Source organism: Dipodomys merriami, unplaced genomic scaffold (assembly GCF_024711535.1).
Source record: "Dipodomys merriami isolate MVZ:Mamm:240054 unplaced genomic scaffold, mDipMer1.0.p SCAF_508, whole genome shotgun sequence".
Taxonomy (NCBI): Eukaryota; Metazoa; Chordata; class Mammalia; order Rodentia; family Heteromyidae; genus Dipodomys; species Dipodomys merriami.
In genome coordinates this window covers 633624-773873 of record NW_027206078.1, presented here as the reverse complement: position 1 = coordinate 773873, position 140250 = coordinate 633624, and the positions used below count along the sequence as shown (strand labels likewise).

The window sequence follows — 140250 nt, the reverse complement described above, 5'->3', positions numbered from 1 at the left end:
TTTCTAGCTGCTGGCAGCTTACACAGGCTCTCCAAACTACTCAGGAGGCTCAAATCTGGAAGGTTATTGCTTGAAAATAGCTAGTCAGAAGAGTCCATGAGACTCCTACCTCCAATAAAAACAACAGCAACAACAAAACCCAGCAAAAAGCCCACCTGGCACCTTGAATCAAATGGTTGAGCAGCAGCAGAGTGAGCAAGCTGAGTAACTCCAGGCCATTTGTCTCAGCTGTGGAGGTCTGATGTGGGGCTCTAACACCTCCTGTACCCACACAAGGAAGGGCCCCTGCTGTGTGAAAAGCCTTGAGAGAAAGCTGTTTTTTCCTGAATGTCTTCATGATGGAAATAGCACTTTCATTTTGTGTCCCCCCAAAGAGCCCCATATGGCACAGATCTAGGAGTTGGTCGCTTTTCACTTGCAAATGAGTGACTGGATGACAACACAGTCTGTGTTTTGGAAGGCTGACTTAGAGCTCCGGGCCTGTGGGAGCCGGGGTCCGGAGGAGACCCTGACTGGCTGCAGAGCTGATGGAGGCTGACGCATGCCGTGAAAATCCCGGCTGCGCTGGATTTTATCCTGTGCCAGGTAAAGACGCACGGTGCGTGGCTGACCGAGTCCCTGTAGGTACTTATTTTCATGAGGAAATCCCTGATTTTTTATCATCTCCTTCTTGGAACAGGCCCCCTTTCTGTCTATTTTCCTGTACCTCCCTTACCTGTTCCCAGGTCCAATCTGAACCTATAAATGTGGAAGTCGAGGAAAGACAGTGTCTGTTGGTTAAACTTACTCCTTGCCCTGTGGTGGTATCTGGAACATTAATTATCCAATAGACAGCGGTCTGCGTGATGGCGGCACGGTCATCTTCACGACCACCCCGTCTGCGTGATGGCGGCGCGGTCATCTTCACCACCACCCCGTCTGCGGCTGCGTCCGGCAGAGCCCCACAGTGCTGACCACGTGGCCCCTCTTTGCAGACTCTCACCGAGCGGCCATGCCCCGGCTCTCCGTGCCCCGGAGGCTCCTCTGCGTCTGCGTCCTGGCCACCTGTGTGTTCAGCACTGTGGGTAAGAGAACACAAACAACGCCTTTCTTCCAACATGCTGGGGGGGGGCAGGGAAGGCCCCGGGGTGGGGTGGTCAGTCCCTGGAGGACAGAGCCTCGTGGAGTCCCGTCTCCAGGCATGTTTCCGGTACTGGAAGCAGCTACAGTGCCTGACAGCTTCCTTTCCTGAATTGGTTTTGAGCAATGCGCGTGTCCTTGTTGTAGAGACAGTCACCTGTGAAGACTGCCTGCTGGAAACGTGCACCCAGACACCAAAGACCTGTGAAAGCACCGATGGCTGCTTCACCAACATGCAGTTCTGGAACAAGTCTGGTGAGTCGCCACAGACATCAGCCACACGGCCACGCTGCCCACGCTGCAGGTGCCCTGGGGGGCGGGGGGCAGGGGAACGGGAGGGCGGGAGAACGGGGGAACAGGGGGGCGGGGAATGGGGGGACAGGGGAACGGGGGAACAGGGGGGCGGGGGAATGGGGGGACAGGGGAACGGGGGAACAGGGGGGCGGGGGAATGGGGGGACAGGGGAACGGGGGAACAGGGGGGCGGGGAATGGGGGGACAGGGGAACGGGGGAACAGGGGGGCGGGGAATGGGGGGACAGGGGAACGGGGGAACAGGGGGGCGGGGGAATGGGGGGACAGGGGAACGGGGAGCAGGGGAATGGGGGAACGGGGGGACGGGGGAATGGGGGGATGGGGGAACGGGGGGGCTCACTCCTTCCAGCACATTCTGCCTCACAGTAAGCCCTGGCCAGCAGGAGGTAGGCAGGCGGGGTGGATGGAGGGGTGGATGGAGGGGTGGATGGAGGGGTGGATGGAGGTGGTGGATGGAGGGGTGGATGGAGGAGTATTTGGAGGGGTGGATGGAGGGGTGGGTGGAGGGGTGGATGGAGGGGTGGATGGAGGGGTGGGTGGAGGGGTATTTGGAGGGGTGGATGGAGGGGTGGATCCTTGAAGGGTGACTTAGGCTGCCCCGCCCCTTTCTGCAGGGACTGCGTTTGCAGGGTTCAAGGAGAAGGGCTGTTTGTCTGGCTGCGTGCCGCTGTCGTTCTCTGCCACACTCGGGGAGCAGAGGACCTTTGAGTACAAGCGCCAATGCTGCCAAGCTGACAGATGCAACCAGAACTTTCCGGGTAAGTGCCAACTTCGCTGTGTCTCCCTTCGCTCCTGTCTCTGTCCTGTGGCTTTTTTTCTCTAACTTGTGGGTGCCTGACTAGAACCTATTTCTACTGCGGAGATGCCGGGGTTTTGCCTGCTAATTGCTTCTACTTTCACTGTCTGCTGGAAGGGTCGAGGTTGGATATAAATAAGCGTCTCTCCTGTTTGGGAGGCTGCCTGACAGCTGAGGGCAGGGCTGGTTCTCGGGGTTTTCTCTAATAGTGGGTGTATAGAGAGACTGAGTGTAGAGTGAAAGGCTTTGATTTGGCCAGGGGCCAGTGGCTCGTGCCTGTAATTCTAGCTACTTAGGAGTCTCTAACCTCTGAGAATTGTGGTTTGAAATTAGCCTGGGGAAGAAAAGTCTGTGAAACTCTTGGCTCCAGTTAGTCCCCCAAAAGCTGGAAGTAGAGCTATGGTTCAAGTGGAAAGAGTGTCAGCCTGGCTGGAAAAGCTAGGGGTCACCCTGGCCTGCGTTCAAAGCCCATTTTACAAACAAAGAAACAAATGCTTTGCTTTGCATCCCGTTGGCATCTTCTTCGTCCATATAATTTCTCACACTGGCTTTTTTGGGGGGGTATTTTTTTGGTGGGGGGATTGGTACTGGTCCTGTACTTGAACTCAGGGCCTGGACACTGTCCTTGAGCTTTTCTGCTCAAGGCTAGTGCTCTGCCTCTTGAGCCACAGCTCCACTTACGGCTTTTTGGTGCTTCATTGGAGACAAGAGTCTCACAGACTTTCCCACTCAGGCTGGCTTTGAACTGTGATCCTCATATCTCAGCCTCCCGAGTAGCTGGGATGATGGTGGGCTGCTGGGGTCTGTCAAGATGCCTTTGAGGCCTAGAGGTTTGCTCTTCGAAACTTCTGCCTCCTAGCAGATGTGCTCGCTGGCTGCGATGTTAGAATCTCATTTCCTGGCTCCACACTGGTTTTCCTTTGTTGAGGCCCGTCTTACACTGCTAGGCTTAAGTAACCTTAAGGCCCCATTCACCTCCTCGAGAGGCGGGACTGCAGGTGTGAGCCCTGAACACATTTTAGAGCATTCTTTTAGATCAGAAGTGACCCTTTTCCCCATTGTGTAGATAGCTTTCTCCTGCGAAGGTGAAGAGGGTCATTGATACAAGGGGACAGTACCACTGGATTTCTTTACGGCCCTTTTGCCCACCAATGCCATCACGGCTGTAAATTCTTTGGGAGGAATCACGACCCGGGGTGGAGGTGGGTAGTCATATTCCTAGCTATTTTTCGTGCCTAGGCCTCAGGATGAAAACTGACCTCTCTTCATTCAGTGTTTCAGAAGTCCTCAGTCACCAATGGAGTTGAATGTCCTGCCTGCTACTCCGAGAAAGAGTCTTCCTGCGTCCCGGCTCCTCTGAAATGCACAGGGCCGGAGAAGAGCTGTGTGGAGGTCACTGGCACAGGTACCAGTATTTTTTCCCAAGCATTGAGGTTCCTCTTCTGAAAGGGTAGATCTAGGGCACGAGCCATCTGGTGGATAACGAACTAGTTACGTCAAAACTCCACCGCGTCCACCACCGGTCATTGGCCCCTCAGCACCTGTAGGTGTGAGCGTGGGCCCCGCGTGGAGGGGCGGCCGGCCCGTGGTGTCTGTGGCTGCTGACTGCTGCCAGCTGTCAGCTGAGGCTGTGGCTGGTAATCTGAGGCTGGCCCGGGAGGGAACTTGGTCCGGAGTTGGGATGCCGGGGCACGTGGGATGTCACGTAAGATTCAGAAGGGGAATGAAGCCACTGATGAGGACATAGTCTTTCACTCCAAATTACATGGGCAGCGTAGAGTTTTCACAGTATTACTCCCCGGGGCCTTTGGAAGAAGGAGCCTTATCTTGAAAGGGAACGCTATACTATTTTCGATTGTTTTCCCCAAACAATGCAAATCTAAGGAAGAAGACGCGTATACCTCACAAGAGTTTTAGCCAGACTCCAGAGCTTCTGCCTCTGTCGGCCACAGCTCTCCTCCCGCACACAGAGGCCCCAGGCTCAGTCCCCCCGTAAGGGCTCTCCTCTACCAGAGAGAAAATGGCGACCGTCTCTTCCTGAGCCAGAGGCGCTCTGACCACTGGAAGTGACGTGCCGGGGAGAGCAGCAGGCGCAGAGACTCACTCCTGAGGCTTTTCTCTCTTTTTTTGGCAGGAACCAAAGATGGTGAGACTTCCTTGGAATTTTTTGGAAAGGGCTGTGCAACTGAATCTGCCTGCAACCTGGAGGACGTCACTCTAATGGGGTCAACACAAATACGCACCTCCTGTTCCAGGGCTGTGGACGCAAGCCCCCGACAGGCGTCCACCATCTCCTCAGTCCTGGCTGGTGTCTTCCTGCTGAAGCTCTTTATTTAATTGTTCAGGCACTGGCATGATCCCATAATCCTACAGACCTGGACGTGTTGTCATTCTTGGATTGTTTCTTTCTCCAATGGGAGACAATTAAAAACAAACAAACCTGAAACTTGTATAAGTCTGTATGGAGTTGCTTATTCATTTTACTTTAGGTTAAAAGAAATCCTTATTCATTCTCTAGGAGCTTCTTTTTCCTCCCCTATTGTACATCTTAAGAGTCTGAGAGGTATCTGTAAGAATCTCCGGGATTCAATTCCCATTAGAACCCACATCTGCAGGCACAAATCCCAGAGCACATCTCTTTTCTGATATTCTTCATTGCTGCTTCTAATCCTTACTCCCACGGCTAAGAAAATGTTTCTCCATGAGCAATTCAAGGCCCGGGGAGGCTTTTACCAGTTTGTTGAAGTTGCAGGTGCATGGGATCTATGTCCCCTATCTCAGACTCAGGAGTGTGGGCTTCTTGCTCTGTGCACTGGATACAGACAGAGATTTTCTGTGAAGGTAGTTTTAAATACTTAGATTAAAGGATGAAAATACATAGGCCAAGATCCCAGAAAGCTGTGGCCGCCATGGCAGGGTTGGGAAGCACTCAGGCACCACCGTACTTCACAGGTGTCTTTATGGTAACTCCGATCAAATGGCCGCCTTGATTCTCCCATATTCAGTCTCCTGGAGGGTACAGCTTATCTCCTGAAGTTACACCAAAGGGGGCCCTAGAATGTGTTTTTCAAATGAGGGGTTGTAAGATCAGAATGTGTCTCTATTCAAATCAGGCCCTGCTGTGATTGTGCTAGTGGGTTTCCTTTTCCCTTCTTGGCCCAAGCCATACCGTATCTCAGAGTTCTCTTTGCTGTTCTTTGTGGGCTAAGGGAAGCATTCTTCCCCAGGTCTCCTTGGAACCATCAACCATCTCGTATGCTCTCTCCACACCTGTGGATGGTGGGGTGTGGACCTGTGCTCCAGGGCACACGGAGTCTCCGTATGGCAGAAAACGATCATCCATAAGTTGCTATTTGAAGGAAACCCAAAATAAAATAGTCATACCAAAAGAATGCTGAAGGCGTGAGCCATGTACGGTGGAAAGCAGCCTCTTGCTGCGTTAGTCTGCCGAACTATGAGGCTTGGCGTTGCACCAATCAGCTGTTTTAGCACATCCATTTTAACTGAGACATGTGAGCAGAGACCAGTCAAAAGGGTTTGATCATCCTTGGCGAATCCTGAAGTCCCAAAGGAGACCCTAAAAGTATGATGATACCCTAAAACAATCACAGCACCCTGAATTGATTTCTATCCTTTGCCTGAAAGCAGGATTTCTAAAGAGGGAGGGCTAACTGCACTTTGTGTGTGTGTGTATGCATGCGTGTGTGCATGCGTGCGTGTGCGTGTGCGTGTGCACGTGTGTGCGTATGCGTGTGTGTGCGTGCGTGTGTGTGTGCGTGGGTGTGCGTGTGCATGCGTGTGCGTGCTGTCCTGGGGCCTGAACCTAGGTCCTGTCCCCAAGCTTGAGCCACATCCACTTCCAACTTTTTGGTGGCTACTTGGAGGTAAGAATCTCGCAAACTTTTCTGGCTTCAAACCATGATCCGCGGACCTCAGCCTCCTGGGCAGCTAGAGTGCGTGTGCCTGGCTTCCCAGCAGCCTCTCAGATGGCGGGCTGGCCGTGCCTCTCTGGAGTTTTCTGGGAGGAATGGCTGCTGGTCACCCAGCAGCAAATAATGCTAATAATCTCTGCTCTGCTGCAGGCTGCTGGTCATCCAAGTGTTCCCTAAAATGCATGGACACAAACGGCTAAGTCCCTTCTGTGTTTGCTCCTAGTGTGTGAAATATGATTTCTATTCCAAATGGGCAGTCATTATGACTCGTGGAAAACTTCATTTTCAAGATGAATTCACATATCTATTTAGCAATAACACAACTAAGCTTCTCTTTCTTTTTTTCATAAAATTAGTTCATATTTTTTGTACTGGGTATTGGTAAGAAAATGTAAGTTACCACTTACCATGATACAACCAATATATTTAACCGAGTTTTTTTACTCTGACAGATGTGAAAGAGTAGAAAGTATTTAGGCCATTAACTTGGCTTGGGGAATCATGAACTGGCATTTCTTTATAAATTTGGAAGCCCTTTCAGAAAAAAAAAATAGTCCTTTGTTCAGAATTATATTGCCTAAGTCATTTATAGCACTCTCTATCATTAGAGACCTCTGGCCCCTGAGTGTAACTGTTGGGGCGTTTAATTGAAGGCCTTTCCATGTGATGCAAAACAACCATTTCAGTGTTTTCCTCCCAGCCACACCGTTATTGTATTTTAACAAATAGCTAAAAATTAGAATCACCTGTGTTGTGCAGTTAGCGACAGAAACAAGGAACACAGTGGTGGTGCTAGCACCTGACTGACGCCGAGGCTGGATCCTGAATTCCTGGCAGGGACCTGGGGTGGCTCGGAGTCAGCGCCTTCCACGGTTCCCAGCAGAGCAGGCCGACTCCAAGTCAGCGCCCCCCCCCCCCCCCCCCCCCCGCTCCCGGCACACTCTTCCAGCCAGCTGCTGCGCTGTGACCTCTGCCTGACTCTCCAGCCCCGCGTCTAAAACCTTCACGCTTCCCTGATCCAGTTCACCACCTCCCACTTCTACCACGTGGCCAAATCAATGGACCCGTGTGCTTCTGCTTGTCCATGTGCTTACACGGATTTCGGTGACTTGAAAGACAAGGACCTGACTTTACCCTGACCCACCTTTGCGAAGCGGAGCACACACAAGGAGAAAATAAAGGGACAACTGACTAAACCCGTGGAGAAATCAGGAGTCGTTAACAAAACTGTAAACAAAGAAAGCAACTTCGTTTATAACTGGAAACAGCCGGGCCTTTGTTGGGGCTAATGAAGTAGCTTCTCCAGGACAAGGAGGAGGAAGCCGGCCGCGGGGTGCCGGGGGCCGGCCGCGGGGTGCCGGGGGCTGGCCGCGTTTCTGACGGCCGATTTGCACACCGTGCTCCCATTGGCGACTGGAAGACCCATGTAAGACGTTATTCTCCCACCGCAGAGACTGGTTGGTATGCACTTCTTCATTTCAACGACGATGTTGCTGTTATTACCTGCAAGAAGCCATACAGTAAGACTTCATTCTCCTCCTCCTCTTCCTCCTCCTCTTCCTCCTCCATCCTCCTCCTCCTCCTTTATATTCCCCCTTCTCTCTGGCCTGTCATAGGACATAAGTCAGCTACCCTCTTCAGTGACTTGCCCAATACTGATATCTCTAGCACAGGCAATGGGCTAGAATGTTTTCCTCCACACATGGGGCCTTCGAATACTTAAATTTCCTTATAATCTGTGTCAGTCAAATATTGGTATGCCTTCTAAGCATTATTAAAAGAACGTGTTTCTAACCCAAATTACTATTTGGAGAATCTAGCATACACTTTTAGAGATACCTTATGCCAATAGATATCAGAAATTGAAATACTTTGAGCATCTTGTATGCTATCGATACTCAAGAAGCTGGTGTATCTGTAATTCAGTTATGTACTTGTAATAAAAAGACATAAATCTATTCCTCCCTTATTCTTGGTCTTGGTTGTCTATTAAGAAATAGCAACGGCCATGGAAAGCTAGCATTTGGCCATGGTTGGGTTTTTGTTGTTGTTGGTTTTTGGTTTTGGTTTTGGTTTTTTTGCATTTTAAAGCGCCTTCATGTATGTTCTTTTACATGGCAGATAGTCTTTGCTCTCAATAATTTAATCTTTCCACCTCTGGATACCATCTTTCACTGCTATTCTAAAGCAAAACCAAATCATTATGTTTCATAAATGATAGCAGGCAGAAATGTAAGACTTCAGGAGATGAAGCAATGTGGCTAGGCCCCGCCATCACCTTCCTGATGATACGCTTCCGGACGGGTCCCCAAGGTCAGCAGGAGAGATGGGCGTGGTGAAAACAATGCCGGGAGCAGCCCCGCCCCCACAGGACAGCCCACCCCGGCCATGAGTGATCCTACCTTCCTAAGTCACTGCTAACTTGTGTCTTTGTTTTACAAGTTTACGCTGACTTTTTTCAAAGCACAGTACGTTACTTTTTATGATGTTACTGAAACCTATTCATGGCCTCTCCCCAAAGCTTTTACTTTGAAATTTTAAAATCCAGGGCAAAAAGACCCTCCCTCCTACACAGAGGCCAAAGCCTCAGTCTGCTGAGACAGCATCTTTGAAGTCTGCCGATCCATGCACGTACACATTCAGAAGTGAATGAACAGGAGAAAGGAAAGGGCATGTCTCCAAGGGCAATGCACCTCGAGGTCACCGTGCCTAAGAGGTTTGGGCCAAAGCAGGCTTCTCCCGAACCTTAACAGGCACCTGCCCTCTACCTCTTGGTGGCTGCAGAACGCCACGTTTAGAGCAGTACCTGTGTTTATGATGCCAAAGAACTCAACACACTTTATTTTATCTGCAGCACACCATCTGAGCTCCACATCACATTTCTTCCCCTGCACAGCCAGGCACGTCGGGCACCTGAAGCCACTGGAGCTGAATTCGTCAACGACCTTTTCCTCCAGGTCACTCAGTCTGAGCTCCCAGGAGACTGTCAGAAAACAAAACCGGTTAAAAAAAGGGGGACGCCTAAACAAACAACTGAACTATGTTAAAAACCCAAAATGTTTCTCCTACTAACAACTCTAATAAAATAAAAATAAAACATCACTTAGACTTGTTTACAGTAACACACACACACACACACACACACACACACACACACACACACACACACACACACACACACACACACACACACACCAGAAAGTGGGCTCTGTTCTCAGAACAGTCTAGAAACAGACCATCTCATCCAACTGCTCCCCACCCTGGCAGCCCTCATAGAAGTCTGTTTTCAGCAGTCTTGGAATTTCAAACTTGCTAGACAGATGCGCCACTATTTGAGCCAGGCACTTTATTTAATGATTTTTTTTTTTCCCGATTGAGTCTAGCTTGCATTTTTCCCCTTGGAGCCATCCAATTTCAGACTCATCAGTAGCTGGAACGGCAGGCCTAAGAAAGTGCACCCAGCCTCATGTAGCAATTTCTAACTCCTTCAGGTCAGTACTGGAATTAGCACAGAAATGGCTGTCCATACAGAGCTTACCTTCTGAAGAAGGAGATAGATTAAAAACAAAGGATGGTAGATGAGATGATAATGAAAACTACAGAGGGGAACAGCAGTGTGGGAAGGAAGGGGAGAGGTCCGGGTCCAGGGCCGGCCCAGTGCTCCCTGAGAGGCTGACGCTGCCAGCTGAAGGAGCTCCAGCTCCACACAGCTGCAAGGTGGTCTTAGGAGGGGTGTGCGGCACAGACCGCTCTGGCAGGAGCCCCACCAACACCAAGGAGGCTGATTCTGCCTGCGTTCTTTGTCTTTGAGTCTCCGTAACAATGTCTTAGTGAACTTAACTAAGGCGGCTGGCTCCCTGTCCACCCACTGTCCCTCGTCATGAGCTAGGACAGGGCTGGGTGGCTCCAGGGAACCAGCCTGGGCAGAGCAGAGGGGAAGGAGCTACAGAGAAAGCCTGGGGAAAGCTAAGGGCCAAGAAAAGAAGTGAGCAGCAGCGACAGCACTCAACAGCAGAGCACCCAACAGCAGAGCACCCAACAGCACAGCACTCAACAGCAGAGCACTCAACAGCAGAGCACTCAACAGCACAGCACCCAACAGCACAGCACTCAACAGCACAGCACTCAACAGCACAGCACCCAACAGCAGAGCACTCAACAGCACAGCACCCAACAGCAGAGCACCCAACAGCACAGCACTCAACAGCAGAGCACCCAACAGCACAGCACCCAACAGCAGAGCACTCAACAGCACAGCACCCAACAGCACAGCACCCAACAGCAGAGCACCCAACAGCACAGCACCCAACAGCAGAGCACTCAACAGCAGAGCACCCAACAGCAGAGCACTCAACAGCAGAGCACTCAACAGCACAGCACCCAACAGCAGAGCACCCAACAGCACAGCACCCAACAGCAGAGCACCCAACAGCAGAGCACTCAACAGCAGAGCACTCAACAGCACAGCACCCAACAGCAGAGCACTCAACAGCACAGCACCCAACAGCAGAGCACCCAACAGCACAGCACCCAACAGCAGAGCACTCAACAGCACAGCACTCAACAGCAGAGCACCCAACAGCAGAGCACCCAACAGCACAGCACCCAACAGCAGAGCACTCAACAGCACAGCACCCAACAGCAGAGCACTCAACAGCACAGCACCCAACAGCACAGCACCCAACAGCAGAGCACTCAACAGCAGAGCACCCAACAGCACAGCACCCAACAGCACAGCACTCAACAGCAGAGTGTTCTCAGGCTACCAAAGGCAGCTGTGATTTGCTGACCTTCCTCCAAGCCTGGAGCTCTCTGGACTCCCCAGGCTCTGCTTCCATCATAAAATGAGAGTGTGCGGTGCCCATTGCCGGACACGCTCACGGGACACACTCATGGGCACGCTCACAGGACACACTCACGGGACACACTCATGGGGCACGCTCACAGGACACACTCATGGGGCACGCTCACAGGACACGCTCACGGGACACACTCATGGGGCACACTCACAGGACATGCTCGAGGGACACGCTCGAGGGACACACTCACGGGACACACTCACAGGACACGCTCGAGGGACACACTCGTGGGACTCGCTCACTGGACACACAGGACACACTCACGGGACACATTCATGGGGCACACTCACAGGACACGCTCACAGGACACACTCACAGGACACGCTCACGGGACACACTCACGGGACACACTCATGGGGCACGCTCACAGGACACGCTCACGGGACACACTCATGGGGCACGCTCACAGGACACGCTCACGGGACACACTCACAGGACACAGTCACAGGACACGCTCACGGGACACACTCATGGGGCACACTCACAGGACACGCTCACAGGACACGCTCACGGGACACACTCATGGGGCACGCTCACAGGACACGCTCACGGGACACACTCACAGGACACAGTCACAGGACACGCTCACGGGACACACTCATGGGGCACGCTCACAGGACACGCTCACGGGACACACTCGCGGGACACACTCACGGGACACACCAGTGCCCAGTGTTCCCGGGCCTCACCTTGCCTGAGCACCAAGAACCCCACAACTTCTCTTCCTTTTCTTTTCTGTTTTCCTTTTCCTTTCTTTTTTCCCTCCTTTTTCTTTTCTTTTTCTCTTCTCTCTCTCTCCTCTCCTTTCTTCCCTCCCTTCCTTTCTTCCTCCCTTCTTTCTTTCTTCCTTCATTTTGAGTGCTTCTACTAGGGCTTGAAGTCAGGGCCTGGGCACCGTCTCTGAGTCTTTATGTTCAAGGCCAGATCTATACCACTTTGGGCCACAGCTCTACTTCTGACTTTTTAATGGTCGATTAGAGATACGAGTCTCACAGATTTCCTGCCTGGGCTGGCTTCAGACTCCAATCCTCAGATCTCAGCCTCCTGAGTAGTTAAGAGCTACGGGTGTGAGCCACTGACACCGGACCCTGCAGGCCCCTGTTCAAGTAGACCGAGGCCTCTCAGCAGGGCAGGGAGCGGGGAGGGGGGGCTTCAGGACCAGTTCTCACTCGCGATCAGGATGCGCTTCGTAGGAAAGCAGGGCAAGTCTGTGTGGGAGAGCAGGACAGAACCCCCAGGGCTACCGTGTCCCGGCATGGAACACTTAGTTAAAACTATGAGAGAAGTCGAGGGTAAACTGCCCAGGTAGAGGATGCAAAATATTTTAACTTTTTTTCAGTTTAACGAATAGCTTTGGGATATTGTGCTATACCACCCTGGTCCCTGCAAAGGAGAGGATAACCAGGTCTCTACCTGGGCAGGTGGGCTGGGGTGGCGCTGAGTGAAGGCAGGAAGAGCAGGAGCCTGAAGTGAAGGCTGAGATGACAGGATGACCAGCAGACCAAGGACTGCAGGTCCTGCAAGCGTGGCGATGCTCTGAGATCCACGGCGAACCGTGCCTGGCTTCCTAGAATATTATATGATGAAGCCCAGTCCCAAGTAATTTAAAATCATGGAGAGACAAAAAGGAAATTATAAAAACTCTAACTGTAGCCACTTGGGAGGCTGAGATCTGAGGATAAAGGTTTGAAGCCTTGAGAAACACGCACAGGACGCTTATGTCTAATTAACCAGAGGTAAGCAGAACATGCAGGTGTGGCTCAAGACGTAACACCTCAGCCGTGCGTGAAAAAGCCAAGCAAGTTCATGAGGCCCCAAGTTCAAGCCCCGCACCAAAACAAAACCTGCAGAAAAATAAGCTTAAAATCAATACCTAAAAAGACCTTAAAAGAACAAAAGAAAACTAACCAACAACACAATAATACAGACACCTTCTACTTCTCAGAAATATGTTTCACATTCTTCCTTGGTGAGCTCTTCACACCAAACTATTTTGAAGTTCTTCCAGAGTTGTGTTTAAATTCAAATTAATTAACATCAAGTGTAAGTAAAGTCAGTCACACCAAATGCACACACCTGTGTTGCTGCAGACAGCTAGTAGCAGCTTCGATTAAACGATTGTGGAATGGAATTCTTAATGAAAATCAAAGCTCTTGTCTTTTCTACTTTGGGCTTTTGTTTCTGTGAAAATCTTAATAACCTCAGGCAAGTTAATGTCACTCCTCCCAGCTATTCATAGTGATCCTGAATTGTTGGATTTTCCCCATCTTTCTGTGAACATTAAGGCAGAGTTGGAATTTAATATGAAATTGTGCTTACTTTTCTTATTAAAGTTCTAAACTGGCTCATGAGCAATTCTGACTGGTACCTGGTAATGGGGAGCAGCGTGGTGGCTGGCAAGACTTTCCCAATTCCAGAGAAACATGAGGACAAGGAAAGACAGTGGCCCAGTTACTGGGAAAGCAAGCATTCATAGAATTTGCAGATGGCAGGATGATCTGATAAGCCAAATCCTGCCAGACAAGAAAATGGTGACGGGGGCTACAAAAAAAAAAAAAATCCTGACTTAACCCACGGTCAGTTTCTATTTTTAAAAAAAATCCTGACTCAACCCACGGTCAGTCTCTGTAAAAAAAAAAAAATTCCTGACTCAACCCACGGTCAGTCTCTGTGAGGAGGAAAACGGCTCGAGATGGCTGGACGGGCGGACCTGTTGTCTTCCCCCAGCATGCCGGTGCTGCGTGCTCTTTCTCTACCATTCTTTTCTAATGAACTTTCCTATCACCTTCACGATGTTAAAATCTTGCCTGAATTTTTCTTGCCAGAAGATGCCCTAACCTCTCGGGAAGATATCTGGTTCACTGATGGGAATTCAGTTGTGTTTGTCTGTTGTGCATTTATTCAAAGGTACAACGTGAGCGGTGGGCAGGAGCTGTCAGAGCCACTGGATTCGAGGACCGGCTCGGGGACATGGGGTGGACGAGGGCCTGGCAGCAATAATTATGAAGTGTGAACTGAAGGACCTCGTCTGCTGCATCTGGAGAGCAACCGGGGTGGATAATGCTATCTGCAGAGAAGCCCAATAGCCCTGTTCGAGATCAGGGAAGAAGCAGAAGTAACTAGAACTACTTGAGCAAAGCTAATGATCTATTTTATAATGGTGAATATTTTACTTATTCACTCATTTCTCCAACACAAGTCAGCTCTAGAGAAAAAACAAAAACAAAAACAGCAAACAGCAAACTATTCAGCCGCGGTTGCCTGGTTCTGGGCTTGGGTCTCGGGCCCTGCGTTCTGGCTCACCTTTTCCTTTTTTTTTTTTTTTAAGGTGTTCTCCAGGCTGGTTTCAAACTTTGATCCTCCTGCCAACCTCCTGTGGATTACGTGTGTGGCAACCAAACGGTCAAAATGCCAGAATGCCTTTTTTGTCGTTGTTCTTGTTCTAGTCCTGGGGTTTGAACTCAGGGCCTGCGTGCCGTCCCTTAGCTTTATCTCTCAAAACTGGTGCTCTTATCACTGGAGCCACAGCTCCCGCTCCCAGAGCTGCTCTGCATGAGGCGCAGACCTCACAAGGCCAGGCACATGTCAGAGCTACCTGAGCTCCTAATTCCTCACATGTCCGCAGGAAGGAATCAAAGAGTAAGTTCTCTAAAAAGGAGCTGTTGGGCTCGACAGCTGGCCTGGACTTGACACTGGGACTCCGTCTCCAGCGCTGGTGAACAGACCAAAGCATTTTGAGGGCACAGGTCATGTCTACTAGTTCACTAAGGGGTCATGAGGAGTCCAGGGCCCAAAAGGGATGGTGACACTCAAGTCAGTATTGAAGAAGAAATAGAGACAAGGCAGGAGCCAGGGGGACGGCATCCCATCCGCTCACCTGTGAAGAAGGGCACAACAGCCAGGCTACAAGCCAAGAGCAGGCTGCCGGGAGCTGCAGGAGGCATGGCTGGGCTGCGCTGCCCCTTCTCTCTGTCGAAGAGAAGACAGTCAGCCCAATCCACCACAAGAAACACCTCGAGGCTCCCCACGGGCACTCCGCGAGGGAGCGCCTGCAGTGGACAGTCCACAGTGGACAGCTGCAGTGGACAGCTGCAGTGGACAGTCCACGGTGCACAGTCTACAGTGCACAGTCTACAGTGCACAGTCTACATTGGCTGCTGCAATAGACATTCTGCAGTGGACAGTCTGCAGTGGACAGTCCACAGTGCACAGTCTACAGTGGACAGTCTGCACTGGGCAGTCTGCACTGGGGAGTCTGCACTGGGGAGTCTGCAGTGGGCAGCCTGCAGTGGGCAGACTGCAGTGGACAGTGTGCAGTGTGCAGTGGGCAGCCTGCAGTGGGCAGTGTGCAGTGGGCAGTCTGCAGGGGACAGTCTGCAGTGGGCAGCCTGCAGTGGACAGTCTGCAGTGGGCAGTGTGCAGTGGGCAGTGTGCAGTGGGCAGTCTGCAGGGGACAGTGTGCAGGGGACAGTCTGCAGTGGGCAGTCTGCAGTGGGCAGTCTGCAGGGGACAGTCTGCAGGGGACAGTCTGCAGGGGACAGTGTGCAGGGGACAGTCTGCAGTGGGCAGTCTGCAGGGGACAGTCTGCAGGGGACAGTCTGCAGGGGACAGTCTGCAGGGGACAGTCTGCAGGGGACAGTCTGCAGTGGACAGTCTGCAGGGGACAGTCTGCAGGGGACAGTCTGCAGTGGGCAGTCTGCAGGGGACAGTCTGCAGGGGACAGTCTGCAGGGGACAGTCTGCAGGGGACAGTGTGCAGGGGACAGTCTGCAGTGGGCAGTCTGCAGGGGACAGTCTGCAGTGGGCAGTCTGCAGTGGACAGTCTGCAGGTGACAGTCTGCAGTGGGCAGTCTGCAGGGGACAGTCTGCAGGGGACAGCCTGCAGTGGGCAGTCTGCAGGGGACAGTCTGCAGTGGGCAGTCTGCAGGGGACAGTCTGCAGGGGACAGTCTGCAGTGGGCAGTGTGCAGGGGACAGTCTGCAGGGGACAGTCTGCAGGGGACAGTCTGCAGGGGACAGTCTGCAGGGGACAGTCTGCAGGGGACAGTCTGCAGGGGACAGTGTGCAGGGGACAGTGTGCAGGGGACAGTCTGCAGGGGACAGTGTGCAGGGGACAGTGTGCAGGGGACAGTGTGCAGGGGACAGTGTGCAGGGGACAGTGTGCAGGGGACAGTCTGCAGGGGACAGTCTGCAGGGGACAGTCTGCAGGGGACAGTCTGCAGGGGACAGTCTGCAGGGGACAGTCTGCAGGGGACAGTGTGCAGGGGACAGTGTGCAGGGGACAGTCTGCAGGGGACAGTGTGCAGGGGACAGTGTGCAGGGGACAGTGTGCAGGGGACAGTCTGCAGGGGACAGTCTGCAGGGGACAGTCTGCAGTGGGCAGTCTGCAGGGGACAGTCTGCAGGGGACAGTGTGCAGGGGACAGTGTGCAGGGGACAGTCTGCAGGGGACAGTCTGCAGGGGACAGTGTGCAGGGGACAGGCCCTCGCTGCTGCCCTCGGAGCGCCGGCCTCCCGCTGGGCCTCGGGCTCGGGGACTCGGGCTTGTGGGAGTCTGGCTCACCCGCGCCTTTCCACGAGCGCTGCCGCGGTGTGCGGGAGGAGCAGCTGGCAGAGGAGTCCACGGCCTCGGGCGGCAGGGCAGGTGCGGCACCCAGGGTCGGGTGTGAACCCGGAACCGGTACCGGCCTTGCGGGTCTCGGAGGCGGTACTTCCCCTGGAGGCCGCACTTCCTGGGGCAGCCAGCAGTGGGCACTGCGCAAGCGCACTGGGAGGGGCGGGCCCAGCAGCACTAACTCCCCCCCCCCCAGGCTCTTCCCGCCTCTCCCAGGTTCTGATTGGCCTAGCCAATCAGATCTCAGAGCGCCGCGTGGCTGTTTTCTGCGCAAGCGCAGTGTGAGGGGCGGGCCCTGCAGCACTATATCCTCTTCCGGGCCTCCGGGAGCCTTGGCCAATCAGATCTCAGAGCGCCGAGCGGCTGTTTCCGCCCTTGCGGCCCTGGCGGGCGTGCAGGCGGGAGTCGGTGGAGCGTCCTTTCGAGGTGGTCAGCATCCATCTGTGTAAGGCGCGGGGCGGCGGTGGGGTGGGAGCCTGGCCGGCCGGCCCCCTGGCCTCCGATGGCGCGGGCGCGGCTGGCGGCCAGGCCTGGGTCCTGGGCAGCCCCGCCCCGAGGTGCGCCTCGAGGCCGCCGCCGCGGGCTTTGCATGCCTGAGCCACGTTCTGCTGCGTGAGCATGGCCGCCGCGGGCTTTGCATGCCTGAGCCACGTTCTGCTGCGTGAGCATGGCCGCCGCGGGCTTTGCATGCCTGAGCCACGTTCTGCTGTGTGAGCATGGCCGCCATGTGCTTTGCATGCCTGAGCCACGTTCTGCTGTGTGAGCATGGCCGCCGCGGGCTTTGCATGCCTGAGCCACGTTCTGCTGCGTGAGCATGGCCGCCGCGGGCTTTGCATGCCTGAGCCACGTTCTGCTGTGTGAGCATGGCCGCCGCGGGCTTTGCATGCCTGAGCCACGTTCTGCTGTGTGAGCATGGCCGCCATGTGCTTTGCATGCCTGAGCCACGTTCTGCTGTGTGAGCATGGCCGCCGCGGGCTTTGCATGCCTGAGCCACGTTCTGCTGTGTGAGCATGGCCAGTGTCTAGCCATTCACCAGTGGACGGACGGGTGGATTGGGGCCGTTTGGGGCCATTGAAAATGATACTGCTGTGAGCAGTCTGTGTTTGTTTGAACAAAACACAGGGTTCTTTTCAGTACTTTGGGGGAAATGAATGGGTTACCTCAGTCCACAGAACTGACGTTCTTTTTAAGCTGTACATTTCTAGAACAAATACTACCGTGGAGTTGATCATTCAGAATTGGTCCTACGCTAGCCTTTTTAAAAAGACATACTAAGAACTGCCCACGTAGATGATTTTAAGTTAACTCAGCAACTGTTTATCTATTATGAGTATCTATAATGTGCTGGGGATGATCTAAAAACAGGATGCGGCTGTGGAAAACAAAACAAAAACCCAACTCCTTCACTAGATAGATCTTGCTTTATTGGGCACACTTAGGAATCTACAAAGATAGACAAGCTTTGATTTGTCTCACGGACCATCAAGTCTATCCACAAAACCAGTGGAACGTTTTTATGGTAAGGAGGCAGTGTGAAGGCAGCGGAAAGCTTTTCTATGAAGTTAAATGGGCAGCTTTCTAACGGTGCTTTAACCTCAGGAAAGCTCTTGGAGGCAATGCTTGGGAGTTTTGTCACTCCCTCCTCATTCTTCCCTATCCCTCCTCCATCTTCTCAGGTAGGCAAGCATATCTTCTTCTGTGCCTGAGGTCTGTCCTTAAGTCATTCTGGAAATTTAACTTTGCATTTTTTTAGTTTATTGTGACATGTCCTATAATGGAGAGAGCTATATTAACCATGTCACTTGGCAAATGCTGTCTCATGATTCAGTTTTTACATCTTTCAATTTCCATGATTTAAGGTCCTATTAAAAGAGAAACACTGTCTCTATTACCAATTGTATAAAGTAGAAATGTGGCATATACTTCCTTTTCTTCTTTTTTTTTTATCCTTTCCTTCTTTTATCTTTTTGTTGATTCTAGGGTTTGACCTCTGGGCCATGTAGTTGGTTAGCTTGCTTACTCAGCTGGTGCTTTACGACTTGAGCCAATAGTTATTTAGAGATAGATTCTTGTAAGGTTTATTCCTGGATAGTGAGCAGACCCCCACCCCCCAACCTCCAGTACCTGCGTTACCTAGGCAACTGGTACACCTGGAAGAGGTCATGTCTGCATCCAATGAGGTCACGTCTGAATCTGATGTGGCCACACCTTTCTCCCACTTGGTCCCACCTCTTACCTGGTCCCACTTCCCTTTACCGGAATACACCTTTCCCGCCCCTACCCTATGTAAGGCCTAACGAAGGGCCAGACACTCCCTTTTGCCAGCCGTGTGGAGTGCCAACCTTGCCTGGTCCCAGCAGATCTAAATAAACCTACCCCATACCTGAATAGCACTTGCATGGTGCTATTCTTACTCACTACCTCTTTTTAAAAACCTAACAATTCTCATGGACATTTTTTTGGAGGTAGAGTCTCAAGGAGAATTTGGAGATTGATTCTCAATCAATGATCCTCTGATCTTAGCCTCCATAGAAGCTAAGATTATAAAGTGTGAGTCACTGGTGTTTGGCTATGATGTGTACTTTCTTAAGTGAGTATCAGGTCTTATTGGAGCTGGCAATTTTTTTCCTGTATAGAAACTGATTGTCACAGCTACCATTCTTCTTTTAGCCCCTGTGATACACTTGGAAGTATACTTTCCTGATGTGTTTGATTTATTTCCCAGCAAGTTTTTTCCTGGTATTTCAGCTATGTGGGCAACATGGTGTTTGCAGGCGTGAGCCACTGGCACCTGGCTATTGTATTTCTATTTTTTAATATAATATTATTGCTAAGGTGTTGTACAGAGGAGTTACCACTTCACAATTTGAGTAATACATTTCTCTTTGGGGCAGTGTTGCCCTTTCCTTTGCTTTCCCCCCGTTTCCTCTGTATTTCTATTCTTAATACTATAAATTTGTTATTTATACTAATAAGTGAAATAATATTAAATGATCACTCAATCACTAGTTAATAAAACTCAAAATGTCAGGCTGACTAGATACATTTTACTATTACAATCTACCAGAAGAGGTATTTTTTCCCCAATTTGTCCCTGGGGAATCACAGAGCAATTATAGGTTATTTTTATGCTCCCAGTACTTGCAACAGCAGAGACAATTATTTTTGTTTATTCATATGAATTCATCCTCCAGACTTTGAATTAGTGGCAAGGAGAACAAGTCCCAGAAGGGACTTTGCACAAGTGGTTCAGGATGCACCTCTAGAGAACTCCTCTTGGCACTTCCTTCCCCCGGATCCTGCCAGAACCCACCTGGTAGCAGCTCTGAACCGTAGGTGTGGTGTCTGGGCTCACAGCCCCAAACTCCAGCTCATTAGTGCCTGCTAATGAGCACTCTATTGAGTTACTTGAGTGTATTTCCAAGTCCCACCTCTACCAGGGACCTGGGGGAGACCTAGGAAGAAGTCCCGGGCACTCGGAGCATCTTCACAATTACAACTCTCTACATGCCAACTTCTCAACATCTGGAGGGATTCTCCAGGGATCTTAAAAAGTTCCTCCCCTCATCCTCCACAGAAACACCCATCTTGCCACTGGAGGCCTTTGTGTTCTGACCGTCTCCTTCTTGAGTAGGTTGTGTCTCATGGATGCTCGATTACACTTCCTCCTTTGTGTCACCTTTCCCTTGTTGAGTCCCTCCTTTACCTCAGACAAGTGCTCGATACAGCTGGCATGTATGAAATCATTCGTTTAAATTTAAAAATTATATTTTAAGATATATATATATATCAACTATATATATGCACCATTTTCTTTGTCTGTTGATGGACACTTAGGTTGACTCTATTTCTTGTCTATGGTACTACAATAAGCATAAGGATGTAGGTATCTCTTTGATATATTGATTCATTTCATTTAGAGTTTTTCCCAAGAGTAAAGTTTTCTCTTTAAGGGGTTCCTACTTTTTTTATTAGAAAGGTGATGTACAGAGTTACATAAGTCAGGAAAAATGAGTGAGGGTTTCTGGACTATATGGTAGTTTTTTGGCAGTTGAACTTCCACAGTTTCCAGTCATTTCTATGCCAATATACATCTTTACCAACAGTGTACAAGAATTATCTTCACACCACATCCTCACTAGTCCCTTGATCTCATTGTTTTGGTCATTACCATTTTAGGATGTGTGAGATAGTGGTTTTATTTGCCTTTCTTTGATGATTAATAATGTGTTGGGTATTGTATCCGATTTTGAGAAATGTCTATCAGGTCCTGTGTCCATTTTATAATCAGATTGTTTTCTTTCTATTGAGTTGTTTCAACTCACTATATATTTTGAACATTAATGCCTTGTTAGAAATATGGCTTGTGAATATTTTCTCCCAGAATGTAGATTGTCCTTCACTACTGTTTATGTTCAGAAGTTTTTTGTTTAATGGAATATCATTTTTCAAAAGAACACATACAAATGACCACTGGATTCACCAAGACATGTTCAGGTTCACTTATAAGGAAAATGAAAATAAAAACTGTATGATAAAGTGATGGTTTAAAATGGAAAAGATGGGGCTGGGAAGGTGGCTCAATGGTAGAGCGCTTGCCTTGCATGCCTGAGGCCCTGGGTTCAATTCCTCAGCACCACATAAGCAAAAAGAAAAAAGCCGGAAGTGGCCCTGTGGCTCAAGTGGTAGAGCACTAGCCTTGAGCTGAAGAGCTGAGGGACAGCGCCCAGGCCCAGAGTTCAGGCCCTATGACCGGACCCCCCCCTCCCAAAAAATAGTAAAGATAACAATTGCTGATTAGGGTAAGAGAAAAAGTAGACTATTATAGACATTATGGAAAACACAATGGAAGTTCTTCAACTAGTTAAAAATAGGGCTATCGCAATGGCTGAGTAAAGTCCAACTTCTTTTCACTCTCAAATGAAACAGTAAGCCCAAGCAACATGCGCACATCCACATTTATTGCAGCAGTATTCAAAAGAACAAAGAAATTGTCTCCGCTGATGAATAACTCAGGTAGCATTGTAATCTGTGCACTCCTTTCATCATGAGCCGCCCTCCGCCCCGGCCTCACTTTTTTTTTTTATTTAATTTTATTTTATTTGTGAACATACTGTACAGAGGGGTTACAATTACATGGGCAGGATAATGAATGTGTACATTTCTTACCAAGCATTGCAGCCTCCTCCTTTGTTTACCCTTCACATCCCTTCCCAGCCTCCCCCCTCCCCCCCATCCCAATCCTCCTTCCCCGCCCTTTGCGGCCTCACTCTTCTTAGTCCCGTTTTCATGTGTGTAAATTAAGAACTATATTTCTCCATTATTTCTCTCTTTATTCATCCATCCCCTCCCCCACTCAACCCTCACTCCTTGTCTTTCTACTTCCTGGTATTCATTTTGTTACACTTCCTGTCCATTGTTCAAAGGGCTTACACCATGGAAATCAACCTCTGCATATATGAGACTTCAGTTCGAATATATATATATATGATATATATATATATGTATATCTAATAAGTGTTTTAGGTCTAACTTTCACCTATGAAATAAAACATTTGCCCTTTGTCTCTCTGAGTCTGACTTCATTTTTTTTTCCAGGTTCACCTATATCCCTGTGAATGACGTATTATTCTTCCTTATGGATAAAATTACATTGTAGGGTATCTTGGCTGTTTCCATAATTTGTCTATGGAAAATGCTGGAATGAACACAGGTGTGCAAGTGCCTTTTTGTATTCCAACTTGTAATCTTTTAAATAAATGCCTAACAGTGGTATCATGAGATCCCAGGCAGTTCTATTTTTAGTGTTTTGAGGAATTTCCCTACTGACTAGTGGTTGCATTAATTCCCATCGACAATGTATTAGGTTTCCTTTTTCTTTGCAGTCTCTCCAGTATTTGTTGTTTTATTCTTGATGATGACCATTACAACTAGAGTAAGATGTAACCTTAATGTAGTTTCCATGTATATCTCCTCTGTGGCCAAGGGTATGAACCATTTCCTCCTGTGTTGATTGGAAATTTGAACCTCTTCTGAGAATTTTTGTTTAGTTCCTTTACCCAGTTACTGATTCTTCAAGCATTTACATTTTCAACTCCTTGTATATTCTGGTAATCAGATTCTTGCAAAAGGCCTTCTGCCATTCTGTAGACTGTCTTTTTAGCATAGTGACTATATCTTTACTCATCAAAAGCCTTTTAGCTTGATACAGTCCATTTGTCTTTTTTTTTTTTTTTTTTTTTTTTTTTTTGTCGTGGGCCTTGAACTCTGGGCCTGGGCGCTGTCCCTCAGCTCTTCAGCTCAAGGCTAGCGCTCTACCACTTGAGCTACAGCACCACTTCCGGTTTTCTGGTGGTTTATTGGAGATAAGAGTTTCACGGACTTTCCTGCCCGGGTTGGCTTTGAACTGTGATCCTCAGATCTCAGCCTCCTGAGTAGCTAGGATGACAGGCGTGAGCCACCGGCGCCCGACCCATTTGTCTTTTATTAGCTGAGCCATTGAAATTGTTTTAAAAAACTGTCTAGTCCAATAAGTTCCAATGTTTCCCCTTATCTTCCTGTAGTAGTTCAAGGTTTCAGGTCTTATTCTGAAGTTTTTGATCCACTTTGAGTTGACATTCGACAAAGTGAGAGACAGGATCCACTTTCAGTCTTCTACAAATAGATGTCCAATTTTCCCAATATGATTTATTGAAGAAACTATCTTTTTTTTCCTAACATACATAGCTCTAGGTGAGTGTGTTTATTTCTGGGTTTTCCACTCTGTTCTATTGATCTTCATGTCTGTTTTGTGCCAGTACCAAGCTGTTTTTGTTACTGTGGCTCTGCAGTATAAAGTCAGGAATTTTAATATCTCCAGCACTGGTATTTTTGCTCATGATTATTTTGGCTATGTGGGCCATTGGTGCTTTTGGATTGATTTCTCAGTTTCTACGAAGAGTTTTGATTTCTCAGTTTCTGTGAAGAGTGACATTGGTATTTTGGTGAGCACTGCACCAAATTTGTGCATCACCATTGGCAGCCGGGCCATTTTCACTATGTTAATTCTAAAAATCCATGAACAGGAGAGGTCTTGAGACTTCCTGGTGTCTTCTTCAATTTAGTCTTTACAGAGTTATAGTTTTCGTTATAGAGGTCCTTCATCTCCTTATTCTACTAATTTGCTGAAGGTGTTTATGTTTTAAGAATTATCAGGCCCTTTATTATTTTTTATTGTGAAAATACCATACAAAGGCGTTAATTACATGGTCATCAGGCCCGTTAGATATAGGATCATTTCACCTGTGATCATGGACGGGACAGTTTGACTTCTTTCTCTCCTGTTTGGATCTGGTTTCCTTCTTCCTCTTGCCTTATTGCTCTGACTAGGAATTCCAGGACTATACCGAATAACAGTGAAGAGAGTGGACATCCTTGATTTATTCCCGACTTCAGAAGAAACGGCTTCAGTTTTTCATCGGTTAGCAGAATGCTAAGTTTTTGCATATAGCCTTTATTAAATTAAGGTTTGATCCTTCTGTTCCTATCTTCCCCAGAGCTTTTAACATAAAATGATGCTGGATTTTGTCAGGCTTCTTCATCTGTTGAGATGATCAGGGGATTCTTGTTCTTGTCTCTTTATGATCTGCGTTGCATTTGTTGATTTACACATGTTGGATCTGCCTCTCATCCCTTGGGTGAAACCAACTTGACGTGGCTGGCTTGTCTGTGCTTAGTTGTTGAATTCAGCTAGCAAGTATTTTACTGGGAAGTTTTGCTTCTACATTCATCAGAGATTGGTCTGTAGCGGGCTCTCCTCTCCTCTCCCCCCCCGTCTCTGTCTCTTTCTCTCTCCTCTGTCTGTCTCTCTGTCTCTCCCTCTCCTCTCTGTCTCTGTCTCTCTCCTCCCGCCCCTCCCTCTGTCTTCGGTGCGGGGATACATCTCATGCTGGATTCACAGACCAAGTCTGGTAAAGATGGGTGTGCACTTTGGAAATGGCGCCCGTTGTCTTCAGTTCCCCACTTGGTAGAAGAACAGACGCGAGGACCGACGGGGGCCGGCCGGCCCGCAGCAGCAGGCAGCCTGGGACGGGGCAGGCCGGGCCTGCGCACGGCTCGGACAGAGGTGAGGCCCAGGCCCCGTCCAGCCCCGTCCGCCCGCGGCCCGCGGCCGGCGCTGCCCAGGGCCGGGCTCTGCCGGAACTCGGGGAGCTTGGCAGTTGATGGACGGGACCGCGCTCTGGGGGCGGGGCTCCCAGGGGGCGGGACTAACCAGGAGGAGCTTCCGGGGCGGAGCTTCCGGGGGCGGGGATTCCAGGGGCAGAGTTACCAAGAGGTGGAGCTTCCCAGGGGCGGGGCTTCCCGGGAGGAGGAGCTTCCGGGGCGGGGATTCCAGGGGCAGAGCTTCCTCCCAGTGGCCAGGCGGCCTACCCCGCCCGCAGCGGCCTACCGGACTAGGGCCCGGGTCGCGTGTGGCTCCTGAGGGAGCGGCGCCCTCGGCCCGCGCCTCCCTGCGGTTGCGTGCGTGGACCTGTGTGATTGGCCGCCGTCCCGTGGCGCCCGCGCCCGCGCATGACCGGAGTCACGGCCGCCGCGCCGCCTCCCTTCCGAGCGTGGCTCTGGCCCGCGGACTCACCTCGGTGGACGCCGGCGAGGCGCGCATGCGCGAGGCGCGGGGCGGCGCTCTTCAGCACGGCGGCGCATGCGCGAGGCGCGGGGAGGCGCTCTTCAGCACGGCGGCGCATGCGCGAGGCGCGGGGCGGCGCTCTTCAGCACGGCGGCGCAGGCGCGAGGCGCGGGGAGGCGCTCTTCAGCACGGCGGCGCAGGCGCGAGGCGCGGGGAGGCGCTCTTCAGCACGGCGGCGCATGCGCGAGGCGCGGGGCGGCGCTCTTCAGCACGGCGGCGCATGTGCGAGGCGCGGGGCGGCGCTCTTCAGCACGGCGGCGCATGCGCGAGGCGCGGGGCGGCGCTCTTCAGCACGGCGGCGCATGTGCGAGGCGCGGGGCGGCGCTCTTCAGCACGGCGGCGCATGCGCGAGGCGCGGGGAGGCGCTCTTCACGGCGGCGCAGGCGCGAGGCGCGGGGCGGCGCTCTTCAGTACGGCGGCGCAGGCGCGAGGCGCGGGGCGGCGCTCTTCAGCACGGCGGCGCAGGCGCGAGGCGCAGGGCGGTGCTCTTCAGCACGGCGGCTGGCCTCGGCGGAGAGGTGAGGCGTCGTGCCACCCGCGCGGTCAGCTGTAACACCCGTCAGCCCTGACCTCGGCCCGGAGCGACGCCCGCGCACGCGCACGCACACACCGGGTAAGTGATCGAAGGCCCGCACACTTAGCTCTAGAAAGATCGTTTTTGGTGGTTTTATGGTTGCTGTTGTTGTTGCTGCTGTTGTTGGTCGGTCGTGGGGCCTGAACTCCGGGCCTGGGCGCTGCCCCTCAGCTCTCCAGCTCAAGGCGAGCGCTCTACCACTGAGCCACCTTCCCAGCCCCAGAAAGAATGTTCTTCACACGCACACGCACACACGCAATGCAGTAAAGCATATACAGTATAATGGAATGACAGTGAGTCTCACAGCGCATGACACACAGTCAGACAACAGGAACGAGCCTGGAAGATCCAAGTACAGAAGGAACAGTATTCATCACACGTGAAGTCCCGCAGTGGTAGCCCCACACGGAATTCCCAAGAAGGGCAGCGGCTCCTGGGTCCCGCAAGACTGCAGATGGGACGTGTCAGGGGGAGAGTTTTCCCCGGGGCATGGCAGAGGGGAGGTGTGCGGCTGGCTCAGAAGCCGGATGGGAGACAGGCGCTGTTATAGGCGACTACAGATTACAATGAGTGACTGCATCTCTCAAACAACCACAACAGAGAGAACTTTAAATGTTCTAATAACAAGAATTAACCATGTTTGGGTGTTGCTATACTGATATCCTTTATTTGAGGTACTGTTCGCCCTTATTTGATTATTACACATATAGCCATGCATCTAGGAAAAAAGAAAAAAAGAAATTTGATATTTAAAAAAAATAACTCCCTAAATTCTCCTCTCTGGTTTCTAATTACATGCATCTACTTATGTATTTTAACTTAGAAGGAAAACGAATTTGGACAAAGGGAGGGTTATATAGGAAGATTTATAAGGACCTGGTTTTTTTTTTGGACTGGGAAGATTGAGTGATGGGCATCAAGGGTGAACAGGTGAATGAATGAAAGAATAGATAAGATGCTTTTTACATTGCAAACATAAGCCAAGTCCTTCCTTTCTAGAACATCAAATCATTGCTGGATCTTGTGACCCAATATGTTAAAGCTCAGAAAGGAGATAGAGAATATGTATCTCTACACAGATATCATTGTCCAAAAATCCACCCACTATCTATACAAGACTTGTCAGATTAGCAGGCATAACTAGCAGGCCAACAAGTGACACCAATATTGTACTCGATGAAATCCACCACTGTGGGACTAAAACAAATCTGGGTCAACGGACATAAACCCTGCCACCTTTTCTCTTACACATACAGTGTTCTATTTCCAATATGAAAAAAAAAAAATGTCTCGGGATTAAAATTGGCTGTGGGTAGCCTGCAGACTGAGGCTGGCGCGTTTCTGAGAACAGCACTGTAGAAGCAGGGGCTGCTCCTCCCCGCAGCACCTTCCCGTGCATCTCTGCAGCGCTCCCACCACCTCCTTGTTCCTCAAGCTGTAGATGATGGGGTTGAGCATGGGGGTCACGATGGTGCCGAGCACGGCTCCTATCTGGTCCTGCTCCGGCGTGTGTGATGAGCTGGGGGTCATGTAGATGAAGATGGCCTGGCCGAAGTAGAGACTGACCACAGTCAGGTGGGAGGAGCAGGTAGCCAGAGCTTTCTTCTTCCCGTTGCGAGAGTTCATCCTAAGGACAGTGAGGAAGATGAGAACATAGGAGGCCAGAATGAGAACAAACGGGACCAGGAGAAAGATAATGGTGGAGACAAATTTGACCATCTCATAGACTGATGTGTCGACACAAGACATTCTCAGAATAGCAGGCATCTCACAAAAGTAATGACTGATCTCCCGGGAGCCACAGACAGGGAAATGCATTGGATAGACCGTGTGGACAAGGGCTGCGAGAACTGCACCAGTCCAGGCTGCCACAGCCATCTGCAGGCAGACTCTGGGGCTCATGAGCACTGTGTATCTCAGGGGATTACAGACAGCTACGTAGCGGTCATAAGCCATGAGGGTCAGGAGGATGCATTCAGCCAGGCCAAGGGTGAGGAAGAAGAACATCTGAGAGGCACAGGCCAAATAGGAAATACTTTTCTTCCCTGTGAAATAGTTGGTGACGGTCTTGGGGACTGTGCTGGAGATGTAGGCCAGGTCGATGATGGACAGCTGAGTGAGCAGGAAGTACATGGGGGTGTGGAGGCGGGAGTCCAGCCAGATGAGGAGGAGCAGGATGGAATTTCCAGCAAAGGCAACGGTGTAGATGAGGAGAACCGTGAGGATCAGCAGGTTAGGATACTTGAAGCCAGGGAAGAGCCCCAGGAGGATGAAATCGGTTGATGTTTTGTTCTGCGGGTTCATGTTCTCATTTGCTTTTTTTTGTTTTTACTGAAAACTTGATAAGGCAAAATAATATCATGGAGAATTAGGTGTTTGGCTGACAGGATTCGTTTCTTAGTATCTCTTCTTTCATTTATTAAAGTCAGGATTCTAAAACTAAAGGTTCCCAGAAAAGTGACCATTTAAACAAAATTCCACCGAGAAATTTAAAAAGTCATGTCCTACAGTTATTTTGATTTAGACAAATGAGTATTTTTAGTTCTTTTGGCTGAAAACAATCTCTTGTCAATAAATTTTGCCTCATATTTTTATCTTAATGTACAGTAAGATGTTGGTCCCTTGTTTTTTGTTTATTTTTTTATTTTTGCAGTCCTGTGGTTTGAACTCAGACCTTCACCACGCCACCGGCCACTTGAGCCACATCCCTGGCCGAGAAATATAACTTAACCAGAAAATCTGTTATCCTGGGACTTGTAACCTTAACAAAATCCAAAGAGATCCCAGGAGAAAGCTACCCATAGATATTCTGTTGATTTGATAATTGAACTATTTCAGCTGCAGCAAGAAGGCTCTATGTATATATAGTTAAAAATTCAATTTGATGACTAATTTCACCCCAATAAAAGATGCTTCACTGAGCTGGGTACCAGTGGCTCACACCTGGAATCCTGGCTGCCAGGAAGCTGAGGGCCAGAGCACTGGCACCGCTGACCTCCTTGCGTCTCGCCTTCCCGTACCTCCCCCACCCAGAGCATCTACTGAACGTCCAGCCAAGTGGTGTAGGTCACTTCCTCCATCATTGCATTTTACTCCACAATTTATGTTCTATTCAGCCTTTGCATTTGATTCTGAGAATGATTTTAAACTTTTTTGTCACTTGAATATTCTTTTTAATTCACCTAAGAGACAGTTTTGTGTCAATTTGTAAATTAAAAAATTTATTAAAACATTTTAGAGGTGTTGGATAAAGTCCTATAAATGGCTTTCAAGATCCTTTATTGACAGAGATGCTGTTGTAAGGCCAATATACACTGCTTCTTCTCGGGACAGGTGAAGACTTACCTTCTCATCTGTCTAAAGAGGAATACCTCACAAACATCCAATCCTCAATCAGTGAATCAATGTATGTATTTTTTGATAGGTTGAAGGCTTGAACTCAGGGCTTAGGCACTGTCCCTGAGCTTTTTGTTCAAGGCTAGGGCCACAGCCCCGCTCTGGGTATTGAGTGGTTAGTTGGAGGTAAGAGCCTCACAGAGACTTCTCTGTCCAGACTGGCTTCAAGCCACGGTCCTCAGATCTCAGCCTCCCCAGTAGCTAGGATTGCAGATGAGAGCCATCGGTGCCCAGCTTCATTTGTGTATCTTGAAAATTAACATGAATGCTTTTTCTTTTTTATGCAGAAAAAATGCTTGAAGTGTTATGCTCACTATTGATACTATTCTTTAAATACTTGTATCCCATTTTATGTTTTTATGCCTTCTTGAATTTGAGACAATGAAGCTAACATATCACATGTGATTGACAGAGAAGAGAGCTCTCAGTGTCATATTTGCAGGGAATAGTCACAAGCACTTTTGGCAACAATCTGTACTTGGAGTATTTTGTTTCCTTCAGATACCAGAGACCCTGGGTGCCTCTGGGCCCCGGGCTGCTTTTCCAGTGGCTCTTACCTCTGTCTTCCCAGCTGATGGTGAATCCGTCTATCACCATGCAGCTTGTTACCCCTGGGAGAGTGAAATGATGGGAGAGATGTCCTCCAAAGTTATCATCCATGCTGCTCGTTTATAGCATGTAAAATACAGTACAAATTAACATACAAGGGGTAGTAACTATGGTAGATTCAATAAGTATAAGTAGAATTGGAAGTAGACATTCATAAAACTGCAAAATAATATCCACTACCAATGATAAACTTCCAGCACTATCTGGCATGTAACTTGAGAATAAATTATTCATGTTTCTATGCTTATATGAACCTTCTCTCAAGTATGAAGTCATTGTTTCACAGTGAAGATTAGGTATGTGATCTTTTCATATTGAAAATACTATAAATTTTATAGACTGTGGCAAAAGTGAATCCTGTGTTTTCATTTGGAATATCTTGATTTTATCAGTATCTTGCAAACAGGAAATCTATGTTTGCATTCTTATTTGATCTATGAGGTTTATTTGACTGCTTTAAAATAATAATAACTATTGATGAAACCTAATGTAATATATAAAAATTATAATCCAAACATAAATTTAAGCAGTCATATAAACAATCTTGATTAAATGAAGCACAAACAGTGCATACAAAATATTTTCTGTCAAAGTACACGCATGAATGCTGTCAAGAATTCAACATACGTCCTACAAAAGAAGAGTGGGGGAAGAGGTGTGGAGGGGAGGGGCAGGTGAGAATATTGAAAGGAGTGACACTGGATAAGAGACTCATATTCATAAACCGCTTTGTTAAATTGCAACGCCTTTGTACAACTACTTAAAGATGATTTTTTAAAACACATGTTTCAGGCCTCAAATGGATAATGCTAGTGATTGTGGCTCACTTAGAAATAAGGAAAAGAGATGGGCACTAGTGGCTCATGCTTGTAATCCCAGCTAATCAGGAGGCTGAGATCTGAAGATCATGGTTCAAAGCCAGCCCAGCCAGAAATGTCCCTGTGAGACTCTTATCTCCAGTTAACCACTCAAAAACGAGAAGTGGAATTGTGGCTTTAAGTGGTAGAGCACTAGCCTTGAACAAAATTGCTCAGGGACAGCGCCCAGGCCCTGAGTTCAAGCCCCTTATGCACACACACACACACCACACACACACACACACACACACACACACACACACACACACAGAGGAAAAGAGGGAATTTAACTCTGCTACAATAGGTGACACCTTTCCTTTATCAGTTGTCACCTTTCCTATCAATAACTCAGCATATTCAATTTTTTCCATTGAACAAGCCTGAATCCAGAGTGATTAACAGTCAAAGAAACTGGGAATGTTCTGGTAGAATGATAATAAGCAGGCCCTATTATAAGATTGTAGGCAGAATGCTCCTGCAGAGACCTCTCCCTGCCCCACTGCAGAGCAAGGTTTTTTTAGGTAATTGGAGGGCAAGGGAAGGGGTGATACTGTCCAGAAAGAAATGCACTCTCTACCTGACTCACAGAACTCCAACTCTCCTGTACAGCACCTTTATAATAACAGTTAAAATATTTTTAAAACTCTGAATTAAAACAGCATAAAATATATAATTTTATTGTTAACAAGCTGTTTTTTGTACTGTGGGGAAAAATATATATATAGTGCTATTCCCAACATAAAGTACAGGAATCACAAAAAATGCATGGGTGAAGCTGCATCATTGCCTTCCCCAATGAAAAAATACAGTAATGGTAACTGTAATGATAGGCGGTGTCAGCATCCACTAACCTGAAGAGCCCTTTGCCTGCGTTGTTCTGCTGCGTTTTTACCTGGGTTTATGTGACCCAGTGCAGAAGAGCCACGGGAGAGGCAGCCAGTGTTCTCCACGCATCCCCTGCCAGACACGGACTGAGGACACACGAGAACACAGGAGCTTTCTGCTGACGCCGCTCTCCAATAAGAACCCACTCAGCCCTTCTAGACAATTACGCAATGCCTATTGTACTAGACACTTACTGTTTACTTCTTGCCCCTTCCATCTGTAGAGGAAATATATTTTATTCCTTGTGATTCAGCTAGAAAAGCATCCTTACTTTTCACGTGAAGCAATCTTTCACACTCTTGCTTTTGGAAGGTCTCTTCTGCAAATGCATGGTTCAGGGATGGAATGAACAGCTCCTGCTAACTTCCTGCGTAGAAAGCCATGGTTTGATTATTAAGCGAGCTACTGTTCTTCCTCTACACTCCCTTTTTTGCTGCCGAGGTAGCTTCAAGTAGCTATGGCCACTTTCCGTATCCCAGAGCTCTTTCTCTTGTCTTGAGAAACCTACCCACTGGCATCTCACAGTCCTGAAGAAGACCTAGCTACATCCCTGCGGCACCCCGGGTCCGGGTTCGTGTCTTAAGAACATGTGTGAGGCCCACTACCATCTGGACTGGATCAAGTTATCCCATAGCTTCTGTGTGCCCCATATTTGGGTAGTTATCAAGGAGTATCTCTTGGGAATCTGTCCCCAGATCTCAATTAACCATAGACGTAAGCCAACCATTGGGCTCTTTGAAAACCTCTTATGAAAAACAGTCACCATCCAATATTCTATAACTTTTGTCTGCAAGATAATACAGTTAAGATGTATCATCTCCATAGCAAAGGAAGTTTTAAAGAAATTCTTCATTTTGTGATTGCTAACTACTTGGAAATTGTTTAATGGGAAGAAAAAAATACTTGTTTAAAGTTATCCAAACAAACATGGTCCTTGTAGGCAAGCCGGTCTCACCCTCTGCCTGTGCTGCTTCCAAGGGAGCATGCGTGTGAATGTGAGTGTACCGCAGCATGGTCACTTTGCACTGGAGAAGCTGAAAGACAAATTAGGCGGTGTCACATGCAATCATTGTAGCCAGAGAAGGAATGAGAAATCATATCTCAAGAAAAACGTGATCCAGATCATCTGTGTGCCCTAGAAACAGTGTGGTTTTCATTTTAGTTGTTACAAGTAGTAGTTGAGTTTGTGGATGGAGAATGTTCCACAAGTTGACCATTTTGCCACCTATGATGTGGGGTTGCTGTGTGAGAGGATGGGACAGCCTGGCGGAACGTGGCCTTCTCCAGAGCCGGTCACGCTCTGGTTTAACCTCCCACTCAGCCAGGGGAGTATGAGCTTCCTCACAGATGCATTGTGATGGATTACTAACGAATGTAAGATACCACGTCAACAGAATCAAGGGGGAAAAAACACACTCACTGCAATTGAGATGAGAAAAGGCCTTTGAGCAAGTTCAACATCCTTTGTATAAAAAAATTCTGAAGAAAGTAGGAATAGAGGCAGTGTACTTCACCACAATAAAGGCTGTATGTGACCAGCCATAGCTAGTATACTAAACATTAGCAGAAAGGAATAACGTGTTTACTCTCCCTCTATAATTGACTACAGTTGAAGGTTCTAGTCCGAGCAAGTGAAATAAATACAGAGATGGATGTGGGTCAAGTCACTCAAATGAAAAATGTTTAAAGACATGTGTATAGGCAAAGTGTACTCTGAGTAAAACAATCGATTAATAAGTGGAAATTTACTGGTTTTTTAAGTGAGCAGAAATGGAGAACAACAAGGACATATAAGTTGTGTTGTCGACTATGCTTTATTCTTCCTTTTGATGGTGCTGGGTTTGAACTCAGGCCCTCCCTCTTGTTTGGCATTGCTTTGTTGCTGGGCCACGCCTCCAGCACCTGACCGAGCTTTCTGAAAATCTCAGTTTAGCAAGTCCACCTGCTCCCCATTCAGCCACTGCATAGTGAAGATGGCATTTTTGGTATAATGTTGGGGACCAAATGACATCAGCAAACAAATATATATTTATATATATATATATAATATGTGTATTACATGCATATTATATACTGTATTGTATATAAATTATATATAATTTGTCTTCCAAATAAACATAGTTGATATGTGTACCCCGACCTTTTACTTCTTCAGATTCTTTTCTTAATAATCTTTTATTGTAAAAAAGGTTGTATAGAGAGGTTACAGTTACATGAGTAGCGTAATGAGTACATTTCATAGCAAGCATTGTTACCTCCTCCTTTATTTTCTCCCTACCATCCCTTCCCTCCCCAACTCCTCCTGCCCCTCCACCCCAACATTATAAAGTTCATTTTCAGTGTAGTGTCCTGTACATCTCATCACAGTGGGTCAGCCTGCATCCCCATTTAAGCATTCTGCAATATCCCTTCCATTCCCCAAATTACAAAAATGTATATACAAGGTGGAGAACACCGGCATCAAATCCAGTGAAAACATATAATAGAAATGAAAGAATTACATAGTGTATTGTAAGTACATTAAAAACACTGGCAAGAAAGAGAAAAAAAACACCTTGTGTCCCTGTCTTAGGGTACATTTTGCTTAACATTATCTCATGTGGCATATGTACATAGCCTTTGACCTTCTCTGCTTGTCTCAGACATACGCTAGTTATTGCAAATAAGGGAAACCATGGGACCTGTGTTTCTTTGGGCCTGGCTTACTTCATTTAATATGATTTTTTCCCAAGTCTTTCCATTTCCTAACAAATGGGGCAATGTCATTCCTTCTGATGGAGGCATAGAATTCCATTGTGTATATATACCACATTTTCTTGATCCATGCATCTACTGAGGGGCATCTGGGTTGGTTCCATATCTTAGCTATGGTAAATAATGCTGCAGTAAACATGGTTGTGCTGGTAGCTTTGGTATGGTCTTGTTTGTGATCCTTTGAGTAAGTGCCCAAAGTGGGATTGCTGGGTCATAGGGGAGCTCTTCTTCAGATTCTTATATGAAACATTTCTCCACGGATACAAAGGAGACATCTCAGCGTTCGTGGTGGGCTGCGTGGCCAGCAGCAGCGACTCACTGCCATGGCCCTGCCCTGCCCTGTCCTGCCCTGCCCCACCTGTCCCCGCAGCCGTCTGTGCCACTGAGCTTCCTGTGCAGCTCAGCCTTGCTAGGAACAGCTCAGCAAGATGAACAGTTTTAGTGGGAGAAGGGCGGTGGAGCTGCATGAGGATGGGGTATTAGGAAGATCAGTAGCTGAGCACTGCGGGCTAATGCGTGTGGCCCTAGCTTAAACCCAGAGCCAACCCAAGAAAAAGAATCTGCCCGTCTCCACCTCCAAATGACAAGCAAACTGTGGGAATGCAGCTGTGGCTCAAGTGTACAGCAACCATCATGAAACCTGAGTTCTGAGTTCAAGTCCCAACATACACACACACACACACACACACACCCCTGCACGCCCCTCGGCCGCTCCCTGTGCTGCGTGTGCACACGTGCGCACCCCTCAGCCGCTCCCTGTACTGTGTGCACACCTGCACACCCCTCAGCCGCTCCCTGTACTGTGTGCACACGCCTGCACACCCCTCGGCCGCTCCCTGTACTGTGTGCACACGCCTGCACACCCCTCAGCCGCTCCCTGTACTGTGTGCACACGCCTGCACACCCCTCAGCCGCTCCCTGTACTGTGTGCACACGCCTGCACACCCCTCAGCCACTCCCTGTACTGTGTGTACACGCCTGCACACCCCTCAGCCGCTCCCTGTACTGTGTGCACACGCCTGCACACCCCTCGGCCGCTCCCTGTACTGTGTGCACACCCCTCGGCCGCTCCCTGTACTGTGTGCACACGCCTGCACACCCCTCAGCCGCTCCCTGTACTGTGTGCACACGCCTGCACACCCCTCGGCCGCTCCCTGTACTGTGTGCACACGCCTGCACACCCCTCGGCCGCTCCCTGTACTGTGTGTGCACACGCCTGCACACCCCTCAGCCGCTCCCTGTACTGTGTGCACACGCCTGCACACCCCTCAGCTGCTCCCTGTACTGTGTGCACACGCCTGCACACCCCTCAGCTGCCCCCTGTACTGTGCGTGCACACGTGCACACCCCTCAGCCGCTCCCTGTACTGTGTGCACACGCCTGCACACCCCTCGGCCGCTCCCTGTACTGTGTGCACACGCCTGCACACCCCTCAGCCGCTCCCTGTACTGTGTGCACACGCCTGCACACCCCTCGGCTGCTCCCTGTACTGTGTGCACACGCCTGCGCACCCCTCAGCTGCTCCCTGTGCTGTGTGTGCACGCCTGCACACCCCTCGGCCGCTCCCTGTACTGTGTGCACAACTGCACACCCCTCAGCCGCTCCCTGTACTGTGTGCACACGCCTGCGCACCCCTCAGCCCCTCCCTGTGCTGTGTGCACACGCCTGCACACCCCTCGGCTGCTCCCTGTACTGTGTGCACACGCCTGCGCACCCCTCGGCCCCTCCCTGTGCTGTGTGCACACGCCTGCGCACCCCTCAGCCGCTCCCTGTACTGTGTGCACACGCCTGCACACCCCTCGGCTGCTCCCTGTACTGTGTGCACACGCCTGCGCACCCCTCGGCCCCTCCCTGTGCTGTGTGCACACGCCTGCACACCCCTCAGCCCCTCCCTGTGCTGTGTGCACACGCCTGCACACCCCTCGGCCCCTCCCTGTGCTGTGTGCGCACGCCTGCACACCCCTCAGCCGCTCCCTGTACTGTGTGCACACGCCTGCACACCCCTCGGCCGCTCCCTGTACTGTGTGCACACGCCTGCACACCCCTCGGCCGCTCCCTGTACTGTGTGTGCACACCTGCGCACCCCTCGGCCGCTCCTTGTACTGTGTGTGCACACCTGCACACCCCTCAGCCGCTCCCTGTGCTGTGTGCACACACCTGCGCACCCCTCAGCCGCTCCCTGTACTGTGTGCACACGCCTGCGTACCCCTCGGCCGCTCCCTGTGCTGTGTGTGCACACCTGCGCACCCCTCTGCCGCTCCCTGTGCTGTGTGCACACCTGCACACCCCTCAGCCGCTCCCTGTACTGTGTGTACACACCTGCACACCCCTCAGCCGCTCCCTGTACTGTGCGTGCACACGTGCACATGCCTCAGCCGCTCCCTGTACTGTGTGTACACACCTGCGCACCCCTCAGCCGCTCCCTGTACTGTGCGTGCACACGTGCGCACCCCTCAGCCGCTCCCTGTACTGTGTGCACACGCCTGCACACCCCTCAGCCGCTCCCTGTACTGTGTGTACACACCTGCGCACCCCTCAGCCGCTCCCTGTACTGTGTGCACACGCCTGCGCACCCCTCAGCCGCTCCCTGTGCTGTGTGTGCACACCTGCACACCGCTCAGCCGCTCCCTGTACTGTGTGCACACGCCTGCGTACCCCTCGGCCGCTCCCTGTGCTGTGTGTGCACACCTGCACACCCCTCAGCCGCTCCCTGTACTGTGTGCACACCTGCGCACCCCTCAGCTGCTCCCTGTACTGTGTGCACACCTGCACACCCCTCAGCCGCTCCCTGTACTGTGTGCACACCTGCGCACCCCTCAGCTGCTCCCTGTACTGTGTGCACACCTGCACACCCCTCGGCCGCTCCCTGTACTGTGTGCACACACCTGCACACCCCTCAGCCGCTCCCTGTGCTGTGTGCACACACCTGCGCACCCCTCAGCTGCTCCCTGTACTGTGCACACACCTGCACACCCCTCGGCCGCTCCCTGTGCTGTGTGCACACACCTGCGCACCCCTCGGCCGCTCCCTTGCTGTGCGTGCACACACCTGCACACCCCTCGGCACACACAGATACATGGACACACACCACACAAAGACACACACACAGACACACACATGCACACACACATCCAGAGATACACGTGCACAGACACACCACACACACACAGATACACACATGCACACACACACACACACCACATACACAGAGAGAGAGAGACACAGACACACATACAACACAGCCAGTGAGGCTGACAGATGCTGTCTTTCCCATGTAAGCCAAGCTAATGCTCTCTCCATCCCACTGACAAGTGTGTGGTAGTGCAGGAAAGAAATTTGCCTAATTTTGGAAACAGACCCCTCCACCCTGAGTAAAACAAATCGGAGTCACTTCTCTAGAGCTGGGCACAATTTTAGTTTTCAACATGGATCATTTTGCTATTTTTGCTTCAACTGGCCTAGAACTCAGCACATGGTCCAGGAGGGCCGCGGCTCACAATTCTAACACTTCAGCTTTTTGAATGCTGGGAACTATCAGACCAACTATTAGAAATGATTTTCAAATTATCAGTGAACCAGTTTGGCTTCTTACATTCTTCTATACTTCTTTTTTGTTGGTTGTGGAGCCTGAACTCTGGGCCTGGGCGCTGTCCCTCAGCTCTTCAGCTCAAGGCTAGTGCTCCACCACTTGAGCCACAGCGCCACTTCCGGCTTTTTCTGCTTATGTTTTTCTGCTTATGTTTTTCTGCTGAGGAATCGAACCCAGGGCCTCACGCATGCAAGGCAAGCACTCTACCACTGAGCCACCAGCCCTTCTGTACATTTTGATTAAAACAAATTAAAATTGAATGCATGATAAAGAATCATGGATGTAAGTGTGTATTAGGAAAGTATGCTATCCTTCCTGTAGGAAGAGGAGGCAAGACAGAAATGTAAAGAGATGACACGTAGTTTACTCTTACCGTGGCACTGGCTGCTGGTGTTGAGAATAACACACTGGTTGAACTCTGAGTGTCAGATTTTACACCTAGGAAACATAATCAGATGCCAAAAAAGTTACTGGGAGGTTAAATGAAGATACTATTACGCATGTATGAAAAAGTGGAACCCATTAAAACTGTTTTCAAAACGAGGAGGATAAGGAAGGATGTTCCTTAGGATGAACTTGATCAAAGAACAAACATGTTGTGTTGAAAACACCTAGTGATTAATTAAACCACTTAAATAATGTGTGCTACTAAGAAGTTACACATATACACACAGAAAGTATTTTAAGTGATTGTTATACATTGGCCAACTTCTGAATTTCACGAGAGGAGGAAGGCGGGGAGAAGGCAGTCCTAATATTCCACGCATAGTCCAGGAAACGAGGGAACGGCAGGCTTTGGCTGGCAGGCGGGGAGGGAGCTGCTGTGTTCACAGCTGATTGGTTGAATGGTAACGCCTTTGTGCTCTTACTTAAACGTAACAAATGTATAATTTTTAAAAGTTTTATTTAAAACGTGCGATTTGACAAGATTCCTTATTGTGGTACAGCTTTCGAGTTTAACTGTAAGACGGGTAAAAGCTAGATGGGAGGGGGAATGGGGACCAACAAAGGAAGAACAGAATGAGCAGTGCCCTGACCCAGAAGCCCGGGGCAGACTCAGAACCTGTCTTATGGCAGTGTAACTCCACATCCTCATCATCACCACCACCACCGCCGCCGCCTCCGCCGTCATAGACAAGAAACAAAACCAGCACTCTCTGATAGAGATGCTGTTCCCTTCTTCAGCTCCCTCACTACATTCCTAGTCATGTCCCCAAAGGAATTTATTATCAAAAACTTCCACCCGGCCTCTAACTCTCGGAGTAAACCCAGGGGTGACGTCACGGTCCAGCTCTTGCACATATAACCCGGACGCCGTCCCTGAGTCTGTGTGGACGAGGCTGGAGCAGATTTGCTGGAGAGGTGGCAGGCGGGAGACGCGCTGCAGGCACAAGGTAATCGCTGTCGAGACCGGGCAGCAAGCTGCTGAGCATTGCTTGCTATTGACATGGTCTTCTTGCGTTTTCTCTTTCATCTGCGTCTCCTGAGGAAAGAGAAACTGCTTCTCAAAGCTTTCGCGGAGCATTTGTGGTTTCTTTCAGCGTAGGGAGAACTAGGTTTTTATTTTTAATTATTTGTAAGCAGAACGCGATGTTTCCTTTTTATGTTCCTAGGTTTGTACATTAGATTTTCTGAGGCTAAAATTTTACTGGGGGAAAGTGACTGATACTGCTCAACATGGCAGATGCCATTGAAGGCTGCAATAACTGCAGAAACACAGGCCCAATAATAAGTCCATATACAATTGGTTTGCTTGGAGAAACAGACACACGCTAGACAAAGTGAAGAGGAGCTTTTGTGAGTGCTTCTCTCTTCGCTAACACAAATCCTGTGTGATGTCAGCCTACAACCAGCTTTGTACTGTGTGTAGCAGAAAATAAGATGACAGAGGGCTGCATTCTCCCAAGGTGAGTGCAGGATCATAGACCATCAGAACCATGCAGGCGAGTGCAGGATCATAGACCATCGGAACTGTGCAGGAGAGTGCAGGATCATAGAACGTGGGAACCGTGCTCAGGCTCAGGCTGTCGCTGCCATTGTGGTTTTGCGTTACGCTCCCAGCACGGCTCATAACCCCATGTTATCATGTGCTCAACTACAGATCAGAAGTTCAGTCAGCCGGGCTGACAGAGACAGTTCAGAGCAGGAAGGACGGTGCCCCGTGTCCACCTGGCGCTCTGTCGGCACTGTCTTGTGTGGCTTGTGTCAATGCTTTTATTTGCCAAAATGTGCCAGTGATTTTTCCAACACATCTCTCGCCAGCCAGCCGCTGCCCGCGTGCCTCCACCGCTCCCACGGCGGCCGGCCGCTGCCCGCGTGCCCATCACCTCTGCTCCTTCCCACTTGGTCCACAAATAGAGATGTTTGTATTTTTTTTGTCGGTCCTGGGTCTTGAACTCTGGGCCTGGACGCTGTCCCTCAGCTCTTCAGCTCAAGGCTAGCTCTCTACCACTTGAGTCACAGAGCCACTTCCGGCTTTTTCTGCTTATGTGGTGCTGAGGAATCGAACCCAGGGCCTCATGCATGCAAGGCAAGTGCTCTACCACTGAGCCACCTTCCCAGCCCATGTTTGTAGTTTTTTGAAAGCTTTACATTTTATAGAGGGTAGTGTCCATCTGCAGTGGGATAGACGTGGTAAAAGAAACCTATCTGCCTATCTGCTACTCACCCATGTGCTTCCATCCCTTCATGTCTGTATGTCTGACTATAGTATCTGTATTATCATGTATCCGTCCATCACCTCCTGTCCATCTATTTACCTGTTGTCTAAAAATCATCTATCTGTCATCCATTTGCCTACCTATGTCCAACTTCTAAAATTTATCAGATTTTTTTGTGCCAGTCCTGGGGCTTGAACTCAGGGCCTGGGCACTGTCCCTGAGCTCCTTTTGCACAAGGCTAGCGCTCTACCATTGGAGCCACAGCGCCACTTCCATCTTTTTTCTGTGTATGTGGTACTGAGGAATAGAACACAGGGCTTCGTGCATGCTAGGCAAGCGCTCTACCACTGAGCCACATCCCCAGCCCAATTTCTCAGATTTTTGAACCTTTAAAATAAAGCACCAAGCCAAGCACTTGTGGCTCACGCCTGCCATCCTAGCTACTCAGGAGCTTAGATCTGAGGATCTCAGTTCAAAGCCAGCCCGGGCAGGAAAGTCCATGAGACTCTTATCTCCAATAAACCACCAGAAAAGTGGCGCTGTGGCTCAAGTGGCAGAGCGCTCGCCTTGAGCTGAGGGCTCAGGGACAGCACCCAGGCCCAGAGTTAAAGCCCCACAACTGACAAATAAAATAAAGCAGCAGACACAGACACAGATGCCCTCAGCATCTCAAAACATGGGACTGTGAATGAGTTGATATCAGAATTAGTCTGGGAAATTGTTATGAGTATCAGGTATTTTTGGCACATTGGTCTCTTGGTGTTCACACACCAGAGTGAGACCAAAAGAGACTATGCCGAGTAGACACAAAGCTCCATAGCTCTGTGGATATGGTCATAGAAAATAGTATTTATCAAAGCAGGCTCCAGGAATGGGAAGCAAGAGGCCTTTTCCTTGTTGCTGTTTTTATTTTCGTTTCCTTTTGTCTTGTTTGTTCTTTTATCTGTGTTTGGGAGGGTCAGTGGGGAAATGGAGGGACAAATGGTAAACAAAAGCAGCAGTGGTGCTCAGGAGACACTGTTGAAAATGAACTATACAACATGGGGTGGGGTGGGGGGATGAGGGGAGGGGAAAAACCAAGAGAAAGCAAGGGAGGGGTGACATTGCTCCAGAAGATATGGACTCTATCTGACCTGCGTAACCGTAACCCTCCACACATCACCTCTGCGATAACGAAAAATGAATTAAAATGCTTTGGGTACTCAGGACTGTTTCTGAAGTATCCCTCTATTATTACCATTGCTAAAGTACTCCGTAAAAGAGAAGATACTATTTTCTTCCTGTGGAAATTTAATATTTACCATGACTAATTCCCAAGCCACGTACAGAATCCAAAATTCTCTTTGGCCCTCTGCTAGTATTGGAAGCAGTCGAGAAGACAGAGGCGCTGGCTCAGCACTGACTGCCCTACACGAACCCATAGCTATCCCCGTAGCAGATGGGGTTATTTTACGAGACCATTGGTCTCTCCGAGTTCAGAGCCACCGCCAGGGTTTTTATCTGAGTCTCCCACTGGGTCTATGCTGAGCCTCAGTGTGGTGCTTGCTTGTAGAGAGGAGGAAATGGGGAATAGATATTGGTTCAGGGAAAGAAAAGTCAAAATCATCTCCCTGGCTGACAGGTCTGACTGAGGTTTTAAGCACATCTTGCTCCTTTCCAGTGCTAGTGCTGCGTGCGTCTCCGTTCAATTTTATCTTCACGGCATGCCAGCTGGGGTGCGACCGTAGGTCCTCTGCATGCTTGTCTTTAGTTTGTTTGTGTCCCTGCTGGGATTCTGCCTTCGTTTTTGCTTCGTGCTCAACGCTAACACTCGGTGCTTCTTTAAGAAAGGGAAAGGCCAGTCTCTTGGTGGTTTACATCTAATTTGTATTTGTCTGCTCTTTATTTTCCTGCCTTGCTTTTCCAAACTACGTAAGTCTCCAAAAGCTACAAATCTAGTGATTTCATTTCAGAGCCCCAGAGATATAGGAAAGGACGGCCCTCCCTGATTCGCCATCTTCTGATTCAGTGACTTAACACCATGTACATCCATTTGCCTCTGTGTATTCAACAGACACATGTCACTGTACTTCATTTACACTGCACAAATCTGTGCTGAGGTCCTGCTCTATCACGCAGTTACATAACGTGGGGGATAGGAGAGCTGCCGGCAGCAGGACTGGCTCCCGTTCGCCTCGAGGGTTGTTAGCAGCACTGTTGAATGTGATGCTTGCTCCACCAACCACAGCATGGTGACAGGTCACTCACTCAGTTGGAATGGATTTTTCCCTAATTTTGTTTCAATTATTTTCTAATTTTTTTTATATAGATAGCTGATGCCTTTGAGAATTTTTAAGACTCCTTTGTATCCCTAAGCATACATCAAAACTGAAATTTTCCAAATGAAAGTCTGATTTCGCAGTTTACCTAGTAAGTAACTACCATGACATCCATTCGCACAGTTCTAGTACCAGCAGATACAGAGTATTAATACCATCAGTAAAGTTCACCATCGTTAACTAGCCACTCTGCTAGGACTCACCACCATTGTGACCACAGATGTGAATAGATATTGTTTCTATAAATTGTCACTTTGCAGGTGATTTATACACTTCAAGGCTACAGGCACATGGACTCCTCTAGCTCCCGTGGTCTGGTTAATACACATGCACACACGCACACGCGCGCGCACACACACACACACACACACAGAATGTTCTCAGAGCAGATGAGTTGGAGGACCGCACCGTGCCAACTCCAAAGCTCTCATGCCAATCTAGGTGAAACTAAATAAACATCTCCATGTGGACGGCCAACCGCACCGCACCGTCAGCCTTCATCCTGGTGGGCCTCTTCAGTCAGTCCAGACACCCGGCTCTGCTCGGTGTGGTCGTGTCTGTGGTCTTCCTGCTGGCCTTCTCTGGGAACGCCGTCCTCATCGCCGTGATCCGCTCCGACGTCCGCCTCCACACCCCCATGTACTTCTTCATCAGCCAGCTGTCCCTCATGGACCTGGCGTACATCACCGTCACCGTCCCCAAGATGCTCGTGGACCAGATGACTGGTCTGAACACAATCTCAGTCTCCGGATGTGGGGTACAGATGTTCCTGTATTTGACACTTGTGGGTGCAGAGTTTTTCCTCCTGGCCGCCATGTCCTATGACCGCTATGCGGCCATCTGCCATCCGCTCCGGTACCCCGTCCTCCTGAGCCGCAAGGCCTGTCTGGTCCTGACACTGGGCTGCTGGGTCCTGGGCTCTGTGGACGGCTTCATGCTCACCCCAGTTACCATGACCTTCCCGTTCTGCAAGTCCAGAGAGATCCACCACTTCTTCTGCGAGGTGCCCGCGGTCCTGAAGCTCTCCTGCTCAGACACCTCACTCTACAAGACGCTCATGTACCTGTGCTGCGTCCTCATGCTGCTCATCCCTGTCACGGTCATCTCCACCTCCTATACGCTGGTCCTTCTCACCGTACACAGGATGAAGTCAGCAGAGGGCAGGAAGAAGGCCCTGGCCACCTGCTCTTCCCACATGACCGTGGTCCTGCTCTTCTACGGCGCTGCCATCTACACCTACATGCTCCCCGGCTCCTACCACACCCCTGAGAAGGACATGGTGGCGTCTGTCTTTTACACCATACTCACACCGGTGTTAAACCCTCTGATCTACAGTCTTCGGAACAGCAGTGTCACCAGGGCTCTGAAGAAAACATTCACGGTCAGACCGTTCTTTCAGGAAACAATGAAGTAGGGAATTTTAGTCTGAATGGCTTTCCTTCTCTTCAAAACCAGCTGTCTGTAGCCATATGCTAAAAGTCCTCCCACTTCAAAGAATGGTTTCCTTGTGTTGCAAAGTTCTTTGATTTTAAACTAATTTTCCAAAACCCTTACCCAGTTGCATTGCATTAGTTCTATTTGCAGATGTTGATAAGTGTTTTCTAATTCTGTGAAAGAATACTTCTGTTTTAGAAAGTATATGATGACATCGTAGGGGGGAATGGTGACAGCGTGTTAACTGGTAAAACATGAGCAACAGAGCGAAGGGTGAGCGGCATGACGATAGCTCCGTGTGTGTGAAAGGTGATAGGAACTCATTCTGCTATTCATTTTCACATTATTATGTCCAATTCAGGATTAATTACTAGTAAAGATTTTATTTTATTTTATTTATATTTTTTTGGGTTGGTTGTGGGACTTACACTCTGGGCCTGGGCGCTGTCCCTCAGCTCTTCAGCTCAAGGCGAGCGCTCTACCACTTGAGCCACAGCGCCACTTCCATCATACAGACTTTAATACCAGACTATCCTGCTTTGAGTTTTCATTTGGTGCCTGAGAGACACCGTGGAAAGTCTGTCTCCACTCCAATGTTGGTCCATGTTCATTCAGCACCACCTTTCCCTGCAGGCTGCCTTCTTCTACCTTGCTCCCATAAAACGTGGAGAGAGGTTTGGGGGCATCCGTCAAGAGTGGAAGAGCACTTGCTCATGTAGGACAAAGCTCACGTTTCAGTTGTAGTTTTTGAGAGGAATGATGTTTTGTAATGTAATCGGCTGTTTTTAAATACTTTTTAAGTATGAGAACTACCTGGAAAAAAACATTGATCAATAAATATTACTGTCCAGAAACACAGATTTCCACCTGGATTTACAGAGTACAAATAAAAGAAGTTCCATTGTACTATTCTAAATAGCATCTTATATTTAGACTAAAAATGGTTACAGTCTTGGAGAAGGGTAAAGATGGATACAATCCTGACCCCTACCTGTATCTCTTCTGACACTGAGAAAACCAATAAAATGTCATTGTAATTGTCACTGCCTTACTGCCCCTACCACATACATGTCACAAAAGAATGTTTCAAAATCCACCAACCTTGCACTCTATGGATTTGCGAACAAAACGATCCATGTGTCTACCGTTTCAGGAATGCAAGGGATTATCAAGCTATAGTTTACTCTGGTTCCATATGGACAGGCACAACAAAATTGAAATTTATCTTAGTGGATGCCGCCTGGCTGAAATCACACCAGGATCCTTCGATAGCTTGACGATCCAGCCTGGAAGAATATTTTGAGGCTCTTCCCCACATACCTTAACTCCTGAGATGAGCTCTCAGGAGTGCAGTTGATACCACCACGCCCGTGGGCCTCCCCTCCTGCATCTGTTCCACACCCGCGTTCTTCTGCATCGTAGTCAGATGCTGTACGATCACCTCCAGGCAGAGTTCAATGAAGCTAATGCATATTTTGAATTCTGAGTCTACAGAATATTAAAATAAAAGCAAATACAATTTTTGTGGCTCATGCTGCTCACAGTTACTAGTTTGACAAGGTACATTTTTTTGGGTCGGTCGTGGGGCCTGAACTCTGGGCGCTGTCCCTCAGCTCTTCAGCTCAAGGCAAGTGCTCTACCACTGAGCCACCTTCCCAGCCCCGACAATAAACATTTTTATATTTATTTGAAAAGCTATCAATAAAAATAATCTGAAAGGCTCCCTGATAAGTGGATGATGAATCCAAAATGTTAGGTGATATGACAAAACTAACAGGACTTAAGAAACAAAGAACTCCCACTCATCTGGTTGAACCACTACTAAATATCCCCATGCTGCTGATCACATATATGGTATATAACATATGAGCACCGTTATATATTACAGACTGTGATAGACAATTTGCTCCAGGAAAGTTAGAATGAACTTGTGACTTTAAATGAGCATCATTATTCCACAATACTGTGAATTTCTGGAAATTAAGTAATCACTTAATCACAATCAAAAAAAAAAAAAAGAACCTCGGGGAAGGGAGGGAGGGAGAGGATGGTAGGGGGAAAACAATGGAGGGGGGTAACAATGTTCAAGAGGAAGTGTACTCATTACCTCACTCATGTAACTGTAACCCTCTGTATAGTATCTTTACAATAAAAAAAAAAAAAAAAAAAAAAAAGCCAGTGAGAGCCAGACACCAGAGGCTGGTGCTAGAAAAGCCAACACATACCAGGTGACTGTGGCTCACACCTGCAATCCTGACTACTTTGGAAACTGAGATCTGAGAAGCCAGCCAGGGAAGAACAGTCCTTGAGATTTTTATCTCCACTTAACCAGCAAAAAGCCAGACGAGATGGCGACAAAGGGTGAACAGATGCAGCAGCAACACTCACTTGACACGGTGGAAAATGATCTATACAACTGTGTATGGGATGGGAGGGGAAAACTGGGAGAGAGTAAGGAAAGGGGTAACATTGTTCAAAAAGAAATATATTCTACCTGACATGTAACTGTAACCTCTCTGAACATCACCTTTAAAATAACAATAAAAAAATTAAAAACAAAAAAAGCTAAAAAAAAATAATAATCTGAAAGGGACATAATTGCATGTTTATTTAACAAAAGGGGTAGTAGTGAGGGCTGGGAAGGTGGCTCAGTGGTAGAGCGCTTGCCTTGCAATGCATGAGGCCCTGGCCTCGACTCCTCAGCACCACATAAGCAGAAAAAGCCAGAAGTGGCGCTGTAGCTCAAGTGGTAGAGCGCTCGCCTTGAACTGAAGAGCTGAGGGACAGCACCCAGGCCCAGAGTTCAGGCCCCACAACCGACAAAAAAAAAAAAAAGTAGTAATGTTAATACTTTAAAAAGTCACGTGTACATTGAAGATGACCTTTCTGGGTTGGCAGAAGCAGCTTTGGAGGCCATGGCCATCATCAAGTACAGTCGTAATCCTCAATGCCCCTGCGTGAGAATGGGGGTGGAGAGCATGAGGGGTGGGAACCTGGTACAATTCATGCATACATGCTAATAAGCAGATACACATGTGTATACGGAATATGTTTTGTAAAGTGATTACTGTACATTAGCCAATTCTTATATCTCATGGATAAGATTTTGTTGATGACAGTGAGATTTGACACTGTTCTTAAGGTTGGTTAAGACATAAGCAAAGAACACGAGAAGAAAGCCAGGCTTGTGGAAATGTCTGTTCGCTTCCTTGGCGCTCTGGCCTGCATTCTTCTTCCACAGCCCCGAGGGGATTTACCAAAAACTTTCACCCAATCCTCTGCCATGCTGAGTGAAGCAGGGTGATGTCACCTGCCTGTTTTTCTTACCCTGGGCGCCCAGACACACTCGGTCGGCCCATGGGGTCGAGGCCGGAGCACCACAGCCCTCAGAATCAGCCGGGGGACCGTGCACAGCACAGGGTAATGGCTGTTTTTGTCTTGTTGGTCTGCTTTGACACATCCTATCAGATCTTATAGCATTTCCTGTCTTCTCTACCATCTACTTTTCCCAAAGAAATTGAACTTTGTTCTGCAAACTTTCAAATAGTGTTTACTTACTGACAAGGTTAAGAACTAGGTTTTGACTTCCAATTATTATCAGCAACAGAATATGCATTTGTTCTGGGTTTTTTTTTTTTTTATGCTTGAGTGATGGTGAATTAGCCTTCCTGACTGAAATGTTGCAAAGGGAAAGTGACTGATTTTCTTTACATTGAGGTGACATTTTTTGTCAGTCGTGGGGCTTGAAGTCAGGGCCTGGGTGCTGTCCCTGAGCTCTTCTGCTCAAGGCTAGTGCTCTATCCTTTGAGGCACAGCTCCACTTCCCGTTTTCCGATGGTTCATTGGAAATAAGAACCTCACAAATGTTCCTATCTTGGCTGGCTTTGACCCTGGGTGCTCAGACCTCAGCCTCCTGCGTAGCTAGGATGTCAGGCGTGAGCCGCCGGGGCCGGTTGAGGTGAGCTTGAGGGTCACAGTGCTGCCAGCAGCAGACGTTTTGATCAGTCACACATGTTCTTGAGGCAGTAGCAGTGCGTGGGCTCTGAACCCACGCTGTAGACAACGGGGAGATGGAGATTTCAAGAAAACGGAGGCAGTTTTAGTCTCTGCTTTTATCCCTTTGTGAGGCACAGCTCACATTTCAGGCGATTTATGCAGTCATGGGCAGATCGCCTAGAAGCAGTGTTTGTAATCTGTAAATGCTTCTTGTCGGGCAGATGGACTGTGGCAGGCCATTGGAACGGTTCTGGGTGCGAGGTGAATTTATGGTTTGTTACCACGCAGGCCAGCACCGAAGACGCACAAGTCTTCCTGTTCCGCCTGCCGCCTGGCTGAGCTGTTAGTGTGACTTTGTGACAGTGACTCTTCTTACCAAGGTGTGGAGAGACAGCCCTTCACGCTCCCCTTCCCCCTCCCCCGCCTCCCCACCCCTCCCCGCTGCTTCCGTTCACTCAGCACGTCTTCCACATCTGCTCTTCACACCTGGCAGTTACTGCCTGCTCCTCATCCCAGCTTTGTCCACACACACACCAATGTGATCAACAGAAGCATTTTCTAATTTTTTGGAAAGCTTAAATTTTTTTTAAAAAGATGCTAGTCTCCTTCCCCTGGTCCACCCCTTACCCGTGTGCCTGTGTGCACTCATGTCTGTGGGTCTGTCTGTATATCATTTGTGCATTCATGTATCTACTTATCTCATGCCCACCTGCCTATCTTCTAAACATAATCTACCCTCCATCATCGGTCTACCTCTACCCTCTGTAATGTCTCAAGGTTTGGACCTCTCTAATAAGATATCAAATATGCTGCTGCGTGGCAAAGCCGTCAGCATCTCAGAATATGGGGCTGTTAATCAGCTGATATCAAAATTGAAGTTATTACAAAATTACAAAAGGTATTTGACACTGTGTTTGTTTGTTTTTTTCCTGAACCACTTCTTCATTGTTACTACTGCTGGAATATTCCACAGAAAAAGGATATGTTGTTCTTTTTCTGCTGGGTAACGCTATGAAAAATTTAACATTTCTAATGTCCCCCACTGAAAAGTGAACAAAGTGTTTTTTTCCCTTTATGAAAGAGTGTGTAGGATTCTATTATAATTCAATTCCAAAGAGCCAGGTATTTGGGATTCTATTGCTTTTCCTTGTTTTGTAGCTATCTGAAACCTCCACAAGTGTGATCACCTCTCCTTCCCGGGGCGGTCCGTGGGCAGCAGCACAGAGGAGGAAACGGTCGACCAGCGGCTCAGACACCTGCATTGTTCTCACTTTTCCACTCTGCTGCTCAGTGTGCATGAAATTGATTGTGGCAATTAACAAGCAGATGTTTGCAGAAATGACCAAACCCCTGACATTTAGTGCCAGTGGTAGAACCTTTGAGAGCAGGGGCAGGGAGAGGCGTATGCTAGACAGCGCGCGCACACACACACACACACACACACACACGGATATTCCACAAAGAGATGTTTAATCAAGGTTAAGTGAATAAATGTTTTATCCTTATAGTTACACATTCATATGAATATGTTTTCATAAATGGATATATTTTAGATGATTTACATAAATTTAGTTATAAAACACGTAGGGCAATTTTCCTTTTCAAGTGAGATGTACATCTATTCACTTATAAACTTTGCCAATATTGTTTTGAAAACCATTTGTCAAAGGTACATATCCATACGAAGTCCAGAGAACTACAGCAGCTTCTTTCATAATTCAGTTATCTTACAACCATCTCTAGCAGGCTTCTTCAAGATGCTCACTCTGATGTGAGGCTTAACACTTATTTTATAAAATAATAGATTTCCTTTCTATTTTATTCCCAGATTTGTAGGCAGCACACCATGCCATATTTACCTACAGCACGCTTTTCTTGTCCTTTCTCTCTCCCAAGTCCCAAATAAATTACCCTGGCTCATATGGGCTCATGTTTATTTGCATGTTTCTTTCTAGATTTACATTCTGCATCTTCATGATAGTCCTCTTCCTAGCTCTGCCTTAGTTAACTTAATATGATGATCACTAGGTCTAACATTTTCTTGCAAGTTACAAAATTTCATTCTGTTTTTTTGTTTAAAACTAAACACACTTATGAATGGATAATTTATTTATTCATTCATTCATTTATTCTTCTGTTGTTGGATACCTGGGCTCATGCCATATCTGACATTATTATACATTTTGCCATAATAAATTCAGGTGTGTGGGAATCTCTCTTCGGTGATGATTTGACTCCTTTCAGTAAGTGGCCAGGAGTGGTACAGCAGGGCATGGGTCCTGTGGTACTTTCATTCTCGTGTTTTCAGGAACCTCTTGACTGATTTCTACATTGGCTGCACTGCCTGAGACTTCCTCTTCCCTCACAGTCTCACCTGAATTTGCTCTGGTTTGTTTCCTGGGTGATAGTCACTCTGACTCAGCAAGGCTTTTGTGTGTGTGTCCCAGTACTGGGTTGAAGCTCCGTGCTGAGTACTATCCCTAGCTTATTCCTTCAGCTTAGCACTCTATCACTTGAATAGAAGTTCCATTTCCAGCTTTTTGCGGTTAATTAGAGGTAAGAGTCTCATGGACTTTCCTGCCCATGCTGGCTTTGAACCTAGATTCTCAGATCTCATCCTCCCCTGTAGCTAGTGAGGCATAGAGCCTGGCACACTCAGTGACTTTTGATTTATATTTTCTTAGCAGCTAAACAGGTTGAAGATTTTTATCATACTTACTTCTTTCAAAAACTATCTATTCAGTGTCTTTTCAGTGTTTTTCAGTGTATTTGTATGTTTGTTCCATTCTTTGCTCTTGTGGTGCAGACTTTTGAATCGTCAGGCATTTGACTATCTCTGGATTTAGTTATTAAAGACTCAGAGGCTTTTGGAAGAACCATTTTGCCTGCTTTAAAATTTTCTTGTGTCTGCTTTGTGATTTGTCTGTCCACAGAGATGGGTTCAAATGCAGATTTGGGGAAATGAATGTGTGGTGGGAACCTTCTCTTGGTGCCAGGATCCCAATCTCCAGAGAGACAACTAGTCAGCAATAATAAAACCATACTCAGAAGCACATCAGTTCCTTTTCATTCGGAAGGATATTAACCTCGGGGCTGGGACTTGTTGGACAGTGCAGTACCACTTTGCCTGATTCCTCGGGCCGTTCTGCTTTTAAAGTAGAAGATAGATACTCGCATCCCTCAGGTTTCTGCCTGCCAAGTAGCAAGATTCCAGGAAAGAAGGACTCAGATATTTACAGAATGAGCTTAAAGTTTAAAATGTATTAAGGTTAGTAATTGATTAATTAAAAGAAGGAATGGACAAAGGTAAATGTGTGAGATAAAAGGGATAAAGATAGAGGAAATCATTTTAAATGGTGGGAGAGAACATAATAAAAAAATAAGTATAGTGAAAGAACAAAATAGTCAAAAATAGCAACCATCCAGCTGGGCCCAAGTGGCTCACGCCTGTCATCCTAGCCACTCAGGAGGCTGAGACCCGAGGATCACAGTTCAAAGCCAGCCCGGGAGGGAAAGTCCATGAGATTCTTATCTCCAGTAAACCACCAGAAAACTACTAGTGGTGCTGTAGCCCAAGTGGTAGAGTAGTGCTCACCTGGAGCTGAAGAGCTGAGGGATAGCGCCCAGGCCCAGAGTGCAAGCCCCATGACCAACAACAACAACAATAAAAAGTAACTACCATCCCACCACAGTGATAATCCTACCCATTAGTACCTCCTTCTTATGAAGAGAACAAACTGGACTCCTCTCCCCGGGCTTTCTCTCGCTTTATTTTGTATGGGGGCAGCTTTCACGTGCAATCTACGTGCCTTCCAAGGGAATTAGGATCTGCTGTAAGATGCCATGCCCTGCCTTCCCTGCTTTTGTTTATGCAGGTGCAGGCTTCCTCCACCAGCTCAATCCTGGATGCAAGCCTTCCCCCGGTGTCCAACTGGCACCAAAACTCCACTGTCTGTGCAGGTTTGGCGCGGAGAATTCCCAAGTGGCCCCTGCTATCCCCCAAATTCTCAGTCTCTGGTAGCACACAATGCAGTCAAACCCAAGGCATCAGCAGCGGCTGGGAAAATCACAGGCTTCTCAGATTTGGGGCTGCTCTAGCTTTGCCCGTCATCTACCTGTGCACCCAGATTGCCTTCACAGACTGTAGGTGTGTTGCCCTTAAACATTGCCGCGGACCGGGTTCTGTCGGGAGGACGGAGGACACCTAAGGGAGGAACCTGGAATAGGTGGGGAGATGGCAAACAGACAACTCACACACAAGAGGAGTGGATGCTGAGTGCTGAGTGCGATTTAATGTAGAGGATAGCAAACTTTTATAACAGAAGTCTTCATGAGAAAGGGCAAAAGGTTACACAATCTTGCTGCATGGCTTCTTTCTTGGGTGGTCACCAGCTGGGCACCTGATAGGCATTTGTCTTCCGCTTATCTCTAAGGAATACAATGGGTTTGGGTTTCGATGTTTGTCACCAATTAACCATTACCTATTTTTATAGAGGTCTTAGCTTTCCCATAAGATCTTTCCTGTTCCTTCTTTAATAGTAAACTTCAAGGAGACCTAGCAACTCTCTAGGTTTAGCAATTCTCTTAGTAAACAGCAGGAAATTCTCTCTCCTAAATAATTATCTCAGCAATTACCATACATTCTTTCTGTTTTAACTGAGCCTACAGCTTCTTGTAAATCCCTTACAAACAATTCCTTCTGCTGAAGTGACTTTGTGAAACCCCCAATACTTTTATATTTACTTATAACTTGTCTCCTAGCCTCCAGAAGAGGGGTTTCAGGATAGCACTTAACTCTGGTGAGTCCGTCATATTTTTTAAGACACTCATCAGATATTGGAGTCGTCAACACTCTTAAGAAAGAGCTTTGAATAAGGGAACGTTGACAATGAGCAAGTACACAAAGCAGTAGAAGCAGTAAAGGATTAACAGACACTCTTATGAGGGAAAGAAAGACAGAAACACATCTTTCCCAGGGGTTTGCCAGCCTTTTTCCAGGAGTAGGCCTCTTAGAAGCCCTATTCTCTGAGGTAGACTTCGGTGAAGTCCCAAAACTTGGAGATAGGTTTCTGTAAAGCCCCATTCTCTGAGGTAGACTTCGGTGAAGTCCCAAAACTCAGAGATAGGTCTCTGAAGCCCCTATCTTGGTCTGATAGATGGTTTCCCATGCTAAGCAGACTCCACTGGAGTTGGCGTGGCAAAACATAGTGCAGAGTCATTTTCCACGTGGAGCTTCTTGCAGGGTCCCCCTGAAGGAAGTGCTTGGGACTGTGTTTTCTTGCCAAGTGGGGAAGGTACACAGAGGCTTGGAGATACAAAATACTTAAAATGGAGGTCATCTGCTTGCCAGTGACCGGTTTGATGGAGGATTTTCTCACTTGGTTTTGCCTGGTGTGCTATGCCATGGTTTTTAAAGCTTGAAAGGCTTTAGAGGTTTCTCTGTTCCTCTGTTGGTGCTTGACCCTCCCTGAGCCAAAAGCATGGGGATTTCGTTTTGGAGGCCCATACACACAGTATGCTCATGTCCAAGCTGTCTTGGTGGCCTAGGTGAAACACATGGACGTCACCAGGTGGACGGCCAACCGCACCGCACCGTCAGCCTTCATCCTGGTGGGCCTCTTCAGTCAGTCCAGACACCCGGCTCTGCTCGGTGTGGTCGTGTCTGTGGTCTTCCTGCTGGCCTTCTCTGGGAACGCCGTCCTCATCGCCGTGATCCGCTCCGACGTCCGCCTCCACACCCCCATGTACTTCTTCATCAGCCAGCTGTCCCTCATGGACCTGGCGTACATCACTGTCACCGTCCCCAAGATGCTCGTGGACCAGATGACCGGTCTGAACACAATCTCAGTCTCCGGATGTGGGGTACAGATGTTCCTGTATTTGACACTAGGAGGTGCAGAGTTTTTCCTCCTGGCCGCCATGTCCTATGACCGCTATGCGGCCATCTGCCATCCGCTCCGGTACCCCGTCCTCCTGAGCCGCAAGGCCTGTCTGGTCCTGACACTGGGCTGCTGGGTCCTGGGCTCTGTGGACGGCTTCATGCTCACCCCAGTCACCATGACCTTCCCGTTCTGCAAGTCCAGAGAGATCCACCACTTCTTCTGCGAGGTGCCCGCGGTCCTGAAGCTCTCCTGCTCAGACACCTCGCTGTACAAGACGCTCATGTACCTGTGCTGCGTCCTCATGCTGCTCATCCCTGTCACGGTCATCTCCACCTCCTATGCGCTGGTCCTTCTCACCGTACACAGGATGAAGTCAGCAGAGGGCAGGAAGAAGGCCCTGGCCACCTGCTCTTCCCACATGACCGTGGTCCTGCTCTTCTACGGCGCTGCCATCTACACCTACATGCTCCCCGGCTCCTACCACACCCCTGAGAAGGACATGGTGGTGTCTGTCTTTTACACCATACTCACACCGGTGTTAAACCCTCTGATCTACAGTCTTCAGAACAGCAGTGTCACCAGGGCTCTGAAGAAAACATTCACGGTCAGACCGTTCTTTCAGGAAACAATGAAGTAGGGAATTTTAGTCTGAATGGCTTCCTTTCCTTCTCTCTGCCATCTTCTGTTCACGGTCTTGTGCTATTGTTTCTCCTCTGGCGTTCCAGGAATTGCTTCATTGTACCGCAAAGTTCTTCCATTCCAAACTCCTTTCCCTTTTCAAAATCCTCACACAATTGCATCGTAGTGATACTATAGCTTCTGGTTACAGTAAGTGCTCTCTAATTCTTTCTCATCTCTTCTGACTAGAAAACCCATAATCAGATATTTGAAGAAAACAATAATGAGGTGGTCAACTGATAAGAGAGTATTCTGAGTGATAGAACAAAAAGAGTAGGAGTGTTAACAGTGGGTGAATCTTCATGAGGATTATGGGCATTAATTCTACTCTTTATTTTGACGCTCATTTCCTATGAAATTGAAACTACACAGAAATAAAGAGCTCAATATCAGGTTTTGTTGTGCTGTCTGCTTTCAGCATGCTAGTAGTATGACATAGACCCTTGGGTACTGCTCACTCCAGTGTGCCAGGCTGTGACTGAGACACTCAGTTGCTGGCCTGTGCTCATTCAAGGCTAACTTTTTCTGAAGAGTCCAACCGGGAAGGCAGCTAAAATCCCCTTTATCCTGTAATAGCATGAGCATACAAAACCATATGAGAGAATGTAGAAAATAGTAACCCTGGGTGAATGGATAAAGTAGTAAGATTTGTCTACATGAGGTGCCAACATCTGAACAAAATATGAAGTACACGCCTTGTACAATTGAACAGATGATTAAGAACCACATATATTCAACCATTTCTTTGTTCAACACATATCTTCTACTATATTATAGCAAAACTCATATACAGGAGACTGAAATCTGAATAAAACAAGTTCTCACGCCAAAATAATTTGAACTGTAGGTGTAGTTGAATACGTAGGATAATGTGATAAAACACACATGATGCCAAACACTGGTGCTCACACCTGACAGCAAGTTTGTGCATTCCTTTAATCTATAAAAGATTTTTAACAGTACGTCCATTTTTACAAGGTTAAATTTATAAACTATGAGCATGGGAGACCTTTCCATCTTCAAAGTCTTCTTCACCTTTCCTCTTTAAGGCTCTACAGTCCTCATGATAGAGGTCTTCCACATCTTTTGTTGAGACCTAGGTATTGTTTTATGTTTGTCTGATTGTTTATTGTTTTGCAGCTACCATGGATGGAATTATTTTCCTTCCCAGCCTGTTCAGGGTTTGTATAGAGAAAAACTACTGATTTTTTTTGTACACTGTTTCATTACCAAAATTATTTGTGAGATCTATGAGTTGGGGTAATTTTGATTAGAGTACCTAGGACCTTTTAAGTATAGAAATATGTCATCTACTTATAGGGATAATGTTAATTCTTTCTGTATTCGGATACTTTTGTTTTCTTTCTCTTGTCTTATTACTCTGCCTATGATTTTTTTGTTGTTGGTCATGAGGCTTGAACTCTGGACCTGGGTGCTGTCCCTGAGCTCTCCAGCTCAAGGTGAGCACTCTATCACTTGAGCCACAGCACCACTTCTGGTTTTCTGGTGATTAATTGGAGATAAAAATCTCAAAGACTTTCCTGCTCAGGCTGGCTTTGAACCACGATCCTCAGATATCAGCCTCCTGAGTAGCTAGGATTACAGGCATGAGCTACAGGTGCCTGGCTCCTGCCTAGGAATTTCAGAAGAGTAGGAAAAGTTGGATATTCTTTTGAGGAGCCTCCACACTGCTTTCCAGAGTGGCTGAACCAGTTTACATTCCTACCAACAGTGTGCACCTGTTATTTGTTTTCTTGTTGATGGCCATTCTAACTGAGGTGAGGTGGAATATCAATGTGGTTTTAATTTGCATTTCTTTTTGGGTTGTGTGGCCTGAACTCTGGGCCTGGGAGCTGTCCCTCAGCTCTTCAGCTCAAGGCTAGCGCTCTACCACTTGAGCCACAGCGCCACTTCCAGCTTTTTTCTTTTTACTTATGTGGTGCTGAGGAATCGAACCCAGGGCCTCAAGCATGCAAGGCAAGCGCTCTACCACTGAGCCACCTTCCCAGCCCTTGATTTGCATTTCTTTTATGGCCAGCAATGCGGAGCATTCCTTCATGTGTCTCATGGCCATTCTTATTTCCTTTCCAGAGAAGTCTCCTTTGAATTCTTTAGCCCACTTATTAATAGGGTGGTTGTTTCTTTGAAGATTTGTTATTGGGGGGGTTAGTTTTTTGAGCTGTAGGTATATTTCTGATATGAGGCCCTTATCTGTTCATTACCAACAAAATACTTGAAATCCACACCTTTTCCTGACTTTCCCTATATTTCCACTTGAACGCTTACTCTTTATATTTTAATTCAGTATGTCTGAAGTCTAACCATAAACTTCTCCCCTAATATTTTCTTGATGGAAATAAAAAGAGGCTTCTCCATCTGAGTACACAACACTTCTTTTCAATCCGTTGCTTAGACACGGTCTTATCTGCCTCCTTTTGTGATTTTCCACTCTGCACGTGCCTCTGTGCTGGCGTCTTGACTTCCATGGAGCCCTTCCCCTGCCTTGTTCATGATTTCTTCACTGTCTCTAGCCGGACCCACCTCTCCCACACCACTGGTTCTCCATGCAGCAACCGGATAGACACTTCTGTGCCCAAGACGCCGGAGAGCACAGCAGCCTCCAGGTCTACCTCCACAGTTCCACGCCGACCCCAGAGGACCTGAGCTCCAACCCCCCCTTACAGTTCTGTCCCACTCACCCCACTTCCCTTTCCCTCTGCTATCCATATGGCCGCCAGGGAACAAGGCACTGTCCTACATAGGCTTTTCTGCTGGGGTGTCTACTGGAAACCCTTCTCCCTGTTGCCCACGGCTTATTTCCTTTCCTCCACCTCACAGCCAGCTGCTGGGTGAGGATCCACAAAACACCAGGGCTCCCTTCCCTGCCCCTCCTACACATGCCCAGAGACTCGCCTTCCCCTTGAAGATGTGTTGGCTTCGATGTGCATAGGGTTTTCTTATTTTTACTAAATTACTTGTTCATTTATTTGCCTTTAGGTGACACTATGTAAGCACTGTAATGAGAGGGATATTTGACTATTGGTAAAGATAAGGTTTTTCAACAACTTGTTTTATGTGGTTATCATTGAAGACCTATTATTGAGTGAATTTTATCCTTTGCAAATAAGGACAATTTATTTCTTACTTCCCCGTTTGGATCCCTCTGATTTCTTTTGTCTTATTACATTCTCCAAAGATGGATGGAAAAAACGTCTTCTAGAAGTGTTTTGTGGCTGGTGTGGCTCCCTTCCCCTGGACTGTGCAGAGCTGCTCTCGACAGTGGAGTGTCCTCCCCACCCCCTCCAAATTACGATATGCCTCTCTCTAATTCTATATTGGATTTTTTTCCTAGCCATATTTCTATCATTTCTTAACTTTCCCACATATCCTGAGAGCTGCTGTATAATTATCAAACTCTGTTTTCTAAGGAATGATTTAAGGACAGGCCAAGGGATTCATACCTGTAATCCTGGCTTTTTAAGAGTCTGAGATCTGAGGACTGCAATTCAAACCAACCAAGGCAGGAGAGACTGTGAGATTTTCATCTCCAGTTAACTATCAAAGGCTGGAAGTGTAGGAGTGCTCAAGTGGTAGAGTCCTAGCCTAGAGCAAAGAACTTCAGAGGGAGAGCCCAAGCCCTGAGTTCAAATCCCAATACTAGCACAAAAAAGAATAATTTTAGAATGATAATTAGAAGTCAACACCCAACTTTGGAGTCTAGATTTTTCTAAGTTGTAGATGGCTAGTGTTCCATCTGTATTTCAAGAAGACTGGATGATGTACTCAGATAACAAATCGTACAACTCATCTCCTCTTTCCATTCCCTCTCTCCTCAATCAGGTGACAGATTCATCACAAAAACATTGGCTTCATAGACCAGTTTCCTCACCAAACTGGAAATGTCCAGACTCAGAGAAATGAGGAAGGGAGGGCTATGTAGAGTTTGTCCATAGTGGGAATAATATTGCTCCACTAGCCCTCAAAAGTGACAGAACAATCCTAGAGTAATGATTCCAATTCAAGACATTGGGATTTATTAAACTTGTCTGCTCTCCTCTCATCAACATCTAGATATGGCTGCTGTTTGCTTCTGGGAACTTCTGTGGATCTATGGAGGGAAATGTAAAAGAGGTCCGTGAATGCGCAGAATATGTACCCAAAATCTATAAATCGTACCCATTAACCAGTTTACAACATTCTCTGTGACTAATCTACTCAGTAGCACCCATACAATCATTTTGATGAAGTTCCTAGTCAATTGAACCAAATTAATTAGTCTGCTTTTTTCTGATAATTGCCTTTCTGATTCCAGGGACTCTTCCTATTCATTCATTCATTTTTTTTCTTCTCTTGGTCTTCTAATTTCATGCCTTGTCATGTCATTGTTTGTCTTTATAGGCGCATTAAAAATAAGGCCACAGGGCTTGAGGTGTCCCAAGTGACAGAGCTCTTTTTCTTTTTTTGCATGTGTGAGGGACTGGGTTCAACACACACAACACAGGAAAATAAGAAAACCTTAAATATGTGTCCACAGTCCGGTGAATCAGCAATTTCAAACATTTGTTTGATTTTCTTCCACTTTTCTAAACCAAAATATGTGTCTATGGAGGTTGACATCTCGAATCCAAAACTGAAAAAAAATATAAATCAAGATCACCTTGATGTTCCATAATTTAATAAACTGTCCATTGTTCCATGTATCCATAATAGTCTTTCCATGTAGGATATTGAGTTCTTTTTCTCCAATTATGAAATTATTTTTAGAAAGATATCAAGGTACCTTTGCTTTGTTTTCAGGAGATCTAAAGACAGGTGTGATCCTGGCTAGGTTGAATTGGACTGGTTGTGCCTCAAATGCTTTTTCGGGCCACTAACAACTCTTGGATACAGGAGTGGCAGGCAAATGATGTATAAGTGTTTCTGTCTTGAACAACAGTGGATTGAGTGTCTGTATTTTACTGGCATGAAATCGTCCTTGTGACGTCCAGGGGCAGATTTTCGTAGTCTTCATTTTCTACCTGACCCTGTGGGAGCCTGGAGAGTCTGAGGATGCACTCTCTCTAGATGCCGTGTGTCTGTGCTAATCACACCAGAGGCTTCGAGAGACTCCTGGCACGCGAGGGTACCAATGGGACGCTGATGCCTGTCCCGTAGGACGCTTGGCTGACTGATGAGCCTAGACCACCACGGAGGCTCCTCCCCATTTATCCTCGGAGACCTACGAGAACCTGTAAACCCCTGGGCAAATACGGTAGACCCTTGCGTACAGGCATGAGCCGCGCTTAGAGAGGTGCCTTCACGCCCTCCCTTGTCAGAGATCAGCCTGACTGCAGCAGCCCTCACAAAGAGAAGAGAAGACAGTGCACGATGCACTGTGATCTTAGATCTCTAGACCTGCGCCTTCTGCAGTCTCCATTTTCAGCGCTACCTTAGCACCATGCAACTGGTGAGTCAAATCTGCATTTAGAAGCTAATCTCTCAGATCTGCACTTCTTAGTTTACTAAATAAAGAAGTCAGGCTGAAGGTAGAGCTTTTACCTAGCATGTCCAGGGCCCTGGACTCAATCTCTAGCATTGAAAAAAATCTCAAAGGTATAGAAAAGAATAACCTCTTCCTTGATCTTGAAGTTTGCAGAATATGACACATCATTGCAGCTCATCTTTTTAACTATCACCATGCAATAAGTTTATCAGCACAAAAGTCTTTTAACAGGATTAAGTACATGAGTTCTGAGCAGTTATAAAGAAAAATGAAGTCATGTCATTTGCAGAAAAATAGATGGAACTGGAAGAGCATTGTGTAGAGGAAGATGAGCTGGGGCCCAAAAGACAAATACGGTGTGTGTCACATGTGCAAGCTAGACCTAAGACATATCTGTTCATGGATACATGTGGATATATATATATATACCTGTTATTTATATATAGCATCACCCTATGATTATTTAGGGAGATAAGGGGAAGAGAAGAGGAATAAAAATGGTTCAGAGTGAATAATTTCAAAATATATTGCAACTATGTGTGAAGTTGGCATCAGAATCTCAATGGAGCTGTTGATCAGTAGAGGATGGGGGAGAAAAGAGCAATGGAGAGGATTATTCACAACATGTAATATATCCATGTCTGAAATACCTGCTGAGCTTTCTTGATGTAATTAGTACATACTAAAAACATGAAGGGTTGGGGGATACAAGCCGGAAGGGGCAGCGCTAGTGAGGAGAGTATATGAGCGCAGACACGGTCCATGTGCCCTGTTTCATGTATAAAAATAGAGCACTGAAATCTGTTGACATTGTTTCAAGAAGGGAGGGGCAGGCAGAGGAGGCTGAGGGAGGCCGCCAGGTTGGTTGGACAGACGCATGAAACTGTTGCAGGGAGCCCTCCCTGTACGACTGGTGTGTGACTGTTTTAAAATGCTGAGACCACAGAGGAAACATGAAATAATTTTAAGTGGAAACTGGATTTTGTTGGGAAATGAAAACAGCAGCAGCAAAAATAAGTCTGACCTTTTTCAGGGAGAAATGCAAAAATTAGATCTGAGATACGAGTTTCATTTTGATTTAAAAAAGAACAAACTGAGAGCATCCATGGAAGAAGTATCACCAGCCTCTTGTGGGCGAACAGGAGACTCAATTCACTGGTGCATGGATGGGCCGGGCCTGCTCCCTGCACTGAACGTGTCTCTAACCACCTGTAGTAGCCATGGTTTTTGTGTTCCCACTGCGCTAATCTTCAAGACTGTAAGCTAATTTCACCTAAAACTGAAAGTGAACTAAATTTTCATTGCTCATTTACAATTTCTGAAAAGCAACGTACCTAATTTAATGGAATATGTATTCATCGTTGATTGTATAGACATTGCTGATCAACAGCAGCTTTCTGGCTGTTTGATAAGTCAGCACCCACAGGAAGAAATAAAAGTGGTTGCACGATGTACTTTCTGCACACGCACTCTCAAATACACAAGGTAGCCCAGGCTTCACAAACACCCGTCCTCCTCACAGGTGTGCTGCGCTGCCCTCTCCAATTCTGCACAACACTGTGGGTGAAAAACTCCCTCTCCCACCACCACCCCCACGGGGAGATTTCCTCTCCAGCCCAGCACTGTGCTGCTTAGCAGGAGTTCCCACCCTGAGTCATGAAAAAGAGCTGCCCCAAGATAAGGAAGACGCAACCTGCCACACAGCTAGTGAGCTGACATATACCCCTGTCGCTGAGCTGAGCTCTTACTCAGAGTCCAGCTATAAAAACAAAAGGCCTGGTGTTACCGGGTGCCAGCGCCTCACACCCGTAATCCTAGCTAGTCAGGAGACTGAGATCTGAGGATCGCAGTTAAAAAAAAAAAAAGGTATTGCTCAGGCATTACCCAGAGAGGATGTTGGGAGAGTGCTAACAACTCCACATAAAACACAGGAAAACCTATGTAGGCGAGAAACAAAGGACTCTCTTCTTAATTTGTTTTGTCTCTTTCTTATGACTGTATTCTTTACCTTATATATGGTGTATTCACGTGCACATCTGTGGGAGGCTGCAGGGAGGGCACAGAATCCAAGGAGAAAGGGTGAAAAAGCAAAGCCCCAAAGCACACTAGACCTTGATGAAAGTGAACTGCACAATTTCTGGGTGGAGATGGGAGGGAGCGAGTCAACAGACTACACTGTAGAAAAGGGAAGGCACTTAATACCTGACCTGCGTGAAGGTAACCCCGCTGTGTCACTGCTAAGACAACAACAAAGTAAACGAGGAAAAAAGAACAGGTAGCTAGTTAGGTTAACTATATCAACACTCAGAACAGCTGTAGGAAGTATTTCTGAAGGGGCACAGAGACCTGCAGGTTCTGGGCCGGCCCAGTGGAGAAGGCCTCTGGGTAGCCCGGCTACAGGCATGAGCCACCAACTCCGGACATGAGCCACCAACTCCGAGCCAGAGACATTTTTTTCTCTAAGATTTCTGTCTTACTCTCTTGTTTTAATTTTCCCAAGTTTTTAATTTACCAAGTTTTTATGTACTTTATACGTTTTTATTTTAGATTTTAAAAATATTCTCAAAAGAGATCTGTAAAATAAATATGGTGCATATATTTACTACAGTTTTTTTTAATTGTGAAAATACCCTACAGAGGGGTTACAATTACATGGGCAAGGTAATGAGTACATTTCTTATCAAGCATTGTTGCCTCCTCCTTTGTTTCCCCTTCGCAAGGATCACTGACTAAGCTGAGAGGAAATGCCAGTGTTGTTTTGATTTGCATTTTTCATGGCTAAAGATGGCTACAGATGTCATGTATTTATTATTTGTACTTCTTTTGAAAAACGCCCGTGCGGTTCATTTGCCTCTTTGTCCCTTGGATTATCCATCCCTTTGGTATTCGATGTGTGGGCTTTTTATGTGTTCTAGATACCCTGGGGCAGCGGGGGGCTCGGGCGCTGTGCCCACAGGCCATGAGCTGCAGGTCGCGACTCGCAGGGAGGACGCGGGGCTGGCTGTGCCCCTCCGTCCTGCCTTCGGAGCCGTCCCATCGCGAGCCCCTCAGCCAGCCCACAGCTTCTGGGCAGGTCGCGGACAAGGTGCGGTGTGTGCAGCCACCCTAAGACAACAGGACTCGCTCTTGAGGGGCAGCTGGGCCACCAGTCCACACACTGTGTCCTCCTCATTCCCAGTTGCCTAAGCATCTCTGCGGGCCCCGTGCTACCCTCTCCTGCTGCGTCACCTCCCTCAAGGCTGACACCATGAGGAGTCCCGTGATTCCCAGCCAGTGGTCATCCTTGATTTGCAGAGTAACTTAGGTGCAAACCCTGCAGCCTGTGGCTGGCAGGCCGTTCTTAGAACCACTGCACCCCGCCTCGGCCTGGGGCTCTGCTTCCCTTAGGGTCCTCAGGAAACAGGGCTGAGTCCAGCCAGGAAGGAGAGCACACCAAGCACCGTGCCCCATGCCCCGTGCCCGTCACAGCCCCAGCTGCTGTTGACTCTTCTGTGGCCCCACGTGGGCCCCTGGCCCTCCCAGCACCACCACCAGGAACATGTGCCGCCCAACGGGGTGCTCTGGGGGCCCGGGACCCCTGAGTTCCCAGCACAGGTCAACCTCCAACCACCCCTGGTGACGGCCCAGCCAGCAGCCCGGCTGCGGCGCGGGGGCTCGGGCTCAGGGCCCTCAGTGCAGACTCTGCTTCCCCTCCTCCCAGACCTGCTGGCCGGGAGCTAACACTGATCCGGAGGGGCTGTTTCCAGACCCCCGAGGTATCTCAGCCTCAGACCCCACGGCCGGGAGTCAGTTCCTGAAACCACTGTGCCAGAAGGTCACGATGGCAGAGCTGCCCCACCCCCGACCCCACACAGGGCGAAGGGTCTTACTTTTCTTACCTGGATTGTTCCCATTCATGGAATCTGGCATCAAAAGCCTCTCCTCAAACATCTTGCTAGAACTTCTTTTTCTTAAGCAGTAATATTTCCCTAGATTCTGAATGAAGAAAGTACGCTACTTTAGTGCCATACCCACGGAAAAAGAATGTGATTTTCTGTGTATGTTCCCTTAGTGTAGTATTCTCTTGTCTTGCATTGTTTTTCTATGCAGGCTACCTAAAATCAGCTCAAAAAAATAATTGGGTGAATGAGTTACGTCTTTAGGATCAAGAATATTTTACATAAACAGTTCACCAACATGGCCGTTAAGTATGTCAACCAGTCCCACAGTTGAAAACGCACGTGGAACTTGTGACTTTCACCTAATGGAGTGACCCGTGGCCTGCTTCTGCCCAGAAGCTTGATAGATAATGGAAAGAGTCCACCAACAGGTATTTCACATATCCTAAATACAATGTTCAGCCAAAAGGTGCGTGAATTCCGAGATCACTTCTTATGGCCACACATGGTTTCCCAGAGAGACGGACGGTTGGTTCAGAGGTGCTGAGTGCTGGAGCCCTGGACACTGGAGCTCGGGAACAGGGACACATGGTGGCTACACCTGACCTCATCTTATGAAGTGAGGCGTGGCACAGCATCTCCACCTTTGTTAGCATTTCTTTTTTTTTTTTTTTTTGGTAGTCATGGGCCCTGAACTCTGGGCCTGGGCGCTGTCCCTCAGCTCTTCAGCTCAAGGCGAGCGCTCTACCACTTGAGCCACAGCACCACCTCTGGCCTTTTCTGCTTATGTGGTGCTAAGGAATTGAACCCAGGGCCTCATGCATGCAAGGCAAGCGCTCTACCACTGAGCCACCTTCCCAGCTCCCTTTGTTAGCATTTCTCTCCCCTGCTAATGACACTGTTTGTGTTCTTCATACATACATTTTGACTAACTTAATTTTTGTCAGAGTTGTGTATATTTTTATGGTAATCAATAACAAAATGTACTATCATCTGCATACATTTTATGCATTAATGACATAGTGGCTTTTTCATAATCGTTTTTAGCATTTCTAGGCTACATACATGGTGTATCACTGAGCTTTATCAAAATGTTTTTCAGGAAATTTATTGAAAACAATCTCCTTGTAAGTGGACCCGAGTGGTTCAATCCTGTGATGTTTACAGGCTATTTTCTGAACCCCGACAGTCATTTTGCAGTGTTTGGACGGGAAGAGCTGGGGAGGTGGCACTTTGGAGAATCAAAGGTCGAGCTGAGGTAGGGCTGCTCATTGTCTTCATTGTGTTAGAGGCAAAACCAGCAATGGTTACAAATAAAGATCTAATTCATGTTTCCTGGGTTCAAAATCAACTTGACATCTTTCTTCATAAGACCATTTGATTATCACACGTGCCTCAGTTTCCTTCCCTGCGGATTGTGTATATGAGAACAGTAGTGTCAGCCCAACTTCCTGGGTGCTGGGGCTGAACGAGGCGGAGCGCAGTGCCCAAGAACAGCTGAGTGACGGTGAGCGCTCCGTGAGCGTCTGCTCTGCCAGTTAGAGTATCATTCCCTGCAGGTCCACTAGACAATGGATGGCGCCAACGGCAGCACCCCAGACCACTTCATCCTCCTGGGCTTTTCTCACAGCCCCCAGCTGGAGAGGACGCTCTTTGTGGTCATCTTGATAGCCTACCTCCTGACGGTTGTGGGCAACGCCACCATCATGCTGGTGTCGCGGCTGGACCCCCGCCTGCACTCCCCCATGTACTTCTTCCTCACCCACCTCTCCTTCCTGGACCTCAGCTTCACCACCAGCTCCATCCCTCAGCTGCTCTACAATCTCAGCGGACCGGACAAGACCATCAGCTACGCAGGCTGCGCCGTCCAGCTCTTCCTGTTCCTGGGGCTCGGGGGCGTGGAGTGCTTGCTGCTGGCCGTCATGGCGTACGACAGGTTTGCCGCTGTGTGCAGGCCGCTGCGCTACTCGGTGATCATGGGTCCCAGGCTCTGCCGGGGCTTGGTGTCGGTGGCCTGGGGGTGCGGCATGGCCAACTCCTTGGTCATGTCCCCCGTGACCCTCCGCTTGCCCCGCTGCGGACACCGCCGGGTGGACCACTTCCTGTGCGAGATGCCGGCTCTCATCCGCATGGCCTGTGTCAGCACGGCCGCCGTGGAGGGCGCCGTCTTCGTGCTGGCCGTGGGCATCGTGCTGTCCCCGCTGCTGTTCATCCTGGTCTCCTACGGCATCATCGCCGGGGCCGTGCTGCGCATCCGCTCCTCATCCGGAAGGCAGAAGGCCCTGAACACGTGCGGCTCCCACCTCACGGTGGTCTCGCTCTTCTACGGAAACATCATCTACATGTACATGCAGCCGGGGAACAGCGCCTCCCAGGACCAGGGCAAGTTCCTCACCCTCTTCTACAACATTGTCACCCCGCTTCTCAACCCTCTGATCTACACGCTCAGAAACAAGGAGGTGAAGGGGGCCCTGAGAAGGCTGCTGCGGGGCCACAGCAAGCCCAGGAAGGAATGAGGAGAGGCACGGGCACCCCGGGCCTGGATGTCACCGCCCGCAGGGGCGCCGGGGGCCTCGGCCCTGCGGGGTCAGACCCCGCGAGCCTTGGCTTGTTTGCCTCTCCTGGACTTGATACCGCTGTGTTCCTTCTAGCATTCCACGTGTGTCCGCTGAACCCTCGTCCCGACGATCGTCTATACAGTGGTCCAGGTGAGATAACTGGTCACGTGTGAGATCCCACCAACTTGTACCAGTGTGCCAAGTAGGAGACAGGTTTTCTCAGAGCTTTGTTTTTGTCGTTGGTTTTCACTTCCTCCACAGTATTGTAGATGTCCTCTTCAAAATGGCCCCCAATCCGTCCGTGCTCAAGACCGACAGGCTCTTCACTGAACACTGAATTCAGCAAGTGTCTGTTCCCAAACTCCCACCCAGAGCCTCTCAGACAATCAGTCACGTTCATTTTCTAGGCATTCACCCCCGACCTTTGGCATTTTCCCAACATTTAGTGTAAGATTCTGGATAAACCAAAAGATAACATGTGTTCTCATACATAGGCCTTAAACATGAGAAAGCGTCATTGTGCATCTCTTCCCAGCCGTTGTTGGAAGCCTGTGTGATTCTTAGCGCTCTCCTTGAATCCACTTGGTACCTCGGACTTGGATGCTAAATCCGTGGTTCAAAAAGAGTTGATCAGTGGGCTGGGAAGTTGGCTCAGTGGTAGAGCGCTTGCCTTGCATGCCTGAGGCCCTGGGTTCGATTCCTCAGCACCACATAAGCAAAAAGAAAAAAGCCGGAAGTGGCGCTGTGGCTCAACTGGTAGAGTGCTAGCCTTGAGCTAAAGAGCTGAGGGACAGCGCCCAGGCCCAGAGTTCAGGCCCCACGACCAGACCCAAAAAAAAGAGTTGATCAGCCTGACTCCCGGTTCCCGTAGCAACCGCCACCACATGAACGTTGAAAGAGCAAAAATCCTTGAGCGTTTGGCAAGTAGTGTCAAAGATCATTTCATCTCAAGAGCACCACAGACTGGTCCAGGCCTCTCTGTCTTCAAGTACACACAGATTGCCTGAGATTGGGGACGTAGGCTACAGCTCTGTGTACTTGTGAGGGGCCTGTGACCTTGCCTTCTGCGTGTCCCCCAGTGTGCCCGCCCAGGTCTCCCGTGCCACATTTTCAGGCTGTAGGAAAAATACCACACACTGCTATCTTTACAGGTGCTTCAAGGCACGGAGCACCCAGGACTAAAGGCAGCCAGGAGCAGGCAGGGGCACGTGTCTGTTCCCTCCCTCGGCCCTGCCCCAGCCCGGGATCCCTGCCCTTCCACCCCACCCTGCTCCACACTGTAGAGGCACGGAGCCACGGGAAGGAGGAGCCGGGGCTTCATAGGCCCTCGTCTGAAAAGGCACCTTTCTGTTTTTAACACAATCTCAGTCTCCGGATGTGGGGTACAGATGTTCCTGTATTTGACACTTGTGGGTGCAGAGTTTTTCCTCCTGGCCGCCATGTCCTATGACCGCTATGCGGCCATCTGCCATCCGCTCCGGTACCCCGTCCTCCTGAGCCGCAAGGCCTGTCTGGTCCTGACACTGGGCTGCTGGGTCCTGGGCTCTGTGGACGGCTTCATGCTCACCCCAGTCACCATGACCTTCCCGTTCTGCAAGTCCAGAGAGATCCACCACTTCTTCTGCGAGGTGCCCGCGGTCCTGAAGCTCTCCTGCTCAGACACCTCGCTGTACAAGACGCTCATGTACCTGTGCTGCGTCCTCATGCTGCTCATCCCTGTCACGGTCATCTCCACCTCCTATGCGCTGGTCCTTCTCACCGTGCACAGGATGAAGTCAGCAGAGGGCAGGAAGAAGGCCCTGGCCACCTGCTCTTCCCACATGACCGTGGTCCTGCTCTTCTACGGCGCTGCCATCTACACCTGCATGCTCCCCGGCTCCTACCACACCCCTGAGAAGGACATGGTGGCGTCTGTCTTTTACACCATACTCACACCGGTGTTAAACCCTCTGATCTACAGTCTTCAGAACAGCAGTGTCACCAGGGCTCTGAAGAAAACATTCACGGTCAGACCGTTCTTTCAGGAAACAATGAAGTAGGGAATTTTAGTCTGAATGGCTTCCTTTCCTTCTCTCTGCCATCTTCTGTTCATGGTCTTGTGCTATTGTTTCTCCTCTGGCGTTCCAGGAATTGCTTCATTGTACCGCAAAGTTCTTCCATTCCAAACTCCTTTCCCTTTTCAAAATCCTCACACAATTGCATCGTAGTGATACTATAGCTTCTGGTTACAGTAAGTGCTCTCTAATTCTTTCTCATCTCTTCTGACTAGAAAACCCATAATCAGATATTTGAAGAAAACAATAATGAGGTGGTCAACTGATAAGAGAGTATTCTGAGTGATAGAACAAAAAGAGTAGGAGTGTTAACAGTGGGTGAATCTTCATGAGGATTATGGGCATTAATTCTACTCTATTTTGACGCTCATTTCCTATGAAATTGAAACTACACAGAAATAAAGAGCTCAATATCAGGTTTTGTTGTGCTGTCTGCTTTCAGCAGGCTAGTAGTATGACATAGACCCTTGGGTACTGCTCACTCCAGTGTGCCAGGCTGTGACTGAGACACTCAGTTGCTGGCCCGTGCTCATTCAAGGCTAACTTTTTCTGAAGAGTCCAACCGGGAAGGCAGCTAAAATCCCCTTTATCCTGTAATAGCATGAGCATACAAAACCATATGAGAGAATGTAGAAAATAGTAACCCTGGGTGAATGGATAAAGTAGTAAGATTTGTCTACATGAGGTGCCAACATCTGAACAAAATATGAAGCACACGCCTTGTACAATTGAACAGATGATTAAGAATCACATATATTCAACCATTTCTTTGTTCAACACATATCTTCTACTATATATAGCAAAACTCATATCCAGGAGACTAAAATCTGTATATTTGTGAAATACATATGCATTAATCCATAATTTGTATACATTCACCTGTTTACAATATTCTGTAGCTAGGGGCTGGGAAGGTGGCTCAGTGGTAGAGCGCTTGCCTTGCATGCCTGAGGCCCTGGGTTCAATTCCTCAGCACCATATAAGAAAAAAACCGGAAGTGGCACTGTGGCTCAAGTGGTAGAGCGCTAGCCTTGAGCTGAAGAGCTGAGGGACAGCGCCCAGACCCAGAGTTCAGGCCCCATGACTGGACCCAAAATATATATATATATATATATATATATATATATATATATATTCTGTAGCTAATTTACTTAATAGTACCCATAAAATCATTTTGATGAATATCCTAGTCAATTGAATCAAATTAATGAATCAGATTAATTGGGTTTTTTCTGATAATTGCTTTGCTGATTCTAGGGACTCTTCCTATTCATTTGTTGACAGCTTAAAGCCTTCATGATCTTTGTTCAAACATTGGTTATCTAGACCTTTCCTTCCCAACTCCACCCACCTTTCCCATTTGTTTGTTCCAAATACTGCTTACATCTTTCTTTCCAAATCTCTCCTGGCTACCTACACCGGCACAGTTCTACAGCCTTCTTTCTGCCACTCTACCCTTGGCAGCCTGGTTTTTTGTTGTTATGAGTGTCCAAGACCTCATATCCATGGAAGTCACAGATACTTGCCAGGAAACTAACTGAGCCCTGATCTTGCAACCTGTGTCTTGTTAAACATCATCTCGTTAAACATCATTACCAAGTGCAGGGTCACACCCAGCAGACTGCCCGTCACCAATAAGAACAATCTAGACTTCATTGCACATTCTTGGTGGGTATTCTGAGAACCACCGCTGTAGCTCTCATTTAGTGGGGCACTCAGCGAGTTGAGCTAACACCACGAGCTGGGGCAGAGGCGTCTCACAGGGGAGGAGGTGGGAGCAGCAGAGCTGAGCCAGCCCACTGACCAAGGACACCGCCCCTGCGTGTCCAGGCGTGGGGTGGGGAAAGCCAGTGAGTCAAAAACCCAGTCCCAGTGTCTGCTGCTGTTCTCAACCCGGCCGTGTCTGAGTCAGGGGTGTGGGGAGCTTCTCCACGCCCAGCAAGCAGCAGGTTCCGAAGCAGGGGCCCAGAGGAGAGCCATTCCTTCCGTTGAGTTCCGGCTGTCCCTCTCCGCCGGGACCTGCAGACCCGCAGGCTGACAGATCCTGGGGCCGACCTCGTGAGAGCCCAGTGTGCTTCACCTGGCTCCTGACCAGTCAGTGTAGATTAGACGTGCTGGCTCATTACGCAGACAGCAGGCACAGATAGGAGAGGGTTCGGGGACGTGGGGAGGGAGTGGGCTCCCCACCCTTCCGTGGCCGCCTTCCAGGATCCTCCTGGGCGCACCTCCTGGGTGCTCTCCGGAAGCACCAAATCCTGTCCTGGGGAGTTTGCTGGACATTTCATAGGAGTCACAGGCCTGGCGGTGCAACTGGCCACGGGCGGCCAGGCTCTCGGTGGGCAGGGGACTCCTCTCCTCTCCTGCCGTGGGCTTTCCAGGGGCCGGCAGGGGCAGTCGAACATCCGTTTTCAGAAAGACGGTGTCACCAGGGAGATTCTAAGGCCTTCACGAGTTGTCGGGGAAGTGGGACAAAACAAATGTATATTCCACTACCTTGCAGGGACTTCCACAACCCTCACAGACCCCGCCTGGGAAAGCTCTCTCAGCCGCTGCGGGTGGTGGGCGCAGACACCCCCTCTGTGGTGACGTGCTGGAGAGGCCTGAGAAAACCCTTTGCCGCCAGTCTCAGGACTTAAACGCTTTTGCTTAAGGTTAGCTCTCCAGCTCGCCACAGCTACACTTCTGGCTTGGTGGTTAACTGGAGACAAGAGTAGTTTAATGGCTGTGATCATCTCTGCCTCCTGAATAGCTGGGATTACAAGTGTGAACAAAGGTGTGCCTTTCTAAGGAGCTTTCTCAGAAGGAGAGAGAGAGCTAGTCTAAAATTGGAGATGGGGCAGACAGGAGCCCTGACGTATGATTTTTCTTAGTTAAATGGTCAGTAGAGGGAGTTAAAATTGAAGCCCCGTAAGAGAGAAATTGGTGACTGATAACAGTCACTAGCTCATGGAGAAGGGGGAAGAATATTGATAGATATTATTCCCATTTATGATATTATTCCCATTTTTATTCCCAGTGTGGGCTGGACTATACTTCATTTTTCTCTGAAATCAACAGAATGTTTGAAAAATAAATCCAGACCGAAAAACACCAAAGTTTAAGTTCTGAGGCTGTTCATCTGTTGTTTTTATGACTTTAATGATAGTCACTTGTAGCTGGGCACCGGTGGCTCACACCTATAAGCCTGGCTACTCAGGAAGCTGAGATCTGAGGATTGCAGCTTGAAACCATTACAGTTCTAATCCGTCCCTAAGCAGGAAAGTCTGTGAGACGATTAGCTCTAATTAACCACCAAAAAACAAAAGCCGAGCTGTGGCTCAAGTGGTAGTGAGTGCTAGCCTTGAGCCAAAGAAGCTCAGGGACAGTGCCCTGAGCTCAAGCCACATGACCAGCACACACACAAAAAGAATGAAGATGAAGAGAGGGAGGGGGAGGAGGAAGGGAGAGAAGGGGGGAGGAGGAGGAGGAGGACAAGGAAAAGAAAAATAATATTCTAGCACTTATCACTGCGGCTGTTGACAGTTTCTTGGGCCACTGAGCAGAGAAGAAACAAACGCAAAACATAAAGGAAATGGAGCTTTATAACCAAGAGGTCCTGTTCCCAGGGTAGCAGGGTAGATATGTCCCGTAGAAAAACAGTGTTCAAAGCCGGGCACCGGTGGCTCACACCTGTCATCCTACTCAGGAGTCTGAGATCTGAGGATTGTGTTCAAAGCCAGCCCAGGCAGGAAAGTCCGTGAGACTCTTACCTCCAATTAACCACCAGAAAACTGGAAGTGGCGCTGTGGCTCAAGTGGTAGAGCGCAAGCCTTGAGCTGAAGAGCTCAGGGACAGCGCCCCAGGCCCAGAGTTCAAGCCCCACAACCGATTAAAAAATAATAATAATAACAACGTTCAAGGGAGCTGGAGGGACATACCCATTTTCTCTACCAAGAATATTATTGAAAGGAATTTTTTTCCTTTTTTTTAAGGGATAATCTCAGTCTCGGCCTTGTATGACAAAGTCTGCAGTGCTCTACAGATACCTGAACGGAGAAGGGATACAAGAACCAAATTCCCAGTCATTGGCGTCAATCTTTCGGTAAGTCCAAGAAATCTGGAGAAAACTGTGCCACCTGTGAGTTTGTAATTCAGCACAGGGGAGGCACTGTGAGTGACGGCAGGCTGAAGCCCTTGAAAATGGCCACAGAGAGGACGGGGCTGGGCCAGCGAGCAAGGGACAGCAGTGACCGCTCTTCATTCCAGTCAGAGCGGCTGGCCAGCAGCACTGCCTTACAGAATGGGCCCAGGAGTCCCTGGAGGCAGCTAACCGGTGTAGCCTATTTTAGTCAAGCACCCTCATTGGTGGTACATGCTTGCCAGCCTGTGCTTTGGCTGCCCTCTGCTGTCCAGTTCTAGACAGTGGGTTTTTTGGGGGTGGAGGGGTGGTTGTTCAATTAACTGAGGAAACGGGGGCTGGCGCACACTGCACAAAGATGAGCACGGCCAAATGCTGGGGCACGCACCTGTGATCCTAGCCATTTGGGAGGCTGAGAACTGAGGGTCATGGTTTGAAACCACCTTGGGCAGAAAAGTCCCTGTGAGATGAGAGACAGACAGACAGACAGGCAGACAGACAGACAGAGGACTTTAAGGGCTGGACTTTCAACACACAGAATTTAGTGTGAATCAAGGAACAACAACCCTAAAGGATGATGTATGATCACAGGAAGAATTTAAAATCAAATCACTGTTTTGAAGAAAAACCAATGTATTGGAGAAATTTGGCAAAGAGATTAAAATAATTTAAAAATTCAAGTAGTGATTCTGGATATATATACATATATATAATGAAATATGCAATAGAAATTCTTTCCAGTTACACCTATAATTCAAGCTACCCAGAAGGATGAAATCTGAGAATCATGATTCAGAGCCAACACAGTGGACTAATTGAGATATAGCTAGTCAGTAGAGTGCCAGACGTGAGCATAAAAAGCTAAACAAGAAGATGAAGCCCTAAGTTCTAGCTCCATTGCTGGTAGAAAAATTAAAAATTATCTTCCCCATCAAAGTTTGATTTAGAAGCAAAATAGGAAGGAAAATCATGGGGCACATTTAAAAAACACAAAATTTGAATATGGTAACAAAAATTTAAGAAATTTGCCCCACATCCTCTAGTTGCTAAGTTACAGAAGACTTTTAGACAAGGAATGATTAGGTTTTTGTGGGGGGTTTTGGTTGGTCATGAGGCCTGCTGAACTCTGGGCCTGGGCGCTGTCCCTCAGCTCTTCAGCTCAAGGCGAGCGCTCTACCACTTGGGCCACAGCACCACTTCTGGCTTTTTCTGCTTATGTGGTATTGAGGAATCAAACCCAGGGCCTCATGCATGCAAGGCAAGCGCTCTACCACTGAGCCCCTTTCCCAGCCCTTAGATTTGTTTTTTAAGCATTTGAGGATCAAATTCAACCCAGTGTTGGAGAACGCGGCACATGGTGAGTCACAAGTAACGTCCCCTGTCAGAAGAGGGGGGTCCAGTGCTCTAAGTCTCCCTGGGTGTCCTGTCTGGATAGAAAGGGCCCAATCAGCTGGAGGGGCTGGGTCCACCATGGCCTCTAATGAGCTGATGGAATCAAAGGGCCCTGGAGGTGGAGGACAGCTCTGGGCTGCAAGGTGTCATTCACTTGGGGGTGAGAAGTCTCTCCAACAGGAAGTGAACCTACACAGTTCTGTCCAGATTGAACCAAAGAAGGGTTGGGACAAGAAGGACTTAACCACCAGTACTGAGTCCTCTACACACAGAAACAGTCCTTCCTCGGGGCAGATGTTGCCTGAGGTGTGAATAAGAGGATTTGAAAGTAAACATGTGAGGAACTGGAAATGGAGAGGGCAGAGCAGCCAGCTCTTCACCCGCGTAGGACGCAGGGATAGGGAAAGGACAGAGAAAGCCCCAGAAAGATAGATCATGGTCAGCAGTCTTACCGTAAGCTTTACCACAGACTTTTGGAGCCAAGGGTTGGTAAAAATTTACCAAGCCAAGAGAGTAAGAAAAAGTAAAGACTGGCTAGGGATTTACCAAGACAAGAAGGCAATGTCAGAAGGTTGTGCGACTGCCATCTGAGAAGTGCCGGGCGGGGCAAGGAACACGCAGCAGCCGCAGCTGCGCCCAGTGAGTATTTTGTTTCCACACTTTGCTGGCTGTGCACAGTGAACAGTGGGCTTGAACTCAGGGCCCTGTGCTCTTGCTTAGCGTTTTCACTCAAGGCTGGTGTTCTACCACTAGAGCCACACCTCCACTTCAAACTACAATCCTTCTTAAGTCCTCTTTTTGAGTAGCTAGGATTACAAAGTGTGAGTCACAATAACCAAATCCTGATTTCAGTTTTCTTTCTTTTCCTGAAGCAACAAAAATCTTATGCCCCAAGAAGTGCATGCTTTTGAAAGTCAGCTGACACCCCACGCCAACAACAAAGAATGTGCAAGAGGAATGATTCGAGGATGTTTCCCTGTGTTTCTTAAAGAGTAGAAAGACGCCAGCCAAATTACTTTAACAAAAAAATTAATTTTCCAATGTTCTATTTTCATGTTACTCAAAAAACTTGATGGCAAGGCAACAGAATGATCTGCTTCGAGCTCTAGAAGTTCTGCCACACTGCAGGCCCGTGGGCCACCGTGACAGGCGCAGGCCAACTCCTGCATCCTCTAATACCTTCATTTGTTTTTTGCTTCCACCGTTCCTCCTGCAGATGCTTGGGGACAACAATCCCTCAGTCCCAGGGTGACACTCACTTCCTGGTCGCTACCCCTGCGTCCGTGTGTTCCTACAGGAACACACTTAGGTTTTAGACTTAACTATGTGTGATGCAAGAGGAAGGGGCTCTCAGGAGACAGAACTCTAAACATTACTTGTGAGCGTAACAAGTCCCCTGGCTATTGTTCAAATACTTCATTTACACACAAAAAGAAAGTTTTCTAAGTTCCCAAACCTTCCCTCGTTATTTCCGCCTCATTAGCCGCTGCTATCCCGTGTGGTGCTCTCCGGCCCCGAGGGAGCAGGTGGGGAACACGTGGTCTGATGCAAGCTGTCCACCTGATTCCGGAACCACTCAGCAATGTGGGAATAGCCCTGCCTTCCCGTGGGAAGAAGCAGCCGTTAGAGACTTAATTTGGCTTACCTAAAAATTAGTTTTACTCTCACCTGTTCAAAAACTGGTGTGGAGCCCAGCACATAGAGGCCGAGACAGTGAAGGGTGGGACTGAAGCCGCTCAAGTCCTTCCTGCCCCAGTGACACGCTGTCATTCACTGCAAGACACGACCAATACAGAGCACGGCAAAAAGCCACTGCCATGCACACACAGCTCTGAAGAAATGAAATTTCACTTATAATTACAGTTTGTAGTCGCCTAAATTGATTAGTGAAAGCATATGCATGCAGTTTATCTTGGAAGTTTTCAGTTCTAATTGTGAAGAGTCTCATTTAATATACATAAATCTTTTTTTTTTTTTAGTGCCAGGAATTTAAGCAGAGGCCTGAAGTAGAATTAGATTCAAATAGTAATAAATAGAAAATAGAGCAATGATCTTGACTTCCGATGTCTGGTTTAGCGGTCTGTTGGAACGTCATACACAAGATAAGTCACACTGCAAATGACTGTATTTCCATATTTTTCTTGTTTCTTTAAAAATGATTTGGTATACCTTTTGAGCAAAGCTGGAGACTGGAATTAAATTTTATTCCAAATGCTCTATCCAAACACTCTAGTGAGACTTCCTAGTTCCTAGGCTGTGTCCCTACTAGGAAACCAACAATTTACATTGTCATCAGTGTAATATTAACACACCAGGTTAAGGATTCACAAAAAATGAGCAACAAGCCAGGCACCAGTAGCTCATACCTGTAATCCTGGCTACTGAGGAGGCTGAGATCTGAGTTTCCGGATTGGAAACCAGCCCAGACAGGAAAGTCCGTGAGACTCATAACTCCAATTAAGCACCAAAAAAAAGCTAGAAGTGGAGCTGTGGCTGATGTGGTAGAGTGCTAGGCTTGAACAAAAAAGACAGACAGATCATACATTTCATGAAACTCACTGCATGTATACTACAGTGGCATTTAGTACATTCATGTTATGATTTAACTGACATCCTTACCCATCTCCACAACTGTTCAGGCTGGAGAGAAACCTCATGGTCTCAATGCAGCCTACTTCTGTATCCAACTGCCCACTTAGGTGTCTGGTCCAAACACTTGAATAGAGTGTACCCTTGAGAGTGCCAGGGCGGGCAGTTCCCTCTTGTGCGGAAGGTGGCATAAATGGCACCGTGGAAGCTCCTGACGTGTGTGCTAGTGGAGTCTCTGCTTCAGTTTTCTCTCCTGGAGCTCACCTTCCACTACCTTTTCTGTCCTCTTGTGTCTATTTATCTGTGATTCCATAACCTCACATGGTGTTTGCTTTCCCTGAGAGACAGATTGAGGGACCTGCTTCTCCCTGGACAACTAGGCAGGAGATTAGAGAACTTTCAAACACTGTTATCTGTTAATGACAAACATGCCTTTTGGTCTTTATGTAAACTGAGCTGGCTAGGGAAGTTTGGTGTCCTAATTGATTGTTGTGCCTCAGATGCTCTGAGTGAAGAACTGTTAGCCAACTGCATAGACTATGCTGACAGGTGTTTTGAAGACTCTGCAGGAGCTGTATGAAATAGCTGCTAAAGCAAAGCCTGCTATAGAAAGCACTGTCACATGCACCATTCCAAACAGCATGTGTTCTTTTGGGGGGAAGGGGATGTTTTTACAGTCCAGGGACTTCAAAATTCTTGTCCTGGGTGCTGTCCCTGAGCTCCTTTTGCTCAAGGCTGGCCCTCTCCACTTCTGGCTTTTTCTGTTATTAATTGGAGATGAGTTTCACGTTCCTGCCCCGTCTGGCTTGGAACCAGGATTCTCAGATCTCAGCCTCCTGAATAGTTAGGACTACACGTGCATGGCAGCAGCACCTGGCCTGGGCTATGTGCCATCATACGCAGTAATTCCCAGTGGAGGAGCATCTCCCATGGTAGCCCAAAGGCTTACAGCACATGCACATATTTTTTCATTCGCCTAAGGGACTGTGTCGTAATTGGCACAAACAAAAATCTTCATTTGCATGACAGGCTGTGACTGGTGCAAACACTCTGCCACACACCCCTTCTGGCTATGTAAGTATGCTGTTAATACTGTCCAGTAAACGCCCTCAGTGCTGCAAACGCCCTTGGTGTTGCAAACTTTAGCAACAATCTGAGCTGGTAAGCGAAAGAAGCAATGCAAAATGGTGGGAGCAGTGTCAGTAGCCGAGGCAGAAACGAGAGACAGCAGAGTCAACAAAGGGCGGCAGAAGTTGACGAAAGGCAAATGCGCAGAGAACCGAAAGACGGCGGTCTGTAAACAGCCAGACAACTCAGTTTCAAACACATGAGGCCCAAGGGCTGTAACACCACTGATGTTGAAGGCTGAGGATCCTGATACTTTAGACTTAGAACACCTGGAAGGCCAGGGGTCCCAGCACCCGAGGGCTGTGTAACATGTCAAACAATAGAAGGTGCCACCTTACTGTTTCTTGCTGATGCCACTGCTCACTGCTGCTGGGAGCCAAGGATTAAAAGAACTGTCAAGTGGTGGAACTACCCTCTGTGATAAACCTCTAAAACGTGAGTGCTTCTAGCCCTGTCTGTCTTCTAAGGCCTGGAGCAATAGGTCTCCAACTCTAAGGGCATGGAGTTGAGTATCCATGTCTGCTAGACAACACATAGCTGTACACTGGGGAATTAATGTTTTTCAGAAACTAGTTGACATTAAGTTGGATGGCCTAAGAACTATGGTTCAGATGAACTCACCATCAGGTTCAGCAACTTACAATGTCTGATTTGTGAATGTCTACATATTCCTACTAAATGTACTTTGGCCTACCTGAACTCAGGACCTAGGTGTTGTCCTTGACCTTTTTGTTCAGATAGCATTCCACTACTTGAGCCACACCCCTACTTCTGGCTTTTTGGTGATTAACTGGAGAGATACAAGTCTCATGGCCTTGCTGCCTGGGCTGTTTTCAAACCTCGATTCTTACACCTAAGATTCCTGAGTAGCTGAGATTACAGGCATGTACCACTGGGTGGCCAGCAACTGTGAAAAATCAATGTCACACTACACATCTCCCATGTATAATACACATTACATATATTTATATATAATATATACATGTATTTATGCTGGAAACAGTAGAGCCTCGTGCATGACAGACTTGTATTCTATTGCAGAGATACAATCTCAGGCTCAGTCACTATGTAATTCCAACTACAAAGTGCACGTACTCTTGAAAGTTATTTCTCTTTATACAAAATGTTCACATACACAAATCATATAATTTGAATTAATATTCTGTACACTGGAAGTTGTTTAAAAGCATGGCTGGCTGCTACCCACTAGATGCCAATAGTGACTTCACCCTGCATTCATGACTTCCACAAATGTTCCAAGATACAACCCAATATACTGAGTGGCAATATATTCATTTATTGGTATACAATTGGATACTTTTTTAAATAATTTCCAATACTATAACTTCCACTTAAAAATTACCATCAAAACTACTGACACTGGTAGTTTTGCTTCAATACAAACTACTGAAACATAAAAAGTTGAGAAAGATTTGTGGAAATTTCTCACATTAATTAGAGTGACTCATGAAGACTTCATTTACTCAATGTATTAAAATTGCATTATAAGGCATACTCGTTATTGGTACTTCTTCACGTAATTGTTTTTCATAAAGTGACTTCAGAATAAAAGGTAAAAGCAGTTTCTCCCTTGTGACAATTTTGCAAGGTGAGGGACACTGGGTTTACATTGCAATGCAAATACAATGGCTCAACAGGGCACTTCTCGTGTGTAAACTAAGCAGACGGGAGCTGGAAGATCTTTGCTCTTTAGTTACGTTCATCTTAAATCACAACAACCTTCCATTTGGCCCAGTCTAGGGTCTTGCTGACTTCAGGCCAGGCCTCATCAGAAAGAACTTAATGGAAGCATTTATATGGGCCATATGAATGATCACTATATGCACCTATTTCCACTGTACATGGTCTTTCAAACAAACCAAAAAAAAGTAGGGCTGTGTCCCAGTGAAATGAGCAGGTCTGTGCTGTGCACGACCACCGTCCCAGTCCCTTGATACCTGTTGATATGCCTTCTCACAAATTTTCCCGTCATTTTAGGATGTTTCCCCTATGTGAACTTGCTGGTAAAGATGGCTTGTGCAAAAGTGTTTTCCGTATTTTTTACAGAATTGTTCCGCATATGAATTCTCTGATGTAGCTTGAGAGATGACTTATGGTGGAAGGTTTTCAAACATTCTTCACATTCAAACAACGTTATTACAGGATTCTCTCGCATATGAATTCTCTGATGTGTCTTGAGAGTTGACTTATGATAGAAAGTTTTCAAGCATTCTTTACATTCAAATTGTTTCTCATTTCCATGAGTTACCTGGTGCCTGCTGAGGTGTGATTTCTGGTAAAAGGCTTTTGTACATTGCTTACATTCATAGGGCTTTTCACCTGTGTGAATTCTCTGATGTACAGTGAGATGTGACTTGGAGTAGAAAGCTTTTCTGCATTCTTCACATGTATATGGTTTATTACCTGTGTGACTTCTCTGATGTACAGTCAGGGACGACTTATGTAGGAAAGTTTTCCTACATTCCTCACAGGAATATGGTTTGCTACCTGTGTGAATTATCTGATGCCTGATAAGGCTAGACTTCTGGTAGAAGGTTTTCCTACATTCTTTACATGCATGTGGTTTCTCACCAGTGTGAGTTCGCTGATGCATGTGGAGATGTGACTTCCGATGAAAGGTTTTTCCACATGTATTACATTCATGGGGCTTATCACCTGCATGAGTTCTCTTATGTACAGTGAAATTCGACTTACGGTTGAAAGTTTTCCTACATTCTTCACAAGCATACGGTCTGTCACCTGTGTGGATTTTCTGATGTATACTGAGGTGTGACTTAGAGTAAAAAGTTTTCCTACATTGTTCACATGCATATGGTTTATTACCCGTGTGAGTTCTCTGATGTACATTCAAGTCAGACTTAGAGTAGAAAGTTTTCCTACATTTTTTACATTCATAGGGCTTCTCCCCTGTGTGAGTTCTCTGATGTATAATAAGGGATGAGTTATGGAAGAAACTTTTCCTACATTCCTTAAACATACATTTGTAGGGTTTCACCCCTGTGTGGACTCTCTGATGCCTATAAAGGTGTGACTTCCGATAAAAGGATTTTCCACATAAATTGCATCCATAGGGTTTTTCACGTGTCTGAGGTTTCTGATGTCTGGTGAGGTTTTGCTTTTGGTTAAAGTTTTCTTCACATTCATAACCTTCATAGGCTTTTGCTCCTCTGTGGTTTCTTCGATGTACAGTTAGTTGTATCTTCTGACAGAAGAATTTCCCACATTCATTACATCTATAGGGCTTTTCCCCTGTATGTGTTCTCTGATGTTTTATAAGGTTTGATTTCTTAATAAAAAGTTTCTCACAATCACTACACTCATATTTTTGACCCTTGCATCTTTTCTCACGTTTAGTATGTTTAGACTTTTCATATAGTGTTTTCCCATATATATTATATTTAAAAGTTTCCTCTCTTGCCTGAATCACCTCTTGGGTAGTATGAGCTACCTTATTAAAGGACCTTCCACATTCAGCACCCTTAATAGAGGTATGTCCTATATATAGCCTCTTATGTCTCCACAGTGCCTTCATGCTGCAAGCTTTTCTTTGTAAGTTCTTTTGCCTACCTTGACTTGTGTTAGGCACACGAAGATGCTCAGAATGTCTGAGGGCCTTCTGAGATTGATGAAGGCCATCAGGTTCCTCCCCAGCCTGCACCTCACCAGACTTACTAGAAAGATGCACCTTCTGCCATATATCAAATGTCTTGGGCGTCACTCCTGAAAGCTTTTTATTCTTTACAGTCAGACTTGAAACATGGTTTGAGTTCCCATTAAATACTTTTCTGAATTCATCCTTCTCTTTTGATGTGCTGTTGCTGGTAACTCTAAGTTGCCATAAACCTCTCTCTTGATTTTCATGATTGGTCTCACTCAGGTCATTCTCTTTCTGGACATCTAAAATGAAATACAAAGAGCTGTATTCATGATCAACAGATGAACATTTTTTAAGAAATTCAAATATAAAAATGAAGAAGGTTCCTGCACTAATGACCTAAGATTTCTTTCAAAAGACAATTCAAAATATGTGTGGATTTTGTCAATAATGAATATTAGAAATTACATTCATTGATTTCATAGTATCAAATCATATTACTCTGTTACTTTGGGTTGTTATATTATTTTGAAAAATGGGAAAGATATTTAATTAAAATAGGTTTCACTACAATGGTAAATCTCTGGGTAAACCTCTATTTCGCTTTTTTTGGTTGCTGTTACTCTGTTTTCCAAGATTCACTATCTAAGATGTAAGGTTTGTATCTCACTGAGCAGGAATACAATTTAGACAAAGGGCTGACACTCTTCCCTGAAGAACTGCAGTAGAAACATAAGGTTTTTCAAATACAAGTTAGCTTCCAATTATAAGGATATAGGCTCCAATTATAAGGATATAGGAGGCTCATGCCTATAATCCCAGCTACTGAGGAGGCTAAGACCTGAAGATTGTATTCGGAGCCAGTCCTTAGAAGGCACTGAGACTCTTATCTCCAATAAACTACTCAGAAAGACAGAAGTGATACTGTGTGGTTCAAGAGGTGAGTACTAGCCTTGAGCAAAAGAAGCTTATTAGGGACAGTGCTCAAGCACTGATCAAGCCCCAGGACTGCCAAAAAAATTGAAAGAAAAAAAAAAGTGTACTTAAAAAAATGAAGCCAGGAGCCAGCAGCTTGTCATCCTAGCTACTCAGGAGGCTGAGATGTGAGGATCTTGGTTCACCCAGCCCGGAAAGGAAAGTCCGTGAGATCTTATCTCCAATAAACCACTCAGAAAACTGAAGTGGCACTGTGGCTCAAGTGGTAGAGCGCTAGCCTTGAGCTGAAAGACAGTGCCCAGTCAAGCTCAAGCCCCACAACTAATAAAAAATAAATTGAAGAAACAAGTTTGACAAGACCTTACATTTCAAAAACTGTTTCTTATCCCAAAGAAGTCCCTCTTTTCCTTAACAAGAGGCAAGCCACCAGGCCAAAACAGGACATTTTAAGTAACACACTTTGATTTAAAAAAAAAAAAAAAAAAAGACCTATTCTCATAGTAACCTGCTTTAGCAAAGTTAACATGGTTAGCTGTCCTGTTCCTGAATAGAGTCAACTATATAAATTTATTTTCTTTGTTCTCTTTCAATAACTTCCATAGAGAAGAGGAAATGAAACTCTACTCCCATTCCTATACGTAAGTCAGAACGCTTCAACATCAATCTTTATTTCACTTGTCCTTCACAATCCAAGATGCTCCCGTGTTGTGTACTTGTCACTTTCTCAATCTGTGATGCTGTGCTCCATAAACCAAATTTCCTAGGTAACTGCCTGAAGAAACTATAATTTAAATACTGGCATTTAATTCATTACAATCATGTTCACTTGTGACTAAATTTTATATTCACATACATATTGTGTATCAAATTTGGACAACAGTAATCTTAGCTGGGCACTGGTGTCTAACACCTGTAATCCTAGCTACTCAGGAAGCTGAGTTCTGAGGATTGCAGTTCAAAGCCAGCCCGGGCAGAAAAGTCCCTGAGACTTTTATCTCCAATAAATTACTGAGAAAAAATGGGAAGTGACTCAAATGGTAGAATGCTAGCCGTGAGTCCCAAGGGACTCAAGGACAGCACTTAGGCCCTGAGTTCAAGCCTCAAGACAGGCAAAAGCAAAAATAATTTTTATTTTTTTTGTTGGTCATGAACTCTGGACCTGGGAACTGTCCCTCAGCTCTTCAGCTCAAGGTTAGCACTCCACCACTGAGCCACAGCACCACTTGCAGCTTTTTCTGCTTATGTGTTGCTGAGGAATGGAACACAGGGCCTCATGCATGCAAGGCAAGCGCTCTACCACTAAGCAACCTTCCCAGCCAATAATTTTTAAAATAGTCATCTTAAGTGAATAGTAATCTTATTAAACTTATTAAAACTGCTTCCCTTTAGACTTTTTTTTAATAATAAAACTGCCTTTTTTTTCCTTTCACCCTGGTAAAACATTCTTCATAATTCTTACCTTACTATCAAATATTATATGTAGATTGAGGCACTGTTGCTCAATGGGTAGAGTGCTACCTTGAGCAAAAGAAGCTCAGAGACATTGCCCAGGCTCTGAGTTCATACTCCAGGACTGGCAAAACAAAAAACAAAAAACTATGTATTTGTTTCATTTTTAATCTCAACAAAATGTGAGTGCTTTAAGGTGTTTGACATAATTGTAATTTATAGTTTATAGAAGGCGATCAAATGCCAACAACAGAAAGAACCAAAAATCAAAAACTCTTCATGGGGAAGAATAAGCTATAAAAATAGGGAGAAAAAGAGGAAAGCTGAGAACTTAGAGCAAATATCTAGATAACAAAAATGGCCAGGCGCCGGTGGCTCATGCCTATCATCATAGCTACTCAGGAGGCTAAGATGGGAGGAATGCACTTCAAAGCCAGCCCAGGCAGGAAGGTCTGTGAGACTCTTACCTCCAATAAACCACCAGAAAACTGGAAGTGGCACTGTAGCTCAAGTGGCACTAGCCTTGAGCTGAAGAGCTAAGGGACAGCGCCCAGGCCCAGAGTTCAAGTCCCAGGACCAAGAAAAAAGTGTAAAATGAATACAACTTCAAATTTTTGTAAATGTAAGCTGATTAGGCTTTTGCAATACATTACACACACACACACACACACACACACACACACACACACACACACACGTACATACATATACATATAAAACACTAAAACATACAATATGTAAGATCGCTCTCCTCTGGACAGGAAATGGAGGTGAGGATGACAAGCTGGAGGTGGATATTGATGAAAAACATTCAACATGACCAATATTTGATGACCTCTCCTCATTTGGTCACTCACTGCATTTACTAACCTGTGTAGCTCCAGCTTGTAGCTGCTTCTACCATCCATGGCCCAGAACCTCGCTCCAACCTGAAGATCACCTCAGGTTTGACAATACAATGACCTAATAACAGGAAATGATGTCAAATTTGTGCCAAACTGCCCCATCAGGTGTACTGAAGACTGATATAATCTCCACTTTAGGAAGTACCAACTGAAATATTTTGTGAAAGAGTCTATACTTCACAGGCTTCATAGACTGTAATCTTGCAATTAAACAGAAAAACAAAAGAATGAATGATTTTAAGAAACCTTAAAGCCAGGCACCTGCTTAGCAGACACAGGGACCTGAGTTCACACTCCATTATTAAACAGGGCTGGGAAGGTGGCTCAGTGGTAGAGTGCTGGCCTAGCATGCATGAAGCCCTGGGTTTAATTCCTCAGTAACATACACAGAAAAAGCCCAAAGTGGTGCTGTGGCTCAAGTGGTAAAGTGCTAGCCTTGAGCAAAAGAAGCCCAAGCACAGTGCCTCTGCCCTGAGTTCACGCCCCAGGACTGGCAAAAAATAAATAAATAAAATTATCTGCACTTACAATTTTATTATAGTACTACTCACACTACAAGACAACATGGGTGAAGAAAATATGGCATATGTAGACAAGAAGTTATTAACCATTTTATATTTGTTTAAAAACATAATTTTCTCATTTGCAATAACATGAATGGAACTGGAGAGCAATCGTGTTAAGTGAGGACTGCTGAATATTCTCACTTATACATGGAAAATAAAACTGATCTCAAATAACATGATAATTATTACCAGAGCATGGAAAGGTGAGTGGAAGAAAGGCATGGAGAGATGATAGCTACTGGAGAGGAGGAATAAAATTCCAACATTCGATACCATAGAAGCACAACTATAGTTAGCAACAATGAACTTCAACATTTCAGATTAGCTAACAAGGATTTTTAAAAGATCCCAATACAAAGAAGGTCATACATTTTCCATGTATTATATACTGAAACAACCTGAATTCCATAAATAGGTGTCACTTCAGTATAATAAAGAGGTATCTTAGACCGTAGAAGTGGTTTCTGTACTTATCGACAAAGACAGTGTTGTTCTGCTCACCCAGGGACGCCAGGCTGCTGTAGGTCTCCAGCATCACATCCCTGTAGAGCCGTCTCTGAGCATCATCCAGGTCCTGCCACTCCTCCCAGGTGAAATCCACAGACACATCCTCAAAGGACACGAACCCCTGTAACAAAACATTTCTCCTCATCCAAATCCTTCAGTTCTGTTAAAAACAAAAAACAGAAACCTAACCCAGGAACCTTTTCATTCTGTGTGAATATGTCTTACCTAAGACGCAGCTTGATTTGCACCACTGGAGGGGTGCAAGGGGAAAAGAATAAAATGAACTTGATTCTGCATTTATTTAGTAATTATAAAACACTAACAAAGTTTCCTTAACTGTTATTGTTCCTAGCAGAATATATGAATGAAAGGAGCTATGATCTACTGTGAAGCCTTAAGAACAAACGAGATACACAAGGTTTCATGTTCAGTGTAGAACATAGTAAAATAAGGAAGAAAACAAGACTATACTGTATCATCAGGTGTATCCTTCACTGAAATGAAGAGGTTCAGACATTCTACAAGAATGTGTCTTCCTGAATATGAGATTTCAAAGTGCAAAAATACTAAAGCACAGACTAGATTAGTGGAGCCAGAAATAGGTTGAACCCACCTAGAGGAGGATCCTATATACTGTGATGAGTGATGAAGATAGTATGTTTAACTGGTAATCAATTGATTTTTCCACTTAAAAGCTTAATCCAATTCTAAGAAATGCCATTTGCTTACTGGTACTAGTAAACTATATTTATAAGCAATTTGTATTTCCCTCTGAAATCCAAAATTTCCACTGTCCACAAAAGGTGGTCAATAACTTCCTGAAACAGGATATAAACAATGAGGAGGAGAGTAATAAAAACTAGTTACTTGAACAGACCTTCATTTTTTTTTGACAGTACTGAGATTTGAAATCAAGGCCTTGGGCCTAGTATGCATCTTTCCACTGAGCCACACCACCAGCCAGATCTGCATTATGTAAGTCATCCTATAAAAGAATGGGATAAAACTTAAGGGAGAACAAAAGAACCAGGATAACACACAAATACAAAACAGAGATCTCAGCCTAGACAAAGGAGGAAAAATAGTAATAATTAGAATTTAATATTCGTCACTAGAGCAAAAATTGAAGCTATTTCTAAGCTGTTTGAATGACAGCTAATGTTGTAAACTACAATCTGGGGAAAACAACAATGTATTCAAGTAAGTGGAAATGCTGAACTGGCCACTGAATACATGATCTAGATCTCAGAAGAAAAATTTAATGGGAAGACGAAGATTTTAGAAAGCAACAGAACATGATTGGATAGCTGAAGCTATAAAAAAATAGAAAAGTACAAAATTTGTTCAGTAACTGAGAAACAGACTATGGACCTGAGAAAGGCCTTTAATAGTCTAGGAATGAATAAAAGTTCAATATTATCTTTTTTTAAAAAACAATGAGGAGGGCTGGGAAGGTGGCTCAGAGGTAGAGTGCTTGCCTTGCGTGCATGAGGCCCTGGGTTCGATTCCTCAGCACCACATAAGCAAAAAGAAAAAAAAGCCGGAAGTGGCGCTGTGGCTCAAGTGGTAGAGCGCTAGCCTTGAGCTGAAGAGCTGAGAGACAGCGCCCAGGCCCAGAGTTCAGGCCCCACAACCAGACCAAAAAAAAAAAAAAAAAAAAACAATGAGGAGGGAATTTTTGGGAGAGCAAGGGAAGGGGTAACATTGTCCAATGTTTACCTGACTTATATAATTGTAATCCTCTGTACATCACCTTTATTTAAAAAAATGTTTAAGGTACATTAAGTCTCCATTTAAGTTTTTTAAAAAGTATTTCTTTGTAGCCATAGCTCTATGAAGAAAAAAATGGGATCATCCACTTAAGACATTTAGAAGGCATTTTTAAAAATATGAGCCTTTTGTCAAAAAAGAAAAAAAACCTGGAAGAGAATTCAGAGCCTGGCACTGTGCTGATGGTTCACATCTGTTCTCCAGTTAACTACCAGAAAAATGGAAGTAGAGCTATAGCTCAAAGTGGTACAGCACTAGCCTGGAGAGCAAAAGCTGAGGGACAGCGTCCAGGACCTGAGCTCAAGCCACACGAACCAAAAGAAATTGGAAGGATAAAAAAAGCTCCGTTTTTCCAGGCGTGGCAATAGAAACCAGCACATGAGAAGGATAAGTGGGAGGAAAGCAAGTTCAATACTAACCTGGACTCAATGCTGAGCAAGACCCTGTCTCAAAAAAACAAAAATCCACAAACGCACAAATGATGCTCCATCACCATAGATTTATTACTAAAAGGTTTTAACTCAAACTAAAATAAAGTCAAAAACAAAATTGTGATTTGATTAATAATTTATATCTAGAAAATCTCCTGAAACCTATTTCCAATTGGAAAACATGATAAATTAACAGACTATGAAATGTATTAGGAAGTAGAGCTGTGGCTCAAAAGTGGCTGAGCACTAGCCTTGGGCAAAAGAGCTGAGGAACAGCACCTAGGCCCTGAGTTCAAGCCCTGTGACCAAAAAAAGGTGGGAGGAAGGCAGGGAATGTGACTCAGTGGTAGAGTGCTTGCCTAGCACACGTGAGGCTCTGGGTTCAATTTCTCAGTACCACACAAATACTAAATACAATTAATAAAAAGGGAGGAAAAAACATTAAATTCTTCTTGTAGATTAGAACTTTCATGCAATACCAAACAAATGAAAAACTACCTAATAATTTATGCAGTTTAAGGTGGAAAAGTTAAGGATGCAAAAAGAACTAATGAAGAGTACCATATTCATGAGCAATAAAATTCTACATCATAAAGACATCAATTCTCTTTAGTCAGTAAACACTACATATGAATAGAAACATCACATTCTTACATATGGACAGCTGATTTAAAATTTCTAATGAAAATTAAACAGTATGTGATAGGTCATATTTCTGTTCTCCCAAATCCAGCATCCTTTTAATATCTGCAGCATATAAAGTTCAAAGTTTCAAAGTCAATTAAAAAATGAGGAAAAAAACAAATTTCATTACTATGAGATCTTTGTTGAAAGCACTGAGATTCTGAGATGTGTGTGGGGTTACACCACAATTAACATGTACAACCCCAGACACTGCTATATGGTCCTGTTTCCATGGTTGACTTTAGATGCTTTTTCATAGAAATAAACCATAATTTTGACTACAAAATTATTGACTATTGAAATTACTAACACTTCTCAAGATATAAACCCAATGAAATACATTTATACATTACAAAGGACTTAAGAAAAAATAGCAAACCCAGCACTGGCAGTAAATGGTTCACCAATGCACTGATGCTGGGAATGTGAAGTGGTGGAAACAGGAGTGGAGATGATGTATGGAGATTTCTGAAAGCATGGCTACGAAGAACTGTCCTAAATCCACCAGCTGCACTACACAAAATAAGTTGAAAGACTAAAACAGATTTTTGTACATAGTATGTAATGCCATTATTCACCATGGCTACTTTTTATCAAAGAATTGAGCAAGTTTTGTGTTTGAACATTTTAAACAGTTAAAGGAGCTAGTATGCTACATAAAATGAGTTAATCACAAGAGAACAAGTATTGCCTAATGACATTTTTGTAACATCCTTACAGAAGACAAATACCATAGAGACAAAGTTGAGAGCTGGAGGCAAGACTCACAGGTAAAGTGTCTGTGTAGCAAGCAGGGGGCCCTAGATTCAAACACCAGAACTGAAGAAGAAAAACAGTAATGCAAAGAATCAGATTTACTGCTTCATTTGTAATTTCATAAGTCTTCTTACAGACTTAGTGACAGAGATAGCTGAAAATTAATTTGAAGATACTTAATGTCATTGAATATGATACTTGCGAACCATACAAACCATAGACTTTTATAAACTCCAGAGCAATCTAGACAAAGTAAAAAAACAAAGATCCCTTTGATTACAAGACAGGTTTAGAACATACTTGCAGCTACTTGACAACCTGACTTTTAAAAACTAATGCACAGGCTGGGAAGGTGGCTCAGTGGTAGAGTGCTTGCCTAGCGTGCATGAAACCCTGGGTTCACAGGACTCAGAAAAAACTGGAAGTGGTGCTGTGGCTCAAGTGATAGAGTGCTGGCCTTGAGCAAAAGGAGCTCAGAGACAGTGCCCAGGTCCTGAGTTCAAGTCCTAGGACTGGCAAAAAAGGACTGGCAAAAAAAAAAAACGAACGCATATTTAATGAAGCAAAAGGCCAAGCTCCTGCAACCTGAGCACAACCGTCTTCATAGCCCATGTCTGTAATTGTAGCTATTTGGGCGGTTCCAGCAGGCCTGGGCAGAGCAGTCACTCACCCTCCTTCTTACTCATGGACGGGGCAGCCCTGTACGTGGGAAGCTGACACGAGAGGAGCTGCCAAGCCGCCCGGACAGAGAAGCGGGGCGAGACCAAGGGGCCTGGGGACAGCGGCCTGCCCAGCAGGTGCAGCCCGGGCAGATGCGCCCCTGGACAGGAATGAGACTACCCCAAAAACAAGCCACGGAAATCAGGGCGTGCAGGTGGCCGAGCAGTACGGGCCAGTCTAGTGAGCACCCCAAAAAGAACATCTTCAGCGATCACATGCGTCCCCAAAGGCAGCACAAGGCAAGGGCGGCGCAGGCAGACACGATCCGTGCCCGGAAGGCGGCCTGGGGCTGAGTTCAAACCCCGGCGGGGGGGGGGGGGGGGGGGGGGGGGGGCGCACGGGCACACACGCGCGCACGCACCACACATGCACACACACCACACACACCACACATGCACACACACCACACACACCACACATGCACACACGCGCGCACGCACTACACACACACCACACATGCACACACACCGCACATGCACACGCACTACACACACCACACATGCACACCACACATGCACACGCACTACACACAGCACACATGCACACCACACATGCACACACACCACACATGCACACACACCACACATGCACACACGCGCGCGCGCACTACACACACACCACACATGCACACACACCGCACATGCACACGCACTACACACAGCACACATGCACACCACACATGCACACACACCGCACATGCACACGCACTACACACACCACACATGCACACCACACATGCACACACACCGCACATGCACACGCACTACACACACCACACATGCACACCACACATGCACACACACACACCACACACTACACACACCACACATGCACACGCACACACGCACTACACACCACACGCGCGCACGCACACACCGCACACGCACACGCACGCACACACACCGCACACGCACGCACACACACCACACGCACACACACTACACACACCACACATGCACACCACACATGCACACACACCACACATGCACACGCACTACACACACCACACATGCACACGCACGCACACACACACCACACATGCACACCACACATGCACACACACCGCACATGCACACGCACTACACACACCACACATGCACACGCACACACGCACTACACACCACACGCGCGCACGCACACACCGCACACGCACACACGCACTACACACCACACGCGCGCACGCACACACCGCACACGCACGCACACACACCGCACACGCACGCACACACACCACACGCACACGCACTACACACCACACACGCACACACACCACACGCACACGCACTACACACACCACACACGCACTACACACGCACGCGCACACACCACACGCGCGCACGCACGCACGCGCACCCTGCCACCCAGCGCTCCAGGCGTCAGAGTTCCGTGGCTGGGTGGGTGGCCGGGAGGGGCGGCCGGGGGCTTCCCCTCGGCCGGAGACTGCTTTTCTGCTAACGGCGGTGTCGGGCCGCGCTGGCCTCCGGTCGCGGACGCGGGAGGCGGGAGGCGGGCCGCCGGCGGGGACCCCCCCATCTCCTCACCCCCGGCCGGGGACCCGCGGTGCCGGCCCCGTCTCCCCCATCCCCTCGCCCCCCCCGATCCCCTCACCCCCGGCCGGGGACCCCGCGGTGCCGGCCCCGGCCCCCCCGATCCCCTCGCCCCCGGCCGGGGACCCCGCCCCCCCCATCCCCTCGCCCCCGGCCGGGGACCCCGCGGTGCCGGCCCCTCGCCCCCCCCCCGATCCCCTCACCCCCGGCCCCGTCCCCCCAATCCCCTCACCCCCCATCCCCTCACCCCCGGCCGGGGACCCGCGGTGCCGGCCCCGTCCCCCCGATCCCCTCACCCCCCATTCCCTCACCCCCGGCCGGGGACCCGCGGTGCCGGCCCCTCGCCCCCCCCCGATCCCCTCACCCCCGGCCGGGGACCCGCGGTGCCGGCCCCTCATCCCCCGATCCCCCCACCCCCGGCCGGGGACCCGCGGTGCCGGCCCCTCGCCCCCCCGATCCCCTCACCCCCCGATCCCCTCACCCCCGGCCCCGGCCCCCCGATCCCCCCACCCCCGGCCGGGGACCCGCGGTGCCAGCCCCTCGCCCCCCCCCGATCCCCTCACCCCCGGCCGGGGACCCGCGGTGCCGGCCCCTCATCCCCCCGATCCCCTCACCCCCGGCCGGGGACCCGCGGTGCCGGCGCTCGGCTCGGGGCTCCGGGTCCGGCCGCGGGGAGGGCCGGCTCCCGCCCGTTGCCAGCCAGCGCCCCGGCGCCGGGCGCGCACTCACCATCCCCGGCTCCGGCGTCGCGGCCCGCTCCGCCCGGCGCTGCGGGAGCCGCGGCCCCCGGCCGAGCCGCCGTCACTCACGTGCGCCCGGCGCCGCGCCTCAAGATGGCGAGCTTCCGACACAAAGACCCGCGAGACCGCCAGAGCCCGCCTCCGCCCGGGGCCCGCGCCTGATTGGGCGGGGCGTCAGGCCCCGCCCCCTGGCCGCCGAGCGCGGACGCCGGCGGGCCCGAGCGGCTGCGGCGCTGCTGTGCCCGGGCCTCGGTGGCCCCAGCCTCGTGCTGACTGCCCTGACACGGAGCCGCGACGGCGGGAAGCGGGGAGCTGCTCCGACGCGGGCCTTTGCATGCCCCTGCAGCTCGCCGCGTGGCAGGTGGAAGAGCCGACTCGGTCAGAGGTCAGAGGCCAGGCTCGGGTCACAGGCGGGCGAGCCTGGGAAACTCGGCCTCCTGAAGAGGCGGCGCGCCCGCCTCTGTGTGCGCATGCGTGCGCGGGGGTCGAGGACTTCCCTGCAGCGGCGATCCGCGGATCTCAGGTCCCGGCGTGGAAGCATCTGGAAGCACAGGCGGGGGTCCCCCCACGTGCGCCTGCCCGGGCTCGCACCCGCCCCGCCCCGCCCCGTGCGGACGCGGCTCGGTGAGGCCGCCCGGGGTCCCGCGCCCGGGCCCGCCGCGGAGCTCCGTACCCGGCCTGCCCCGGCGGAGCCCGGCCCCGGCCCCGGGTCCTCGCGCGGCCCGCCGTGCACGCGCCCCCCGAGGCCCCGCCCCCTGAGGCCCCGCTCCCCGAGGCCCCTGCGGCCCCGCCCCGAGGCCCCGCCCCGGAGAGCCTCGCCCCCCCCGAGGCCCCGCCCCCCGAGGCCCCGCCCCCCGAGGCCCCTGCGGCCCCGCCCCGGAGAGCCTCGCCCCCCCTGAGGCCCCGCCCCCCGAGGCCCCGCCCCCGAGGCCACGCCCCCGAGGCCCCGCCGGAGAGCCTTGCTCCGGCCCGCGTCCTGGTGGAGCTCCTAGAGGGGAGGGATGAGCATCTAGCTTCGGGCCTCCATCTTGGACGTCCCGTCGTGCCAGCGCCGCCTGTGGAGGGGACCGGCTGCTTCTCCAGCGCAGGGCTCTGGCGCCTCCGTCCAAAAACAAACGGCCAGGGCTGGGAAGGTGGCTCAGTGGTAGAGCGCTTGCCTTGCATGCATGAGGCCCTGGGTTCGATTCCTCAGCACCACATAAGCAAAAAGAAAAAAGTGGGAAGTGGCGCTGTGGCTCAAGTGGTAGAGCACCAGCCTTGAGCTGAAGAGCTGAGGGACAGCGCCCAGGCCCAGAGCTCAGGCCCCATGACTGACAAAAAAACAAAAGTTTAGGGTTGATTTTTCTATTTCTGTGAAGAATGACATTGGGATTTTGATAGGGATTGCATTAAATCTGTAGCTTGATTTATGTAGTCTAGCAATGAAAGGTCAGTCTGTGAACATGAAAGTTCTCTCCAATCCTTCCAATTTCTAGGATTTCCTTCAGTGTTCAGTCGAGTTCATTATAGATGTTTTTTACTTCTTTAGTTAGATTCATTCCTAGGTTTTTATTTTTATTTTTTGTGCCAGTCCTGGGGCTTGATCTCTAGGCTCAGTTCCTGCACTTTTGTGCCTAAGGCTAGTGCTCTACCACTAGAATCACAGCTCCACTTAAAGTTTTGTTTATTTCTGTTTGCTGTTGTTTGCCATCCTGGGGCTTGAGCTCAGATCCTGGACACTCTCCTTGAGCTCCTTTTGTTCAAAACTAGTACTCTACCACCTTGAGCCCATAGCTCCACTTCCAGTTTTCTCTATGATTAATTTGAAATAAGAGTTTCACAGACTTTCCTACCCCAACTGGCTTCGAACAGCAGTCCTCAGCCTCCTGAATAGCTAGGGATTACAGGCTTGAGCCACAGGCCCTGACTTCCAATTCCAGTTTTTGCTGTTGTTTTGTGGTTAATTTGAGATAAGAATCTCAGACTTTCCTACACAGCTGGCTTCCAGCCTCCGAAGTCAGATCTCAGCCTCCTGAGTAGCTAGGATTACAGATGTGAGCCACTGGCACCTTGTTAGTGCTTAATTTGTTAGGCTTTTGTGAATGGAATTGTTTTTTAAACTTTTTGAATAGCTAAGATTATGGGCTTGTGGGTCCCCCTCTGGAAGTAGCTTTAAAATTTTGAGTGGATTTCCAAAAGCCTGAAGGCCTATCAACGATTTCTCTCAGTGGACTCACAGTGGCTCAACCCGTGTGATTCATCCTCTTTCTGTCCAGTGTAATTCTGTTCCGTCTTTCCTTTTTCTTCTCCCATCTTGTCATGAAGACCTGTCTCCAGCTGTTGTGGTCCGCACTCCTCCCAGGAGCAGGCCCTTCCTCTTGTCTGGTTAGGGAGGGCCAGCCCAGAGTCTTCAGTGCTCGCATCACTGTGCGGGCCACGAAAGCCTTTCCCAAGCAGGAAACAGGTGACCGTGCAGAGAGGTCTGGAGAGGTAAGCAGGCGGCACCCGTGGGCAGCTCGGCCCGTCAGGGCTCCTCTGGCCATGTGCACAGAACGCCTCACGAGTTGCTGAGAAAAGTACAGCGATTCTACACCCAGGAACTCAAAACACCCAGTGACAGGTGCTGCAAGCTACTGTTAGCCTGGCCATGCGCACAGGTGGGGAAAGCCTAGAGAGACACAGACAGACTACTGTCCATCTGTGTGCATGTCATCTCACCCAGGAGCTCTGTGCACACCACCCCAAGCCCACGGAAAATAAGAAGTCCACGCAGCGATGGGGGAGAAGCAGAGGACAGTGGTTTGGTCTTCCATCTGTCTCCCAGGTCCTGCCCACGAGTAGGACAGAAAGGAATTACGGGAAATTGATGAGCTGTTTACAGAGGCTCAAAGAAAATTGGAGAGAAGAGAACCTTCTTGGGGCCTGGCAGCAGAGACGGGTGGATGGATGGGGAGGAGGAGGACAGGGAGCTTAGCTTGGTCCCAAGGCCGGAGCACCAGGTGTGCTTACCTGAGCATTCCGGCAGAGGGCGCCAAGAGCTAAACACGCCACTTGAAGATATTTTTAAACTTACTTTAGCTGTAAAAGGGTATTTGTGTCTTATTTCTTCACTTTTTTTCTTATTTTCCATTTTTACTTTATTTTTATTAAATTGCAGTGAAATTCACTAGCATAAAATCAGTGCATGTATTTACCTGTGCGACTGCATGCATGTGTGTTAAACTCAAGGCCTGGGGGTTTTCCCTTGGCTTTTTCACTGGTGTTCTACCATTTGATCCACAGCTCCATTTACGGCTTCCTTTTTCTTTTTTTTTTTTTTCTTTTTTTTTTTTTTGATAGTTAATTGACAACAAGAATCTCATGGGTGGGCTGGGAAGGTGGCTCAGCGCCCAGGCCCAGAGCTCAGCCCCACAACCGACAAAGAAAAAACAAACAAAAAGAATCTCATGGACTTTTCATTGTGGGCAGCTTTGAACCCTGATCCTCAGATCTCAGCCTCCCGAATCACTAGGTTTATAGACTGAGCCACGGGAACCAGGCATACATTAACCATTTTAGAGTACACAATTCAGCAACATTTAAGACAGTCCCAGGGTTTGGCAGTTAGCACTTTTAGCTGATTTTAAAGTAGCTCAGAGCCCTACAATAAAACTCCCAGTGGCTGGGAAGGTGGCTCAGTGGTAGAGCGCTTGCCTTGCATGCCTGAGACCCTGGGTTCGATTCCTCAGCACCACATAAGCAAAAAGAAAAAAGCCGGAAGTGGCACTGTGGCTCAAGTGGTAGAGCGCTAGCCTTGAGCTGAAGAGCTGAGGGACAGCGCCCAGGCCCAGAGTTCAGGCCCCACGACCGGACCCAAAATAAAAAAAAAACTCCCAGACAGGCCAGGTGCTGGTGTGAGGAACAGGAGAAAGTAAAGAGAGAGAAGCATTTCCTTCTTCTTCTGCAAGAAACAGGAGTTAAAGACTCCACCTTTGAATATTAAAATCATGCCTGAGACACAATGGCAGTTTATGTCTCTGGGTGTTCTTGCTTCCAGCAAGAGCGGCTGTGCCATGCATGAGCGACTGCTTCGTGAGGGCCACCCACTGTCTGGAAGCTTCTCGGTTCCTTCAGACAGCTTCCTAATGCATAGGACTTACAGCACTCACCCTTCCTATGCTATCCAGTTTACTCATCTTATGAGCCGTCTATGTTTTTATTTAAATTTACAGTGTGATCAGAACATAAAAAATTACGCATACTTATGGGGTACGCACGTATGGGATGCTTTCATGCACACATTGTGAAATACTCAAACCTTTTTCATACTTCTATGGTGAAAACATTCAGTATAATCAGTAGTGATGCACTAAACCATTGTGCACCAGGATGTCTTGCTCCTGATCAACCTCTCCGACCTCCCCTCTCCCTCCCACCTCCCACCCCCTTCTATTCCTACAGCGTGGTAGCCATTTTACTCCCCACTTCTGTAGCGTCAACCTGTGTCAAGACATGGGGCACTTTTCTTTCTGCGCCGGATTTCTTACCTGACACAGTGTCCTCTGGCTTCATTTATTTTGTTGCAGGATTGCACTGTTCTCTGAGGCAGATTAGCATTCCGTTGTCCACATGCACCATGTGTTCTTTAGCAATTCACCCACCCACTGGTGGACAACTAGGCAGCGGTGATGCTGTTGTGATGAGTGGGAGGCAAATGTCGCTGACACAATGACTTGACTTCCTTTTCGTTTTTCTGCTTGTCCTAGAGCTTGATCTCAGAGCTGGGGCTGTCCCTGAGCTGCTTCTGCTCAGGACAAATGTTCTACCACTTGAGCCACAGCACCACTTCTGGCTTTTTTGAGTAGTTTATTGCAGATAAGAGGCTCATGGAGTCTCCTGCTCAGGCTGGCTTTGAACCACAATCAGATCTCAGCCACCTGAGTAGCTAGGATTACTGGTATGAGCTACCTGCACCCAGCTTTCCCTTCCTTTGAACACACAGACATATCCAAGAGTGGGATTGCTGGATCCTATGGTGGTTCTAGTTTTGCCTTGTTTTTGTACTAGACCTGTGGCTTGAACTCAGGAACTGGTGCTGTCCCTGAGCTTTGTTGTTTAAGGCTAGCACTCTACCACTTGAGCCACAGCTCCATTTCCAGCTCCTGCCTGAGCTGGCTTTGAACCACAATCCTCAGATCTCAGCCTCCTGAGTAGCTAGGATTACAGGCAGCTGCTGGTACTTGGTTTTTCTTGTTGTGCCAATGCTGTGGCTTGAACTCAGGCTCTCAAGCTCTCTCTTGGCTTATTTGCTTAAATCTGGCCTTCTATCACTTGAACCATACCTCCACTCAAGCTTTTTGCTAGCTAACTGGAGGTGAAAGTCTCACGAGGTTTTTGTCCAGATGGGCTTCAAACCTCAATCCTCAGATCTGTCATTCTCGTGTGTGTGTGTGTGTGTGTGTGTGTGTGTGTGGTGTGTGTGTGTGTGTGTGTGTGTCTGTCATTCTCGTGTGTGTGTGTGTGTGTGTGTGTGTGTGTGTGTGTGTGTGTGTGTGTCCTGAACTCTGGGCCTGGGCGCTGTCCCTCAGCTCTTCAGCTCAAGGCTAGCGCTCTACCACTTGAGCCACAGCGCCACTTCTGGCTTTTTTCTTTTTGCTTATGTGGTGCTGAGGAATCGAACCCAGGGCCTCAGGCATGCAAGGCAAGCGCTCTACCACTGAGCCACCTTCCCAGCCCCCTATCATTCTCTTGAATAGCTACGATTACAAGCATAAGCCACTGGAGTCCAACCTAGTTTAATTTTTATTTATATTTTATTTATTCCTATCATGATTATACAGGTCCTGGCTCCAGATTGGTAAAACCTAAATCCTCCTTTCCCGACACCTAACGACGTGTGAGTTGAGTTTTATGTGGAGCCAAGTTAAAGCAGTTCACAGGATGATGAAGACAAGCCACCATAATTCTTACATTAATGTAAAAAAAAACAGGAGGGGGAGGGAATTACTTGCTTATCAAAGGGATACCTCTCATGAGGAGGAATGCAGGGAGGATTTGGAGCTTGTATTTTCTCAACAGCTCTGAGCAGAGTAGGACCCGAGGAATCCTGTACTCTCTGCTAAATTAAATGAAACACTTCACTGTCCCGAAGATACCCAAAGCTTTGAGTCAGTAAGAGAGAAAAATGGGCCAGCCACCAACTGCTCACCTCAGCCTAGCACCTCAGGAGGCTGAGACGAGGATGGCTGTTTGAAGTTAGCCCACGCCGGAGAGTAAATGAGATGCTTGCATCCAAGTAACAAAAAGCTGGAAGAGGAGCACAAGCGGTAGCGCTCTCACCTTGGGCAGAAAAGCTCAGGGACAGCATCCAGGCTCTGAGTTCAAGCCCCAGGACTGGCACTGGATGCAGAGAAACAAGTGGTGGTTCTAAGAACCAACAGAGGCTTCCAGGAGGACAGACTCCTCAGACCCGAGTGGCAGGGGAAAGGAAAGGGCAAAGTCCACACTACCCTAACACCGTTCTGAAAGGAACTGGACCCAGGTTGGCTGACTGAGGGGTTCTCAGTGTGACTCCCTCCGCATCTGTATTCGGCGGGGCTCAGCCTGCCTGCCTCCCTCCTTGGAACCTCAAGGCCCCAAACCAGCCCTGCTGCCGCCCGCCCGCCCGGGACACCACACCTACTCTCCTCCCATATCTCTCCTACCAGCAGCGTTATCTGCGGCCCCCAGCAATGTGGGCCACACCTCTTAGGAGACTTTTTTTCTGTTACACCTGCCAGAAGGTCAGAATTGGTTATTTTTGCAAGCAAGAAAGCAGCTGTAAACCCAGAGAGCTGGGTTTCTAGTTTCCCTTCCCACATTGCCACCTGGAGATGCCCTGCGGGGAAGGTGCACGGACGTAAGCCACCGGTGTTCTGGAAGCTGGCCTCCGGACTCAAGTGAGGTGCGTGTGTTCTACTTTCACAAAAATCCCTGGTGTTTTAGCTCTCTCTCCTCTCTCTCCATGCTCACGAGGCAGGGAGACCCCACAGGCTTTCCAGGAGGGAAGAACCAATGAAGGCAAAACCCTTTGCCGACATCAATGCCAGTCACGTGATGCTGTGTCCGGGAGGCCCCCCAGCTAACAGCCCTGCTTCCAGAAACTTTCTCCCCAGACAGAGCTTACGATAACTATTAAAAACCAGTGACTGGAAGTGGTGCTGTGGCTCAAGTGGTGGAGCGCTCACCTTGAGCTGCAGAGCTGAGGGACAGCGCCCAGGCCCAGAGTTCAAGGCCCCACGACAAACAAACAAACAAAACACTGATGGTTATCATTGTGAAGACTAAGAGGTGTTAGTGACTTTAAAAAAAAAAAAAAACAACCAGACAACACCGCCAGTGTGTTTGCTGAGTGTCTCCGCAGGCGCATGTGGGTGCGGTCCGCGCGGGACTGGCCCCCTCCACACCCCGTGTTGTAACAATTCTTCCAGGAAAGCAGTGCACCCGAAGGGCCGCTGTTGGTGTGGTTCCGTTTTCCACAGCTTGGCTTGTCTCCCTAGCACACTGGTGTTTCATAACTGTAAAGTCTGGAGACGGGGTGAAAACCCTTACGTGAGCAGGCTAGAACACAAACCCCATTCCAGCCAAGGGTATGGGGAACAGGATGGCGCCCGGTGGACGGCCGCCTCTTACTGTGATCAGTAACGCGATGGCAGCGTGAGTGAGTGGCTTCTCTCTATCAAGGTCATTTTTCCTTCACTCCTCTGCTGCCTTCTGAGGCATGTCCCCTCCGTGTGGCTTGTGTTTCCAATAGGAATGGCGAAGCCAGCCCGTGGAGATGGCTCTCTGCCAGGCTTCGTCATGCTCCTCTTCCTGCAGATGCTGCCCACGGGCCACGGTAGGTCCCCCCCACCCCTGCCCCTGGGGCGGTGCCCAGCCCAGAAGGGACATGCCCAGAGCTGAGCTGAGCTGAGGCTCCCTCAGGCTTGGAGAACCTTCACCCCCCAAGACAAAGACGCGTGGCCTCACACAGGTCCTTGGGCTCCATCTCTCTAAGGGAAAGCGGACTTCTACGTCCTTGCACCTCAAGACCCGCTCCTGGCGATTGTGGGGGAGGACACAGAGCTTCCGTGCAGCCTCGCCCCCAGCATCAGCGCCCAGGGCATGGAGCTGAGGTGGTACCGGGAGCAGCCCACGCCAGCCGTGCACGTGCGTGTGAACGGGAGGGACGCCCAGGAAGAGCAGATGGTGGAGTACCGGGGGAGGACGGCGCTTGTGAGCGATGGCCTGGACCGGGGTGTGGCCGCCGTGAGGATACACAACGTCACCACGTTTGACAATGGGACCTACCACTGCCTTTTCAAGGAGCACACGTCCTACAGCCGTGCCACCCTGTGGCTGAAGGTGGCAGGTGAGGAGCGCGGCCCTCCCATCGCCCAGAGCTGTCACCCAGGGCTTCGGCCCTCACCACACCAACCCCAATCCGCACCTCGGGGCCTCGTGGCCCACAGCTCTAAAGCTGGAGACCCAACTTCCCACAAGCTCTGCACCTTGCGTGTCTCCCCAAGAATGCACTTCCCAATGCACTACTGCCTGCTCATCTTCTGGAAAGAGAGACTATGGGGAGGAAAAGGAAGAGACAGAGACAGACAGACAAACAGAGACAAAGAAATAGAGAAACAGAGCAAGACAGAGACAGACAACCAGATCAGAGGATTGGAAAGACAGAGGTAGAAAGAGAGAAACAAAAAAAGAGAGTGAAAGAAAGACAAAGAATAATAAATGAGACAAAGAAAACATGGAAAGAAGACAAAGACAAATGAAAACAGATGGAAGGATAAAGAAGCAGAAAAAGCAAAAGAGACAGAGAGGCAGGGGCAGAGACCCAGAGAGGGAAAGAAGAAAACATGAAAAGAATATGGGGGAAAGAGAGAAAGCGAGGGGTGTAAAGAGAAGTTTTCCTATACGACTCAGAGCTTGGTCTTTGGTCACACAGATCCTGGTCAATTAGTATAGGAGAGGAAATTCAATCTGTCTTCCTGGTCCTTTTCTGATTTGTTTTGTTTCTTTTCATCTAGATAATAAGGTCCTGCAGTAGTCATGATACACAGTTGGTGAAAATTTGTTAGTACTACACTGGGCACCGGTGGCTCACGCCTGTCATCCTAGCTACTCAGGAGGCTGAGATCTGAAGATCACAGTTCAAAACCTGCCTGGGCAGGAAAGTCTGTGAAACTCTTATCTCAAAATAACCAGCAAAAAGCCAGAAGCAGAGCTGTGGCTAGAGCACTAGCCTTGAGCACAAAAGCTCAGGACTGTGCCCAGTCCCTGAGTTCAAGCTCCAGGACTGATGCGCGCGCGCACACACACACACACACACACACACACACACACACACACACACACACTATTAGCACCTACTAAAACTCTTTAAGCTTTCTTTTAAATGGAAGAGGCTGTGGCTACAAAGATTTGAGCTGACTGATGTCTTTCCACAGGGCTGGGCACAGCCCCTCAAATCCAAGTGATTGACAAACAGGACCAAGGCATCTGGGCCACGTGCAGCTCAGCAGGCTGGTACCCAGAGCCCCGAGTGGAGTGGAGGGACCTCAGAGGGCAGACGCTGCCTGCTGTGACCCACGTCTCGGTCTCAGCCTCCACAGGCCTCTTCGGCGTGGTGTCCAGCGTAGCCCCCCAGGACAGGGCTACAGACGGTCTGACCTGCTCCATCTCCAACCCTCTCCTCTCTGAGAGTAAAGTAGCTGCGAGGCGCCTGCCCTGTGAGTATTCTGTGCCATTCTGTCTTCATAATCACTGCGCACCGTGCCCACCGCGCACCGTGCCCACCGCCCTGCACCCCGGGGACGCGGGAGGGGCTTGTGCTGCCCGGGGCAGTCGGGTCTGGTCAGCTGGCCCCCGTCCACAGCCCTGCTGGGGACTCGGTGACACAGTCTGGATATTGATTCCTGAGCTGGGTCAAAGATGAGGGCCAGGGACATGACCTTTCTTGTGCCGTAGGAATAAGACAAGGTATGCTTCAGTATTCATTTTTCTGGATTTATTTTGCTCTTAAAAATATGCAATAGATTAGGCGGGGAGGTTGTTTTTGTCAGTCATGTGGCTTTGAACTCGGGGTCTGGGCACTGTCCGTGGTTCATTCGAGATAAGACTATCATGGGGGGAGGGAGGGCTGGGAAGGTGGCTCAGTGGTAGAGCGCTTGCCTTGCATGCATGAGGTCCTGGGTTCGATTCCTAAGCACCACATAAGCAGAAAAAGCTGGAAGTGGTGCTGTGGCTCAAGTGGTAGCCTTAAGCTGAAGAGCTGAGGGACAGCGCCCAGGCTCAGAGTTCAGGCCCCACGACCGGACCCCCCCCAAAAACAAACAAACAAAAAAAGCATGTCATAGGGACTTTTCTGCCAGGACTGGCTTTGAACTGTGATCCTCAGATCTCATCCTCCTGAGTAGCCAGGATGACTGACGCAAACCACCAGCACTCAGCTCCCTCCCTGATGGCTGAGTAATATTTCACTGTCTAAACAGGGCACAGTTTACTTAGTCATTTATCAACTAAATTTCCAGTAAACATTCACTGCTGTTGTTTGTGCCAGTCCTGGGCCTTGAACTCAGGGCCTGCTCACTCCCCTGGTGTTTACACTCAAGGCTCATGCTCTACCACTTGAGCCACATCTTCACTTCCAGCTTTTTGCTGATTAACTGGAGATAAGAGTCTTAGCAACTTTTCTGCCCAAGCTGGCTTCAAACTGTGGTCCTCAGATCTCAGCCTCCTGAATAGCTAGGGTTACAGGAGTGAGCCCAATACCCTGCCCTATTAGAAGTGTTACTTTGGAATGATGTCAACCTTACAGATAACTTGTAGAAATAATAGAGAAGATCATGCATCCTTTACCCAAATCATCACAGTTTAATATTTCATTGTCTCTCTTTATCTATAAGTAGATATCTAGTCATTATATTCTCTCTCTGTATGTGCACAATTGTCCTCTTCCATTCTGATTGATGCCGCAACACGTATTTGGGTCTGGGTGGCGATTAAACCACAAACAGCAGCCCTGGGTGCAGGTCAGAGTCTAGGTGAAGGGGCAGCAGGTACTGTGTCTGGTGGGAGCTGCTTCCTGGTCCTAGATAGCACTTTTCACTACACCCTAACAAGGAGCTCTCTGAGACCCCCTTTTATAAGGGCTCCAATTCTAGGCTTGAGGCTCCACCCCACATGACTATATCATGTTCAAAGGCCCACTTCCCAATCCCGTCTCATGGGTGAGGACTTCAGTATGTGGCTTGTGGAGATGGGACATAAACATTCAGAATATGTATGGCACCATAGTACCATTGTACCATACACGTTCATGACCCTTTCAGACTGGTTTGTAAACATCATGCCTTTCAAGCTGTCAGTCTTGCAGTGTGAAAGACGCTCTCTCACCTGCTCCTCCTGCTGCCCTTAGCCCCCTTCTCCAGGTATCTCTTTATGGAATGGAGACTAGCGCTGCCCTTGACCTGCATCTCACTGGGACTTGTCATAGCTGGAATCGTCTGTCTCTTTAAAAAACGCCAGAGAGAGCACAGAACATGGCTGGAGGAGGAGGCAGAGCAAAGAGCAAAGGATCAGCAGCAGGGACCCAGTCCCAGCGAAGCGGAGGCTGAGCCACTGCATGGTGAGTGTGGTCCGCCGTGAGACAGGTCCGCCCCCTCAAACCACAGGCCTGGATGCCAACCCCCCCCCCCCCCCAGCGCGCAGGGACTGCCTTTACCCTTAAAGACGGGAGGGGTGGCGGGAGAATGGCCCCATCACCAGCCGTCCCGTGAGAACCTGTCACCTCCGAGAGAGCTGGGGGCTGCTTATTCTTCACTAGATAATTCTGGGCAGGCTGGTTGGCTTCCCGCATCTCAGTTCCAGCCCCATGCTTGTGCTTTTCCCATGACTATAACCAAAGATCTGAAGCTGGGTGATGTATTTTTTAAGAGGTTGATTTAACTCTCGGTTGGAAAGGGTCATGGCCAGCTGGCCCGGCTGGGTCAGCCTCTGAGAGGGTCTCTTCACGACACACGGCGTGTGGCAGGATGTGTGTGAGGGATCACACAAGGAGACGGCGGTACGAGGCTCCCTCTTTATAACAAGCCCCGGTAGCCAGCCAGGGACCCGGGGGGGTACCTCTTCAGGGCTGAAGAGGCCCCATCGCCAGCAAGTCCCAGCAGCCTGCAGCACCCCCATCCTGAGGACCAGACTTCCAGTGCACACTGGGAACATCTGCAAAATAGGCTCAAACCTGAGCAAAGCTCTAGCCTCGAGGGTGCGGCTGCGGAGTCCGGGTGGAACTCTACACATCACATCTTCACGTGTCGTTGCCAGTTACAGAAAAGGCAACCTCGTGAGCAGGTAGCGCTGTGAGGGGACCCGCTCTCCTGACCCGTGCTCCGAGGGGGCTGTGCATCCGCAGGCTGAGCGGGCAGCTCTCCTGACCCGTGCTCCGCTGGGGCTGTCCATCCACAGGCTGAGCGGGCAGCAGCCTCCACTGGGACCGCGAAACAAGAGCGGCTCTGAAAGGGAAAAGGGTGGGCACGGCATGCGGATCTGGCCTCGGCCCATCATGTACTCTTGAATGATGGAGAGAAAAGGAGATGTGAACTCAAACCTCAGGGTGAAAGAGAAAAGGAAGAGAAAGAGGAAAAGGAACAGTCCAGAGAGACCCAAGGGGACAGAAGAAGACAGATGGGTTAGCGGCACAAGGAGATGAATCGAGAACCTCGCTGGCTTTCCGATGCTCACCTTGTATGCACGCGCGTGTGAGCATGTATATATGTGTGTACGCGTGAGTTATATGCAGGTGTGTTTCTGCACGCAGTTGTCCATACATTGGGTAAATCTTTGCCATCTGTATGTGCATGTGTGCACATGAATGTGTGCATATATCTGAGTGTGTTCAAGTGCATGCAGTTCATGAGTTGTGTGTGTGCATGGATGTGTTTGTGCATACATGTGTGCAGGGGTAGATGTGAGCGCATGCCTCTTTGTGTGTATGTATATGTGCACGAGTGTGTTTGTGTGTGTGCTCATGTGGGTGGATGAGGCAGTTGTCCATTGCAGACAGCACTGATGTGGTATCAAATGCCACACCCTAGTAAAAGCCAAGTTGTAGCTTCTCTGGAAGACTTTAGTTCCTTCTGTATTTCTAACCTTGGAAAGGAAGGCGGGGAGAGGCTGTAACAGACACCGTCCTGCCTATGGAAGAGACCACAGCGGTGTGAGGAGACCAGAGGGTACTGTCACGCATGGTAGACATGTCGGGGGCCGTCCAGTGTGGACACAAGCGCGTGGGCATGAAGCATCGAGAAGAGCTGCTTGGGAAAGGGAGCAGGAAAGATAAAGCTTGAGAAAGGCAGGGGGCACTGGGAAGGACACTTGGCAATCAGTGAGCTCAGTGGGTGTACAAGAGTCACTAACTAGTATTGTATCAATAGTAAGCTTATGGGTTTGATGACTTCACTATGTTTATGGAAGATGCTGTATGTGTTTACAACACAATTTTTTGGCAACTTTTGGTAAGTTAAATGATTTTCAGTGAATATGTAACTACATATACGTGAGCCGGGCATTGGTGGCTCATACCTATAATCCTAGCTACTCAGGAGGCTGAGATCTGAGGATTGTAGTTCGAAGCCAGCCTAGGTAGGAAAGTCCGTGAAACTCTTATCTCCAATTGACCACTAGAAAACTAGAAGTGGTGCTGTAGCTCAAGTGGTAGAATGCTAGCCCTGAGCTGAAGAGCCGAGGACAGCGTCCAGGCCCAGAGTTCCAAGCCCCACAACCAACAACAGCAACAAAAAAAGTAACTACATATATATGGTACTTTTCATAATTGTATGTGATATGTACGTATCATATAGTATGATGATTCATGTCTATAGTGTAATTGACATTCGCATCTCCTCAAATGCCTTTCATTTTCCATGTGCTGGGAAACGTCAGAAGATGTTTTTAAATGAGAATACCTATTTTCGTGTGTGTGTGTGTGTGTGTGTGTGTGTGTGCGCGCGCACGCGCGCGTGCATGCTAGCACTGGGACTTGCACTCCGGGACATATGTCATTGCATGGCTTATTTTGCTCAAGGCTGGCATGCTACTACTTAAGCCACAACTCCAATTCCAGAATTTTGCTGGCTTATTGGAAAGAAGAGTCGATTTGTCTGCCTGGGCTGGCTTTGAACTTCAATCCTCAGATCTTGACCTCTGAGTAGCTAGGATTCCAGGTGTGAGCCATTGGTGCCCAGATATGAATTCATATTTTCTTAAATGATCAGAGAGTCTGGAATGGGAGGAAATACACAGAGTTAGCTACTTCCTCAGTAAGGGGTGAGGTAGACAGGAAATTCAGGTGTAGACACAGAGCAGATGATACATGAGTGATTCCACCGCACCGCCCAGACTCAACAGAGAAGGGACGCCGCTGGGCATGGGGGAGACACGTGACCAGAAGCACAGGCAGCAAACCGCACACGCCGGGCGAAGGGAAGCGGCGTGGAAGACCGCTGCGCGTTGGATAACAGAAGATGGCGGGTCCTGTTCAGCCCAGCTGATGGGGATGTAGTTTCAGGAAAGGACGGACGTTCAGGAATATCATCAGAGCCCAAGCAAGCAACAGCAGACAGATCTTGAGAAGCCAAGGAGGGCCACCAGCTCGAGCGCCAAGAGGAAGGGGGCTTCGGGAAGAGTAACTGCAGGAAGGGGGCTTCGGGAAGAGTAACTGCAGGAAGGGGGCTTCGGGAAGGCTGCGCTCCATGCAGTGGAAGGATGGGACAGGCTTGTGAGGAGCAGACAGAGCCGATTCCAGAAGATGTTTGTCTCTGTATCTCCAGGGCTGGAATCTTCTTAGAGTTTTGCACATGAGGCTGGTGACTCCACAGCTGGGTCACCCGCGAACACGGGATATCTATCTGCATGGTTGTGTTAGGGTCCACAGTCAGCCTCTGTCTCTGTCTCACAAGTATTTATCTTTTTCTTTTTCCTTCCTTCCTTCCTTCCTTCCTTCCTTCCTTCCTTCCTTCCTTCCTTCCTTCCTTCCTTCCTTCCTTCCTTCCTTCTTCCTTTGTACTGGTACTGGGGTTTAAATTCAGGACCTTATGTTCTTGTTTGTCTGGTTTTGCTCAAGTCTGAGCAACACCTCTATATCCTGCCTTTTTTGTTTTGTTTCTTGCTGGTTATTTGGAGATAAGAATCTCATGGGCTTTTCTGCCCAGGCTGGCTTTGATCCTTGATCCTCAAATCTCAGCCTCCAGAGTAAGGAGGATTATAAGCATGAGCTACCAGGGCCTGGATCTTTTCTTTTTTGCAGTACTGGTGCTTGAACTCAGGGTCTTGTGCTCACTGGATTTTGCTTGCTCAACTGTTAGCTCTACCACTAGAACCACACCTCCAGCTCTGTTTTTTGCGGGTTATTTTTTAGTCTCAAGGACTTTTCTTCCTACGCTGGCCTCGCATTTTGATCTTCTGAATCTTAGTCTCCTGAGTAGCAAGGATTCTAGGTGTGAGCCACCGGTGCCCAGCTTCTGACCAAGTATTTCTGCTTGTCTGTCTCAGTAGTTTGTCCCTCAGTAGCTCTGTCTCAGTGTCTCTGACTCGGTCTGTTTCTCAGCCTCCCTGTCACCGTCTCTCGCTGTAGCTCTTCTATGTCTCAGTTTCACTGTCTCAGAATCTGCCTCTCACACCTGGAACTGGAAGTGGCTCAGGGCCACAGTGGGAGCTGACCCTCCGTCCCATGCTGGCAGCCATGTCCACACACCCCAGGAACCCCTCAGCCTGCCTCCCAGCCTGGCCGGCCGCCTTCTTGGGGAGAGGCTATTCGGATGGCTCCAGACGCAGGACGCGTGGGCAGCAAGCGGTTCCGAGAGCGATGCTAGGCGCCTGTCAGGCTTTGGGTTCTGCCACCCGTGTGGCCGCACCAGGGCCTGACGTTCCAATCTTTCCACAGTGAGCCCATCCCTGGACCCTGACACTGCGAACCCCAAACTCATGGTGTCTGAGGATCAGAAGAGTGTGACGCGGCTGCTCTTTGAACAGGACCTGCCTCCTAACCCCCACAGGTTTGACCAGGACCCCTGCGTCCTGGCCCAGGAGAGATTCTGGGCAGGAAGATACTACTGGGAAATTGAGGTGGGGAGCAGGAGGGCCTGGATTCTGGGGGTGTGTCTGGAGAGTTTGGGCCGGGAAGGGAGAATCCCCAAGTCTCCCCGGCACGGTCTCTGGGCAGTAGAGTTTTACAGGAGGAGATTCCGGGCTCTCTCCTACCCCAGGACCCCCCTCTGTCCTCCTGAGCCCTTCCTGCAGGTCGGGGTTCTCCTGGACTGTGACGCGGGCGAGGTTGCCTTCTACAACGCCACCCAGGCTTCCCTCATTTATAAATTCTCCGGACTGTCCTTTACTGGCCCCCTACGGCCATTTTTCTGCCTCTGGACCCACGATCCTAGCCCCCTGACGCTCTGCCCCGTGGCCAGAGAGACCCAGGAAGACACAGGCTCCCCGCGGGCCGGGCCCTCACTGCCCCTGGGGCCCCCTGGGGTGCCTAGCAGGGAGCAGCACCTTCTCACGTCTGCCTCCTCCTCGCACTCGCTACCTTCTGTGTAAAACCGTGGCCGCGGGCCAGGCTGGTGGCTCATGCCTATAAATCCTAGCTGCTCGGGAGGAGCAATATGATGATCCAAGTTCTAAGCCAGCCCAGGCAGAAAAGTCCATGAAACTCCTATCTCCAATTCATCAGCAAAAAGCTGGAAGTGAAGGTGTGGTTCAAGTGGCAGAATGCCAGCCTTGAGCAAAAAAGCTAAGGGACAGGGCTCGATGCCAAGTTCAAAAAATAAAATAGAAATTAAGAACAAATCCTGGCCATACATCGGGCTGAATTGTGCCCTGACCCAAAATGCACACACTAAAGTCCTAACCCCCAGGAGTTCTGAATATGGCTGTATATCGAGATGGCTCCTTCAAGGAGGAAAACAAGGTAAATGAATTTGAGGCGGGCTCTCACCGCAGAGGTCAGGACACAGACACGGACACAGAGGAAAGACCTTGCGAGGGTTCCGAGGCGCTGTCTCCCGGCCAAGGAGCCCCCCCCCCCGCCCCAGAAAAACCCAACCCTGCCGTACCAACCTCACACTTCCCATCTCCAGGACTGCGGGAAAGTAATACTCTGTCGTGTGAGTCTCACTTTGTAGTTCTCGCTATGGCCTTCCCCAGGAGTGAAACTACGTCCACTGTAGGGTTCTGTTCTGATGCGTGCTTGGAGGTGTGCGTAAAACATGCAGTCTGTGTGGGACACATAGTTACACATAAAGCCAGCCCCCCCTCCCGCCTCCTGTCTGGTCCTCCCCCTGTACATCCTCCTCCTCCCCGTCCTCCTCCCCCTCCACCTCCCCTTGTCCTTCCTCGAATCTGTTCTACCTCAAAGTGCTCTCTCCCTCTCCTTCCCCTCAAGAGGCCGGCCGAGGCCAAGCCAAAGATCCCAGAATTCCTAGCCTTGCCCTTGGCACAGGTCTAAGTTCAGTCTTCAGACAGACGCCACACCAGCAGTTGGCAGTGAGCACAGACGTGAACAGAGAAGAATCTAGAATAGAAGAGCAAGAGGATGACGCTCCACTACCAGAAACACTTCCTCTCCTCCCCGTGGCTGAGGGCAGAGGGCAGAGGGCAGTCAGATAGAAAGCCCGGGGGAAGGGCGCTGAGCAAGGACACTGAGGTGGCTTAGTCTACAAGGTCTGGGAAGATGTCATCTGCCCAGGGCTCCCGCTGGAGTGAAGGCCGGGGGGTCGGCTCCTGGGCGTCCTGCGGAGCCCTGGCTCCTTCCTGAAGTCGGGTTGTCGTCGGGTGGTTTCTCCTGGAGGCTGTGAAGCCTGCAGAAATCACTCCACACCAGCCTCCAGCACCGGCCGCCATCTGCTCTGTCTCTCCGTTTAAAATCCCCTAAAGAGATGACTTTATCCTTTCCAGCAGGTGATCCTGTCCTAGGAGTTATTCCTACACTGCATTTGAAGTTTTTATCTTCCAGCAGGATGCCGTCCGAGGCGGAGTCCTTGTGGGGCAGGCACCAGCGCTGGCTGGATGAGAAACCCTCCCCAAACACAACAGAGGAGCTTCTGGCATTCCCGGCTCATGCTCCAGATGACCAATGTGGTTAGTTAGGGTCCAGGGACGCTTGCGTCGCACTTTGGAGAAAGACTAGGACTTTAAAGTACTAGAGGGAGATTAGACAGAATTGGCCAGCCTTGTCATCTCCATAGTATTGTAAAGGTAGGTAGAGATGGATGGATACTTAATTTTCTTTCTCCCTTTTATTGTGATAGTTATCTACAACAATGTTTCGTGTGTGTGCTGGTCCTGGTGCTTGAATTCAGGGCCTGGGCGCTGTCCCTGAGCTTGTTTCTTTTGCTCAAGGCTCATGCTCTACCACTCCAGCCACCGTGCCACTTCCAGCATTTTTTTCAGGGGGGGGAGGGTAGGGGGAGATAGTTTAATGGCAATAAGAGTCTCACAGACATTCCTGCTGGGGCTGGTGTCAAACTGCAACCCTCAGATCTCAGCCTCCTGAGCAGCTGGGCTGTGGGCATGAGCTGCTGGCACCCAGCCAAGTGGGGGTCATTGCATATTGCAGCAACACCATCAACAAACCAGGTGTTTCCTCGCTAAATGTTTCCTCAAAATCTGTTGGAATTTGAGGCCTGTCCCCCACCCCCCACCCTCAGAATCCTCTATTTTCTTTTGCTTTTCACTCCGTGTTCTTAATTTGGAATAAGTCCATTTAACTTCAGGGATACACGGTCATGCCTGCATTTAGAGCTACCTTTCTATCCTGGCTTACTTCAGACGCCTGACTGCTGACGGGATGCTCAAGCCACCCTCTGCACACACTCGTTTCTCTGGTGGCTGGAGTTCTGTGTGACTGGATTATAAAGAATTTCTGATGTGTTCTGGATGCAAGCCTTTTATTGAGTATGTATCTTCACCAAGTTCTGTCAAGCCTTTGTTTTAATTATATGTGGAAAGTTGGGGTCAGGGTGAAGGGAACAGAAACTTCTGTTTATAAAATGAAAAGGCTCCAGAGGCCTCGTACTGCATGGCGGCTCTCGCCAATAGTAAGGTAGTACATTTTCAAGAGTTGCCAAGAGGGCTGGGAATGTGGCTCAGCGGTAGAGTGCTCACCTAGCATGCATGAAGCCCTGGGTTCGATTCCTCAGTACCACATGCACAGAAAAAACCAGAAGTGAGTGGCCCTGTGGCTCAAGTGGTAGAGTGCTAGCCTTGAGCCAAAGAAGCTCAGGGACAGTGCCCAGTCCCTTGAGTTCAAGCCCTAGGACTGGCAAAAAAAAAAAGTTGCCAAGAGAGTTTGTTTTTTGGTTTTATTTATTGTTGTTTTGGTTTTGGTGCTGGTCCAGGGGCCTGATCTCAAGGCTGCTGGTGGCAAAATCACCAGGAGATGCATCCAGGACGGGCGTTCATCCTGCGGCGACTACAATTTCTAACTAAGATGCCCAACGAACCAGAAAGTCCATCTCCGTGCTGAGTCCCTCCACCAGGCCTCCCCCAACACTCGGGCCGGTCTGGACCAAAGGCAGGCGCCTGCCCTGCCCGTGGCCAGAGAGCAGCACAAGCGCCAAGAGGGCCATCCAGGCCCACGCTGAACCCCTTCAACACAGCTCTCCAGATGAGATGCACGGGAGCTAAGCACAGACCTGGCCAGGGATTCACCCTGGGGTGTACACCTCCAACAGCTGCGGGTGGCCACCAGGACACTCAGGCCCTGGGTGCTGTCCCTGACGGAGCTTCTCAAGGATAGCACTCTACCACTTGAGCCACAGCTCAACTTCTGGCTTTTTTTGGTGGTTAATTGGAGATAAGAGTTTCGAAGACTTACCTGCAGACTGGTTTCATATCTCACCCTCCTGAGTGGCTAGGATTACAGGTGTGAGCAACCAGGGTCCTGCTCTTTCTTTTTCTGATTATAATCAGAGTAGGAGTCTCGCACATTTTTGGCCTGGGCTGGCTCCGAATCCTAAGTAGCTAGGGTGATCAGTGTAATCCATCTACTATCAGAGAGACACCAGTTCAAAGGACAAAACACTATCTTTTCAGAAACACAGAAACAACAGAGCTTCTAAGAATCTGTGTCTTTTCAATTACCCACGTCTACAGAGTCACAATCTCTTAAGAAAAGGAATTACCTCCCCTAGCATTAACTACTATGTAAAACAAAGGTGCCACAAGCATCCTTTGTCCAAGTGCACTTGAGGACGTCATTCTAGGAGCTCTTGGTTGTTTTATGACCTTCCCGCGAGAGGCAGCGCCTCTTCCAGGCACTAACCTTCCTTTGAGAATGCTCTAGCCAGGTGCCAGAGCTGGTCTTTGGACTGACCTATCTAGGAAGCTGCTTTGTCATTCGCACACTTCAGGAGGAGGCAGAGGGCAGAGGGCTTTAGAGCTGTTTCATGGGTCTCGAGCATAGCCGCTTGCTTTAAAGAATAGACGGGAATGCGTGGTAGAGAGCAGAGCCTAACCAAGTCCCCAAAGGAGCTGAGAACAAGTTTACCTGCGGCTTGCAGGTTGAGGGGAACTCCCACAGAGCCCTACTGGATTTTTCAAGGACCTACTGGCCTTTGCATGTTAGAATAACTAACGTCATATTCACCATTCACTTTGTCTATAGGGTCGTCTTCATCTGTGGATTCAACCAAGCATAAGTCAAAAATATTTGGAAAAACACATACAGGCTTTTCTCTTGTCATTGTTCTCTAAACAATACAAAGCGATTTAAACAGCAGTTACATTGCATTAGATATTAGTATTCTAGAGATGATCAAAACTTAAGATGTGTACAGGTTACATGCAAATAATAGTATTTTAAATAGGTACTTGAGGGCATAGAGTTTGCTCTTAAAACCAGTTCCTGTGGATGCTAAGAGGTCACTGCATTCATTGTGAATCTGCTGGACTGGGCGCAGACCTGTTCCCGTATGCTCACCATTTTACTGTTCTCAAAACGTTGAAGGCTCTTTTCACTAGCTCTACTCCCCGAGATTTGGTAAGGTGCTACTGCAAAAACTCCAAACTAGGTCAGACTTAAACTGACCTAGAACTTGGCTTCCTACAGCCAAGCAAAGGCCCAAGGTAGGGCGCTATTTCCTTCTTGTTCTGAGCCAACTCATGCCCTCAGCTCTTAGTCTTCTTCCTCATTTCTCCTGTCATTTGGCAATCAGCCTATAGGATTCCATTCACTTTGAAAGTGGCTTTTTGAAACATGGACTGCTGTGTCTCCATTACACGGCACCCTGCAGTCCCACTATGCAGCTGTGTCAGGAGTTTATCCCTCCCCGAGGTGTGACCTGCCCCATGGTCTCCTCCCATTTACCTTCCACCTCTCCAGCACAGGGTGTATACCACCACTTCCAACAGTGGAACTACACATGATGTACCGTAACCTTGTGCACTGAAGAGGATTTCTTCAGAAAACACCAGAATGGAATTGCTGGGTTCTTGAGTCACTGACTTTAAAATCTGGCAAAACCTGCCAGGTAACGCACTCGGCAGTAATGCTGAGAGAAGGCGTTTTGTATCTCTACCTTCCCGAGGCCACTCACTCCTACGAGCACGTCGTTTTTTGTTTCTCAAAGATCTAATAAATTGGAGCATCTCTCTCTGGGATTCTCGGCCTTTTGGCTTCTGCTTTAATTGAATGTCTGACTTCTTCCTCCTGTCCCTGTGATGGTATTAGGAAGAAAACGATGCCATCACAAGGACAAGGACTCACAAGTAAGATGAGCATCTTTACCAAAGGGCCCCCAGGGAGGCCCCTCAACCCTCCTACCACGTGAGGACACAATGAGAAGGGTCACCCGTGAACCGGGAAGCAGGCCTCAGCAGACACGTGATTTAGTGGAGAAGGTCAGTTCTTCCCATGGTGCAATGGGTGAGGACAAGGCTGGCCAGTTCCCGGGGGAGGGCTGACCGCTCTGCAGTGGGGAAGGGGAGGGCCAGGAGGGCTCTGAGCATGGGAAAGGGCCAGTGCTCTTCCACTGGAATCAGGTCCAAGGGGAGGTCAATGCCAGCTGCCAGCATAGGAAAATACTAAGGCCTCGCCACACTTCATCAGGCTACACATTTGAACCCTGGAAACAGCACGGTAGACTGTGGAGATCACTCCAGCAGCCAGCAGGCAGAGGCCTGGGATACACGCAGGGCCTTCTGGACCTGGCTGGAGTCACAGGGACAGGGCTCCTGAGTGCTCAACACACAGCTCCGAGCTACAGAGGTATTCACGAGGGCTTTCCCTAGCCCCTGTTGAGCTCCACAGGGCATGCCAATCACAGGTTCCAAGAAAACAGCCTCTGAGTCTGATGTACATCCCTTAGGTCTGCCGCGTGTAGAATGGCATAGAGCCGACTTAGAACTGACACAGACTTCTAACTTTGATCTCCAACCCACCTAAGACTTTCTGAGTTCGGAGGTCATATTTTGTCAGAAACACTCAGTGGGAAGCCAGAGCTGCCCCGCTTCCTGCCAGCTGCGTCTCTGTTCACGCCGTTCCTGGTCTGATGGCTGCAGCTCACCCTTGCCAGGCATAGGGAACTTCTCATCCTCTTAATACATCTGCCGGGGTCCCTCCTCTCCCGCTGTCCCCAAAGGATGCCTTGCTACCCCGTCTTGCCTGCAGTAGAGATTCTATTGGTGGGTCATCTAGAGACCCGACTCCTGAAGTCTCAATCATCCTAATCTCTGGCTGTGTTTGGAGGTGAGCCCACACCGTCCACTGACCACGGGGCCACGGGCAAGCGGCCACCACACCTGTCTCAGTGGTCCCAAGCAAAGACTCTTTACCATGCTTTAACAAGGCATCACTGAGAACTTTTTAACATTAACGCTGGAAATGGGCCAGAGGCAGGGTAAAAGACGAGGACAGAGACACCAAAGGAAGGGCATGAAGCACACGGGCTGGCGCAAACCCACTTTATTCAGCACTAAGACCCCGGACCACAGGGTGGGGGCAGGTCAGACTCAGTCCTCACTCAAGGCCAGGGGGGTCCTGGAGAAAACAGTCACCCACTGAGGTGTTATCCCTGAAACAGTGAGTCTAAACGTGCCTGCATCTGTGATCCCTGAACTCGTTTCTGACCACCTGTGCTGGACTTTCATCCCTTGGACTAGATAATCTACACACAACGATGCTGCAGGCAACCACACTACGGCTACATCACAAATTTTGTGAAATTCACTTACTGGAGAAAACATGAAGCGAGGAGAAGCCAAAGATACAGCAAGGTGACGCACAGAGTGGCGAGGGCTGGGGGGGGGGGGCAGTCCACCCTCCGGTGCTGGGAAAGAGCCCCTCCCCGAGGCAAGGAGGAGCAGAGACCACCCAGGCAGAGCCCCTCCCCGAGGCAAGGAGGAGCAGAGACCACCCAGGCAGAGCCCCTCCCCAGGCAAGGAGGAGCAGAGACCACCCAGGCAGAGCCCCTCCCCGAGGCAAGGAGGAGCAGAGACTACCCAGGCAGAGCCCCTCCCCGAGGCAAGGAGGAGCAGAGACCACCCAGGCAGAGCCCCTCCCCGAGGCAAGGAGGAGCAGAGACTACCCAGGCACAAGCCAGGAAGAAGGGGGCGGGCGGCCAGCGGAGGAGCTCTGAGCACACGGCAGAGCACGTCTTCAAAGGACGGGACGCCGCTGAGCACGGTGGAGAATGTTTCATTTTCTCTTCCCCAAAAGGCCAGGTTAAAACTGCATCCCAGTGCCCCCCGCATTTCACCTTTCCCAGTGCCTAATGTGACCTTGGCGGGCGTGCCCCAGATTTCCTACCCACGGAGGGAGGTCCCACAAGCAAGCCTTGGCCTGGGCACTACGGAAAGGCATGCAGTTTGGTTCTTTTGACACTGGTGACTACTAGGCCCTCAACAAAGACAATGCCGGGACCTCGGTGCACGGGTTCGAGGAAGGCTGGACACACTGGGGAGGGAGTCCTAGGACTAGCCTGGAATACATTCACACCTCAGGGAACATGGAAAACAACACTTTGCTGAGACGGAGAGCTACATGGATGACCAGAGGCAGGGGCACCTGCGACACTTCCTCCGGCCCTACGCGCTGTCGGTGCTGACGGAGATGAGCATCTGTCCAGTGTGGAGGGCGACGCTGGGCAGAGGCCAGGGGTGAGCATCTGTCCAGTGTGGAGGGCGACGCTGGGCAGAGGCCAGGGGTGCGGCGGGGCCGCTGCAGGCCGGCTGTAGAAGGCGGTCCTTCCTGGGCTCCACTGGGGACCCGCCTGCTGCTCAGCGTCATCACTGCAGGGGAGAAGAGACAGGAAGACAGAGACAAAGGCAGAAAGAGACAAATCAGACACAGAGACATACAGAAATAGGGGAGAAAGGGAAACAGACACACACAGAACCAGAGGCAGAGACAGACACACAGACATGGTGTGAGAGGGACATAAAGACAGTGAAAAGAAATAAAGACAGAGAGCAGCAAAGAGACAGTGAGACAGAGGGAGAGAGAGGTGGAGCTAGCTACGCCCTCGGCGTAACCGAGCCAGAATGCAGGCGACGGGGACCTGGGACGCGAACCCAGGCCTGTGCCCATGCTCAGGGCCGCACCGCAGGTGATGCGCGTGGGGGTGGGGCGCCTTGCAGACAGGGAGGTGCTGGTGTGTGTGGCGCGCACAGAGCCCTAACGAGCTGCCGCGCGTCTTGGGCCAAGGGCGGGGAGAGCTGCCCCCAGGAGGGGTCTGGTGTCTCCTGTCCTGAGGAGCCAGGCGGCGCTGGGCCCCGCGAGGGGCCCTCGCTCGGGGTTACGTAGTGACGTATCCCGTCCCAGGTGAAACCGGGAATACTCTGTAACTTCCTCACCTCAGAATCTGCTTGCAATGTCTGCCTCAACCACTCACCATTTCGAAATCCAGCCCCAGAGGCACGCAGGCCGCAGGCAGGCCGTGCTGTAGGGCCTCGTCCGACATGAGTCCCTACCCCAGACGTTTGCTTCCCGGTGGCGTGGCGTGCACCCTGCCCGCGGCCCCATACCTGCAGCAGCATGCTGAGGCCCAGGTTTCGGTGTTTCTTCTCCAGCTCTGACACAGCCTGAAGCAGGGACCGGAACCGCTCAGCAGGGTCGGCATGCTCATCGTCCGGGATGCCCTCATCCTTCTCAGCCTCTTGCAGAAAGTGCTCTTCCTCCTCAGCAAAGAAAGCCCGCAGCTTCTTATAATCAGTCAGGGCCTTCTTCCTGCGGTCCATCACATGTCCCTGCAGGGGAGGAAACAAAAAACCGTATCCTTGGGCCTTGCGGACACCCTGAACCACAGTCCCTACTACCACTGCTGTTAGTTGGGAAGAGACCCCTGTCTGCTTTCAAGAGTTATAAGCAATGTTCGGCAAGAAACGTACTCATCACTTTACTCATGTAACTGTAACCCCTCTGTACAGCATCTTTACGATAAAATAAAATTTAAAAGGGAAAAAAGAAAAATAAAGTTATGAGTTTGATAGCCCCAAAACATGGCCTGAGTATTCTAAAACAAAGGCCATTAAAACAAAAATAGTAGGTTTAGGAAGATCTGATCCTTGCTATTTCTTAAAGCAAGAATGAAACCCCTATGTGAAAGGTGCCCTCTTTTATGGTCCCTCAAGGTTTCTGGGCTGGAGCTTAGCCCTAGCGCGACAAGGCGAAGGTTGTGTGGCCTTTAAGAGCCTGAACTACCTCTGGAAAGAGTTAGGTCATCGGGAAGACCCTGGCTGATTCCCAAGAAGGTAAACTGTCAGAGAAAGATAAGGCTGGTCCCTAGGTCTCTGGTCTCCCAGTGTAGTCAACATATGCTACCAGAAGCTAGACAGATGGAGACACTGGACCCTGGACTTTCAGACTCCACAACTCCAAGGTAAGAAACCCACTTTCTTTATACAGTATTCAGTCTTGTGTGTTTTTGTTACAGCAACACAAACCAATGTATTCCTGCTTGTACCAAAAGAGTTGATGTTCTTATCACTGAGGAGAGAAGTAAGGCTGATTCTGCATAGACCTTGTCGAAATAACTGTCTTCTGTGCTTCCTGACATAACTTAGTTGTTTTTCAAATATATTTGCTTTTTTATTTCCAGCAACAGGGTGTGAGCTTAGGGCTGACCTCTAACTCAGCTTTTTTGCTCTCAGCTAGCATTCCACCGCTGGAGCTACACCAGGCTGGGTTTTTGGTTGGGTAATTGGAGATGTCTCTCAGACTTTTCTGCCTAGGTTGGCTTTGAATCAAACCTTCAAATCTCAGCCTTCTGAGTAGCTGGGATTATAGCATGCGACACCAGCAGTCAGCTCAGCACACAATTCTTTGCCCAATTCAGTATACAATGATTGGAATGTAACTGCATCTTTGGGTCTATTTTCTCATAAGGACTTGTGTGCCACATAAACTAGAGCTAATGAACAAGTACTGTTTTCCTGTTAATCTACTTTATACCAACTCAATTTTCAACCCAGACAAGGGCCCTAGAAGAGGAAGTTTTGTCTTGTTTCCCTTAGAGTGTCAAAAAAAAAAAAAAAAAAAACCAGTACATGGTAGAAATGATTCAAGTGGTAGAGCACTTGCCTAATTAGCTTGGCAAATTCAAACCCCAGTACTGTCGCTTCCCCACCCCCCACAAACGTACTACAAAGCACTATGTATAAAAGAGTTAGCATTGCAGTCCCCCAATATAAAATGTGAAGATCCCTGCCCACTTTTGGTTAGATTCTATTTGGGGAAAAGCCCATAAGCACACTAGAAAAATACCATGGCGTCCAAAAGCTCCTATTCCAGTCAACCAGGGTGGGGGGTACCCTGTTTTGCTGCCTGGTCTGTTTGCTGCAACCCCCCACACTTGCCTTCCACACAGCGGCGGCTGACTCGGCCTGGCCGTGCAGGTCCCGCGCGTCATTCAGGTCCTTCCTCATGATCTCCACCGACCCTTTGTTCTCCTGGGAGAAAAGCTGGTTACCGAGGGGGAAGATCGGAGCACAAAGCCCAGCAGAAGCCCCGATGCCCCTAGCTGGGCATCTGTGTGGCATCTCACCTGTCAATCCATAAACAACCCCAAAGTGAACAGTCTCTGCTTCCCACTGCCACCGTGCAAAAGGGGGGGGAGGAAGGGGGGCTGCGGGCGGGCCAGGCAGCACGGTGCCCTGGAGGGGTCCCGGGGAGCGTCCCGGTCTCAGGACAAAGCGAGGCAGCTCTTCCCACACTGGCCCCTTCCGCATCACCTCTGCCCGCCGCGCCCGGTCCGCTCCCACTCCCCGGCCCGTGGGTCCCTGCGCCCCGGGGAGGAGCCCCGCGAGGGTGGCCCGCCGACCCCATCCGGCGGGGGGCAGCCCAGACGCGGCGCCCCGAGGTCCCGCGCCGGGGCCAGGCCAGGCCCCGAGCCGGGCGGCCACTCCCTCCGTTCCTCCCTCCCGCGGGCAGACGCGGGAGCCTCTGTCCTGTCACCGTGGACCCGGCCGGACTCGGGGGTTGTTTCTGCCCAACAGCAGGTGCTACAGAGAAGGGCCTGGGGAGCTCGGCGGGGAAGGGCTGGGGCTGGGAGGCGGGGGCCGGGCGCGGGGGCGCGGGAGGCGGGGGCCGGCGGGGAGGCGGGGGCCGGGCGCGGGGGCCCGGGAGGCGGGGGCCGGGCGCGGGGGCCCGGGAGGTGGAGGCCGGCGGGGGCCGGCGGGGCCCGGGGGCCGCGGGGAGGCGGGGGCCGGGCGTTGGGGCCCGGGAGGCGGGGGCCGGGCGTTGGGGCCCGGGAGGCGGGGGCCGGGCGTTGGGGCCCGGGAGGCGGGGGCCGGCGGGGCCCGGGGGCCGCGGGGAGGCGGGGGCCGGGCGCGGGGGCCCGGGAGGCGGGGGCCGGGCGTTGGGGCCCGGGAGGCGGGGGCCGGCGGGGCCCGGGGGCCGCGGGGAGGCGGGGGCCGGGCGCGGGGGCCCGGGAGGCGGGGGCCGGGCGTTGGGGCCCGGGAGGCGGGGGCCGGGCGTTGGGGCCCGGGAGGCGGGGGCCGGCGGGGCCCGGGGGCCGCGGGGAGGCGGGGGCCGGGCGTTGGGGCCCGGGAGGCGGGGGCCGGCGGGGCCCGGGCCTACCTTGCCGCGCAGCGCCTTCCTCCAGCGCGGCTCCCACTCCGGCGGCTCCGGGCCCGAGGCCATGCGGCAGGCGGCGCACAGCGGGTCCCCGTCGGCGCGGCACAGCAGCTGCAGCGCCGCCTCGCTGGCCGGGCCATCGCGCGCCGGGGCGGCGGCCGCCTCCTCCAGGGCCAGCAGGCGGCGGCTGAGCGGCGGGCGGCCCGGCTCCACGGCGCGCTGCCAGCAGTCGTCGGCGCACTCGGGGCACGGGAAGGGCCCGTCCTCCTCCGCCCAGAAGCGCACCACGCACGACCGGCAGAAGCGGTGGCCGCAGTCGGCGCGCACGGGCTCGCGGGGCGCGCGCTGGCACAGGGCGCAGGCGGCCTCGGCGGGGCCGGCGGGGAGCGCCAGGGCTGCGGGCGGCGGGGCGGCGGCGGCGGGGCGGGAAGGACGCCGGGGAGCCGGCGGGCCGGGGCGAGCGCTCGGGACGGCTCGCTGCGCGCCGGGGCCGGGGCCGGGACCGGGACGACGTCGGCGACGTCGCCTACGCCAACGCCGGAAGCGCGTGAGCAGGGCGGGGTCCCGGCCTCCGAGCGCGCTTCCGGTCCAGTCCTGCCGGCGGCGCGCCTCCCCTCCGGGGTCCTGGAAGCCGTGAGCCGCGGGCGCTGGCGGCTCTGCCGGCGGGCGTCTCTTCCTCACGGGGAGATCCTACCGGAGATCGCTTTACGCGCACGGCTCTCACACCGGGGGACGCAGCATTCTAGTCATTTGGAGAGCCACCGTCTGGGGGTCGTTCTTTGTGAGCTGCTAGGACCTGAGCGTCGTCTCCTTGGGACACGTCCGCGCGGGGCGGGGCTGCGTCCGCGCGGGGCGGGGCTGCGTCCGCGTGGGGTGGGGCTGCGTCCGCGCGGGGCGGGGCCAGCAGGACCTCGCGGGGCGGGGCTGCGTCCGCGCGGGGCGGGGCCAGCAGGACCTCGCGGGGCGGGGCCGCGTCCGCGCGGGGCGGGGCTGCGTCCGCGTGGGGTGGGGCCAGCAGGACCTCGCGGGGCGGGGCCACGTCCGCGCGGGGCGGGGCCAGCAGGACCGCGCGGGGCGGGGCCAGCAGGACCGCGCGGGGCGGGGCCAGCAGGACCTCGCGGGGCGGGGCTGCGGCCGCGCGGGGCGGGGCCAGCAGGACCGCGCGGGGCGGGGCCAGCAGGACCGCGCGGGAGTCCCCTCCACGCGCCGCGCCCCCGGCTCCTGCGCTGCCCCTGCAGCCCGCGTCCCCGTCGGGCCTTTCCCGCCTGCGGCCTCCCCGCGAGTCCCTGTTCTGCGCAGATCCACCTCGCGTGCCCGGCTCCTTGCGGGCGAGCTGTGTGAGAGACCTGCGCTCCCGGGGTGGGCACCGCCAGGTGTACGCGTCTGCGCGCGCGCCGGCCGGCCGGACCTCCCCTTCCCCTCCCCCGGGGACGCGCGCCGGCCGGACCCCCTCCCTCCCCTCCCCCGGGGACGCGCGCCGGCCGGACCCCCCCTTCCCCTCCCCCGGGGACGCGCGCCGGCCGGCCGGCGTCCTGAGGACTTTCCCGCCCAGGCTGGCGTCAGATCTCAACCCGCAGATCTCAGCCTCCTGAGGAAGGAGAATTATCGGCTTGAGTCGGGTGCCCCGGCCGTGACCCGTGCACACGCGCGTGCGCACGCGCGGCCACCGCTCCGGGCCCTGAGCTCCAGCTGCGCTGGAAGGTGCGCGTCCCGCGAGCGCGAGCTGGCCGGGCTCCGTGCCGCCGCCTGTCATCCCGGGCTGGGGGGAGCGTCCAGAGCCTGCGGCGCCTTCACCCTCCGAGCCGCAGCCAGGCAAGCCTTCCCCAGGCAAGACCAGCGTCTGTCTGTCTGTCTGTCTGCAACACGCCTCCCTTTCATCGCCATGCATTCATGCGTTGGTGCTCACAAAGGGGGTTCTGCCATTTCCACCCCTGCGTGCGACTTCGTCGTTCCACGTTCGTGTTCACACAGGCTGCTCCTGACCATGCTCCTCCTCCTACACAGCCTCGCCCACTGGCACCCACCTTCCAAGGTACGTCTTTTTCCTTCCCAACCTCCTGTCGTCGGCAGCTTTCACTGAGATTCTTTATTCTGGTTTCATAGATAGGTGTGATGCCTTTTCTGATTGTTCACACTCTATCATTCTTTTTCCCTTATCCTCATAAATAACACAATATATGCAAAAGGGAAAGGTTTGTCTACTATGGGGCTAAGATGTGGAGATAGGAGAACAAGTCTTGGATCCACCTCTCTGAGCTTAGGGTCTTTGAGTTACTTATAGGGGGTGTCTGAGGCAGGGTAAAGGTTTTTGGAGTAATCAGTGATCTACACACATGCAGTCAGTCTTCATGGCTCTTCATAGACTGTATGTACAGAAATACAGTGTTAGCATCCTGAGGTAGAAATTTCAGCCTCCGAATGGCAAACGATTACTGATTGGATACTTGCAGGCCCAAATAAAGAGTCAGTACTTTCTACAGAGCTGGTCTTCAAGTCCTTGAAAAATAACCTAGTCAAGTGTTCCTATCATAACCCATACATCACAGATGTCATCTACAGCAAAGCCAGTGGGAAGTTAAGAATATATCACTCAGCTGCATGGACTCCAAAACCAGTGGGGTGGGCGGGTGGGTGTGTGCACCAGTCCTGGGGCTTGAACTCAGGGCCTGGGTGCTGAGCGACTCTCCACTCCCCAAAGCTAGCACTCCAGCCATCTGAGCCATAGCTCCAGTTCCAGCTTTTTGGAGATTAATTGGAGATAAGTCTTAGAGTTTCCTGCCTAGGCTAGTTTCAAACCTTGATCCTCCGATCTCAGCCTCCTGAGTAGCTAGGATTACAGGCGTGAACTACCAGAACCCAGCTCAAAATCAATGTCCTTTAAGTTCTGTACAAGCAAATGATGCTAGAGGGTTTATTCAGATTTTTCCCTTGGTTTAAAAGTCAAGTATAAAACACAAATGGATTGATTGCATCCATTCCCATCTGTGTCATACCTAAATAAAAAAGCACAAATGAGATTTCTAGGAAACCCAATCCATGCCTCGACTAGTGTGGGACCCTTCGGTGGTGGGTGGCGCCTCTGCCTTGGGAATGGTGTCTGCAGAGGTGGGAATCCGTCTCCTCAGGCGTGGCCCCTCCTGAGCCTTCCCAGCCCCAGATCTTCAGGGTTGGCTCACACTCAGGCAGTTGTCTCCGGAGGCCCACTCGCCTTCGCTGGAAACAGCCCCCTCTTCTAGATGTCTGGGCTCAATCAGATCGAGTGTCAGGCGGCCACCGCAGGCGTTGCCAAGGACTGCTGGAAGATAAATAAATAAGGCCAAGCAGAAGAGCCTGATGGTTGGGTGGCCCAACTCCTGCCTGTGTCTGGGGTCAGCACCCGCCTGGGCTCCCGGGGTTCGCTTGCAGAGATCCACGGGACGGTCAGAAGCCGGCGTGGTCCATCTCCATGCTGATACCACAGTGCCAAAGACCTGGCAACATCGAGGGAGAGGGACTCATTTGGGCTCATGGCTTCCAAGAAGGGGATGCATCTGGCCACGGCTTTCTTGCAACAGAGTTCCAGGGCACAGCAGTGTCCCGTGGGGAGAGAGGCGGCTTACCTGGTTCTGGAGTCCACAGTCCTGGGGCAGGGGCTGGGGGCAGGGCTGGGGCCGGGGGCAGGGCTGGGGTGGGGCTGGGGACAGGGCTGGAATTGGGGCCGGGGGCAGGGCTGGAGTTGGGGCTGGGGACAGGGCTGGAGACAGGCCCCTGGCCGGGGCTGCAAGGTGGACACTCGTGTTCTCCACCATGGCGGTGTTTGGTCAGTATGAACAGCCTGAGTGAATTTTGGAAGAACTTGGCTTCTTGGCCCGCCCTTCCTAGAAAGGAGCGAGTCCTGCTCATGCAGACCGCCGGCCCGGGCATGACCTTGTCCCTGCACCGCGCACTGTCCCCGGGGCCGCGAGGGACAGTAGGGGGACGGCTTTCGGCTTGTTTTTGTTGTTGTTACTGTTTTGTGTTTTTTTAAGAAATTTAATCACTTGAACCTCTTTTTTTTCTGTCTGTCCTGGCGCTGCCCTGGGCTGCTTTGTGCTCAAGGCGAGCACTCTACCTCTTGAGCCACAGGGCCACTTGCTGCTTTTTCTGAGTTTATTGGAGTCTCATGAACTTTTCTACGCAGGCTGGCTTCAAACCATGATCCTCAGATCTCAGCCTCCTGAGTCGCTAGGATTACAGGCGTGAGCCACCAGCGCCCAGCTACTTGAACCTCTTTTAAGTGACTCCTAAACACAACCATCTACCCTCTGTATCTAAGTGGAGGCCATGGCTTCTGGGCTTGCTTTTACCCCTTCTCCTTCCACTCCCTCCCTCCCTCCCTTCCTTCTCTCCCATTCTCTCTTTCTCATAAGGAAAACTTCCTTTGCCCTATAGCATTTCATCAGTCCATCCAACAGACTGGCTTTGTTATTCCAAGTAACAAATGGTGAGCTGAGTAACAAATGGATTGATGGCTGAGTTGGATGGTTCAGCATGTACCTGACATGTGAAGGCCCTAAGTTTCATCCTCAGCACCACAAGGAAACAAGTACCCATCAGAGGGACTTGGTAATGACAGAAATTGTGTATGACCGCAAGCTATAGAACATTCAAAGAGACTGAGGTGAACAAAAGTTTTGAAACACTCCAATGAGGAAGAATATATATTTTTAAACAATGATGACCATGATTTGAAGCTGATCGGACAGCAACTGGGCAGATGTCTTTGTGGAGGATGGGGAAAGGGGGCAGAATGCTTGGGATTGAATGAGGGTCCCCTGAAAGTTAAGCACAACCCCTCTATCACTTTTGTGTAAGATTGTGGTGAACTGTGAGCTTGCACTTCTGATAGTCGTTCATGACTGATTCTATCAATCAAGCATGCATAAGAACACTTCCTTAACAACTTCCCAGTTTGTTGTTATTGTTAGTGTTGACACAAATAACTCAATTTTTATGCTGGCAACTTTCATGTGTCTTTTATACTTTATAAAATATCAAGGTTTATGGCATTAACACTACAGACTAAAACATAAAACAGTAAGGTTTTACTCAGGACCATGACCGTAGGTGTAGACCACGTCAGTGTGGTCTTGCAGTGGGGATAGCCGGGGCTCCACTGGGAACACAGCGTGGACAGGTGGGAATCCACTGCCGGCACAGCCAGACATCACCTGGGCATGAGAGGAAAATTGATGAGGAAACTGGTGACATCTTACAGGGTTCCGCTGACTTACCAGGATTTCTTGTGAAGACGATTTTGCCGTGGACCCACACAAGTGGGCCTAGAAGGTGGTTCAGGAGCCTGGACAAAGTTTGAACAAGCAGAAACCCTCATATACCCTGAACGCTGTTATAAGAGTTAAATTGACTTAAACATCTGGGAACTGGGTTACCTGGCCTAAGTGAGCACCCTAAAATATTTGTTAAGTTAACCGCATGTTTCAGGAGGAACTACATCATGGAGGGGCTTTTCTAAGGGATAGGACTGGGGTTATTAAACTGGGATTGCTGAACTGCTGGCTATGCAGCAGAGGCGTGCTTAAAAGTTTACAGAAAAGCCATTTATGTCCTTTTTTTCCTGGAAAACGATCCAATTTGAAGAGGAAAAAACATCCTGCAAGATGGTGAATTTACAAGAATATTTTGAGGGAGGTTTGAGAAGAGTTGGCTTTGGAAATTCAGGTTTTTCTACAGATTACATCTAAAATGAACTCTGAGCCACCCCCTAGAGAGACCTGAGAGCCAGCAGGCCTGGTCTCCTGGTGAGCCATTTCGGTGCGATGGTCAGCACAGCGGTTCTTAGCTCAGTGTGCTGTACACCAGATGCCACTGATGCAGAGGAGGAATAAGCAGATTCACCACAGGTCCTAAATAGTTTCTAAAATACATGGAAATCATACAGCTGAATTTCATTTATTATCCCAGGGCAAGCAGGTGCATCTCTAATCCAGATCTGGGAGTCAGTTAAACTGGAAGAACAATATAGATCTGTTTAATAACCCCTCATCATAAAAGTAAGCTTGTCATAAATTTGTTCTACAAAATATGAGAAAATAGAATACATACAAGAAATGAAGGCATGCTATAATCCATCTAGAACAGAATTCACTAATTCGATTTTCTTTGTCAGAATTGGATTTATACTGCTGATTTACGCATTTATTCATTCAAGGAATAGCTGAGTGTCCATTACATGCTGTAAAGAAAAGAGGCTTTCAGACATAAAGGTAGGGGTTGGAAAAACAGCGAAACGTCTTCAGAGCTGGTTGGATCAGCAGAGAAGGTACAGCTAGGTGTTGTCCATGGAGAGAGTTGTCTTTTGAGAAGGTTAAGAAAATAGGAAAAACCTCTTCTGTCTTTGTACAGATGTTCAAAGAAGTGTTTGCATTGACGAGGGCCAGTAACAAAAGGGCAGGGGTCCAGGGTGGGGGGCTCGGGAGAGGCAGGAGGGCGTTGTTGGGAAGCCTTTTGTCCCGGGAGCAGGAAGGGCTGGCTTGCAGGGGTGAGTGGTAACGCTGTGGCGCCCAGGGAGACGCGTTCTGAGCCTTGTACTTAATATTGTTTCACCTAAGGGTCTCTTGTTAAATAGCTTAAAAATGCTAGTGATTTCATTATGTTCCACCGTGAGCGTGAGCCGTGGCCTATCTCAGAATCCTCCAGTACCGGCTGGTCAGGCCTCTCATTTCTCATTATTACCAGCTCTGTGGATGAAGCACGATCTTTGTTTGCAGCCTGGTTATTTCCTTTGTAGACGGACACATAGCAGAGATTTCTAGATCAAAGAAGACACCGCAAAGCCCCGTGAGCACTGCGGGCCCGCCGCTTCCCCACGCAGAGGCGGCGATGCGCAAAGCCTCGGTGCGCACCGCGGGCTTGCTGCTTCCCGCAGTCAGAGGCGGCGATGCGCAAAGGCGATGCGCAAAGCCCCGTGCGCACTGCGGGCCCGCCGCTTCCCCACGCAGAGGCGGCGATGCGCAAAGCCTCGGTGCGCACCGCGGGCTCGCTGCTTCCCGCAGTCAGAGGCGGCGATGCGCAAAGGCGATGCGCAAAGCCCCGTGCGCACCGCGGGCTCGCTGCTTCCCGCAGTCAGAGGCGGCGATGCGCAAAGGCGATGCGCAAAGCCCCGTGCGCACCGCGGGCTCGCCTCGTCCCGCAGTCAGAGGCGGCGATGCGCAAAGCCCCGTGCGCTCTGCGGGCTCGCTGCTTCCCGCAGTCAGAGGCGGCGATGCGCAAAGCCCCGTGCGCTCTGCGGGCTCGCTGCTTCCCGCAGTCAGAGGCGGCGATGCGCAAAGCCCTGTGCGCACCACGGGCTCACTGCTTCCCGCAGTCAGAGGCGGCGATGCGCAAAGCCCCGTGCGCACTGCGGGCTCGCCTCGTCCCGCAGTCAGAGGCGGCGATGCGCAAAGCCCCGTGCGCACCGCGGGCCCGCCGCTTCCCCACGCAGAGGCGGCGATGCGCTTTCCGGCACGCGTGGCTGCGTCCGCATCTCCTTTAGTGTCCGTGTTAACCTGCATTTAAAGCGTTGGTGACCTCCGCGTGGCGCACGTCTCTCTTCCATATTCTTAGGCCACTCTGGAAATTTCCTCTCACTGACGTGCGAGGGCTGCGTGTTAACAACGCGGGTCTTTTGCTCTTCTCCTCACACGACGCCCCTCTGCTCCCCGTTGCTTCCCTTTGTGTCCGTATCTTTTGGAGGTACTTTTTCTGTGTATTGTTGGAGGACACTTTGAGGCTCCCTCCTCTTTCTGAGGGCTGAGTCCCCGCCCGCCCTTAACCAATTTTAAGCTTCACCAGGCCGCAGCAGGCAGAGCTGGACCGACGGACAGCGACTGACGCAGGGCGTGCTCGCTTCCCAAGCGCTGCGCGGGCACCTGCGGGGAGGGGGGGCGATGCCCGCAGACAGGGGCGGCGCGGGCGGGGGGGGGCGATGCCCGCAGACAGGGGCGGCGCGGGCGGGGGGGGGCGATGCCCGCAGACAGGGGCGGCGCGGGCGGGGGGGGGGCGATGCCCGCAGACAGGGGCGGCGCGGGCGGGGGGGGGCGATGCCCGCAGACAGGGGCGGCGCGGGCGGGGGGGGGGCCGGGCCCGGGGGGGGGCGATGCCCGCAGACAGGGGCGGCGCGGTGGGGAGGCCGGGCGCCCGCGGGAGTCCAGCTCCAGACGCAGCGGCGCGTCGCCCGCGGAACTCCACGGGGAGGAAGGACAGACTCCCGCAGGGAGACGCGCAGGCAGCGGCCCGAGCCTGGGACGTCCTCCGCTTCCCTTCCGGACGCTTCTGACCCGGGCTGTGGCCTCGGCCGGGGCCGCTGCTCCGGGGAGGAAAGAGGGGGCCGGTCCCCGGCGGTCACGGCGGGACGCGGACAGCCGCCGCCCCGGAGGCCGCACCCGGCCGCCCCGCCGCGGCCTCCCGGCCTCCCGGCCCCTTTGGTCGAGAGCGAACCGTAACACGTCCGCATCCTGTTTCCCAGCGAGCCGGGCGACGCGCTCCGAATCCGCCACAAATGCGTGGCCTGGGGCGGGGGCGGGGTAAATGCCTCGGCCAGTTCGGCCTCTCCGCTAAGCGGGCATCAAGCGCCTCTCCCCGCCTAACGAGCGAACGAGTCCGCGAATCCGCCCCAGAACCGAAGCCCGCGGTCCGAGGTGGCGCCGGACGCCCCTCCCTCCGCGCCGCGTCCCGGCAGGCGGCCCCGGCCGGGCGCCTCCGCCTTCAAACAAAGGGTTTCTGCCAGCACGCCCGGTCCAGGCGCCGGCCCGGCGAGGCGCGCTCGGATTGGCTGGGCGGCGGTCCAATCGCAAGAGGATGCTCGCATCTCCTATTTACATACCTAGTCCCGGAGGAGAGCGTCCAATCAAAGACTACGAATTTCAAACCCTCATTTGAATATAGAGCTGAGAAGCAGCCCTTCCTCGGCGGTGCCGCGGTTCGCGCGCGGCTGGTGCGGGCGCTGTCTCCGGCTCCGGAGCCCTCCCGCTCCGGGCCGGCCCCAAGAAGGGGTCCAAGAAGGCCGTCACCAAGGCGCAGAAGAAGGACGGCAAGAAGCGCAAGCGCGGCTGCAAGGAGAGCTACGCCATCTACTTGTGCAAGGTGCTGAAGCAGGTGCACCCCGACACGGGTCGCGCCTGGCGCTACAGCAAGCGCTCGACCATCACGTCGCGAGGTGCAGACGGCCGGGCGCCTGCTGCTGCCCGGGGAGCTGGCCCAGCGCGCCGTGTCCGAGGGCACCAAGGCCGGCGCCACGGACCCCAGCTCCGCGGCCACGCAGGCGCTCGAGCGCGCGGCCCGGGTCGCTGGTGCGGTGCGTTTGGAGCAGCACCGGATCCCGCGTCCGGCGGGGCGGGGTCTCCACTTAACTCCCCGGTCCCCCCACCCGCGTCTCTGTCCAGTGTGCGTGCGTGAGCGAGCGGCGCCGCTCCTCCCCACACCCGCGGCCTCTCTCCCCACAGTGTGTGCGTGCGCGCGCGTGTGGGCAGCGACGCCGGGCCCGCGGCCTGGGCGCCGATCGCCCACGGACGGCGCGGCCGGGCCTCGCACCAACCCGGGAAACGGAGTCAGGGAGGCGGGAGGGGGACGCGGGCCCCGGGTGGCGCCCTTCGTCTCAGGCCGAGCGGCTCCGCCCCCGCCCGGGGCCTCGATGGCACGGGCCACGGCCGGCGGCTCCCGCGTCCGTCCGTCCGTCCGTCCGGTACACTGGAATGGGAGCCGGGACGCAGCTGTTCCTTCCGTCGCGGCCTCCGGGTCATGGCCCAGAAGCCAGCGGGCTGTGCACCGTCCAGAGCCGCCCACGGTGAGACGGCAGCGGGGTCCGGGCCCGTCGCTAACTAAAGCCGCCATCTCACGCCCCCCCCCCATCTGGGCGCCGCCGCCAGGGCTGCGCGCACGGCGCAGGCGCGCACGGCCGGCCGCGGAGGTCACACAGGCGCGCTTTCCACTGCGACCCCGCGCGGCCCGTGCCAAGCCAGCTGAGCGCTCAATCCGCTCTCCTGCTCCCCCTCAGTGGACAAGTGCGGCTGCAGTTCGCGCCTGAGTCCATCTCCAGGCACACTACGTGGAGCCGACGATCGCCACAGCCCGCTGGATGGCTGGCGGGACCGACGTCTCCGGAATTGATTTCTAGACATGCAGAAGCAAAAGAGAATAAGCGAATTATAAAATTTCCTTTTCCAATGATTCACTTAAATTTGACGCAAGAGCACTGGAAATTGACCTGGCGTTCCTCCTCCTGAGAAGACAGGAACCCTCCAGAACCCTTGCTTCTGAATGCTGATTCTACTTGATGCCTGAAAATACCAAGCCTTCCCGGGAGAAACCTGAAGAGTAGACAGCTTTTATCCTGTCTGTCTGTCTCTCTCTGGGTCAGTGGTGGACTTGAACTCAGGGCCTGGGTGCTGTCCCCGAGCTCTTTGGCTCAAGGCTAGCGCTACCACGTTGAGCCACTTCTGGTTTTCTGGTGGCACCGTCTATATAAGAAGCTAGTTTCAAAAACGCATCTGTGTGGAATTCACATAAACCTGGGTTTGTCTGTCATCGTCTTCATGCACACAAATATCGAAACATTTCCGTTACCCTTACTGTGTGCCAAATATAGTCAATACAAAACGGCTTCTTAATGACCTGCATGTTCCCAGATGGAAAGGGGGAGGGACCCAGCAAAAGGACTCCTGTGCTCACCTGCAGCGTTTTGGAAACGTTGCTCTGCACGGTGTAAGCCACCAGAAGTGATTTACTGCACCCAGCCGCCGTGACGCAAGGCCACTGCTAAAGACACGGAGGAAATGCAGAGCCGGCGCCGGAGGCCCGCTCGGCTGCAATCCCCGCCACCCGGGAGGCCGGGCCAGCTGGCCTGCGCTCACATCCCCAGCGCCAAGGAGCTGGAGACGGCGCTGTGCCTCAGCCTTCAACGGAGGTCGGAGACGGTGCTCAGGCCCTGAGTTCCAGTCCCAGGACCAGCACCAGAAAAACAAATCCCTGCCAGGGAATATCTAGAACGAAGTGAAAATGGAGCCCTGGGAGAGGGTTTGAAAACAAGGTGCAGCCGTCACAGACGGGGCCCCGGCCGTGCCTCTCGGGGCCCGGCTCGCTTTGTTCCGGGCTGGCTTCCGGCGCCGTGGCCCGGCTGCGCCCCGCTGCCCCGGGGTCCGAGCGCCTGCGCCAGGTGCGGGCGGCCGCGAGGCCCAAACCCCCACCCGGCCCGAGAAAAGCAAAGGAGCCCCGTTGGCCGGGACGGGGCTGGGCACCGGCGACGTCCCGGCTGGTGCTCTGCCGCGCGAACCGCGCCGCCGCCACTGGGCGTTCAGGACCGTGGGGAGGACGGGGCGGGCGGCACGGGGCCCCGGGGCGGGGCGCAGCCGCGGGCTCCCCGGCCCCCAGGCCGCCCTTCCGTGCACGGGAGCCGACCCCGCCTCTGGCGCCCGCACAGGACGCGGGGTTCGCGGCCCGTGCGGGTCGCGGTGCGGGCGGCCCCAGGCCCGGCTGCACGCTCCTTTCTGAGCTTGGAGGTGGCTCTGAAAAGAGCCGTTGGGGCGGCGCCGCCTCACTTGGAGCTGGTGTACTTGGTGACGGCCTTGGTGCCCTCGGACACGGCGTGCTTGGCCAGCTCCCCGGGCAGCAGCAGGCGCACGGCCGTCTGCACCTCGCGCGAGGTGATGGTCGAGCGCTTGTTGTAGTGCGCCAGACGCGAGGCCTCGCCGGCGATGCGCTCGAAGATGTCGTTCACGAACGAGTTCATGATGCCCATGGCCTTGGACGAGATGCCGGTGTCGGGGTGCACCTGCTTCAGCACCTTGTACACGTAGATGGAGTAGCTCTCCTTGCGGCCGCGCTTGCGCTTCTTGCCGTCCTTCTTCTGCGCCTTGGTGACCGCCTTCTTGGACCCCTTCTTGGGGGCCGGAGCCGACTTGGAGGGATCTGGCATGGTGGTCAGTCTCGGGAGGTCTACGCGCAGCGGCCGCGCTAACTCTACTTATGTGCTCCGTATTCAAATGAAGGATCGCACAGCGTGCCTCTAGTATTGGATGAAAGGTCGCGTTACGTCACCCGCGGGAAAGGCATATGCAAATTAGGAGCTGCCGGGTTCCTTTTGTGATTGGTTCCTGGAACCATCCAATCCGAAGGCGCCGTCCAGCCTACCTCTGGACGACATATAAGGACTGGCCGGGGCCGCACGCGCGCTCTCCTCCGCGCGGCTGTTGGTTCGCTCCGAGTCCGGCGCCTGGGCGTTGAGGATGTCTGGCCGCGGCAAGCAGGGAGGGAAGGCGCGCGCCAAGGCCAAGTCGCGCTCGTCGCGCGCGGGCCTGCAGTTCCCCGTGGGCCGCGTGCACCGGCTGCTCCGCAAGGGCAACTACTCGGAGCGCGTGGGCGCCGGCGCGCCGGTGTACCTGGCGGCCGTGCTCGAGTACCTGACGGCCGAGATCCTGGAGCTGGCGGGCAACGCGGCGCGCGACAACAAGAAGACGCGCATCATCCCGCGCCACCTGCAGCTGGCCATCCGCAACGACGAGGAGCTCAACAAGCTGCTGGGCCGCGTGACCATCGCGCAGGGCGGCGTGCTGCCCAACATCCAGGCCGTGCTGCTGCCCAAGAAGACCGAGAGCCACCACAAGGCCAAGGGCAAGTGAGTCCCCGCGCCGGCCCCGCGCGGCCCCCAACGGCTCTTTTCAGAGCCACCCACCGCCTCCGAGAAAGAGCGACACTGCGCGGGCGGGCGGGTCCCCGGGGCGGGCGGGCGCCTGCGGCCCCCGGGAGGCCGCGGCCGGCGGCAGCGGGTGCGGGACTTACATAACACGTTACACAACGCCCTGTGCGGCGCACGTCATGCTCGGGCCCGAGCTCCGCAGACGCCATCGGGAGCCAGCGACGCTGCTGCGGTGGAGAACGTCCCGGTGCCCCGACCACACGGCACCGACCCGGAGGACTCCCTGTGCGCGCACGCGCACGCACGCATGCGCACGATGTGCGGCGTGCAAGTGGCACCACTTGACCGAAACCCAACTGCGAGCGCGGGCCCCGGTGAAGCGCGTGCAGGGCCCGCCCGGGCAGCCACCCCGTCGCCGAGCCCTTCGGTGACTTGAGGCGCTTTCCTTGGGCTGGGTGTCGACGTTTCAGGGTATCACACGAAGAAACATTCAATGCAGTGTGAGAGGACTGCTGAGGAGAACCTTCCCATTTCCACCTCCAAGGCCAAGCTGTCAACACGCAGCCACCACCCTGGGGACATTTGCTTTTTAAATTAAGAATTATGAAGATGCCCTGGCGATGCATAGCCAGCGGATGTTAGAGAACGTAGATTCAGAATGTTTCTGTTCCAGAAAGTTCCACCCGGGGAACGCTGGTGTAAAGCTTGTCATTTGTTGGGTTGCGTTTGTCAGGAATGGGGTGAAGGACAAACAGCTAGCCGCCTCTGTAAGCCAATGTTGGTTGGATTTCTGGCTAGGGAACAAAGCGGCTCTTCCAGCCAGTCCACTCCTAGGTGTGAGCCTCCCAGATACTCAACTGGTAATTGACTTAGATTGTGTTTTCTAAATCAATGAAATGCTGTTTCATTGTACAGTGTTACGTGAACCATAATACTAAGAGAAGTGAACCAGACCCTAAATTACATATGATACATGGAATGTCCAGAATAGGCCAATTCTGAGACAAAGCAGATTAATTATTGTTCAGAGCTGGAAGAGGGGGGAAGTATCAGGTGCAAGATTTTTCTCTTGCGATGGAACTAACCAGAAGTGATAGTTATACAATACTGCAAATGTGCTAAATGCCATGAATTATTAACTTTCATATGGTTTACCATGTGTCATGTGAAATTTGTTTCAATTCTTTTTTTTTTTTTTAAATCTAAGCCTGGAAGTGAATGTGGACAAGTAAGTTAGTGAAAATGAAAATACAGACCAAGGAAGATAGAAGGGGTGGGGACAGGGTAGACTGGAGATCTGGAAGGACAGTGATCTATTCCAAGGCTGCCTAGGACATCATCACTGGCTTTCCTAAGATAGGAGGTGGAGCAAAAGCCTGACTGGCTCTGGGTCGCTATCCCAGCTCCAAACGGCCAGGCCACTTAAGGCTCTCCACAGGGCTTGGCTCGCTTGTGTATCCCTGGCACATGCTTGTATGGGGCTGCTCTCTGTGAGATGTTTATTGAGCACAAGAAATAAACTGAATTCCAGAAAAAGTGCAAACCGAGTCAGCTTCAGAGATAACCCTCACCGGTGATTTTCTGCTCTGGCTTTGGTGATTCTTCCACCTCTGTCTTAGTGTACGCCTGTCCCCTGTCTTAGTGTACGCCTGTCCCACCCCTTCCTCCCACATAGAGTTTGTTTCTGCTCTGCTAGGTCATTTCTTACAGGCTTACCCACACATTCATAAATTAAAAACAGAACGACCATAGGACCCATCTATTTCACTCCTGGTATAAATGAAAGGAAAAGCAATGAGTTTAAAGAAGATACACCCACACTCTCATGATCACTTTGACACCATTCAAAACAGATCCAGAATCAACCTAAGTGTCTATCAAGGACACTTAAATGGATTGGAAATGTTGGCGGTGGTGGTGTTTTTTTTGCTGGCCCTGGGGCTTGAACTCTGGACTTGAGCACTGTCCCTGGGCTTTTTGCTCAAGACTCGTGTTCTACCACTTCAGCCATAGTGCCACTTCCAGCTTTTTCTGTGATTAATTGGAGCTAAGAATTTCATGGACTTTCCTGCCCCAAATGGCTTCAAACTGTGATCCTGAGATCTCAGCCTCCTGAGTAGCTAGGGTTACAGTGAGCCACTAGGTGCCTAGCCAAAAAAAAAAAAAATACAATTTTTAATTATAACTAGCTATAATTGAGCTCTAAAGAATTAGTTACAATTGAACTCTAAAAAGAATGAGGGCCAGGTATGGTAGCATATAGCTGTAATGCCAGCTAAGAGGAGGATAACAGTCTAAGACTAGCCTGGGCAAAGTCTGGATACTGTAAAAAGCAAACAAAAAAGCATGGCTTAAGTGATAGAATGTTTGCCCAGCAAGCACAAGACCCTGGGTTCTATCCTCAGTACCACAAAAGAGAGGGGCCTGGGGGGTGGGAGGAGCAAGCAGGCAAGCTAGGTGAACAGATAAGACTTCCAGCAGGCCGGAGAAACATTTGCAAACCATATGGTTGACAAAGGCCTAGAACCTAAAGCAAGTGCAACTCTTACAACTTCACAATAACAAGCACATGCATTATGTCTTTTTCTGAGTGTCCACAGTTGTTTTTGGCTTGTGTGTGTCATGGGTCTTGGACTCATGGCCCCGGCGCTGTCCCTCAGCTTTTTTGCTCAAGGCTAGCTAGCACTCTACCTCTGAGCCACAGCTCTGCTCCTGGGCGTTAAGTGGTTAATTGGAGCTAAGAGTCTCACTGACCTTCCTGCTCAGGTTGGCTTCAAACCTTGATTCTCAGATCTTGGCCTCTTGAGTAGCTAGGATTAGAGATGTGAGCGGCCAGTGCCTGGCTTTGTCCAGAGGTTTTTTTTTTGTTGTTTTTTTTTTTTTGTTGTTGTTGTTGTTTTTTAATTGTAAAGGAGAGGCAGAAGTCAGGTGACATGTTTATTTCTTTTTCAACAATGTCAACTTTCCCTTGTTTTCTCCCAGTTTATCCCTCGACTCCTCTCCCCTACAAGCTGGCAGCTCATTTTCAACAGTGTCTAGTGAATATCACTGCAGCATTTGTTTGCCCTTTATCCCACCATTTCTGTGGCCCCTTAGCCTTCCCCAAACAGATCAACTTACATACAGACAAAAGATACAGAAAGAAAAAACAGCCACAAAGGGGGGGAGGGGGGGAAACAAAAGCAAAATAACAAAAAAGCCCGCTATTTCCTTTTCTTGGAGCTCATCTGGATAAGTGATCATATACAGAGCTCCTGAGCCTCTGGGCCTCTCCTTTGCTCTTTGGTCTTACTCTGTGGATGTTTAAAGTTCCGTTTGATTTATATCATGTCCAAGTGTAATTTTGTATTTTAGCATCCACTGTGTTTACCTGTAGATTTTAGGCACATTCTAATTACCACAAATGAGGGAAACTTACAACCTATGCTTCTTTGGATCTGGTGTACTTCACTTAGCTTTTCGAAGTCTCTCCATTTCCTCATGAATGATGGAGCATCATTCTTTCTGATGGAAGCATAGACTTCTCACCACCATGTCAGTGCCCAAGAAGCAGTACACATGGGCCTCAGGGTAGAGGATGAGAGGCTCAGAATACTCTGGAGGTGGTGAGCAAATACATCGCAATTGGGCTCTACACTAAGGCATGTTAAATCTGCAGGAGACATTTAATATACAAGATTACTACATATAGGAGAAAGAAACGAAATATTCATGATCACAACATACACTAAATTTGTTATATTGCTTAGTATTTATAATACAGGTAAACAAAAAGCACTTGCTATTAATACTTGGTATTAAGTATCACTCAATATTCAAGAGACACTGAATATTCAGGATAAGAGGCACTAGACATCACGGTTACCAAATATGTAAGAAGTTCTCAATGTTCAAGATCATTAAGTACACAGGAAACACTAAATATCCAGAATCTACAGCAGCATGGCGCACATGAAGTATTTGTTCCCTGATTGATAGCTTAATTCTGCCACTGGCTGGGGAGGCCTGCGCCAGTCCACCTGTCCTTTCGGCACGGCCCAGGACGTCTGTCCCTGTCCACAGAACCACAGCTGTGAGCCACAGGCCCAGCTGTACCCGTTTACTGCCGAGCCAATGCACTTAAGAACATCATCCAGCTGCTGACGGCCAGAATCCTTGCTTCTGATGCACTTGGATGAAATTGTGGGAAAGGATGCTTTGTGTGTGATATATTCACCACGTGCGCGTTTTCAAAAATCTCACATTTCTGGCCTAAGGAGCTTTATCTGTTTGGTTCCAAAGCGCTTGAAAACAGATCACCTCTGGTTACATCGAGGAACCCTGCAGGGGCTGGACCTATCACTCTCAGAAAAAGCCTGCTTTTGTTATTGTGACTTCATCCATGTACTTGTGCTTTTTCACAGCATTATTGAGGTATATTAAATATGTGCATAAGCACACACATAGATATTCAAGTTGTACAGTGTGATTTGGGGAAGGGACAGAGTTGGGAATCAAACTCAGGGCCTTGTGCTCTAACACTGTTACAACCTCAGCCTGCAGAGTGATGTTGTGATACATGTTTTTCCAGGCTCAGTCTGTGATAATCACCATTCTACTCTCTTTCCACAAATTAGACCTGTTTAGTTTTCACATATGAATGAGAGCAGAAAGTATTTCTTGTCTCGTTTTGGTGGCTCATGTTTGTAATCCTAGCTCTCAGAAGGCTGAGGTCTGAGGTCAGAAATTTTGAAATTTGGCAACACAATGGTTTAACCTGAAGCACATAATGCTAAGTAAGGCAGGGTTCAAAAGCTAAATTGTGTGTGTGTGTGTGTGTGTGTGTGTGTGTGTGTCTGTCTGTCTGTCTGTCTGTCTGTCTGTCTGTCTGGGGCCCCAACTCAGGGCCTGGGCACTGTCCCTGAGCTTCTTTGCTCAAGGCTGACACTCTTTCACTTGAGCCCCAGTCCCACTTCCAGCTTTTCTGGTGGGTAGCCGGAGTTCCTGGACTTCCTGCCCTGGCTGGCTCTGAGCTGTAATGTGCAGATCTCAGTCTCCTGAGTAGCCAGGAATGAGCCGCCAATGCCTGGCTTACATGTGGTATTCTGTTTTGTTTCTCCATGGTCCTGATTTGTAACTCGGTAGACCTTGTTATTTCCTAGCATAAGTGTATTTTTGGTTGAAGTATTTGGACTTTCTGTCCTTGATGCCTGAACTAACTTCGGAATAGCTTTAGAGCAGTAGTAAAGGTGAACGGTCATCTTTTGTTATAATGTCGGGGCTTCGGCCTCTGACAGTGCTTGTGTGCTCCCTGCCCCCCACCCCCCACTCCTCTGCCTGCCCCTCCCCTCCCCTCCCGGCCCCTCCCCTCCCCTCCCCCTTGTCCGCCCCTCCATCCCCTCCCCTCCCTCTTGCCTGCCCCCCCCTCCCCTCCCCTCCCCTCCCGGCCCCTCCCCTCCCCTCCCCCTTGTCCGCCCCTCCCTCCCCTCCCCTCCCCTCCCTCTTGCCTGCCCCCCCCTCTGCCTTCCCCTCCCCTCCCGGCCCCTCCCCTCCCCTCCCCCTTGTCCGCCCCTCCATCCCCTCCCCTCCCTCTTGCCTGCCCCTCCCCTCCCCTGCTTTCTCTCCTAAGGCAGGAAGGCAGCCTCCAGAAAACTAACATTTCTCCTCCCCTAGGTAGGTCACAGAAACTGAAAATATCCTCTTTGTCCCACTTTCCTGTCTTGGAGCTGGCTGTGTCTGATAATAGCTCACAAGCCCCACGTTTTAGAAGAGTCCTGCCACATACCCGGAGGAGAGCGCGCCGACAGGCCTGGAGGGCGACGCAGGCAGGCCTTCCCGAGTCTCCCACCCCCTCTGTCACCTGTCGGTGGGTCATAGCTTGTGTCCAATCACATTTACACAGCTGTCCACGCGGTCAGTGCGCTACGAGCGCTTCTGAGGATGAAGCTGCGGAGGCTCCCAGGAAAGCGGAGTCCACGCGCCCGGGGTGCACCAGCACCACCGGGAAAGAAGCCGCGCGTGGCCTTCTACACCCGCTCCTGGGTTCGTCTTATTTTATCCTTCAAAGTCACATTTATACTAAACTGACGGGTTTGTGTATTACCTGTGCCTGTGCCAAGCGCCGACCCGGCTGCCGTCCTCGCCACTCAGGAGGCATGAAGATGGCAGGCTCTTACCTCCAATTAGCACCACGAAGGCCAGGAGAGGAGCGGTGGCTCCAGGGGTGGAGCCCCGGCCTTGAGCACGAAAGCTAAAAAGCATCACAGCCGGGTGTCCGCGCCTCGTCCCCATCAAACGAGCGGCCTTCAAGCAGAACCAACCCCAAGGCTCAGCCCGCTGGAGGTGGGCCGCGCCGCCGTCCCCGCGATCCCGCGCCAGGCGCCTCGCCGCCGTCCCCGCGATCCCGCGCGCACCGGGGCCGCGCCGCCGTCCCCGCGATCCCGCGCCAGGCGCCGCGCCGCCGTCCCCGCGATCCCGCGCCCGGGGCCGCGCCGCCGTCCCCGCGATCCCGCGCGCACCGGGGTCGCGCCGCCGTCCCCGCGATCCCGCGCCCCCGGGGCCGCGCCGCCGTCCCCGCGATCCCGCGCCCGGGGCCGCGCCGCCGTCCCCGCGATCCCGCGCCAGGCGCCTCGCCACCGTCCCCGCGATCCCGCGCCAGGCGCCGCCGTCCCCGCGATCCCGCGCCAGGCGCCGCGCCGCCGTCCCCGCGATCCCGCGTCCCCGGGGCCGCGCCGCCGTCCCGCGATCCCGCGCGCACCGGGGTCGTTTGATCAGTCGGAGGCTCCTCGCAGCCCCGATGGTAGCGAATTCCTTTGGGGC

At 50.3% G+C, this 140250-nt stretch overlaps 10 protein-coding genes across 14 annotated transcripts in view; 7 read left to right on the top strand and 3 right to left on the bottom strand.

The window, feature by feature from the left end:
* The window catches only part of LOC138810752 (protein RoBo-1-like), a 4917-nt gene extending 240 nt beyond the window's left edge, over window positions 1-4677 (top strand). The window contains exons 2-6 of the mRNA XM_069997957.1: window positions 975-1064; window positions 1267-1374; window positions 2047-2190; window positions 3502-3633; window positions 4363-4677. Of these exons, the coding sequence (XP_069854058.1) occupies window positions 992-1064; window positions 1267-1374; window positions 2047-2190; window positions 3502-3633; window positions 4363-4565 (660 nt within the window). The 5' untranslated portion in view covers window positions 975-991 and the 3' untranslated portion in view covers window positions 4566-4677. The remainder of the gene's footprint in view (window positions 1-974; window positions 1065-1266; window positions 1375-2046; window positions 2191-3501; window positions 3634-4362) is intronic.
* Window positions 4678-27165: 22488 nt separating this feature from the next.
* LOC138810757 (olfactory receptor 2T27-like) lies at window positions 27166-28173 on the bottom strand. Its single transcript, XM_069997962.1, has one exon. It carries the CDS (start codon window positions 28171-28173, stop codon window positions 27166-27168), a length of 1008 nt encoding a protein of 335 aa, XP_069854063.1.
* A 15227-nt stretch (window positions 28174-43400) lies between these two features.
* Window positions 43401-44351, top strand: LOC138810751 (olfactory receptor 2T29-like). The gene has a single exon (XM_069997955.1). The coding sequence runs from the start codon at window positions 43401-43403 to the stop codon at window positions 44349-44351; it is 951 nt and encodes a 316-aa protein (XP_069854056.1).
* Window positions 44352-51663: 7312 nt separating this feature from the next.
* LOC138810750 (olfactory receptor 2T29-like) lies at window positions 51664-54886 on the top strand. 2 transcript variants are annotated; one of them, XM_069997954.1, is made up of 2 exons: window positions 51664-51677; window positions 53956-54886. In XM_069997954.1, exons 1-2 carry the CDS (start codon window positions 51664-51666, stop codon window positions 54884-54886), a joined length of 945 nt encoding a protein of 314 aa, XP_069854055.1. The 2 variants fall into 2 exon arrangements, with proteins under 2 accessions (XP_069854055.1, XP_069854054.1); XM_069997953.1 differs by lacking the exon at window positions 51664-51677 and having other exon boundaries at window positions 53924-54886.
* A 10972-nt stretch (window positions 54887-65858) lies between these two features.
* Window positions 65859-66803, top strand: LOC138810756 (olfactory receptor 2W3-like). The gene has a single exon (XM_069997961.1). It carries the CDS (start codon window positions 65859-65861, stop codon window positions 66801-66803), a length of 945 nt encoding a protein of 314 aa, XP_069854062.1.
* Window positions 66800-68884, top strand: LOC138810755 (olfactory receptor 2T5-like). The gene is made up of 3 exons (XM_069997960.1): window positions 66800-66995; window positions 67925-67962; window positions 68129-68884. Exons 1-3 carry the CDS (start codon window positions 66800-66802, stop codon window positions 68882-68884), a joined length of 990 nt encoding a protein of 329 aa, XP_069854061.1.
* A 10214-nt stretch (window positions 68885-79098) lies between these two features.
* On the bottom strand, window positions 79099-97290 carry LOC138810738 (zinc finger protein 39-like). Of its 4 annotated transcripts, XM_069997936.1 has the most exons (6): window positions 92742-92874; window positions 89758-89808; window positions 86982-87089; window positions 86099-86225; window positions 84997-85089; window positions 79099-82043 (listed from the first exon to the last, which is right to left on the bottom strand). In XM_069997936.1, the coding sequence occupies exons 3-6, from the start codon at window positions 86985-86987 to the stop codon at window positions 80134-80136; spliced, it is 2136 nt and encodes a 711-aa protein (XP_069854037.1). In that variant the 5' UTR covers window positions 86988-87089; window positions 89758-89808; window positions 92742-92874; the 3' UTR covers window positions 79099-80133. The 4 variants fall into 4 exon arrangements, with proteins under 4 accessions (XP_069854037.1, XP_069854036.1, XP_069854038.1 ...); XM_069997935.1 differs by lacking the exon at window positions 89758-89808; XM_069997937.1 differs by lacking the exons at window positions 86982-87089; window positions 89758-89808 and having other exon boundaries at window positions 92742-92875.
* Window positions 93117-111175, top strand: LOC138810739 (putative butyrophilin-like protein 10). The gene is made up of 7 exons (XM_069997939.1): window positions 93117-93137; window positions 98551-99653; window positions 100503-100586; window positions 100746-101099; window positions 102187-102468; window positions 104157-104366; window positions 108678-111175. Exons 3-7 carry the CDS (start codon window positions 100505-100507, stop codon window positions 109328-109330), a joined length of 1581 nt encoding a protein of 526 aa, XP_069854040.1. The 5' UTR covers window positions 93117-93137; window positions 98551-99653; window positions 100503-100504; the 3' UTR covers window positions 109331-111175.
* Window positions 111176-132342: 21167 nt separating this feature from the next.
* LOC138810743 (histone H2B type 3-B) lies at window positions 132343-132916 on the bottom strand. Its single transcript, XM_069997945.1, has one exon. It carries the CDS (start codon window positions 132730-132732, stop codon window positions 132352-132354), a length of 381 nt encoding a protein of 126 aa, XP_069854046.1. The 5' UTR covers window positions 132733-132916; the 3' UTR covers window positions 132343-132351.
* Window positions 132691-134995, top strand: LOC138810742 (histone H2A type 3). Its single transcript, XM_069997944.1, has one exon. It carries the CDS (start codon window positions 133043-133045, stop codon window positions 133433-133435), a length of 393 nt encoding a protein of 130 aa, XP_069854045.1. The 5' UTR covers window positions 132691-133042; the 3' UTR covers window positions 133436-134995.
* The last annotated feature ends 5255 nt before the right edge of the window (window positions 134996-140250 follow it).

Excerpts from the sequence above, each read along its gene's own strand:
- LOC138810756 (XM_069997961.1), top strand. The coding sequence starts at position 65,859 with ATGGATGGCGCCAACGGCAGCACCCCAGACCACTTCATCCTCCTGGGC.
- LOC138810750 (XM_069997953.1), top strand. The coding sequence starts at position 53,924 with ATGGACGTCACCAGGTGGACGGCCAACCGCACCGCACCGTCAGCCTTC.
- LOC138810742 (XM_069997944.1), top strand. The coding sequence starts at position 133,043 with ATGTCTGGCCGCGGCAAGCAGGGAGGGAAGGCGCGCGCCAAGGCCAAG.
- LOC138810739 (XM_069997939.1), top strand. The coding sequence starts at position 100,505 with ATGGCGAAGCCAGCCCGTGGAGATGGCTCTCTGCCAGGCTTCGTCATG. Across the intron at positions 101,100-102,186 it reads CCTGTGGCTGAAGGTGGCAG|GGCTGGGCACAGCCCCTCAA; the intron begins GTGAGGAGCGCG and ends GTCTTTCCACAG. Across the intron at positions 102,469-104,156 it reads AGCTGCGAGGCGCCTGCCCT|CCCCCTTCTCCAGGTATCTC; the intron begins GTGAGTATTCTG and ends TGCTGCCCTTAG.
- LOC138810738 (XM_069997936.1), bottom strand. Across the intron at positions 85,090-86,098 it reads CAGCAGCCTGGCGTCCCTGG|GTCATTGTATTGTCAAACCT; the intron begins GTGAGCAGAACA and ends TCCTGTTATTAG. Across the intron at positions 82,044-84,996 it reads TACAAGCTGGAGCTACACAG|ATGTCCAGAAAGAGAATGAC; the intron begins GTTAGTAAATGC and ends ATTTCATTTTAG.
- LOC138810743 (XM_069997945.1), bottom strand. The coding sequence starts at position 132,732 with ATGCCAGATCCCTCCAAGTCGGCTCCGGCCCCCAAGAAGGGGTCCAAG.
- LOC138810751 (XM_069997955.1), top strand. The coding sequence starts at position 43,401 with ATGTGGACGGCCAACCGCACCGCACCGTCAGCCTTCATCCTGGTGGGC.
- LOC138810757 (XM_069997962.1), bottom strand. The coding sequence starts at position 28,173 with ATGAACCCGCAGAACAAAACATCAACCGATTTCATCCTCCTGGGGCTC.
- LOC138810755 (XM_069997960.1), top strand. The coding sequence starts at position 66,800 with ATGAGGAGAGGCACGGGCACCCCGGGCCTGGATGTCACCGCCCGCAGG. Across the intron at positions 66,996-67,924 it reads TCGTCTATACAGTGGTCCAG|TGTGCCCGCCCAGGTCTCCC; the intron begins GTGAGATAACTG and ends CGTGTCCCCCAG. Across the intron at positions 67,963-68,128 it reads CCGTGCCACATTTTCAGGCT|AGGCACGGAGCCACGGGAAG; the intron begins GTAGGAAAAATA and ends TCCACACTGTAG.